Below are 144,179 nucleotides of genomic sequence, written 5' to 3'. Positions count from 1 at the left end.
CTTTATTGTGAAAAACTTTATTGTGAAAAAAATATTAGACGAAAAAAAAGTTTGAGGGAACCAAACAAAATATATACATGAAGCACAACCTGGTTTCATGTAGTTAACTAAGAACAAATACAAATGACACGCAATGTCTCATTTAAAATAAAACTGTTTTACGTGACGTCCAACAGCACTCCAGCCCCGACTAGCCTCTAGTACACGGTCCTGGTCCATACAAAACTGTACAAATCGCGACATAATGAAACGACGGACTGATAAAACTGCGACTGAAACCAGTTCGTTATGCGAGGGTTTGCACAACGCGGGTATGAGCCGTAACGCAACTTTAAGATTTATACATTTGGTATCTTCTAAAATTTCACACCACTTTAAATTGTTGGCACATTAGGAGAATTTTCTCGCGTTGGTATATATTGATATTAGTGGCTGCGCTCATCTGCTTACCAACCATGACCGTAGCCGATCATGGTTTTTACCACCAGTTTCGTACTTTAGGTCAGTCCAGTCGGATTGGTGATCTTGTCGACCACCTGTCCTTTAACTACTAATCTCATCATCGAGTTCTCTTTTCTGGAGATGTTACCAAAGAAGTTTAAAATTGGTAAATGTGCAGTTGGCGTAAGCCGGTTTTTAATACCAAGTTAATACCAAGCCGGTCCTTAGAAAGTGTATTCAGCACTGCAGCGCCAGTGCGTCGATTTTACGGTGCTCCTGCAGTCTCGGAGGCCAGTTTTTGGCTCCATAGATAAATATTGCTTCATCTCCATAGATAAGAGTTACACACTTACAATAAATAATTTTTGTGGGTTCATTTCTGCAGGAAAACAAACTCGTGCCCTATATATGCATGCATGTGTATATATAGTGTACATACCTATAGCGTAGCCGGGTTAACGAGTTCACGGTCCATCTGGTGCAGCCGGAGCCGAGCGGCATTACAACGCGGATGCCGCCGCCCTCCTTGAGGTCTGTGTCGCAATCGCAAGTAATTACAAGATGTTACTCCTTTATTGTGGAAGTCATTCCTGAACATAGGTACCTGCCTGCGCAAGCCTGCGTTAATGTGACTATTGCTTGATACGAGTACACCGGGTGATTTATTCTTTAGCCGCGACGACTACAAATGGTGAAGTGCGTGCAGCGGGTGACAGTCGCGGTCATAGGTGGGTGGTCCATCAGCGACGTCGATGTGTGACTCTTCACTTCTGTACTCTCGGTGCTTGTTGTCGAGAGCGCTTATCTGTTATTACTTGCTACTTTGTAGGTACTACAGACGTACACATGCGGTACGGTGGTGGATGGCACTATAGTAAATTGAAGTGAATACAGAATCGACTTGATTCTTTTTAATTCGTACAAAAGCAAACATGTGAGGGCAGGATGGCCGATCTTTTAATGTGAGCAGGCACTACAGGACCCTGTGGCGGCCCGAGGTGACCATTTCGGGCAGCAACTGACGCCACCTGCCGCCTTCCGCCACCGCCCAGCGTCTGTACATCTGATTTTGATGTCAGACATCGCGACCACAGTTAACAAGTGTGCTAAAGTCGTTTTCACGTCTAACAGTAGTGGCAGTCAAGTCACTGCCCACCCAGAACAAAATACTGAATCGTGAACATCAAGAACATTTTAATTCATACACATTGTCGTAAAACATTGGTATAAAGGGTGAAATTACATATCTCCCTACCTCCCCCGCCGTCACGAGTGTGAGAATTAATCTCGCAACAGAAATAATTGCGAGAATTAAACACATAGATGGGGTGGAACATCCACGAGTCGCTTTGAAACCTGATGAATTCACATTCAAATGTTTTATGTTAATTTCGCTGGCGTACAATACCGTTGTTTTCAATCTATGTAATATGATATGGTAGATGTTCTCGTAAATTGTGAAGTAAAGTGTACTTTGCTCTACATTAAAATGAGACTTTAAAGACAAACGAACCTGGAGTTGATACGTGACGGATTTTAACGCTTTCACCGCTTTCCGCATACGATTTTAATGTGGGAAGAAGTTCACAACAAGTGTTTGCGCATGACTCGAAAATCGATCACAATCAAGGACACTTCAAGATTTAATTGGTTTACTGTAGATCATTTCCTTTATACAATATTATTGAAATCTAAGAGCTGATCGGTACTTCCAAATATGTTTTATTAATAAGATCAGAGCTTGACAATAGCTACTAACTAGAAACAAACCACCAGCACGTCCATCCATCTAAGCAATAAAAAAAAAGAAAAAAACATATATATAATTTGAGCCTTTTTCAATTACTCTAACTATAGTCATTGTATCAACGAGTTGTAAAACGTAGTGAAATCTTTTCTAGCCAGTCCTCATCGTGTAGGAAGAATATGTAATTACACGGCTGTTAGCGCGAGTCAGGAATTCCTCTGACTGAGAGGACGGGGCAGAAGCGGTAGAGAATTTAATTCTCTCGATAAAACACATGTCAGCCCAGCTCGACTGACATCAGTCTAAAGGGATGTTGCAATAACTGCAAGCCGAGCCGATTCGCTGCATAGCCTAACGCTACATAGTCTAACTTTTACATAGCCTTCGAAAAAAGAAACCAAATCCAAAAACAAGAATAGTACATTTATTATATAAAACAAAACAATTGGTGATGTCAATACATCGTGCTACAGCGACGAGGAGCAACCGATAGTCAGATACATATATTATTAACAAGCAATATGTGAGTAATCAAACATCATTTTATATTTATGCTCTTGTATTGCGTTATTCTGTGGGCAGCAGTAAACAAGTTCTGGTCCCGGTTACAAGAGGGATCGGCGCGCGGCTAATTGGACGCCAGGAAAAATGTCGTGCTACAGAATTCTGCCCGGAATCCGATAGTCTATCGTTTGACCTCGATCTAGTGGAGGGAGAGTAGTCGTTCAACGGAGCAGATTTTTTAAAGATGTAATGGGTATTTTTGGTTTTTCCGTTTCATTCGTAAATAATAATACATAGCTACATCATAATATTCCACAGCTGGTAAAGAAAATGAGATACCGTTATGCAGAGTTCAATTAAACCACTCGAAATGTTTCTGCGTAAAGCACAACTCCAGCTGTGGTAACATCCAGCTAAATTATTAAATTTACCAATTACTTTCAGAAAGTTGAAAACATTGATAAATAACTAAAATAGAAAAAATGCAAAAGAAAATGTACTCCATAAAAGTAGATAACCCATAACCCTACCGCGAACCTAGCGAATGGTGAGCATCTCACCTCTCTATCCGCACCAATAAATGTGATGGTGACTTTATTAGCTTCAAAACGCTTGCAAAACATCTGCGGAACCTTAGACAATACGTGCCCAACTTCACATCACGAGTAGAGCAGCAGTAACAGCAGCAAGACTTGAGTTGCGCGACTGTCTGTCGGACACACTGGCGACTGTTAACAAATGTCATAGATTACGTGCCGTGCGGGTCCCTCGCCGGCTCCTTTGTGTCCCACGATATGTTGGAGGCTCGACCGACCGACCCTCGACCTCGACAGGGGTGCCACTTCACGAACATTCTTTACTTATTCATAAACCGTGTTCCGTTCTCAGATTTAGGTTCAATTAAAAAATCCAGAGATTTATATCAGATTAAGGTGTTTTTAGAGAAAAACTTATACAGCAGCATACGATATAATGTGATCAATATGTTGCTGGTAACGCAAGATGTAAGATGCGTGGCTCTTACAAAAGTGGCAGCAGGTTCGAGACTGGACAAGTCTTCAGTTTTAAGAATACTCGTGTCTTACAAGGAAGTGAGTAGAGCATCGCCCACTCCTTACAAATCAAAGGTCTTTTTATAGCTCGTAAGGTTATTTGTAATGTTTTAAATCTAATTACGAATACACCAAGATTGGTGACTGTTTGTTTTTTTTTTGTTTGCCTGGACTAGCTTCGAATATATTATTATTACGGAAATATTAATGTTAAAAGGATGCTAGTTACTTAGTTAAAATTGTTAATAACTATTGAAACACTGTAAGAATTAAATTTAAGTATTAATTAGAATGTAATTAAGTATTAATTTAATGGAATGACACATCCTTCGAATAGGTATGTACGTGAGCTCGCACGGGTCGGACCCACCATCCTATCTATTTCTGCCACAAAGCTATGGACGCTGGTATTCTCCACACCAAACCGCTCGGTACTTTGTTTCCCCGCGTGCATAACGGCTCTCAAACTTCTTTTGTATCGCAGACCAGGGCCGTTCTGTTCGTTTTGAAACCTTCATTAGACGTATGTTTATTAAAACTAGTGGTCCCGCCGTAGTCGAAATTCGATTATAATTAACTGAAATTGTAAGTGTGCGTCAAATACATGGTAGTGTGTGTAATGTTCTTTTTTATTAAAATAACGTTTATTAAAATATAATAATTCAATATCAATATTACCATCCTCGTCGGCTGGCAATATAGTTTTTGCCTTTTACCAATCTGGAAAACTCTTTCGTTAAAATTCTGAAGAAATGAAAGAACCCGATTCACATCTAGTATCTACTTAGTCTGGCCATAAATACTGTTACAATTAAAAATAAACAAAATATTACATTTTAATTTGGAATCTGTCATTTTTATATGATTGCTCATTGAGTTTTCTCATTTTGGCGCCAATACATTGTACAATATTTTGCGATATTAAAATGGAGTTGGGTGATAAAGAGAACCGAATCGCTGTGATTGCATTACACAAAGTAGGTATGGAGCCAAATGCAATTTTTAAAACTCTCCATACGCTTGGTATTAGTAAAATGTTTGTGTACCGGGCTATTCATAGGTGAAATGAGACCTCCTCTGTTTGTGACAGAAAAGGATCTGGCCGTCCACGTAGTGTTCGTACGAAAAAGGTGGTCAAAGCAGTAAGGGAAAGAATTCGAAGAAATCCTGTCCGGAAGCAAAAGATTTTATCTCGGGAGATGAAGATAGCACCTAGAACCATGTCGCGTATTTTAAAATATGACTTAGGACTTGCAGCCTATAAGAGACGTGCTGGTCATTTCTTACCTGATAATTTAAAAGAGAATAGGGTGGTAAAATCGAAACAACTACTGAAGCGGTACGCAAAGGGAGGTCATAGAAAAAATTTGTTTACGGATGAGAAATTTTTTACAATTGAAGAACACTTTAACAAACAAAATGACCGTATTTATGCTCAAAGCTCTAAGGAAGCTTTCCAATTAGTCGACAGAGTGCAACGTGGGCACTATCCGACTTCAGTGATGGTTTGGTGGGGTATTAGCTATGAAGGAGTGACTGAGCCATACTTTTGTGAAAAAGATATCAAAACATCGGCACAAGTGTATCAAGATACCATTCTTGAGAAGGTAGTGAAGCCTTTTAACAACACCATGTCCAATAATCAAGAATGGTCCTTCCAGCAAGACTCGGCGCCAGGTCATAAAGCTCGGTCTACGCAGTCTTGGTTGGAAACAAACGTTTCGGACTTCATCAGAGCTGAAGACTGACCGTCGTCTAGTCCCGATCTTAATCCGCTGGATTATGATTTATGGTCAGTTTTAGAGAGTACGGCTTGCTCTAAACGCCATGATAATTTGGAGTCCCTAAAACAATCCGTACGATTGGCAGTGAAAATTTTTCCATGGAAAGAGTTCGTGCTTCTGTTGATAACTGGCCTCAACGTTTAAAGGACTGTATTGCAGCCAATGGAGACCACTTCGAATAAGATTTTTATACTTTAAATTGTTTTATATTTATGTATTAAACTGACACACTGTAAAAGTAATAAATGTTATTTGCAATAGAATTTTCTTTATTTTTAATTTTAACAGTATTTATGGCCAGACTAAGTATATTCGCTGTTGAAGACTATTCTTCTGATCGTAGAACAATTAAAATGGAATGTTCAATAAAAAGCTTTGCGGTGCGTAACTCGAATCTCCAGACGTGGTGGCGAGGGCGCGGCTGGTCCGGCCCGACCCTTCCCACGCAACCTGGAGCCTCTACAGTTGGCATTCTTTTGATATCGAGCTTAGACCAAACATTCCTCAAATATCTAATCTAATAATCATTTTTATTCATTACTTGAATCAAATGGGCGAGCTCACGGCCCGCCCTGTCGTAAGTGGTTACCGTGACCATTAACATGAACGCTGTGACAATTCATGTATCAATTCAAAGTTGGTAGTGGTTTTCCCATTATAATGTCAGATGGGCCGTGAGTTCATTCGCGTTGCAGTCTAAAGGGTGATCTATCCTTTATTTCGATTTTAAGTTTTGGTATCGACGAGCACCGTTTGCCACTTAAAACTAGATGGACTGCTTGTATACTCTTTAAAAATAAATATTATACAGGTAGGTAGGCGCGCTCGGTCATATGATATTAACAACGAATCATTGAAGTGACCCCCTACGTGTTCCAATTGTTGAGTCAGCCGTGTGTGAGCGCCACGCCAATCAACATCAAACAACATCCAACGTCCGACGTCATCAACCGGACCGCGTGTGGGCGGAGAGCCCTCAGCGCATCGAGTCTCGTTCGGGACCACTCCTGAGCACTAATGAGGCTTTGGATGCTACACATCCTCAAGATTTTGCTTACATTTTGTAAAATGTGTGCAGGCGAGTTGGGATTTTAAGCAAAACCTTTTTCCGTTTTTTTTTTTTTTTTTTTTTTTTTTTTTTTTTTTTTTTTTTTTTTTTTTTTTTTTTTTTTTTTTTTTTTTTTTTTTTTTTTTTTTTTTTGTCAGGAGGAAATCACCGGACTTCCGCCCTCCACTGGGGATGGAGGGCAGGGCATGTCGGAGTTGAACCGACTAAAACCCCCTGTCGCTCAACAACCAGCATCCAAACCTCGCATGAGACAGAACTCATGAAAAGGCAAAGGGGGGAAAGTGAAGCGTTTAGTGCGGAGCACATCTCTCCCATCACCCTCCCCCTCGGGACGCCGGACTGGCGGTCGTCGGCGCCACGACCACCAGTCCTCTCGGTCGGCAGGCTATCCGAAGCCCGCCTAGATGGCGCCGGTTAGAATGGTCTACCCTCGGAATACCCCGCTGGGTCAGAACCAGCGTGGGTTGAGGATAGCCGGCCTTCCATCACCCGGACGCTCTTGCATAAAACGCGTGCAGAGCAGCTTGCACGTCATCTTCTTAGGTCCCCTTCGCCGGTCCCCAGGCCGACATGTGAGAGAGACCCGAAACACTTAGAGGGCCAGGGCTTGGGCGAAATCCGCCTCCCTGGCCCCCGCTCGACGGCGGCGGGCCTGCGCGTCTCGCACGCGCCCCGCCGCCTCCTTCTGCGAGATGGTGCACTCGCAGAAGTCGAGCATCGCCTTCCACGACTCGTCGTCACCGAGCATTGATGCCACAACACTCGGCAACGACAAGTCGTTTCCTATTTTTGCGACAAGGACACGGCGCCACCCCTCCCATGCGGGGCAGGCGACGAGCGTGTGCTCCGCCGTGTCCAAGTCGCAACCACAATGGTGGCACTCTGCCGTCAGCTCGGCTCCGATCCGGTGCAGGAACTCACCGAAGCAACCATGCCCAGTGAGCACCAGCGTGAGCCGGAAAGTGAGGCGTCCTCTATCACGATTCACCCAGTTCACAAGAACCGGGCGAATCGCCTCGACGGTCCTACGACCAGCCGAAGGATCGGCCAGCCGTCTGGACCATGACTCCAGCACGGACCGCCGAGATTGGGCCCTCCGCGCTCTGACCACACTGGGGCTGGGACGTGCCACGCCCCGTGCACGAAGGTCAGCCCGCCACTGATAGTCAGCGGCGAGCGCCTCCGCTTCCAGAACCCAAGGCGGCGTCCCAGCCAGTACACACGCCGCCTCGAAGGAGATGGTGCGATAGCCGCGGATGACCCTGACCGCGATGGTGCGTTGCGGCCGTTGCAGCAGCTTCGCTACCCCCACGGCCAGGGACTGGCCCCACACGGGCGCCCCGTATAGGGCCATTGATCGCACCACCCCTGTATAGAGACGGCGCGTCACCTGGTCAGGCCCCCCAACGTTGGGAAGAAGCCGGCTTAACGCGCCGGCCACCCCCAACAGACGAGGGACCAGATTTTGAAAGTGAGCACGGAAGGTCCAACGACTGTCCAGAATGAGGCCGAGGTACTTCAACTGCACCCCGACCCCGATACGGACGCCTCCAACCACGATATGGGCATCGACAGGTGGCACTCTCCGGGGCCTGTGGAACCACATGGCCTCGGATTTACTGAGTGCCACGTCGAGGCCCAATCTCCTGATTTTGCCGACGACATGCGCCACCCCAGCGGTAGCAAGACGGGCAGACTCAGCAAAACTCTCCCCCCGGGCCACGACCAACGTGTCGTCTGCGTAACAGATTACGCTTAGGCCCGGGAGGAGGGCACCCCTCAGCACCCAGTCATACCCGATATTCCACAAAAGAGGGCCGAGCACCGACCCCTGTGGAACACCGCGCACGACCGGGAACCGGTGCACGATCCCACCGTGTCCGGTACATGTGACCGATCTGTCTTCCAAGTAGGAACCCACCAGCCGGCGAAGGTAGGGGGGCACTCCGTATCTTTCTAGCGCCGCCCCTATCACGGACCAGGGCAGGGTGTTAAATGCATTGGCGATATCGAGTGACACCGCCAAAGCCACCCCGCCCCTGGAGATGGCCTCCTCCGAGAGGGCCCGCACGCGAAGGATCGCGTCCACCGTTGAGCGGCCCTCTCGGAAGCCATACTGTTCCGCCGACAGATCGGGTCCCACCCCGACCAGATGCTGGATGATGCGGGCCGCCAGAATACGTTCCAGCAGCTTGCCCACCTCATCCAGCAACACGATGGGACGGTACCCGGCGGCAGTATCCGCCGGGCGCCCCTCCTTTCTCAACAGCACGAGTCTGCCCGTCCTCCACGATAAAGGAAACCGTCCCGACTCGAGGCAAGAGTTGTAAAGCCTCAAGAGTCGGTCCCCTAGGGCACCAAGAGCCAAGGCCCAAACCCGACCATGGACGCCGTCCGGGCCGGGTGCAGTGTCCTTCGCGCACATTTTGCGCACGGCCACACGGAGCTCCGCCCCCGTTATATGGGGCACCTCGGCAGGGGCTTCGCCGTCGTATTCCGGCGGCGCGTCCATAGCGGGAGGAACAAATCCCTCCCGCTCCTGCGGGAACAGCGCCGAGACGATGTCCCGCAGCTGCCGAGGCTGGAGACGCTCCGTGATCGGGGGGGCCCATGGGCGCATTTTATTGCGCACCATATGATAGGGCCGCCCCCACGGATCCTCATCCAGCGTCTCCAGGAGACTCTCCATGTGTTGGTTCTTGGCTCTTCTGATGGCCAGCTGCAATGCCCTCTGCGCGACGCGAAATGCGCCGTGCAGCCGGGCCTCTGCCGCCGCGAACGAACCTTTTTCCGTGCATAAATTTTGCGTAAAAGTTGCCAATGAGACGCAAGCGCCCCTCATTTATGCTAAATATTTCTCAACCCATAAGTCGACCAGTCGAGAGTCTCTTCAAGCCTCGCTTAAAGAAGGCCCTTTCAACTTGCGTCTTGTTCTGTTCACTTAGCTGGCTGTAAACCGCCACTGTAAACAAAATCCTATTTCTGGCGACCTGCGAATCATTCAAACATGATATCATAGTGCAGCATTACGTTATCGCTAGTAACATTAGGCACTCCATGACGTGGCCTTTTGAGGAGACTCTTCGTTTGTTAATATCGCTCGATGCTCAAGTGCCGAATGATCTCCGACACACCGTCCGCGTCACCGCCATCGACATTGTGACCGCTACCTACGCAATTTGAAATTTTTTGAACCACTTTTTAACCAAATATAAATTTATAAGTATGTATTTAATGTAATTTATTGAAATAAATAATAATGTTTTTCATGTTTGTCCTCGTTGTCGGTCCTAAGCCGTGCATCTGATTGTGATGCAGCTCGATTCCGCTGTGCTGGCGCTGCAGTAGGTACTACGCTGCAGTACTACAGCTTTCTGTCAGGTACAAGTACTGTAGCATCACTTAGATCCTGTGACGATGCTACCGTTTATCCATGTCCATACTTCCATACTAATTTTATAAAGTGAGTGTATTTGTTTGTATGTTTATTTGTCCTTCGTTCGTGTCGTAAAAATGCAACAGATTGACATGAGTTTTAAACTGATCATTACAAACCAGGAGAGTGACATATGCTATCTTATCCTTACTAGAAACCATTTTATTTTCTTTACAAAAATTAATTGACATATTCCCTTGACCACGCTGGCGAAGCCACATTAAAAGCTAGTATCATTAATAAGTTTGCTATCGATAAAACCTCCCAGCAGTAGAAAGAAATGCTTTCTCCTAAATTGTAATTATTTTTATTTTTCCTCTCTTTATTCCAATAGATCATGTCGCATACATGAGGTTTTCTGATTACTACTACTCTGAATCTTAATCTTTATTAGTTAAAGTTTCCGTCCGTGTAAATGGTGACCGTGTCCGACAAGAAAAATCTATCGTGTAAAAAGCTGTGCATCAACAAATCGAAACCGGGATTGTTATATTTCTGAAACCTAATAACGACCTCATGTGTGCGTCCCCTTGATGCACTCATATGTAATTATTACTTGGTCTTATTTAAATTATTGTCTGCATTCAAGCTAAATAGAAAGAAACGTAGCAAAAACACAAATCGTCGCTTTAAACTTTGCTTTCAATTTAGCAGCTCAAATACGTGGGGAGGGTTGCGAGAACGAAAAGAAAGGAAAAACTGTGCCTAAATAACAAGTTTAATTTGGTCGAGTGTTTGCATTAGGGGGATTTAATTACGGAGCTTTATAGCTACGGTCTCGTTCTGTACACAATCGCCTTATTGCAATTAAGCTCCTGCCCCCGGAACAACGTGATCCGACTAAATTAAATGTGTCTTACTGTGCTACTTACACCAGACAAAGATTTCGAAAAGTACTTTTTTTTTGGTCGAATTATAAATAAATGAATGCTGCTTTATGAGTGGAGTTTAAATTTGATTAGTTTTTATTGTTGGTTATTTTGCTTAGATAAACTTATTTTGAGAGTTTGGTTTAATTTAGATTAGGGTATTTAAGAATATCTCGCAACATCGACTCGGATGTTGTTGTGAGATGAAGTACACAACGAATGTTTTTAAATCTTGCAAGCGACATTGGGCCAATAATTATGATGTTGTCTACAGACGTAACCAACTGGGTAGTTTGTGGCGATTAGTAACCCTGTCGTCCCTACCGCTTCAGTACCGCTTTATTCAATATATACAACATTTAGTGTTTGAGTATTAGGTACATATTGTCAAAAATATCACGTCCTTCATAGAAATTGATTCAAAAACCTCGGTTTTTCAGCATGCTCATTTGACCGTCAACGGACTGCGACTTCAAATCAGAAAATACTTTATGTTTGTTGACAGAATCCTTCAGAAAGCCGCCAGGACGACGAGTGCTCTCATCTCTTTACTGTTTCATAGTAACGGAGCACAACTTCAAGCGCAAATATTTGTATGCATTCCGCGGTCAAAGCAATCCGCTAACAACGTGACACTTGACGAACTCAGGTTATTACATGTTCAACTGGAGCGGTTATTTTAATTAATAAGTCGCACCAACAATGTTCTTATTTTTGCTTCGTACTGCAAAGGACATCCCCACCGAGCGCGTTTGTGATTCCATTGAGGAATCTGCCAAGCGCTAGAGGTGTGCTGGTAATACGAAAATTCTGCCTGTAAGTAGCATTGAATTACTGTGATGGCTATGCTATGCAGATGTTCATACAATCTGCACGAGACAGTGAGCCGGTTGGCATGAGGATATACTGTATGAGGCCGCCTGACCCGGTCGGGGCATCAGTTACTTATTTATAAAATGCCTCGTAATTTACATCGCAATCAACTTTATTTTAAAGTAATAGAAAATCATGTCATTTGTGAATAAGCGCATTCTCTAGCATATCTCTTCATAAAAACCATATTTGAAGCCTGCTGCCAACTCATAATCCCGGTTGAAGTCGTCGTGGCCTAACGGATAAGACGTCCGATGCATTCGCGTTGAGCGATGCACCGGTGTTCGAATCTCAGGCGGGTACCAATTTTTCTAATGAAATATGTACTCAACAAATGTTCACGATTGGCTTCCACGGTGAAGGAATAACATCGTGTAATAAAAATCAAACCCGCAAAATTATAATTTTGCGTAATTACTGGTGGTAGGACCTCTTGTGAGTCCGCGCGGGTGAATACCACCACCGTTTTTTTTTTTTTTTTTTCGGGTATAGGGCCGAACCTCCTACGAGGTCCCCGCGCAAAAGGGGCGCGCTGGGTATGTGAGACTCAACGATCTGCATGGTGTTGTGAGCAGACCGCGGGCCCAAGGATTTTAGGACCCACCCACTAAACGACTCCCCTGCACTCTTACACCCGACGTCCGATCCCCTCCGAGGTCAGAACCCGGATGAGGTAGGGGGTTACCGCGGTCAACACTACAACCAGACGGCGCGGCTCACCCCAAGGACGCCCAGCCGACGGAGCCTTCGAGGCGAATCGAAGGCTCTGAAACGTCGGCCGTCTCGGTACGGCAGCCCGTCTGGCCGCCCAGACCGTGCCGCTAGTGTCCCGGAATACCCCGCTGGACCAGAACCAGCCTGCCGGGTCGGGACGCGATACACCGTCGACCGGTCGCTCTATTCACTCCACGGCAGCGCGCTAGAGTGCTGGTAGCGCGCCGCGCGGCCTCACCCCCTCAGGTCGCCGCTTGACCTTCACCGGGGGGGGGGTACCACCACCCTGCCTATTTCTGCCGTGAAGCAGTAATGCGTTTCGGTTTGAAGGTTGGGGCAGTCGTTGTAACTATACTGAGACCTTAGAACTTACATCTCAAGGTGGGTGGCGCATTTACGTTGTGGATGTCTATGGGCTCCAGTAACCACTTAACACCACATAACACAGGTGGGTTGTGAGCTCGTCCACCCATCTAAGCAATAAAAAAAAAAACTGCGCTGGGAAAATAACAGCGGGATCGGGGGCAGGGTCATCCGTCATCCCATTGCTGTCTCATACGATGGGTGTAAACAAGCTTACACATGGTCTTTACATTCACAAATTCACGATTCACCAGACGGAGGGTCTGAAGAATTGACGTAATATGCCGAGTTACGGCGGAATAATCGACAGACATGCTTAAAAAAACATAATATCCGAAATGAGAACCTTCCCCATCTCTTTATTTGAAGTCAGTTAAAAAGAAAGTACATGCTACTATTTCACACTCCTACGAAATATATTTTCTTGCCTTCGCAAAACTATCGCCGACGCTAAGCACGTAATACTCCGGTAGCAATACACAAGGCTTCATACTTTAATGAAGGCGGTGTACATTGTACATATAAAATACTGGAGATGAATGGATGCCTTTGTCCTGCGAAGCAGCAGGATATTTTTACTAAAGTTATTACAGTCGACCAAACGCTCTCGACGTCCTGGTGGTATTTACGCTATTCAAAGTCAGTATTGCATACCTTGGATTGGAACCTATATAGCCTATGTGGACACTATGTAGACCGCCACGCAGGCGCAAATATTCGGATCTTCCTCCAGTCAGAGCATATACGTAAAATAAATCTGGCTGACGACGTCATCTGCAGATATTCAGTGAATGTGGTGGGTCCAGCAAGGACGATGACGGACATCTCGGGCGGGAGCCATCCAGACCAAGCTATCTATCGGTGCTGTTCTCTAAATACGAGTTGCAAAAGTCACACCAGAGCTAATTAAAGGAAAGAATAGAAGACTGAGGATCAGAAAATCTCTCTCGAAAAAGTGCCAAAGCGTCGCTCAATATTGTCTCCAACCCCTAAACAGAAAATGACAGTAATAGGAAATACAGTAAATAAAACATATTAGTTATATGCATTGATATATGCCCATCGATGGCACGAAACTGATATAGCTATAGTAGCTATAAACACGTAACTCCTCCAAGGCTATATGCGCTCAGTACGTGTGCTGTAGAAGCAATATGGAGGCACCGCCGCCGGCTTAGACGCTAAATTAATTCCTGCAGACAGAGAGTAGGGGTAGAAGGAGCTTTTGTTAGATTTTTAGAAACAATGTAGGTTTTTAAATGTTTGGTCCGATCTTACTTACTACTAATCTTTGGGTAGAATGACGCCGAAAGCTAATCAGTGTCTTTCGCCCTTTAACAGTGTCTTAATGAGGATTTTTTGTTATTGCTTAGGTGAGTGGACGAGCTCACGGCCGACCTGGTGTTAAGTGTTTTCCGGAGCCCATAGACATCTACAGAGTAAATGCCGCCACCCACCTTGTGACATGAGTTGTAAAGTCTCACTTTTAACAGTACAACGGCTGCGCCACCCTTCAGACCGAAACGCATTACTGCTTCACGGCAGAAATAGGCAGGGTGGTGGTACCTACCCTTGCGAACTCACAAGACGTCCTACCGCCAGTAAATTATACTTTACAGCGTTTTTACCATGCCTACGCCATTTCCGAAACTTGTACTTTTCATTTAGAATTAAGTTGTTTTTTTTTTCAGTGCGATAAAGGTTTTTGTCATATTTATTCTTTTTGATGAGTGAACCAGTTGAGACTGCTTCGGAGCCAGTAGTGCACTAGTTGAGTGCACACGGTGGCACCTGCCGAGCGTACCACCGCGTAGAGTGGATTAAGTGAAATGCTTCGACGTTCCCGCATCTTGTCCCGTGTCTAACAATAGAAATTTCAGGGCTGCCTAGAATTAAAATATCAACCAAAATAATTATTATCTTTCATAAATACGCAATTGCCATATTTAATTACTTTTCGGAGATTTACTGCCCACAGGCGTTGCAAGGTTTAGCGACGTGCTCACAATTCGAAGGTATTATTAAAATACCGTTAGAGTTAAGTCGTGGGTACTATAGCGTTACAATTTTAGACATTTCGTTCACGTTTTGTTTTCTTTACCGTACTTATATCTTTTGGCTTGTTTCTGAATACTCAAAAGATACCAAGTTAGTACTAAGTTTCATTGGAAAGGTTTCATGAGTGTTGTCAGACGTGAAAAATCTGCCAACGCGCTATTGTAGAAAATACTTAAAGATTTCGTGCAGAAATTTTTCTTTAAGAGTACATCCTTTAGTTTGGCTCAAGGATACCTGTCAGCCCTGCAGGATGTGCTTCGAACGAGCGAGGGTGGAATCGCATTAAACTGAGCGAGCTTTTACACAAATTAGTGTAGACACCTTCAGGCGGGCATTTTCTATACGAGACATCCGTCTAAACACAAAATACGGCTTAGCACAATCGTCCAAGGCTTATTTTTGAATGAACATAAATTTCAAAAACGCTTAACTTAAGTTTCTGCGTACATACCTACTTGTGCTATATAGATGGAGCACGTTGTAGTTTGTGTCGTCATTCAAATAAAGTGTCGTTAGGAATTAGCCAATGTCAACAGTACAGAGATTGGCGAGGCACAATTTTGTTATTATCTTTGTAGTAAATGATCATAAGGCCCACCTAACGGTGAGCATGTCGGGACCACAACTAAGAATATGCTTACCTTTTGTTACCATAAACCTACAATATATCATTATCATCACCTATTGTCTTGTCTTGTTACTGTAATGGGCCAACGACTGTGTGAGTGACTGACTCATCTGACTGAAAGCGGTATCTGTTATTAGATGGTCATTAATATTATAGTTATTTATATTATCATCAACGTCATATGAGATCTTCTCAGTGGGTCGCGTTTCCGATCTGGTGGTAGATTCTGCGAAGCACTGCTCTTGCTAAAGCTAGTATTAGAAACTCGTCAGGTTAGTTCCTCATGAGCTCACCTACTCGCTCGATGACGCTGGTATAGCTCCTCGAGGTTACCAGTATAGGTAAAAAAAAAAGTCAGAGCCTACCCGCAACACGTAACCCTTTTTTTACAATAACTTTATTTTCTATTTTTTTGTTGAATTTTCTATGAAAGCGTGTTTTTTAGTTTTAAATTATTATTTTAAATATAATAGACAATAGGCAACAATATACAATAAGATAACGCTGTATGAGGTAATAGAAGAACCCGCAAGTCTCGGTCATACCGACGTACCGCACGACGTAAGCTGTAAAGGATCTGTTTCCTTAACAACTCTTCTTTCTTATCTATTACCCTTTGCAGGGGTGTAGGCTCGAATCAAATTCTTCCATTTGCATCGGTCTTGGGTAGTCTGTTCTACCTCCTTCCACGTCACGCCAAAGACGCCCAGTTCCTGCTCTACTGAACGACGCCAAGTTGTTCTGGGACGGCCTTTCCAGGTCAGTGCTCTCTTGGATAGGTGGGTATCGGGCTTTCATAATCTGTGACCAATACAATGCCACTTCCGCGTAAGGATCTCACTCTCCATTGGTCTCTGCTTGGTGATCCTCCACAACCCATTGTTATTGTCGTCTCAGACCAAAAGATGTTCAACATTTGACGTAGGCATTTATTCTCAAAATTTCCTTAATAATTTTAATCATAAAAAAGATTTGGGCCGGTAAAGTAGTCAGGTAAAGAAATACAAATACAAGTGATCATATTGTTTAAATGAGAATGAATTAGCAAGACGGAGCAAAACCCCGTGCTCTTGAACTCCGCGCGGCGCCGCTCTCCGACACAAATTAGTGTACACGAACGAGCCCCGATCAATATGAACAATATAAAGTTACCGCTGTGACTGTAATATCCCACCCAGTACAGTACAGTACAGTCGGAGTGAGCCACCTCCGTACACAATAACCGCACAGCGCGGCACGGAGGGCGACCGTCCACTCCCACCGACTAGATATTCCACATCTGAAGCCTCGTGCTTCGGGGTGGGTGGCGGCAGGTGTGCTGTGATGTCTACACACCTGGTGGCCGTCGTCTCATTCAATCGCCAAGCATTATATTTGTTTATTAAGAAACATTTTCGTAAAAATTCAAAGATAATGATTAGAAAAAATCTCCAGACTTCAAGATGTAATTCCTGTTCCCATGACTTCATTGATCACAGAATTTTCGTCCTCTTCGTGAAAACGGCCGTTTTAATATTAAATTATTGAAACCAACTAGCGTCAGTTCAGTCGCTAACGGTGACCACTGTTCTTGACTATAAATGACCTACGTACGTGCAGATAGTCTCATCGCTACCGGCACAGCGCCGTGCGCACACTACTGCCTCAACCCGCTTAGAATGGTAGATCGTGAATTCGCAAAGCGTGTAGTCATCAGTTAGGACTCGTGCCACAAAACATGGGGCGCTTGAACCAACACCTAAACCTTTAATATTAATCCATTACAGCGCGTAGCATGTTGTGTGAGAAGTGCTTGTTCACACGAGCCTCGTTCAATCCGAAACATTGAGCTCTCATTGCACGGCTCGCAACGAAATGAGAAACGATACATCTCAATGAAACGGTTATGTTAACTCTGCGAAGTACAGATGTTCTCTCGTGTTTGAGGGAAATCAAAATTTATTATATGAGAGAGAAGTATGAAACAAAAAGTTTTTCGAAAGAAAACAAGTAGCAGTCAGATGTGAATCATCTCGGGCTAGTTAGTGGACTGGCGCTGGCGGGTCTTTTTAACCCACAGACACAGCCCACTGAGTTTCTCGCTGGATCTTCTCAGTGAGTCGCGTTTCCGATCCGGTGGTAGATTCTGCAAAGCACGGCTCTTGCTAGGGTTTGTGTTAACAACGTCGTCAGGTTTGGGCCCCGTAAACTCACCTACTAGTTAAGGTTCCACTGAAATAGCCTCTCAAGGCTAGCTTAGGTAGGAAAAAAAAAAAGAGCTGCATGACGCTTGCCGTCAGCCGATTGATCCGTTCGTCTAGCGTGTAGCTGTGTGTGTCTCAACTTCACTGTGAAAATAAATGAAAAACATCGAGTACGTTCTTCGGGTTTTACGAGGACGTAATATTTTAATTAGTAGTACCTTATAGTTTTCTACTTTTACGGCTTAAGATCGCGTTTTTTTATTGTCATTATATTATTTCCGGTGTCTCGAATTCTACAGAGTCGTCGTAGTCGCGAGCGCCTAAGGTTTAATTCGTTGACTTGAAATAATTTATTGACTTGTGCGTTTCATTTCACAACCAATTAATCTCGTTGAATATAATCTAAGCTGAGGACTTAAACTGTCAAGGAACGTTTGTGCAACAAGGCATATTATAAAGTTAAGGATTTTTTACTAGATGGCACTACGTGGGAATGAGGCGTTCGCTCCTGGCCTTTTCATTTTTCATTATTATTATTATTTATTTGAATTGTATTTTTTTGACTTGTCTTTTTGTATACTGTAAATATGTTTTCTTGCTTAAAAAAAAAAAAAAAAAAAGAAGAAAATAGTTGAGAAAATACAAAAAAAAAAAAAAAAAAAAGCCCGCTGAGTTTGTTTCGCCGGTTCTTCTCAGGACTGTGGCTTTTTTGGAACCGGTGGTAGAGTTAACATTTTCTTTTACATTTTGACATTCAACAAGTGTGTTTTTGATGACATCCAAGTTGAAATAAATGACTTTGAATTTGAATTTGAATTTGAATTTGAATCATTTACGTTGAATCCGCATTTATAAAAAACTTTTTTACTACTAAAAAAACTGTTTGCAAAACACATAATGAGACAGGAAGGAGGAGCCCAAAGTAAAAATTAACTAGCCCCCTAAATTAGTTACCTTCTTAATCAAAGAGCGCGGAATATTCTTAAAAGCGACCTTCAAAAGTGACCTTATGAATTGTAAAAAAACTGAACATCGATGTCATTGTCGGGCTGGGAACTCTGTGAATAAGGTTATAATATCCATATATTCGTTGTTCTCTTTGTGCTCTGCTTCGTAACTAATATTCGTAATAAGTCGTGAGTTCATAATGTTTCTGAAATTCTGAATAAATCTAAGTAATATATACGAGTAAAATGTAAAACAATTATCAAACTTTGTATCGCTATGATCATTACGTTATCATAAAGCCTACAAGTATCCTCTTCCCGAAAGTTTACATTTCGTCTCATTAACTTCTGGCCAAAAATTTTGAAAATTTCACTTCGTGTGAATTTCACTTCACCGTACGTGTGAATTGCGCACAATTTTTTTTACGATAGAGCAGTATTTGGATTCAAAGAAATGATGACCGAGCTTATGCTCGAAGCTGTAGAAGCTTTTCAATTAGTAGAGTACGACGTGAGCAGGCGGTTTGGTGGAACCTTGGCAAACGTTGGCTATCTAGGACTCAGTCAGCCATCATTTTGTAATAAGACCGGAGGCGAAGACTCGTCGATATTTCATTTCTATGCTTCATGATATCTAAACAGTACGGTATGGTTTAAATGCCAAATACTTTGAACTACCTAACACAGAGCATCACATAAGATTGGCAATGGCGAATTTTCCCGTGCAGAAAGTATGTCTGATACAGGATCTTATATTTCCAGTGAAAGCAATTTTGTTTGCTTTTGATATTTACTCGTGCATTAATTACATATTGAGTCTTGGTCAATATGATGCGTTGTAATTTTCTTTTTAAATAAATAATCTAGACACGAATGGTGTCGTACTTCGTGGAATTTCAATAAAAAGCCCACTCTGCAGTATTCCGATGTGACAGCGCTCCCCGCTGGTAGTCGCCCGTTATCTCGAATGCTCGCCGATGCTAATAAAGGGACTGAACAAAAATCGAATTTAAGCGGAGCAGCCGCCGTCTCAATATTTATCTCGAATATAATTTTCATTCGTTTCCATTTACTCCGTAGCGACGGCGACTCCCAAATATACTTATTTACAAATTTAGAGAAACGCAAAAAGGAGGTTTAATATCTTCTGTTATTATGAACGTACGTTATTATTATGGCCCAACTTCAGTAAATTCGATAAAAAACGTTTCGGAATATATTTTTTATCGTATTTCATTTATAGTTATTGAACGGACGGTTAGCATGGTACGGACATTTGATGCGTAGAGAGGAGATGCATGTGACTAGGAGATGTATGGAAATGGTAGTGCTAGGCAGGGGGGAAGAGATCGACCGAAGAAGAAGAGTGTGTGAATGATGATATGAGAGAGAGAGAGAAGTGAGTTTGAGATGACGACTGATAGAAGAGAATAGAATAAAAAAATTAGCTATGCCGACCCCACGAGACAAAGAAGAATATTTTATTTATTTACACTACACTAAGACACTACACTGTCGCACTCCGATGCGACAAACTTGCCAAATTACATCACAATTATATGAATGATACAAACATACTAATTACATTTATCGATCTAATCATTCTTCCCAATTTCTGAATTCAGGTATAAATTAGGTTTTGTTTAAATTATTCATTTCTTCAACTAATCTCTGACTGTGTGATACTCTTTTGTCATACTGAATTTGTTCACGAATGTATTAATAAAACTCCGCTTTTAAGAGATAAAATTAGAGACGAAATGACGCGCTTCCAGTGCCGAGACGATGCTCAATAACAACATGACGTAAGAGTTCACACAACGACCGAACTAATGATTTAAACCTTGTACTCCAGACTAAACCATGGCTCTGCGTACCTCGGACTAGTTCGATCACTACGAGGATGGTCGATGACTCACCTTGGGTATGGTATGCCCAACGTAGGGAATGGAAGTTGGTACTCAGTGTGTCGCGATGTATTTCCCCCATAGTGATTCTACAATTTTTATCACCGGGAGAACGAAACTTCATTAAATACTCTAAAAAAGTGTAACGAGTTTTGTTTTTCTGCAGGAAACATTCTTTTTTTATAGCTCAGACGAGTTTACTAGCTTGTTTCCTACCCGGTGTAAGTGGTTATTGGATAACATAGCTAATATTATAACGTGAATGCCACCACCATCCTGCCACGTTGAGATGAGGTTGAATACTCGATTGTATCCCGGTGGCCTCTTTAATCTGAAACATAATACTGTTTCATCGCAGAAATAGGCATGATGGCGGTCCGTACCCGTGCGGGCTTGCGCCGCGGCACACCACCAGTCACTACACAAGTTTTGCGGGACTGATGTTTGTACGCAATATAATGTTATACGTTCAGCGTGCAAGTCAACCACGACAACAGCTGCTGGCACGACTGCCAACACGACAAACGAGTAGTCGGTGCCGACGATGTCTTTTCATAAATAAACATCATGTTTCATGCTGCGATAATTAATGTGACAACAAAGAACGCCTGAACTGTATCTAGTAAGTCGAGACGGTCGCGTCTCAAGAGGAAAAGGAATTTTAACAAAATTTAATCTCACTAACGAAGCGCCTCTCCTCGACTTGATTAAAATCAACTCCCTTGTTACATTTTATAGAAAAACCGCCATTTTTGCTTCACTTTTTATTAACGTTATGGGGTTTGGCGGGGATTTGGTGTTTAAGTAAACATCTAGCGAAAACGAAGCTGCCTCATACAAAAATATTAAATAATTAATGTCACAAAAATTGGAACCGGACCCGATGGTACCTACACGTGAGCGCACGCCGCCATTATTAGCAATAATTAATGATGGTTTATAGTTTAGTTTATTCTATGTTGATATTTAATTGTTATTAGTAACATGACACTGTTATTCTACCATATTTAATTTTTAGTTCACACTGTTTTGATTTGAATTTTTTTATACCTAAGACTTAAGATATTTAATGTATAATTTATTATTTAAAAACAGAAATGATTGTCGTTAACAGTATTCATATATTATTAAGCATAGCTATTAAAAATAAATTCTGTTACAATTAACATTATTACTTTGAATAAATATTGTAAGTGTAAGTAATTAAGTACCTAAGTGGTTATGCAAATCATGTTGCTAGCGCCATCTATTATATAAGAATTGCGTTGAATTTTCATTGTAATGGATCTCACCTGTGAAAACCGTTTCTACAAGGCACTGCCCTTGTTAGGGCTAGTGTTAGCATTAGCAACCTCCACAGGTTAGATCCCTGTGAGCTCACCTACTGGTTCGATTATACTGGCATAACCCTCTTTGCTTATGTAGGAAAGTAATATAAAAAATTAATATCATTCCGATTTACTAACAAATATGCGGTATAAATTTTAAGATAAATTACACTATGTTACAGTTTCGAATATTTATTGTTTTAATTAGGAAAATTGTCGTACGTAAAGTATAATATTTAGAATTGTCCTAGTGTATTGTTTTCATCATTATTCTTGCAGCTGATTCCCGTACAGCGACATCTAGTGGCAGCACGCAAAGTTCTTCATTTTTATTATTCGGTTCAGAAAACTATGGCAGTAGTTATATTTCGCTAGATGACACTATAATTTAATTTAAAGCTCTGTCTTTTTTTCTTACTAATATTTTTAATTTGATACTTCTGAAGTTGGATTTTAAATATTTTTTCGCTTTATTTATTAATTTATAAGTATTTAACATATTTCTCTTTAGAAACTACATGTTAATCTGAATAATGAGTCTAAACCGACTAAACATAACATAGACACAAAACTGTATTTACTGGGTTTTTTTATTGAACTAAAACAATCGTATAATTATCCTGAATCCTTTCGACACTTTTCTTTTGCTTGGTTGTTACGAGTATATTCGTATGTACCTACTGGTGCGACGCTACTCTTGTCGATAGCTACTTTGTCTGCCGCAGCACGGCGTAGAATGTGTATGATGATTTTATAATCTGCAATTGAAATAGGTTTGGTAAAACTTTAGCTAGAATAAGCATAATATTCAGCTCTTAAAACAAAAGTGTATGGTGCAGAAATAAATGATGTACTACCTATTGCGTAGGTAGGTACTTCCTTATCGGTGATTAACAATAATATACTTGGAAGCTAGGTCAAACTAGCGAGCAATGTCTGAAGTGGAAGTAAATTATCTATTATCTATATATAAAAATGAATTGCTGTTCGTTAGTCTCGCGAAAACTCGAGAACGACTGGACCGATTTGGCTAATTTTGGTCTTGAATTATTTGTGGAAGTTCAGAGAAGGTTTAAAAGGTAGATAAATATAAAAATTCCTGGAATTAAATAAAGATAACAATTTTGTTTTCGATTGAGGCACTACGAAGTCTGCCGGGTCAGCTAGCTTAGAATGGATATTTGATAAACCTTGAGGAAGGTTTGAAGCGACAACGGTATGACGAGTCCGGCGGCGGGCCGCACCGGTCTGCGGGCTCGCTCCAGCAGCACCAGCAGGCCGCGCTGGAACCCCAGCCGCGCCCCCACCCACTCCATGCTGTAGATCGACGTCACTAGCCGCTCGCTCTGTTCGCATCAAACAAGACAACGTACTTTATTGTTCGGAATACTAAATGCACACTCGCACTGGCAGGTGCCTGGCGCATAGCACCGATTATAGTGCCATAGAAGCTTTGACTCGGTGTCTCCAGCCGGTGACCGTTGGCAACACCCGCCCCTGCCCCCCACACGCTATAAACATAGTACAGTGTAGTTCCCGCGAACCCCAAGGGACGTCACCAAGCTACGAACATACGTACGCTGGAGTTTACAGGTCTGTTAACTTTATATTTTTATTTCCTTGACAGCCAGGCTAGCATACGGTCCAGCCGATATTGAGCCGATTACCGACACTCCTGGACATCAGTAGTGCTGCAAACACAGTCAAGCTGTTACAAACATACACAACGTGCGGTAGTTGTGTTCGAACTGTGACCGGCGCTTATTCACGAATGGTATTCGATTGTATTCAATTTCTCAAATGTTGGTTTATGCAGCTTCTGAATACAAGCGCCTCTCTCTACCGCATCTCTCTCTACTGCCATCAACAATTACAATAAAAGATGAAGATTTCACTGGACATTTGACTTTGTTATTGTCACTATTAAGATTAAAATCAGCCAAAGGAATAGCTCATTGTTAACTGAAATAGATCGCTACGATACAATAAGGATGAATGCGAGAGTGTAGCTGCTGGACTGTAGCGCGTGAGTACCTCGGTTGACACCTCGTTCCCGTAGTAGCAGTACAGGAACAGCTCCGTGAGTATGCAGCTGATGAACAGGATCATGGACGCAAACTCGATGCTCAGAACGCTCAACTGACAAATATAATAGGTATTATGAGGAACTAAACTTATTTACTTTATTTATACTGATCAGCTATTGAATATACAGACAAGCACACGCGCAAGAGGCCTTACATTTATAGTTGGATTTTACCTCAGAGTAGTTGTGCTTAGTGAATCTATTCGTTGCAGTAATCACTTTGATTCAGGAGTACAGTAGGCCAGTAACATAATAATAGTCAAGGTTCATGATACAAAATCTTATTGGAAGTATAATGAAGATATTGGAAGCATAATTTTACTGGTGGTAGGACGTCTTGTGAATCAGTACTGGCAGGTACAACCACTCTACCCATTTATGTCGTGCAACAGTAATGCGTTTCAGTTTGAACGGTGGGGCAGCCGTTGTGCTTTGTAAGACTGAAACCTTGGAATTCACGTCTGAAGGTGGATGAGACGGCGCCTGATCCGAGCGTAGTTAGAATACTCACTTAGGCTACCAACGATTAGGTAGGAAAATAAGGTGGCGGTTTTACGTTTATATACGTAGATGGCTGTGGGCTCCGGTGCCTCGCAGACAATACGTTGATGTGGAACTTACATTAACAATCTTGTAAGCCGCCATGCATAGGATCCAAGCCCCGATACCGAATTGTATCAGAATAGCAGAACTGAAGATGCTCTGAAGTGATGATGTCGTACTGTGGGGAAAACTGAGCTTTACCAGTTGCTATTATTTATTTATGGCATAGATAGGTGAGCGAGTTCATGACTAATCGCGCGCGGCGGTTACTGCAGCCTTAGATATGACAACCTAACTCCCGCCACCCACCATTAGACAGGAGGTCAAAGCCTCATTGTTTTGTAAAGCGGGTTGCTCAAAATTTTTGCAAATTTGTTTTTTACTCCACGTGGATTTCCCTTCATCACGTGAACCATTCATGACAGCGGTACAGTTGCATACCTCGATACGAGTACACCAGCCGTCTTATGCAAATCTGCATTGAGCTCAAAATAGCACTCGTCAGCATATACATATCAAGGGTTGAAGCGTGAACAGCTATTGATCGATGGGAGGAAAGTTCCTTAGACGTTTATTAATTCTGCTAACACTCAATAACTGGGCTGTGTAATAGTGCTGTCCATGGTGATATCATGCACATATATATCAGCACAGCGGCCTACTAACTCTGTGCGGCTGGTACTCCTTCTGTCATACACTATATATTATTATTATTATTATGATCAGCCCGCAGACGTCCACTGCTGGACATAGGCCTCCCCCATGCCTCGCTACAAAGACCGGTCCTGCGCTGCTTGCATCCAGCGGATCCCCGCGAACCTCAATAGATCGTTGGATGAGGGAATTCGCAGGAAAACCATGGTAACCGACATAGCCCAAAGGATTGCGACATTGAAGTGGCATTGGGCAGGACACATTTCTCGTAGAACGGATGGCCGTTGGAGCCAGAAAGCTCTTTTCAGTATATACTATATTATAATGTACGTACTCTACGATTTTCTGATAATGTTTCAAGCAATCATGGAACAGCCTCATCAGCACTTCATCGTAGTTCTGTTCGGAGTCACACCTTAGGGCCTGCTTGGCTCGCGTTGGCAGCGTCTCGAACTTAATTCTGTAACAGAGTCACTGATTAGTCACATCTAATTATGCAATATTACAACGCGGGCATGTATATAGTTATAAGTATGTACCTGAAGGGAGTTTCTAGTTTGAATGAAAACAACTGTCTTGTCCAAGTGTTGGTTTAATACTCTTTTATTATCACAAATTACATGACTTTTTTTTTTTTTTTTATTGCTTAGATGTGTGGACGAGCTCACAGCCCACCTGGTGTTAAGTGGTTACTGGAGCCCATAGACATCTACAACGTAAATGCGCCACACATCTTGAGATATAGTTCTAAGGTCTCAGTATAGCCGCTTACATATATGTACTACACTACATACCCACTAACTATTCCAAATTATTGTTGTATTCAAATTGATCGATAAATTTAAAAAGGAATTTTTGATTTAGATTGAAATCGATAGAATAGTCCCTTTATACCAGTCGGTAGTAAGAGTAAACATTAGTAGAGTCATTTAAGGTTCTGTGTTTGTGTCGCCTGTGATTTTCAATTTGAACATCTATTAAAATCAGTTGACAAACCGCAAGATCGTGAATTGAGTTTTGCACTGTCCGAGGATGGTGGCCATGAAGGCGTCCATGGTGGTGTTGGCTATTCCCACCAGGGTGGTCACGTAGTACGAGTAGAGGAGCACCACCACAAACCTGCCACAGAGATTGGTTTTCGAGGTTAAGAAAAAACGTTGCGGTACCTACCGTTTTCACTGGAAAGGGAAAGTGTTCTCCTGGAGATACATGTTTACAATATTTCATGAATTAATTTAATCTTTGTACAATTTACACTTATGCTAGGTATGTACTCATTTTTAAGGCACCTTGAAAACGTTGTTCGTGAAAGTTTGTGAAAAGAAAAAACGAATTGGCTTTGTAAAACATGAAATATAAAAAAAAAACAAAGAATAGCCTCTGAATTTTAATGTATTGCAAATTTAAAATTGATCTGAAAAAATCACTAACATTGAAGACTTCGTGTAGTCTATTTGAATCCAGAACGGGAATTCCACAGTTTGTCCCTGGACGTGGTAGATGATAGGAAAGACAATCCAGAGGGTGCACGTGACAACGGCACACCCCGAGTATGCCCAGACGAACCTCGATGCCCAGCGCGAGGCGTCCACGAGAAGTCTTTGGTGGGACATTTCGTTGTATGAGGGATCTGCTTGTTGCAAAGTATGGATCAATTTTAAATAAATAAGTTAAATAGAATTTGTGAACGAATGGAATGTTGAGAGAGATTTTCTGAATCCAACATCTTCCACGTCGTAAACTGCTCACTTACGTTATCAGTTTTCCCGAGTTCAAGCCAGTTAATTTTTTTAATAGTTGAGATGATTAGGCACAAGTCTGTATCGTATTACTAGTGCTTGTTTAATGATTGCAATTCGACCCTAATCACGGATACCACAAGATTTAAATTCCTTTTATTTAGTACATTTCCTTTTTTGTTTTGTTGTTGCCAAGTTATCTCCTAAATGCGTAAAAAAATTATTTTTACCAATAATTAAAAGATAATTTGTTATCAACCTGTTAGAAATTCTACTTAAGTGTAATGTGATTACAGATTTATATAATTAAAGATAGATGATCAATTATTTATTACTGGTGGTAGGACCTCTTGTGAGTCCGCGCGGGTGGGTAGCACCGCCCTGCCTATTTCTGCCGTGAAGCAGTTATGCGTTTCGGTTTGAAGGGTGGGGCAGCCGTTGTAACTATACTGAGACCTTAGAACTTATATCTCAAGGTGGGTGGCGCATCTACGTTGTGAATGTCTATGGGCTCCAGTAACCACTTAACACCAGGTGGGCTGTGAGCTCGTCCACCCATCTAAGCAATAAAAATAATAAAAAATTAACCGCATAACATTGGCTACTTCAAAAACGAAAGAAGGAATTTAAGGAGGAGTAGGTACCGTCAAGTGTGGCGATCAGATAGTCGATTCTGTCAGCATCCAAGTAGAAGACCAGTTGTTTCGCCACGGAGGTGATGTGGCAGAGCAGCAGGAACATGACCCGAGACAGCTTGTCCATATCGGTCCTCTCCTGTTCAGATTAACGTTCTAGTGGCATGTGCTGTGAGGAGGCGGCCTCTAACGAGACAGGAGAGACAGGCCACAACGCCCGGTGCTGCGATGCCCGATGCTCATTTGATGCGCCTTACACAAGCCAGTCTACATCGTGATAGTACCTAACATGACTTTGTTACCGTAGACAATATTTGGTCGATGCGAATATTTTAAAGCTCTCCGATTTGTTTCTGTGTTTGAGGTCGTCGATTTAGCTATAGTATTCTAAAAATATTTCTATTAAATAAAACTACATTATGCATGTAAAATTTAGGCCGCATGTTAGAAAAGTCGCCAAGGCCTAAAGTGAATGTAAACCTGGTAAGCGTAGACGCACTCCTGCAGTAAGTAGACCACGGTGAGGGTGAGAGTCAGCGCCCGGTAGACCTCGTGAGCTACGCTGAGCCCTCGGCGCGCGGTCGAGCTCCGGCTCAGACGACAGAAGCCGCAGCATCGCAGCAGAAACAAGTGCGTGAAGACGCTACTTCCAGATAACGACCTAAGTACATGTATTGCATGAAGCTAAGTGTTTATGTGCTTAGGGTCTATTTACTATACAAAACTACAGCAGAAGTGTACACATACTGTATAGTGAAGTTATGTGCAAAATCATAAAATAAATTAATATTGAATAATGAAACCAAAATATTGTGATAACCACACAGTTGATCGCCGTAGTTCAGAGCGATATTGTGGTATTCAAGCTTATGATTAATATGTCATACTTATATAATTGTTCATATAATATTGCTTTGCTATCAGCACTAAAGCGATTTCTTTTTAACTCAATTAGCAGCAAAATGAGCCGGGCTACTATTTATGAATAAAAATTCGTAGGTACAGGGATTATATAATAATAAACAAATTCTAGGATGGTTGATGTTAGGATGAGTGATGAGACGTGGCTTACATGATTACGAGAGCACGCTACGTTTGTCGCAGCTCCGAGACTAGTCCTCGATATATTTCAATAAATCAAACCAGCGCGGAGGCCCGCTCTTTTCATGTCAGCTAATTACAGTTCTAATTACACGGGTGATATAAGATTGAAAGATTAATTACGGGGTCCGATGGCGGGAACTATGACATGCTACCATTATTAATTATTCACTATACTCAATTGTATACCAGTATTACACTTAGTCGATTAGTTTCTCTGATTAAGTTACTTTATTGAATTTACTCATACGTGTGAACGAGCTCACGGCCCTCCTGATGAAGTATGGTCGGACCTCTAGAATGAACTCGCTCCCCTCCACGGTGTACCGAGCGCTAGGACCTGTCCTTCTTCAAACGAGGCTTGCGGAGAGCGACCTACCTGTACTCCTAGCATCGCTGTCATCCATTAGCGACGGTAACGCACTCACCACCAAGTGGACCGTAATCTGCTCTGTCTACACAGACCATAAGGAAATAAACAGCTCACATCACAACGAAAACGTGCCTACAGCTTCCCACCTTGAGAGATGCGGTCGAAGTCGCAGTAATAGCTTTTTTTTGCCTTTATCAGCCTTTCCCAAAGTGGGCGATAACGCCCGCTTGTGGGCGCTGTAGGCCTAAAGGGGGGCGGTAAGAGACCCAGAAAAAAAAGCGGGGCGTTGGGTGGGGGCTTGGGAGGAGATTTGTAATTTCATCTAGGAGGACTCTTAGATACCGACTTAGCTCTCGCTAAAGTGGTTTTTAATTAGGTGAAGAAAAGGGGGGCGTTCAAAAATAATTTATTCTCAAAGTGGGCAATAGACAAAATAAGTTTGGGAACCCCTGGCTTAGATGGATGGACGAGCTCACAACCTATTTGGTGTTAAGTGGATACTGGAGCCCATAGACATCTACAACGTAAATGCGCCACCCACCTTGAAATATAATTTCTAAGATCTCAGTATAGTTACAACGGCTACCCTAGCATTCAAACCGAAACGCATTACTGCTTCATGGCAGAAATAGGCAGGGCCTATACTATTATATTATGTGTATATTTTCAGCCCCAATAAGGTCAATTTTGATCTTATTTTTACTGCTCTATAAGTAATTGAAGTCTCGATACTTCCTATACTATAAGTATACGAATGTGCGACGGCGACGTGCCCGTGACCAGGTAGCCGTCCGACGCCCGCTGCAGGTCAGCTCCACGAGGAAACGAACCTGCCGCGGCTGCTGGACCTTTTGTTTTCTTAATTTTACAGTACTCAGGTACCTCAGGTACTTAACTTGACAGGAATATTAAAAAACAGTTGACGTCGAATAACATTTATTTAACAAACTATTTACTAATCTAATGGTGCGTATTGAGCGCATTACAATAGTTCTACGACGATCACTAGATGAATAAATCCTGCAATGCGCCGTAACGATGTGTGCCCTAAATACTTAAAATAGAGAGGAGTGCTAAATGATAGCAGCAGCAGTGAAGACCGATCACTGATCCAGGCTAACGGACTAGAGAAGGGAGCTTGTGGCAATATCCTATCCGTGGGTGTCCCATCACTTGGTTTGTCTGAGGACTGCGTAGAAACTATAAGATGATTTCAAGATCTGTAAAAGAACGAATGAAGATTAGTATTTTATCTTGTTTTGCTTTGCTAGTTCATGGACTTGGCGTGAACACCGGGTTAAATCGTCCGTTACAGTCGAGGTCATACACCTTCTTTACAGCCAGCTGTAATTTTTTAATGAACAAATGCATACATATGTAATAATAATAATCACTCTATACGTGTTAACAGCATTGAATGCCTACTTTTATAGTTGTAATTGTAAAGCTAGGAGAGCCGTTACTGGAACAGTGCTCGAGAGTGAGTGAGAGAGTGTCTGTAAGTCGAGTGCGCACGCGGCTGAACCTTAAGGTAGGTGTTGAGTGTGAGCGGCACGACGCGGCCGGCGGCGGGCCGCAGCGGGCGCCGCGCGCGCTCCAGCACCACCACCAGCGCGCGCCGCTCCCTCGGGCACAGCGACAGCCAGCTCATGGCGTAGACCGACTCCGACACCAGCCCGCTCTGCAACACAGGCGGCTATATTACATACAGGCTGTAAGGGAACCGCACTCAATGTCATCGAGCCCTCGGTCTGACCGGCATCCTCCTCTGCAACGGGCACTGGAGCCCGTAGACCTAATAAAAGTAAACACAGACATTTACTAATGGAATATCTATACTCTGTACTGTAACAACATAGCGCACAGCCACTACATCTAGGGTACCTAACAGATATCTGACTGCCTCTATGAGATGAAGACATGGGCACGCATCGCCAACTGGGACCTGACTGTTGGACATAATTTAAATTCCATAATCATAATCAATAAAAGTGTATACTGTTAAATGATTTTAATAGAGTAATAAGAAAATCGTGTAACAGAAAATACAAGTATGAAAAACTATTTAATATATGTACACAACAATTTTCATTGAAAGTTTAATTTTCATTTTGCGGTAGGCAGCGGCTTGGCTCTGCCCCTGACATAGCTGAAGTCCATGGAGGACGGTAACTGCTCACCATCAGGTGATCAGGCTTCGTCTGCCTATAAGGGCAATAAAAAAAAACTCAATTTCATATTTTTATGAATTTAAAAACGCTATGTTACCCTCGACTTAGGTACCTACACAAATACACATTTAGAAATCGCCGAGATGACTATTTGATTCCGCCCTGTTCAATGCTTGTTTACGGATGTCCTGTACCCAAATAAAGTGGCATCCCGGGCTTATTCATAATTTAGATTTAGCGACTTATAAAGGTCAAGTTACTGTATGCTAACCTGTACCGTGACCTCGTTCCCGTAGTAGCAGTACAAGAAGAGCTCGGTCAGGATACAGCCCATGAACAATGCTGTGGACGCGAACTCTATGCTCAGGATCTCCATCTGTTAGTGAATCAGTGCTCAGTTACCTTCAAATAGATATCTGCTTCAAAGAGGGAAGCTATTCTAGTAAAACAAGCCCTTAAGGCACTTGTGTCCTATTAAATAGGTTCTGTATTTCCAGAATACATACAGACACTTAATAAGCTAAGTCGAGACAATAATTTGTATCTAGTCTAGGTACCTCGCCATATTGCTGTAGAAGGAATTGAGAAGACTGATGAGTCAGCGGAAATGATCTCACGCGGCAACGATAGGAGCTGAGCCATGTATTAAACTACATATTAGTTTCCAGTTTTTCTGATGTGATTTTGTACATAACCAAAAGCTTCTATGATTAAGGAGAGGCAACTTATTAACTAAGTTAACGGCGTGAACATTTGTCTGCAAAATTTGCATCAACACCAGAACCCATCAACATGACTCTACTTACGTCGACTATCTGATAGGCCGCCATGCAGAGGATCCAGCCTCCGACACCGAACTGCACGAGTATTGCCTTACCAAATATTTGTTCCAACAGATTACAAGTTCTGAAAAGATTTAATTTTATAATTTTTTTGTCAGTTTTCTCAGTTTCTTTGGGCTTGCGGTTTCAAATTCACGATAAGAAAATCTCATGTTTGGGTTTTTTTTAAATGAAAACAAGCATGTGGAGACATGCTGAAGGTCGTGGGAATCCACTGGATGCGGGCTACGCAGGACCGGTAGTTGTGGTGAACTTTGAGGGAGGCCTACGTCCAGTTAGGGACGTCTGTGTGCGGTGTGCTGATGATAATGATGTGTGCTTGCGGATCATTTAGGGAATTAAATTATTATGTTTCCAATGTAATCAGAGGTGTGAGCTTAGTTAATTATGATAATATGATACTATCCGGAGTGCGCTGGAAAACTGCAGATTTTTTTATTATTATTTTATTGCTTAGATGGGCGGATGAGCTCACAGCCCACCTGATGTTAGGTGTTAAGTGGTTACTGAAGCCCATAGACATCTACAACGTAAATGCGCCACCCACCTTGAGATAAGTTCTAAGGTATAGTCTCAGTATAGTTACAACGGCTGCCCCACCCTTCAATCCGAAGTGCATTACTGCTTCACGGCAGAAATAGGCGGGGTGGTGGTTTGTGAATTCGGCAACTTTTGACATTAAGAATGCGATTCCAAGCTCCTGCGTCTCTAAGTTTATTCTATAAACGAAAGCCGCACTGGCCGGTAGTTTTGAAAGCTTCATTCAAATACTCACTCCGTAATCTTCTTGTAATGTAGAAGACAATCAACCAGCAATTCGTGAGTCACCGTATGGTAATCCTGTCTCGTCTTCCTGCTCAATGCGTAGGCGCGTTCCGGTAGAGATTCAAAATTCATTCTATAACATGTCAGAAATTTAATAATGTTGATGATAAGTCACCCACGGTAATAGTCTATGCGGCTACATTTTAGAAGAAACTAGTATTGCACCTAGCTACTCATCCATCATTCATTCTTAGTACGATTTACCTTAGTTTCTAAATAACCACAGTCTCCATCCCAATATTTCTGCCATCCACGTGCCAATGCATTCATGGCTAATATAAAAGCAACGTCTATGTATTTTTTTGGTCTTAACATTAATTAACATCATCGTTATCAGCCAAGTGGAGACCGCGCAGTGGAAAACGTAACGTGGGACGCCCCCTGGCTAGGTGGTGCGATGACCTCCGAACGGTGGCAGCAAGAAGTGGACGAGGAGAACCGAAGACCGGGCTCAGTGATGTGAATTGGGAGAGGCATATGTCCAGCAGTGGACGACTGTGGGCTGATGATGATGATGTTGATATCAGCCAACAAACGTCCACTGCTGTACCTTGACCTTCTCTAAGACTCACACCAACTTGGCCATGACTTTAGGTCACGACAAGCCAACAAACGGTTATGTATATCGATCCCATCTATAGAGTTCCAAGAAGTATCAAGATGAAAATGTTATAGCATGAAATCAAGAAAATGTACTGTACCTTAAAATCCTAAGCTGGGTGGTGCACTGGTAGAGGACGGTCGCAATAAAAGCGTCCATGGTCGTGTTAGCCACTGCCACAAGCGACGTAGAATAGAACGCATACGCTAGAACCACTGCGAACCTGTCCAGGAAATGTTTACAGTTGTAATCAAACTGCTTTTTGATGTAACGATCGATATAATGGCAGCTGCTACCACGAGCTTGCCTTTATCTTTCCTGGGTCTGTCTTAAGGCACGTGGTTTCAATGATAGACGTAGAAAGCTATGATTACAGAAATACACTTTATATGACGCAGTAGAAAAATATCTATTAACAAGTATGAGAAGAGAAGTCTGCCGTAAATTTTTTTGACAATACCGTAAAATACCCATCTTAACACATTAAATCAAATTTTCAACTCATATAAAGTTTAAGCTTGAAGGGTGGGGAAGGCGTTATATAATGAAATCCAGCTTGCGACCTCAAATCAAATATATTTCCAACGAACTGTGGTGTAGTGGTGCACACCTGGGTTACAAATACCGAACCGGCCGAAAAATACTATAGTTATTTAAAATATTATATCATGATACAACACGATACACTCTGATCTTATTGACATCTTCGGCATTTCTGATGAACACTTTAACGATATAAGTAATTCCTCTTTAAAACTAACTGAAACGCATTGTGACGGTAATCGATTGGTATCCAGAAGGCGAATTCAACTGTTCGCCCTCGGAGCTGATCGAGGAGTGGAAACACCGCCCACAGGATGCAGGTAGACACCGCACAGCCTGAGTAAAGCATCAGCAGACGTGCTGCACGGCGCGAAGTCTCTAGCAGCAGCAGCCTGTGAGTTTCCACTGGCTGGTTGCACAGAGCATCTGTTGTAAGACAGAACAAACGTATACTATGGTACGGGCACACGAACTAACGTATTGCACAGAGCGCAGTCGAAGGAGAGCCCGGGACTCGCGACCGAGCATTATTGTGAAGTGTCTGCTTCTAGACGGCGGCACCAAATTGGGCCTCTCTAATCTGTTACGTAACATGTATGTGCAAATAAAGCTAGTAAAAGTTAGGGATCTCAGACCATCGAGTCCCACCACAAGCTGGTTAATCTTGTCAGCGTCCGAATGGAAGACGAACTGCTTGGCGATGCAGGTCAGGTGGCACAGCATCAGGAAAAGCACTCGAGACAGCCTCTCCATGTCATTTCGAGCCTGAACAAGTCACGTTAGCCAGTTAGTAACGTTAGTTAGTAGCATTACTTAAACCTCGTTGTGTTATGCTCCTAAACTTAACTCCTAACTAAAATCCTCTTACATCCAATCTCTTTAAAATCGCACCCTTGAATTTGCGAACAGTAAATCTGTTTGACATCTTTGGATTTTTTCGGGATGTACACGGCAGTAAAGTATTTTAAAAAAGCTGTCATTTAAATAGGTTTGGCAGCTCTGGTTTCGATTGCTTAACAATATCTATAATTACGTTAGACTCGATAAAATAAATACTCCAACGTTATAATGACAAACTGCAGCTGATATCGTATCGTGTTTACAATTACGAGAGATAAATCCCCCGTCGAACGCATGTCAAGGGCCAGTCCCAGTTATAGCCTAATAGATAAGAGCCCGGTGTACTGGTCGCTCGTATCAATCCGACTATTCCAGTGTTCAAATCCCATAGACCAAAGGTACCAATTTTACTAATTAAATGTGTATTTGAGACATGATCATGAAGGAACTAGAAGTTTCAGAAAGAACTTCTACGATAACGCACACTGTAATAAAAATCAAACGCTAACTTTTAATTTGCGTCTCAAGGGATCATTGTTAATATTTATGAGTTCCGGGAAACACTTAACACGGCAAAGACTCGCACGGGTAAGCACCAACACCCTGCCTGCTTCAGGTGTGAATCAGCATAAGTTCCGATTTGAGACAACCGTTACATTAGGAGTGCCGCCGTGTGGTCTTATTATTGAGGCTTTAAAATAAATAGTACATTTCATTGATGTTTTTAATATCTTTCCTACCTAAGCTGGTAGCCTTGAGAAGCTATGTCAACGTAACCTAACAAGTAGGGTAGCTCACGGGGCTCAAACCTGATGACGTTGCTAACACTAACCCTAGCGTCTTATTAGCGTATTAATATCGTATTAATATATGGGCTTAATATCACAAAATTACCTGGTACGCGTAAGTGAGTTGTTCGAAAATGTACAGGACAGTCGCGGCCAGCACGAGCCGGTGGTAGACGCGATGCATTAGCGCGAGGATCGGTCTGCGACTTTGAGACGTGGGATCCAGCTGACAGAACCCTACCTGCCTCAAACGGCGAAGATGAGGCGCCACGCTATCACCAGCTGCACTCCTGTTTGAAAATATTTTTTACTGTAGAGGATGGACTGAGCGAACTGGTTACTGTACCCCGTCGACATCACATCTCAACGGATCTTAATATAGGTACGAGATTGAAGTCCTAATGTATTGGAATAGCAGCTACACAGTTGAACACTTACATGACAAGAAGCAAACAGTCTTACTGCAGGAAATCATCGTCCTAGACGCCACGCACACGGCCCCTTGAACCTTATCTAATATTGATCGCGTCCTACGGGTTTGTGTCCATAATTACACAAGTCAGGGCGCGGCACTCCGCGGCTCTAATAGCTGCTTTCTGCACCACAATCAGCCCATCAAATACACAAACACATAATTGTTGGTTTGTGGACGTCGAGATAGGACTCACCCGCAGCTGGCACACCACTTTTTAAAGAATGTAAGGACCTACCAGCCAAGGCTCCGCAGTCCCGGTAATAAGTGTTATTTCAGAATTATGTCTTATTATATAACCCGGTGAACTTCGTATCACGTACATATATTATGTATAAAATGTTTCATCTACATTATTAAATGCAACACAGTTACACACTTAATTTTATAGCTTTCTGATATATGTACTATATTTTGTGTCATTTTTTGTGTAAACATGTACGTAAAGATGATTGAGTGAGAACAATCGATTTGACATTTTTTTGTTGTTTGTTTATTTAAGTTATAGCTTGATATATTTTTCAGTATTTTACACAAAATAAATTTCTAAATGCACAAATCAATATTTGACAACCAATATATATGTCAATCCTTTTTCATTACTGACATTAAGTATTCTACATTTTTAAAATCTAAAATACATCATTCATAATCCGATTCAATCCGATTATTGTGGATATTGTCAATTTGAAACTTTTATTACGCTACATTCTATAATTTGATGGAAGACTTAACCATAACCTTAACTTATCGACGGAATGAACATTAAATGTTCGTATTACGAAACCCATGAACATTTTGTATGGGAAAATGTTTTTTGGAGTTTACTCCTTAAGAATCGATTTACATATATAGGCCCGGGGTATGAAAATTATGGGGACCAAAATCGTACTAGAGAGTATAGCATGTCACACGAAATGCGTTATGCGCCTGATTGGCTCCTGATTGGCCAATCAGGAGCCAACGCGCGGCCGCGTTATCGCAGGCATCGCCGTACAGTCCGGACGCGTTCTTACGAAAAATTGTCGCTGCCGTCGCGATCTTGTGTCCTGAGTTTCACTGCATTGTTGTTGTCGCACCGATCGCGGCATTGTTGTGAATTCTTGACGCATTGTCGCTGGCGTCGCGACCTTGGATCGTAAAAACAATTCGAACCTGTTGATTGTGCATTCGAAACGACATCCTCACTATCATTTCACGCATATCATATTATTAAATTTATTTATATTATTCGGCGAGCAAAATAGTCTTTTTAAAGACTGAACCCCCACTGCGATCACCGCTTGTTGTGGCACTCACAACCCAGTGGGGCCCCACCTTCCAACTCCACCCCAATCCCCAGCCAACTGCCGTTTTCACGGCAAAGGCACTCCCCCCCTTTTGTTGCTGGTAAAGCACAAGGGGTGAACTCCTACTCAGGGGACTCGCCTTTCGGCGAGTTGCTTTAAGTCCCGGGGACGCCCCCCCTGGGCACAACCACCATGGCGGACGACGACCCCGCCATGTTCGTCCTTTTCGTCCGGGAGTTTTGCCCGGACATCATGACTCAATTTAAGGCCCATAAAGCCAAATTAGCAGCTCAGTCCCGCGCACCGCTCGCCGCCGCCGCGAATATCCCAGACTCGCCGATGTCGCCCCCCACCCCCGCGCCCGCGTCGATCGCGTCTTGTGCGGCATCAAGCTCCGGCTCCGACTCCGAGTCGGAAATGGAGTACGAGTCCGCCGCGAGTCCCCAACCGGGAACCTCGGAAGGGTTCACCACCGTCGCGCGCGGGAAAAAACGCGCCCGCGCCGTGGAACCGTCCGCGGCGCCGAAACAGCCAAAGGCCGCGAACGCGTCGCGTCCTAAAGTCGTGGTCTCACCCGACTCCCCTCGCCGCGCAACCCCGTCGCCGCGACCCCAACCCGCGTCCGTCCGCAAAATTCCCGCGCCGCCGCCGGTAATTTTGCAAGATAAGACCGCGTGGGATCGCGTATCCCGTGCCTGTAAGGCACAAAACGTCACCGTCATCCATGCGCGTAACATCGCGCACGGTATACAAATAAAAACGGCCTCACCGGACGACCACAGGGCGCTGACAGCCCACCTCCGAAAGGAACGCATAAGCTTCCACACTTATGCGCTCCAGGAGGATCGCGAGCTCCGCGTAGTAATACGCGGAGTACCGAAGGAGCTCGACGTCGAGCTGGTCAAGGAGGACCTCATCGGGCAGGCGTACCCGATTGTAAGCGTGCACCGAATGCACAGCGGGCGCGATAAATTCGCATATAATATGGTTCTCGTCGCGTTAGAACCAACCGCCGAAGGCAAACGGATTGCCTCAAGCCTCCGCACCGTTTGCGGCTTATCCGGGGTCACCGTCGAGGCCCCATATAGAAAAGGCACTCCCGGGCAGTGCCACCGCTGCCAGCTTTACGGCCACTCCGCGCGCAACTGCCACGCGCGTCCACGGTGCGTAAAGTGCCTCGGAGACCACGCGACAGCCGACTGTTCGCGGGTCAAAGAGACCGCGACCGAACCTCCGAGCTGTGTGCTCTGCCAAAAGCAGGGCCACACAGCCAACTACCGCGGATGCCCCAAGGCCCCGCGGAAGCGTCTGGCCAACGCGCCTCCAAAAACCGTCGGCCCAAAGACTTCGGCGCCCCGTGCGCCGAAGCCTGCCTTCGTGCCGGCACCGGTGCCCACCGTCTCCGCGTGGGCAAAACCGCTGCCGCTCACGCTGGCAGGGAAACCACCGGCACCCCAGCCCCTGCTCGCGCCGCGCCCCGCCCCCGCGCCCGGTCCCGCGCCTCGCCCCGGCCCCGCCCGGCCAGCCGTTAACGACTTTTCAATCGTGCGTGATTATATCGCCGCGATAAATATAGACCGCATGCGCTCGTTCGCCGACGCCATGCGCAGGGCAGTCACGGCCGATGACCGCCTATACGCGACGTTCGACCATATGGACGTCATCGAGTCCGTCCAGCGTACGCTGGCTTGATTACCGGTAATCAATGGCCAACAACGGTAGGGAGAAACCGCGTTCCTTAAAGTTAGCATTTTACAATGCTAACGGACTCGCGCGTCAGCGCGATCAAGTATATGAGTTTCTCCGTGACAATCTCATCGACATCCTTCTGGTGCAGGAGACCTTCCTAAAGCCCTCGCGTCGCGACCCCAAAGTCGCGAATTACGTCATGGTTAGGAATGACAGACTCTCCGCCCGCAAGGGCGGGACTGTCATTTACTATAGGAGGGCCCTGCACTGCGTCCCTCTCGATACTCCCTCGCTCTTACATATCGAGGCGTCAGTGTGCCGCATCGCGCTGACGGGACACCAGCCGATCGTCATCGCATCCGTTTATCTCCCCCCTGACAAACCCCTCCTGAGCAGTGACCTCGAGACACTGTTCGGTATGGGGGACGCGGTCATCCTGGCAGGCGATCTAAATTGCCACCACACTAGGTGGAACTGCCATCACACGAATGTGAACGGTAGGCGTCTCGACGCGTTCATAGACGACCTCACATTCGAAATATTCAACCCCCCGACCCCCACGTACTATCCGTACAACGCCGCGCGTCGTCCGAGCACAATAGATCTGGCACTGCTGAGGAACGTAACTCTGCGCTTACGCTCCATCGAGGCAATGTCAGAACTCGACTCAGACCACCGACCTGTCGTCATGCAGCTCGGTCGCCCACTCAACCGCGAACCAGATACGAGGACCATGGTGGATTGGAAGAAGCTGGGCACGTGCTTAGCTGACACCGCTCCACCAATCCTCCCTTGCGGCCCGGATTCAACTCCATCCCCCGAGGATACCGTCGAATCCATAAACATCTTCACTGATCACGTCTCGACGGCGATCATAAGATCTTCGAAACAAGTCAATGTGGAGGACTGCTTCCACCGCATCAGACTTTCCCCCGATCTTAGGGACCTCGTTAGAATCAGAAACGCGGCAATCCGGGCCTACGATCGATATCCCACGGATTCAAACCGGACTCGGATGCGTCGCTTACAGCGGGAGGTCAAATCCCGCTTAAGCGACGCCCGAAACGAAAACTGGGATAGTTATTTAGAAGAACTCGCGCCCACTCACCAAGCATACTGGCAACTAGCTAGGACCCTCAAGTCCGAAACTATAGCCACTATGCCGCCTCTCGTACGCCCCTCAGGCCAATCACCGGCTTACGATGACGATGACAAGGCAGAGTTGCTGGCCGATGCACTGCAAGAGCAGTGCACCACCAGCACTCAACACGCGGACCCCGAACACACCGAGTTCGTCGACAGGGAGGTCGAGCGCAGAGCTTCCCTGCCGCCCTCGGACGCGTTACCCCCCATTACCACTTCCGAGGTCAAGGAGGCGATCGATAGCCTACAACCACGGAAAGCTCCCGGCTCCGACGGCATCCGCAACCGCGCGCTTAAACTGTTACCAGCCCAACTGATAACGATGTTGGCCACCATATTAAATGCTGCTATGACGAACTGCATCTTTCCCGCGGCGTGGAAAGAAGCGGACGTTATCGGCATACACAAGCCGGGCAAACCGAAGAACGAAACCGCGAGTTACCGCCCCATCAGTCTCCTCCCGGCGATAGGCAAACTATACGAACGGCTCCTTCGTAAACGCCTCTGGGACTTCGTATCCGCGAACAAAATTCTGATAGACGAGCAGTTTGGATTCCGCGCCAGACACTCGTGCGTCCATCAAGTGCACCGCCTCACGGAGCACATCTTACTAGGGCTGAACAGGCGGAAACCCATTCCGACAGGAGCCCTCTTCTTCGATATAGCGAAGGCGTTCGACAAAGTCTGGCACAACGGTTTGATATACAAACTGTATAACATGGGAGTGCCAGACAGGCTCGTGCTCATCATACGAGACTACTTGTCGAACCGTTCGTTCCGATATCGAGTCGAGGGAACGCGTTCCCGGCCCCGTCACGTCACAGCCGGAGTCCCGCAAGGCTCCGCCCTCTCCCCGTTACTATTCAGTTTGTATATCAACGATATACCCCGGTCTCCGGAGACCCATCTGGCGCTCTTCGCCGATGACACCGCCATCTACTACTCGTGTAGGAAGAAGGCGTTGCTTCATCGACGACTTCAGACCGCAGCTACCACCATGGGACAGTGGTTCCGGAAGTGGCGCATCGACATTAACCCCACGAAAAGCACAGCGGTGCTCTTCAAAAGGGGTCGCCCTCCGAACACCACGCTGAGCATCCCTCTCCCGACTAGGCGCGTCAACACCCCCGCCCCCGCCGTTCGCCCAATCACGATGTACGACCAGCCCATACCGTGGGCCCCGAAGGTCAAATACTTAGGCGTCACCCTCGACAGTAGGATGACATTCCGCCCCCACATCAAGACGGTACGCGATCGTGCCGCCTTCATCCTAGGACGTCTCTACCCGATGATATGTAGGCGAAGTAAAATGTCCCTTAGAAATAAGGTGACACTCTACAAAACTTGCATACGCCCCGTCATGACCTATGCAAGTGTAGTGTTCGCTCACGCGGCCCGCATACACTTAAAATCCTTTCAAATTATTCAATCCCGTTTTTGCAGGATAGCCGTCGGAGCCCCGTGGTTCGTCAGGAACGTCGACCTCCATGACGACCTGGACTTAGAGTCCATCAGTAAGTATCTTCAGTCGGCGTCCATGCGCCACTTCGATAAAGCGGCACGACACGAGAACCCTCTCATCGTGGCCGCCGGTAACTACATTCCCGATCCTGCGGACAGAATGGAAAGCAGTCGACGTCGCCCAAAACACTTCATCTCGGATCCTCCCGATCCACTAACGGTGCTTTTAGGTACTTCAAGCACCGGTCACCGTTCTCGTCGAACCCGTCGGTTGCGACGAAGGGCTCGACGAGTAAATTAACTCTCAGACACAGCCCACTGAGTTTCTCGCCGGATCTTCTCAGTGGGTCGCGTTTCCGATCCGGTGGTAGATTCTGCGAAGCACGACTCTTGCTAGGGTTCGTGTTAGCAACATCGTCAGGTTTGAGCCCCGTGAGCTCACCTACTAAAGTTAGGGTTACGCTGAAATAGCCGCTAGGGCTATCAGCTTAGGTAGGAAAAAAAAAAAAAAAAAAAAAAAAAAAAAAAAAAAAAAAAAAAAAAAAAAAAAAAAAAAAAAAAAGCAGGTGACGCCGGGCTGCTGCGCCGGCAGTCCGCCACAAAGCCTCGTACTGATCGCGCGTTTCTCTCATTATTGTATTTTCATATATTTGTTAGTCGTTTGTTTTGTGTCTCGTTAATTTGTTAATAATCTGTAGTGTATCGTGTTGTCGTAATATAGAACTATTTCTCGTATTGTTTCGTTTAATTTACCGACATCGTTTTGCTTGTGGCCGGACGCCGTTCGGGTTCGATTCCTGAACGTATCAACTGTTAGTGGGTTGATACCCGAATATAACCCGCTACAAATCATTTATTAATAAAGCTTATTAAATATAAACAATTCCTTCTATCAGTGAATGGACAACTTATATATTAATTGTAAAAGTGAATTATATAGACTTACTTAATTACCGCATCCACGTGTTCCGCAACTCCCGGATCATTCTCACTAGAATACGTAACTTCCATATTTTACTGTATTCAACTGACACAAATTTATATTTATATCCAGTAAACTCCAGTCGTGCGTCGGAGCGGACACACACACTTTTTTTTCTTTTATCTATTTTTTTCATCAATATTCCAATGTTTTTAATAGTGACTGCTATTCGAGACGGAGACAAATACAACAAGTAAAAAACAATCAAAATCGGTCCAGCCGTTCTCGTTAAGTGTTCGAGCAAACCTTTGTTTTATATATAATATATTATTATTACTATTAATTATTTATAACTTCATATACTAAAAAGTATCAAGGCGGACTTAATGCCATAGGCATTGTCTAACAGTCTACCTTAGGGGAGTGCAGAGATGAAGCTTGGTAGGTGTAGTGTAATATATATGTTACAGTAATTGTACACTCTTGGGAAATGTACACTTTTACCGGTAAATGTGCACATTTTCCAAAAAGTTAGGTATATGTGAACTGAATATAACGTATATGTACATTTCCCGGCAAATGTATCCTCTTACCTTCATGTTTTAAGAAAAGTTGGAATACAAATAAATTAATAATGTTTTGCAGTAAAAAAACATTTATTTATATAAACATAATACAAAAGGCTTTAATAACGAAAATTATTTTTTATTAAATGACAAACAAAACGTACTTTTCTTTGCATATTATATAATATGTTGTAGGTTAGGTTAGGTTAGGTTGTAGTGGTGCGCAGCACTTGCGATTTCGCATTTTGTATGCCATGCTCACCAAATTTTCCAAATATTTCCAAATTTACCAAAACGGCATGATCATTGTGAATTCAATGTACATTTCCCTTCTTTGAAATTGTTAGTTGAATGCACATTAGGGAACGTACCCATACTACGTGACCCGTTTAGGGGGGGGGGGGGGGGAGCGGAGTCTTTAAAATACTACGATCAGTCACAGGAGCGGGGGGGTGGCTCAGGTTTTTGTCACGTAGTCGATTTTAGTGAGAGAAATCTCTTATTTTTTTTTTGCCTTTGAAATGATTAAAAATCATAATTATGAATTACTACGTGAAAACTAAAGGGAGGAGGGGGGTCTTGGCATATACTACGAGTCATCACCGAGGGGAAGGAGAGGTCGAAAAAATTAAAAAAATTGGTCACGTAGTATGGGTACGTTCCCTTTCCCAAACGAGCAGGCAAATGTGCACATTTACCGGAAAATGTGTACATTTGCCGCAATATCTACTTTTACCGTAACATATAGATTACATAATTCTATACATCATCCGTCATCCAAAATACGACTACACCGGAAGCCTGGCAGTGCCGGATTAACCATATAGCAAGAGTAGCAATTGCTACGGGCCCCGCGCGAACGGGGGCCCCGCATATTTAAACCCACTCATCTCTGCCCGAGCCATAGAGTTACTAGGTACTTATTAACTCCATGACCCGAGCTTAATTTTTTGAGTGACTTATTAAGAAAAAGTTGTTTGTATAAACGTGTAGAATTTCAATCAGCCTGATAATCAGCTCTACCCGACACAGTGTGGATGTGTAGCAGAATTGAGATGGCTCGATATAACCGCTTAATTGCCCCGTAGACTACCAGTCTACAAAATTCTGCACCTTATTATGCCCCGTAGACCACAAGTCTACTAGATTTAGGACCATTAAATTGCCCGTGTGGACTAGTGGTCTACAAGCCCTCTTGACTTGACATTCCTCTAGTTTTATGAATATTATCCGTCTTGCTCGTTCATTAGTGTGTTTATATATATCTTTCCTGCTTCTTTGTTAAATTTCCAACCAAATAAAGCCAATAGACCGTATTCCAGTCCTGGAAAAAATTATAAAAAAACAAAGTTGAAGTTGTCATTTGCAAATGTGTGGTTCGCGTGTGCTGTGATATAAGTGTTGTGCCGAATTGTGAAGAATTTTAATACTTACGGTGAGTATTTTTACTTGATTTTTTATTATTATCAAGGTAAGTAAACTACTAAACTGTAGAAATAAAGTTTTCAGCGTGAAACACAAAATTTGTCCTTTTCTGAACCCGATAAAGTTGACGGAATATTTTGGGCGCGCGCTTCCCGGCTAACGTAATAGTTTTATCTTCAATTTCGATATATTTGGGCTGTTTTATAATTCTAAATACTATCAAAATGATTATTTACGTTATGATCATGTAAATTCTAGCCGGGACGATAAAATTAGAAGCAATTTGAGTCAGAAACTTTAAAATCCGACTGACAAGTGTTCATGGTGCAGTTAAGGCTAGGAGCACACCGAGAGATCGTGTGATCCGGAATCCGGTAGATATATTTTTCTAAGCGATTGTGTTACTTGTGTTACTTTGGCTTATGAAAATGCTTCTGAATGTTTTTTTATTTATCTTGGTTCATGATGCAGTTAAGGTTAGGTGCAGACGGAGTAATCGCGCGTTCCGGACTGGATTTTTTTCTGTACGCTTGTCCGAAATTAATTATTTTATTAAATTTTACTGCTTGTGAATGTGAAATGCTTGCTGCTGGTTTTTATTTTTTCTCTTCTATTTGTTTTTGACTGCTTATTGCATGTGACGCAGAAATTGTAAGCCAAAGTGGTCAGGGTGCCATGAGACCACGTCGGGGCTTGGGAGCGGCGAGAGGACGTGGAGCTGCTCGAGGTGGTGGTCAGAGGGGCGTCAGGGGCGGTAGGGGTGGCCGTAGGCCACGCTGTGCCCGATCTTTGCCTTTTTCACAGTAAGCAATATTAAATTAAACCTAAATCATATTTTAATTGTAAGTAAAACTTCCGACATTCATTAAAATATTTTTTTATGTTTAGTCTTGGAGATGAAAACGTGGAAGTGGAAACTTCTCCAGGCCCATCTGGAATTCCACAACGGTAAAATCTACATAAATTAACTTTATTGTATCTAATTGTTCCAGTAACATTCATTCATTCAATTTTGGATTTTAGGCCTTCATTGACAGAGCAATTGAAAGTCGCCAAGGTGGCGAGGCTTTTGGATAAAAAGCATGAGAATTTGCTGTCTGCGGACCAAAAAAAGGAGCTGGCCAGGCTGCGCGATGGCAAGCAAGTGGGCAATTTTAAAATGCCAGATGCTCCAGAACCACAGTAAGTAAATTTAGAAATAAATTCAATGTTTTAACTGCTCATACGTGAGTTTGTTAGTGTCGAACATGTGCATGGTATCAGGTCAGCATTTTTTTTATTTATTTACAGAAGAGGAAGAGGAAAGGGAAAGGGGAAGGGCAAAGGAAGGGGCAGTGAAGACTCGCGGATGTGGAGGCCATGCCCACTTTTACCTGGGGTACCAACTGTCCCTCCTCCACGTGTACGTCAGTCGTGGGAATTGCAACAGCAACGCCCGATTGGTACATGTATAATACTTTATTAATAATATTTCCGTAGGTACTTCATTCATCTGTCAAAATCACACTTGAGTCAAAACCTAGAATTCGCAACAGAGTTAAACTCAATCATGTTTAAAGTTAGACATATTATGTTGTGTTAATTCTCTCTAGTAAATATCCTCGTTGTTAAATTCCAGATATCACCGCGGAGCAGGAGGGTGAGGATGATGACATCGAAAGCTATTTTCTTCCAGATATCACCGAGGATGAGGAGATGCGTCCTCCCCTCCTCGAGGATGAGGAGGCCGTTCCTTCTGCAGGGACCCCACCTCAAGCGAAGTAGGTTATTCTGTTTCTGTAATAAATGAATGTGGCCGATTCTAAAAAAATATAAACAAAATTTACAGTTTCTACAATTTTTTATTGACAGGAAACGCAAGATCCAATTTTCGCCCTCGATGGGGATCATCCAGGCTACTGCATTGCCTCAAAATATCGTGCCAGCAGAGATAGAACTCCTGGGGTTTACACCTTGTTAGTTGATATCATATTTTAAAAAATAATTTCTTTTACTTTCAACTTATTTTACTAAAAATTTATAACTGTTTCAGCTTCTACCGGTACTCGAACAGCGCTTGACTCTGGAAGAAGTAATTACAGTATGGGTAAGTTAAAGTATTATTTGAATTTCATGTGTCGCCTCCATAAGATGATAGGGTGGACCAAATCCTAAAATTTATTTTCTTACTTACAACAGATATCGATATAGATATGGAGCGTGACTTCATAGAGCCTGGCGAAGGCAGCGAAGTAGATGAAGGTGATTCGGCGAATATGGTCGGTATGATCGATAATTCTTTGAAACCAAGACGAATCGATGATTTTCCGATGGACTTAGACAGTATTGCTGAACATGAGGTAGTTGAGGTGATACAGGAGCTGGACAATGCTGCCGACGAAGTCCTTCGGAACGTGGTAGGACCGGAAACCGATCTGCTTCATTTTGACTGGCGAGGCGAGCCGGAAAATTTTGAGTCTGTCAGGGAAGCATTTACTGTGCCATCTACTGGACCAACGTTTGATAACGCCGATTTAATTCCCTTAGATGTTTTTTTCAAGATTTGGGATGCAGATATTATTGCTTACATCGTGCGCGAAACCAACCGCTACGGTGCTCAGCTAATAAGGTCGACCATTCCATCCAAGCCAAATTCTAGATTAAGCCGTTGGAAAGACGTCACCAGTGACGAAATCCTACGGTTTTTAGCAGTTTTAATGTTACAGTCACTAGTTATAGATTATGTGGAGCGCGAATATTGGTATGCCGTGATTGAAGAACTCCAAATAGGCAATTTTAAAGAAATAATGACTTATAACCGTTTCATCGTCATCAAACGTTGTCTCCATTTTATAGACAATGCCACTTTGCCCGTGCCGCCTACCAAACTCGATAAAATCATCCCCATCATAGAGCACCTAAACAAAAAATTTAAGTCTTTATACGTACTAGAACAAAATATAGCAATTGACGAGTCACTCCTTCTTTGGAAGGGGCGCCTCTCATTTGCGCAAAAAATTGCTACAAAAAGAGCTCGAGTAGGTATAAAGTCTTACGAGTTATGTGAATCCAGGACTGGATATTTATGGCAGATGGAGGTCTACACGGGCAAAGGGCACGCACATGTGGTACAAGACGGGGAGCCGGAAGAGCGCGGGCAAGAGTCTGACGAGCCGGAGAGTGCCACGGCCCAGATTGTGCTGAACTTAACGAGACCACTTTTTGATAAAGGCCATACATTAATAATGGACAATTTTTATAATGCGCCACTTTTGTCTCGGATCCTAAAAGTTCAGCACAAGACTGATTCGATGGGTACTCTACGACTTAACAGAGAGTTTGTCCCCGAAGCTCTTAAAAAAAAAACAAAAAAAAACATGAAGGAGGGCGAGGTGGCATTCAGCACAACCAAAGACCTCAGTGTGGTTGTGTGGATGGACAAAAATATTGTGGCAATGATTTCTTCTTTCCATCCCATAGAAGTCGGCGGCATTGAAAAATACGGTTATTACCGGTACAAACCGCAAGTTGTTCTTGATTATAATTTCTCAATGGGCGGCATCGACCACAAAGATCAAATGCTGTCTGCCTATCCCATTGAGAGATCACGTAACATAATCTGGTACAAAAAATTATTTCGCCGACTTTTAAATGTATCGATGCATAATGCTCTCGTGATGTTCAACCACAACCGCACTCACGCCCTTCGTCACCGTGAATTCCGCCTGCAGTTGGCAAAGCAACTGCTGCAAAGCAGCAGATCAGCAGCACCTTCCCGGTCTTTAGCACCGGCAGCACGACCAGAACCAGCGGCATGCATACGGGACATGCACTTGCCAGGAAAAAATACAAAAAAACAGCGCTGCAAGCTCTGCTACTCTGCCAAAGTGCAGCGCTCGACGGTGTGGCGGTGTACCACCTGCAATGTCAATCTGTGTATCGTAGGATGCTACACCGTATACCATATCAATCTAGCGCAAACGCCCGCCGTTTAGTGCAAGTTGTTTTTTGTTTTTTTGTTTACTCCGGATCCGACTACCTAGTCTACGTCAGAGTACGTATCAAAATATATAAAATCAATATACATAAGGTCGAAATAAATAAAGTCAAAGTGCCGAAATTCGAAATACATAAAGTATCAAAATATATAAGTTCCAGTATCTGTTGTTCTGGTCATCATCAGACCCTGGAAACTTTTTACAGAGAAGTTGCTACATCTCTGGAAGTATTTAGATGAAAAACGACTTCAATAACTTGTTCCGTTCCTCAGTTCCAGTATCTGTTGTTCTGGTCATCATCATACCCTGCAAACTTTCCACAGAGAAGTTGCTAAACCTACGGAAGTAATAATTAACTTTAGGCATTTTGGGATGGGTGTCACAGATAGTCAACAACAAACAAAACCGACCGACAAAACTCCGGATCAAGAAAAAATAATGTTCCGGATCACACTCGGTGTGTACCGAACCTTAAATATTGGTGTAGCCCGCTGATTTTGTTGTTTACTCTTGAATATGTTTTTGTAATACAGTACAATACACAAGTGTGATATATTTTTAGAAAGGGCTTGAAATGTTCTATTTGGTATGATTATTCTTGTTTTTACATTGTCTATTTTTTAGAACAAAAAATATGTAAAACTACAAAGATTTCACTGTGCGAATGAGACCTGTAGCACTAATTTTAACATATTTCAGTAATGGCTAATGCTATCGATTGGATTTTTGTATATTTTGTAAGAATGTAAGATAGCCCATATTATACTACTTAAATTGTAGGCCTAAATGTGATATTTGCGCATCTGTGATGATAAAAGTTTGTCTAGAATTACGGCTTGCGCCGCCAAATTTTTATGCAAAATAAAAGAGCTGTAAATAAATATTTTTGTAGGAACAGGTGTATGTTTTTATTTAATATCCTCATGTTTATAGTATATATATTGTAATGAAAAATAAAAAACCCTATGTTATCGCTTTAATTTTTGAGGTATGATCGTTTAAACACAAATCGTGCTCAAAAACGCACTAGCTCTGTGTTCAATCTATGATAACTTTACACTGTAGTCAAATATTGATAAACAAAGCACTTAAATAAATAGCTTTGTTCATTCTAAACATAAAAAACATAACACTTGACAGGGTTCTAGTAACAAGTTGAGTCACAATTAATGGTTTCGTCGAACTCGAGCCACGCCACACGGCACCGCGCTAAGTAGCAAAAACGAATGGGCAAAATAGATTCACGGCGGTCGGTAAACGGGGCAAAGTAGCGTACAGGTCGAGCGGCGGGCGGGCAAGCGAGCGGTTAAGTTGTTAAGTTAAAATTATATATTTATTTGTAAGATTAACAGTCACAAGGAACACTATGAGTCAAGAACGTCTGAATAATCTCGCTTTGATGAATATAGAACATGATTTGCTCAGAGAAATTGATACGAATAGTATCATTTCTTAATTTGCCCACATTAAATCTAGAAAAGTTGTTCTAAAAAATCTAAAAAAAACTTTGTAGAAGTTTAAAAAATAATAAAAGAAACAAATAAATAAATATAAAACATAAACATTATTTAAAGTACACCATTGATAAAATATAACATTAGCTATTCCTCAAAAAATAATAATATACTTTGCATTAAATATCAACTTTGAAATATGTATTGAAAAAAATAATTTGTGTGGTATCATCAGTTTTCAATTGTTAGTTTCTTGTCAAAATTATTCTATATAGCCAGAAAATCTCATCTCTGGCTTTTTGTACTTGTCAGAGCCTAACAGCGTCTATAGTAATTTACTAAATACCCACAAAATTGTAACCTATAGATGGCAAATAAACGTATAGACTATTGATTTGTTTTTTTACTACTTTATACTTGAGAACCCATAGTAGATCAAGGGCTCTTTGAAATAATTTTCTACGGGCCCTGCGCTTGCTTAATCCAGCACTGAAGCCCGGAGTAAGGGTACTGTAATTTTTTTTAATTTGGAATATTTTTTAAATTTGGAAATTCTTTCGATTTTACGCCATTTCACATATTTTTTCGTGTTCATCATCAAATTACAATACGGAATGGGGTGTTAAAGAAAATAGGATTACAGTGATTGCCTTGCACAAAGTGGGTATGGAGCCATCGGTCATATTTCAGAGACTTCAAAAGCTTGGTATCAGCCGTATGTTCGTATATCGTACTATCAACAGATACAACAACACTTCGTAACCACGTAGCCGTGTGTCAGCATGTAAGTATCACCCCATCTACCCCAAACGGGATGATTATCTTTGGGATGTAAACAATTGTTACAATAAGTTGATAAAGGATTTGAAACACCTGCCGATCAGCAATCACCGCGGAACATTAAATGGATGAAAAGATTATGTCCAAGTTCAAATCTTTCAACAGGCACCCCGCTTACCAGGCATTTACGGAGGGCTCGATTTCCAGATGGAGGTGTAACGGCGTGCAGTAAGATTCAAACCCGAAGGCCTTCATTGATCACTCTTGCTCCAGAATTAAAGGAAGTATATTTAGGATTACAATAGCTAGGTAGGCTTTGCAACGTAAGAGATCGAATGACGCGGACCATACCAGCACTAGGAGGAGCGGAAATACTGCTGCGTTTAGTGCGGTAGGGCTCTAAAAATATCCTTAAGCCCGCGGTCTGCTCCCAACATATGCAGACCGTCAAGTCCCACATACCCCGCGTGCCCCCCAGGCATGGATACCTTGTAGGAGGATCGGCCCCCGGCCCGAAAAAAAAAGGCTGTACAAAAGACAGGAATATTACAAGCCGCTTTGTTTAGATTTTGTGAACTACAAGAAAGCTTTTGATTCGATTGAGACCTGGGCCGTGTTCAGTCTCTCCAACGGTGCCAAAATTCTTCTTCTCAGTCGTATGCACTCTTGGCAGAGTGATCGTGGTCATCACTTCGGGTGGTGATGCGCTTCACCAGACGTCGCCGTTCCTCGCGTACCGCGGCCCTTCTTGTGCACTCGTTAACGGGACCGCTTAGAGCTGCCTTTATTTGGTCGGTCCATCGTAACGGTGATCTGCCGCGCGGTCTTGTACCCTCTATCATGCCCTGCACCACAAGGCGCTCAACTGAGTCGTCACCCCGCCGCGACACATGCCCGAAGAAAGTGAGAATGCGACCCTGAACGATGGAGGATAGTCGCTGCTTGATGCCGAGTTCTTGTAGAATTGACTGATTCGTTCTGAACTCTGTCCACGATATTTGCAGCATTCTTCTCCAGCACCACATTTCGAGAGCATCTATCCTCTTTTTCTCACTTTCTCTCAATGTCCAGGTCTCAGCAGCATAAAGAAAAGCTGCGGATGTACTGATCAGTAAATACAATGATGTTAATTAACTAAATTTATTTATATGTGCACTTATTTATTACATTAATTCTCACATTTATATTTGATCAAATTAATATGGATTCGGCAAGAACTGCACATCGTCTCTGAAGTTGACAGCGTGAGTAGTCGTTTCTACAGCGTTCGCGATCTCATTGAACTTCTGAGCTGTCTCCAAGCTGACGTCAGCGTCCCGCACGTTGTTCTTGGTGGTGAACTCCATCTCTTCACGACTCTCATTCGTAGGGGTCGTCTTAGTGGGCTCTACAATTGGCGTCTGGCTATCCTCTGGCTGCTTTTGCTTCAGCGGGAAGGTGATCTTCAACACGTCTTTCTCATAAATCCAGTTGCCTTCGGGATTCACATCGCGGGAAAGGTTCTGTATTTTCAAGTAATGATTAAAATTACTGGTAGCCTGCACCATCAGCACTCCATCCTTCGCTTTCACGTTGATGTCTTTCTGATCGTAACCAGGCAGGGGTATAGTTACCCGGTACTTGTCGCCTTCCCCGCGACCTTCGTCTTTAGAGCTGGGGAGCTTCAACGGAAGCGTCTTCATCGTGTTGTCCAAGTTTTGCATTCCGTTGCCAAGGTTGGACCAAACCATATGTGTGCCAAACATGCTTCCCTGAACGTAGGAACTGTAGGGGTCGTAATGATAGAACGACCAATGTGACGGGCCATGGTAGTAGTGCTGTGGCGCGGCCGAGACCGCCGCCAGCAGTCCGCACAACACTAAGGCGATCATTCTCGTGGAATGTTCAACAACTCTCAAAGTATACTAACAGGGCTGCATAGCTTGCAGTTCCTTATATTCAGAGATGATTAAAGGCCTTTGTCGAGGGGTTATCGCTTTTATCTGTGCATTCTGGAGAAACAACGAATAACAAATATGTCCGCTCACTTCTTCAAATACAAAGTGTACAATAAAATCACTCAGCTCCGTGCGTCTCTACATTCGGATGATATTTTAATAATTATGAATCACCAAGCCCTTTTGTACCATTACAACAATATTATCAACCTAAATCATTTATATAAGTCTTAAATTTTCTGTTAACAGATAAGGGAAAATTAACATAATTGAGAAACTCAATTAATTGCAGTATTCCTAATTCTCGTTTTGGAGTGTTTATTAACGTATCGTGCGGTCGGCAGACGAAGTGACGTCCCATCCTACTTATTTAGAAATAACTTTATTCTTTATATATATAATTATTTATTAACTTTATATATACCTAGTCAGGTCATAAGTATTGTCACACAGTAAAAACTTTTCTTTTAAAATGCTGGCCACAAAAAAGTTTATTGAATTCGAATTTCGAATTGTTCATGAAAATAAAAATGTATACTTTTAGAATTTTACTCATTTTTAAATATGGAGTGGACGCTTAAAGAAGACCATGTTGCAGTTATTGCGTTGCATCGTTGCGGTTACGCGCCAATTCAAATTTTTTACATACTGAAAAATTTTAATATAACCAAAAGATTCGTTTATCGTACCATCAAACGATACAATGAAGACTCTAGTGTAGATGACAGGTCAAGAAGTGGTCGCCCTCGGTCTGTTAGGACTCCAGCAGTGATAAAAGCCGTGAAGGCGCGAATTCAAAGAAATCCCAAACGTAAGCAGAAACTGTTGGCCCTTCAGATGGGGTTAAGCAGAACCACGGTGAAAAGGGTGTTAAATGAAGACTTAGGGCTTCGGGCATATCGAAGAAAAACAGGACATCGTTTGAATGCTCGTCTAATGGACCTGAGACTGAAGAGATGCCGCGCTTTGTTGAAGCGGTACGCGGGAAAAAAATATCGGGAAATTCTTTTTTCGGATGTAAAAATTTTTACCGTAGAAGAGAGCTACAACAAACAAAATGATAAGGTGTACGCACACAGTAGTGAAGAAGCGAGCAACCGTATTCCGCGTGTCCAACGAGGTCATTTTCCATCCTCGCTCATGGTATGTTTGGGAGTTTCTTATTGGGGCTTAACAGAGGTACATTTTTGTGAGAAAGGTGTAAAAACGAATGCAGTTGTGTATCAAAATACAGTCCTGACGAACCTTGTGGAACCTGTTTCTCATACCATGTTCAATAACAGGCACTGGGTATTCCAACAAGATTCGGCGCCAGCTCATAGAGCGAAGAGCACACAAGACTGGCTGGCGGCGCGTGAAATCGACTTCATCCGGCACGAAGACTGGCCCTCCTCCAGTCCAGATTTGAATCCGTTAGATTACAAGATATGGCAACACTTGGAGGAAAGGCCTGCTCAAAGCCTCATCCCAATTTGGACTCACTCAAGACATCCTTGATTAAGGCAGCCGCCGATATTGACATGGACCTCGTTCGTGCTGCGGTAGACGACTGGCCGCGCAGATTGTAGGCCTGTATTCAAAATCACGGAGGTCATTTTCAATAAACTTTAGTGTCATAAGAATCTATGTTTTGTTAAGTTCATTTTGGTATATGAATGGTTACATAATGAATAAACTTGTTTCAATTATTTTACATTAGACATGTGACAGAATTTATGACCTGACTATGTATATATTTATAAAGCTTTATTAAGATTCTTGAGAATGGGATTATCCGAACGGCCCTCTTCTGTATGGAGTTAAATGGAAGTAGCTGGTATTTGAGAGCCCCGGCCCAGAGATGGATGCAGTGCTCCACGCGAGGCCGGACTTGTGCTTTATAAAGCAAAAGTCTTTGTCCAGGCGTGAAGTACCGCTTCGCTCTGTTGAGGACTCTCAGCATTTTGGACGTCAACTTGGCTTTGCCTTCCAAACGACTCCGAAATTGGACATCGCTCGAAATGTCGACCCCAAGTATCCCGATACTCTGGGAAGGTTGCAGGGATACTCCTTGGAATTGCGGCGCCATGACCAAGGGGTCCTTCTTCGCAGTGAACGCGTAAACTTGTGTCTTCAACGGGTTGAATTGAACCAAGTTCAATTCACCGCATTCGGAGACTCGCCCCAGAGAGTTCTCCACTTCACAAGTTTTGATCGTCTAACCTTGCACAACGCTCCGAGATAGATTTTGATGGCCGATACATCGCGCATCTCCCGTGCTGTCATCCACATAGTAATGCATGTCATCAATAGACAGCACGTCGTTGATATACAAGATGAAAAGCATGGGGGAGAGCACCGAACCTTGAGGAACACCAGCTTTAATGGTCATGGTATCAGAGCAGTCACCGCCTAGAACAACCGTGATGCTCCGCCCAACGAAAAATCTAGCGATCCACTTGCAGAGTCCCTTGGGGATTCCGTAAGATGTTTTTTTGAAAGAAGTGCCCTATGCCAGACCCTGTCGAAGGCCTTCGCGATATCAGGGCTCACAGAAAAGCCTCGCCCTTGCTATCCAAGGCTTCAGCCCACCTGTGAGTAAGGTATACAAGAAGATCGCCAGCTGAGCGACTGTGACGGAAACCGTACTGTCAGTCACTGATCAGCTGGCAATCCTCAGGATACTTCAGGAGTTGTGTCTTAATTATTCGCTCCATCACCTTGGAAAGCAAGGAAGTTATCGCGATAGGCCTAAAGCTCGATGGGTCCAACCGGTCACCCTTTTTGGGGATAGGGTGAACGTGGGCGGTCTTCCATGAAGACGGAACCCTGTTAGTGCAATAAGAGAGGCCATACAAACGCGTTAGCGCAGGTGTCAGCTCAGGGGCGCACGTTTTCAGAACTACTGCGGGGATGCCGTCTGGCCCGCTCGACTTGGACTATGGACGTCCAGGAGTCGAAGCTCCCACCTGACTGCACACTGTGTGAAGCAGATCTCCGCCAAGGAGCTATCACACCGGGGGATGTTCGGTGGTGTAGCACCCCCGTCGTGCACAGTCGAGTTCGAGGCGAAAAGTTTGACCAGAAGGTCAGCCTTCTCTTTCGCACTGTGAGCTAGACTGTCATCGGACTTGCGCAGACTAGACCTACAAAAGTTTCCTTTTGCAGCTTTGGCGAACGACCAAAAAGCACGGCTCCTAGAGGGATAGCTCTTTAGTCACTCGCCAAGTCTAGCAACGTGGTCCGACTTCGTCTTGGCAATAACCTCCTTGTAGGACCTGGAAGTGCCGATATTTCCGCCTTTGCCCTCCTCGTTTGACCTCGTTTGACGACCAGGACGAGAGAGTGGTACGGCAGCACGGATAAGGCAGTGATCAGACGATCCAAGCGGAGCGTCGACCACCACTGTATCCAGAAGAAGAAGGTGGTCAGCAGAAGATCCAACAGAGAAGGCTCGTGCCCCTCAATATCTTGGACACGGGTGGGCTGTGTGACCAACTGAGAGAAGCCGTAGGCCAAGGCGAAATCGTAGGCAGCCCGACCCGAGAGGTCGGTGGTTCTAGACCCCAACCACTCTTGGTGGTGAGCGCTAAAGTCTCCGAGAACCACCACCTCAGCAGATGGGTACTGCTCAAGCACGCGGTTAGTCCCCTCTTGCACAAGCTCAAACAGAGCTGAACCTGCATCACTGCTGTGGGACCTTTACAGGCACGCGTAGACTGGGGTACAGCCCCCGTGATCCATACGCAGCCACAAGAGGGACAGGTCCCGTTGTTCAAGGCCCTGAAGGCGGTGACAACATACATCAGCCCGGACGAATACGCACACCCCGACTTTATGCAGGAAGTTGTGCTACAATACGCAGCCGGGGCATTTTAAGTACGATGTATCATCCGGAGCAGATATCTGTGTCTCCATCAGAAACAGTAGGGCAGGCTGCGCCGTCTCAAGGTGATGGTGTACGGCGTCGAGGTTGCTATGTAGGCCCCTAGCATTGCTGGAATCCACATTAAATGTAGAATGGGGAATCGCCGATGCAACCCTATTTCTTATCTTGACCTTCATGATAAATGTTTTTGGAGAATGGGATAGGGTGAGGTAGGATGTTCGAAGTGAAATCATGACAACACCTGAATAAAGTACGGATCATAGTGTGTGGTCGATCACGGGTTGCCTGAGAGACATGAAATCTTTTCTTTTTTATTAATTTCGGAGGTATTGCTGTTGATGTTACCTACATCCTATACCTATGCATTACAGATCACATCGCGACGATGACCGCCTGAGCGTGCGAGGACTGCTCGCGACGGTTTCGATCCCACGTAGCCGTATGTCGTACGTAAGTATCACCCCATCTACCCCAAACGGGATGATTACTTTTGGGATGTAACAAACTTTTATAATAATTTAATGAAGGAGCTGAAACACCTGCCCACCAGCAATTACCGAGGAACATTAAACGGATGACAACATTATGTCAAAATTCAAATCATTCAACAGGTACCAATTCGTCTAAGCACCCCACTTAACCACTTAACAGACACACACGAACGACTCTCAGATGGAAGCGTGACGTCGCGCACTCTTGCTCCAGGTCGGTCGGCAGGTCGCGACCAGCCCAGATAATGAATAGTAAACAGACCAGTGTCTACATAAATCGAAATATTGGGCGGAAAAAATCATTTTATTATTTTGTTTTTCTTTAATGATAATTCAATTTTTTCTGAACTGAATTTTTGATCCAAAATACTAAACTTGGTTATAAGAATAAACCCAACATAGAGTATGGATCTAATAATTGATGGGTATCGACATAACGGCCCGAATACGCTAAAGGCAATCAATGAAGGTTTCCATAACGTTCCATAACGTTTGTGTCTTCACGTTTGATGCTGGTTAATTTGTCGAGAACTTATTAGACTCATGTCTCAAGATGGGTGGCGACATTCACGTTGTGATATCCATGTCCACGGGTCCGGTCGCTAGGTGCCGGATGGGCAGCGAGACCGTTCGTTGTTAACAACTTGTTTTATAAGGATTCTAAGAGAATTTCGTACTACTTTTGTTTTGCTCAGATGGGTGTTCGAGTCCACGACGGCCCACCTGATGTTAAGCAGTTACCAGAGTCCATAGACATAAACAAAGTAAACCCACTTTGAGACAAGAATTCAATCCGAAACGCATTACTGCTTCACGGCAGAAATAGGCGGGCTGGTGCTACCCGAGCCGGCTCACAAAACCACCAGTACAATTCTATATATTATTATATTAAAAGATAAGTTCACTTTCTAGTTTCCGGCTCGGATCTAATACTTAATGTTCTTAATATTCAAATTTCGTTAAATTCTCTACAAAAATACTTCCACATTAGATAATGGGCACAATTAATATTATGTGACACAAACGACCGCTACATGTTGGTGTGACGTGTCATTCTATCGGTATTCTGTCTCCCATATTCTAGAAGTTGACGATCGACGTCTTTCCTACACCGTATCACGCGCTGCCAGGGATGTTTACGAATCGAAATAACTCATAATAATTGGTAGATAAACTAATTTGAAACGCAGTTGCTTGACCTCGGACCTGCGCCCCGAGATAAGTGAAATGACTCAAAATGATTCATAACGAATTTATTATTAAGTTTACAAGTAAGTATCGTATGAGTTCACGTCGCAAATTCATAAAATGAGACTTTCGGTTGGGCTAAGTTTTGTAGGACATCGGCTTCTTAACACGTGTATCGCTTTAATTGTGTGCCTAAAGACATGTCTCATAGTTAGGGGAGCCCGCGATATTTAATAGACTACGGCAAATTTGTAAAATATTCACGATTACGATTGTTTTTTTTCCCCTACTTATTTCTTATTTCTAGTAACCTTGAGGGACTATGCTAGCTTCACGAGCTCACCGAGCTCAGTCTAGGAGACTTTGCTAACATCTGCCATAGCAGGCAGTGCTGCGCTAAATCTACCACCGTGCTGTGGCTGTGTCTATGGGTATAGTTGCACGAAGGACCCTTCGTCGCATTTGACGGATTCGCCGAGAACGGGCTACGGTGCTCGGAATGGCTAAAAGCACCGATTGATCGGGAGGATCCGAAATGACGTGTTTAGGGATACGGTCACTTGGGTATATAGTTTGAAGTGGACACGATGAGAGGGTGGTCGTGTCGCACCACTTGTACAATGAAACAGCTTTTTCCTAAGATTCTTGGCTGGTCGCATTCGAGAAACTATCCGTGTGTACGTCAGCGCCTATCGGCACTCTACCTAATTAGGACAAAATGTCACAAAGTGTAAAGATGCGATATGTGAAATAAACAAACCGATAAGAAGCTTCTAAGAAGCAGATGCTTTTCAATAAGCTAATTGTGAAACATACTGTCCGTACGTGGTATCTCCAAAATCCGTAAGCGACGGTGATTAGTGATATTTTTAGTGATATTTAGATTAGTGATATTTAGTACTAATATGACCAGAAAATGATAAAAAAAATAGATTCTGAAGACTATGTCATCTAAATCCGGTCTGAACGCACGCTGCGGGCAACGCAGCGCCGCGACGTTCCTGTGAGTCAGGGCGCGGCACCATACGGAGGCCTCAGACAGTGCCATGGACCGCACTATCCCTACGTAGCCTAATGGGCTACCACGCCGAGACGGCCGACATTAAGTCGTCGACTATCGCGTCAACAACCCGTCAGTCGGGCGTCCTAGGGGTAGCTCTCCGAGTCTGGTTGTAGTGACGGCTGGGGGAACCCTCCTACTCTGCCTGGGTTCTGGGTTCTGGGTTTTAAGTCGTCGTGGCCTAACGGATAAGACGTCCGGTGCATTCGTGTTGAGCGATGCACCGGTGTTCGAATCCCGCAGGCGGGTACCAATTTTTCAAATGAAATACGTACTCAACAAATGTTCACGATTGACTTCCACGGTGAAGGAATAACATCGTGTAATAAAAATGAAACCCGCAAAATTATAATTTGCGTAATTACTGGTGGTAGGACCTCTTGTGAGTCCGCGCGGGTGGGTACCACCACCCTGCCTATTTCTGCCGTGAAGCAGTAATGCGTTTCGGTTTGAAGGGTAGGGCAGCCGTCGTTACTATACTTGAGACCTTAGAACTTGTATCTCAAGGTGGGTGGCGCATTTACGTTGTGGATGTCTATGGGCTCCAGTAACCACTTAACATCAGGTGGGCTGTGAGCTCGTCCACCCATCTAAGCAATAAAAAAAAAAAAAAAAACCCGGGGTGGGGATCTGATGTCGGGTAAGAGAGTACAAGGGCAGTCGTTTGTTGGGTAGGGCCCTAAAACAACCTTGAGCCCGCGGTCTGTTCCCAACATCTGCAGACCGGAAAATCCCACATACCTCGCGTGACCAAGTAGGCGCGAAAACCTCGTATGAGGTTGGGCACCATGCCCAAAAACAAATTGAAGACTTCAGGTCAGATATCTAAAAGGCTATAGTACCATAGACCATATTCCTGCGGCAAGCAATACAAAAAACCGAGGAATGTAACCTGCCGTTTTATTTAGACTTTGTGGACTTTTTTGATTCGATGGAGACCCGGGCCGTGTTCAGTCTCCAAATTGATGACCGGTACATCGAAGTGTTAAAGTGTTTGTATGAAAGAGCCACTTCGTCAGTCAGATTACAGAATCGGACTTCGTAGTCATTCTCCTGCAGCGGAGCGTGAGACAGGAAGATATCATTTCTCCGAAACTGTTTACCACTGTTTACCGCAAAAGACCACAGTACTTTGAGAAACAACAGTACTTGAGAAATCATACTCGTTATTTGAAAAAACAAAACAATTTAGGTAGGTAGGTATAGTTATTAACAATAACGGATTTTGTGGTTTGAGTTCAATTGCAGCTTTGATATAAATCAACTACATACAACTTCATATTAATTTAGCAACAGGTCTGCTGAGAGACCATACATTTCATTACGTTACCATAAAGTTAATTACTAATGTTTTTTTTCCAATTTTCTATCAACAACACAGCTGCTACCTTCAAGTACTGTACGTTACGTACATACGTTCGTGGATAGGTTTTAAAACTAACATTAGCCACAACAAGAGCTCCGTAACGAGCTGCGGATGTACTTTACAGTAAATACAATGAAGTCAATTATTATATTTATTTATACTTGCACTTAATACATTAATTCTCACATTTATATTTGATCAAATTAATATGGAATCGGCAAGAACTCCGCATCGTCTCTGATGTTGACAGCGTACGTGGTCGCTTCTACAGCTTTCGCGATCTCATTGGTCTTCTGGGCTGTCTCCAAGCCGACGTCAACGTCCCGCACGTTGCTCTCGGTGGTGAACTCCATCTCTTCACGACTTACATTCGTAGAGGTCGTCTCAGTGGGCTCTGCAACTGGCCTCTTGCTATCCTCTGGCTGCTTTTGCTTCAGCGGGAAGGTGATTTTCAACACGTCTTTCTCGTAAACCCAGCTGCCTTCGGAATTCACATCCCAGGGAAGGTTCTGTATTTTCAAGTAATGATTAAAAGCACTGTTAGCCTGCACCATCAGCACTCCATTTTTCGCTTTCACGTTGATGTCTTTCTGTTCGTAACCAGGCAGGTGAATAGATATCTGATACTTGTCGCCTTCCACGCGTCCTTCGTTTATAATGCTGGGGAACTTCAACGACAGCTCCTTCATCATGTTGTCCAAGTGTTGCATTTCGTTGGCAAGGTTGGACCAAAGCGAATGTGTGTCCAACATGCTTTCCCGAACGTAAGGACTGAAGGGGTCGTAATGGTGATACGGCCAATGTGACGAGCCATGGTAGTACTGTGGCGCGGCCGAGACCGCCGCCAGCAGTCCGCACAACACTAAGGCGATCATTCTCGTGGAGCGTTCAACAACTCTCAAAGTATACTAACTGTGCTGTGTAGCTTACAGCTCCTTATATTCAGAGATGACTAGACCTTTGTCGAGGGGTTATCGCTGTTATCTGTACATTCTGGAGAAACAACGAATAACAAATATGTCGGCTCAGTTCTCCGAATTCAAAGTTTACAATGAAATCACTCAGCTCCATGCGTCTCTACCTACATTCGGAACATATTTTAATAATTATAATATATATTTATATTCATTTAGAAATTAGCAAGAAGATAGAAAAAATCAGTATGAGCTCATTAACATGTTCCACACCCTACAGAACATAGGCACGTAGTAAGAAAACTTATTGAAGGGTGCCTTTTTCCGTTCGACTAGTACGAATAGTTTGGAAATTTTTCTGCTTTGCAAAATGCGTCTTAATTTTCTCATTGCATCTTTTGTAATATCTCTTGCACAATGAGAGTAGAGTTACCATCGTTCCATTCTGTTATTACTGGGCAAATCCGTAAATGTCATCGTTGAGGAGTGGGCGACCTAGAGGATGAAGCAGGTGCCGGCATCAAGCGATACGATTGTACCGGGATTCGCACACCGAGGGAATCTCATTTTATTTGAGGAAATACCTACCTTAAACATATAGGTAATGGAAAGATAAAAATTTTATTTGCGTAGTTAGTGTTAGGATATAGTGCATGCCCGCACGAGTAGTTATCACCTACCAGTAAAACTTTGCCCAGCCCATACCGTGGGCTTGGAAGGCTAAGTGCTGAGACGTTATCCTCGACAAGGGGATGACATTTGGGCCCCACATTAAGTACGCGATCGAGCCGCGTTCCTACTCGGTCGACTCTACCACATGATCTGCGAGTAAAGTAAAGTGCCCCTTCATAACAAAGTGACACTCTACAAAACTTGTTTAGGTTCTGTCTACACTACACTTGCATAGATGACCTACCTATTCGCTCGCGAGGCCCGTACACACATTCACTCTCTTCAGGTCATCCAATCCAGGTTCTGCAGGATAGCCGTCGGAGCACCGTGGTATGTGAGATATGTATGTAGATCTTCACGACGACCTGAATCTAGTACCGATACTAAAGTGACAAAAACTAAAGTCTTCACATGTTTTGAATTTAAAATGAACATAAAGAAATGATTATCACTTTGTTCATCAGGTACTCAAGAAAAGTAACTTTATGTAACATGTAAAGTATATAAATCCCTTGTACATTCGAGTACTGAATTTTGTATTTAAGTGACCAAAGCCACAACCTCTTGGCTTGTGGCATTAGTTTGTTCTTCCATAAAAACTAAGCACTTAATTTACAGTGTTTTTTGGAAAGAAAAGAATATTATGAACAATCTAATGAGTTCATAATTCACCGCTTATATTTCGTAACCATAATATAATAAGACAGGGAGATCATCGCCAGGGCTGGGGGTTACCACAGTATCCTTCCAGTACAGTAAACACTGGATGTATGACAAACATAAATATGCTTTATTTATAAAATGCGTGTCTAGCAGTGTATGATACTAATATCTGAATCATAATACAAAGGCACTAATAAACAGTTATAATTTCAAATAAATATATTTGTTTAGTGTAGGCAAGAAAATAATTCTTTATGAAGTTACCGAAGTATACCGCATGACGTCAGTTAAACTTATCTTTATTATTTACACATGGCACAGTTAGCTATGTTACGAATCGAAGAAAATAGATATAATATTTCGTACATATTATAATATGAATCGTATTTTTGTTGTGAAGTCGGTCCGTTCTAATATTTTTATTACAGCGCCACCTAGTAATTGCTCGAGATTTCTCGAAATTCTAGAAAGAACTAAAGCTAAACAATCCTCAGAGAGAACAAACATTTTTAGGAAAAAAAGACGAATAAAATATTTTAATCTTTTCATGAAGTAACATAATATTTACTGGTGGTAGGACCTCTTGTGAGTCCGCACGGGTAGGTACCACCGCCCCGCCTATTTCTGCCGTGAAACAGTAATGCGTTTCGGTTTGAAGGGTGGGGCAGCCGTTGTGACTATACTGAGACCTTAGAACTATATCTCAAGGTGTGTGGCGCAATTACGTTGTAGATGTCTATGGGCTCCAGTAACCACTTAACACCAGGTGGGCTGTGAGCTCGTCCACACATCTAAGCAATAAAAAAATAAAAAAAAAACACAATAGGGCGGCGATGTCAACGACAAATCTTTTTTGGCAACAAATCGCGTAATTGATATTTAATATTTTTCATTATTAAAGCTAGTTGGTGTTTCACTGTAAGCCAATATGGGCAAAATATTCTCAATCACGTCTGGCAATCCCTAGTAATAAAATTTTTTTGTAGATTGCTGTTTTTGTTATTGCTTTTGGAGGCGATGATTTTAGAATTACAGTTATTAATATACATTTTAATTTTGGCTCAAACTTATAACCTTCGTATAATTAAAGAATAAGACCTATAATCCCAACGCATTATGTCTCAAAGCGGGTCGCAGAATTCATATTGCTATTTAAATGTACTTCGGTAACCACTGTATTCCAGATAAACTGTGAGTTTATTTGCTTGTATAAAACAAAAATGTTTGTATTCTCTGAAGTGCCCTCTGTTGACGAATAGCCGTAATATATTTAAAATTCTCGAAAATTCTCCACGTGTTTATATTTATTCGTCGATAGATGGCGCTTGATCCATATTAAAGTAAATTAACACTATAACAGTTATATACATACATACTAATTTTATACATTCCGTCAACAAAATATCGGGAATGGATTGTTGTTGTTCCATATTTTACATTTTGGCGCGGAGTTTGAGTTGCATATATAATTTAAATTAAATACAGGGCTGTTTTTAATTAAATCATATCCCGTGTGTATTGCGAGTTTCATAATGGACAAAAACATCGAACAAAGAGTGTTAAATTTTGCATCACTAATGAAATTTAGTGTATTGGGTCACTGAAAACGTTATAGAAGACTTAATCTTTATCAAAAACATCCGCTTATCAGTGGTAAAAAGCGTTCAAAAGTGGTCGAGATGAAAATATGGAAGATTCTTGCTCGCTCGCTCTGATAGATGTCTGCCACTAAAATTTATATCGCAACAGTGAACGAAGTAGTGACTCAAAATTCTCATTCAAGTTTGATTGAGAGAGCTGCCGAACTTTTTGTTTCTCACGAGTCGATCCATACCATTTTAATTAACCGCTAGGGTATGAAACAAGATACCGCCCGACTGATCCCAATAAACTTGAAATTTTTCCAAATACTCAATCACACGAGTTGCTGAGGACATATTAGAACGAGTCAATTACGTCCCCACATTCATGAAATGCGCATTGCTACGAGTGACGAGACGTGGGTTTGGGACGAATTTGACATGCAAACTAGTCAATAAGCTTCAGACCGGCGCGGCGCCTTCTAGCGGAACCTGAACCGTAACCGAAAGAACATCCCAAAGTCGATCAAAAATCAAAGTCATGTTAACTGTTTTCTTTAACAATTGCAGTGTTGTACTCTGGGAATTCACACTGGATGCTCAAACAGTAAGTAAATGAAGAATATTATTTGAACGATATGTGCCGTTTAAGAGAACAAATTCGACAAAAAGGGCAGATTTGTGGAAAGAAAGTTCTCGAAATTTTACACCACTATAATACGCCTTCACACAAGATCATCATTGTGAACAAATTTATTACCAAACACTCAACAAGTGCTATCTTGCAACCACCTTATTCGCCAGATATGGCCAGACATATCCGGCCGATTTCCTTCTTTTTCCCAAAACTCAAATTACCTCTTTGTGGTGCCCGCTCAATCAATCAACGAAACATAACAGAGAGCTGAACTCAATTCCCAAAAAAAAACATTTAAAAATATTTTGATGATTGGATTATTCGTGTGTTCGTTGAATTATGTGTATCGTTTCCGAAGGAGCATACTTTGAAGGTGTTCAAATAAAGGATGAATATCTAACATTTTGTGCATTAATGACCTTTTCCTGGTACTTTCTAGATAGAGTAGTATGCAATTTAATATTATAAATGCAAAAGTTGATTTGTTTGCTTCGCTGTTTTTATTGTTATTTATTGCTTAGATAGGTAGACAAGCTCACAGCCCACCTGGTGTTAAGTGGTTACTCGAGCCCATAGACATCTACAACGTAAATGCCGCCACCAGCCTTGAGATATAAGTTCTAAGGTCTCAAGTATAGTTTCAACGGCTGCCCCACCCTTCAAACCGAAACGCATTACTGCTTCATGGCAGAAATAAGCAGGGTGGTGGTACCTACCCGCGTGAACTCTCAAGACGTCCTACCACCAGTAAAAAGTCTTGTGAGTCACCAGTCTCGTGAGTCACCAGTCTCGTGAGTCACCAGTCTTGTGAGTCCGCACGGGCAGGTACCATCACAAAGTTCTTATAAATATCGCTCCGAACGACCTTCCAACATCCGGTCACCGTCCTCGTCAAACACGTCGCTTGCGACGAAGGGCTCGACGAGTGAATTAATAGACACAGCCCAATGAGTTTTTCGCCGGATCTTCTCAATGGGTCGCGTTTCCGATCCGGTGGTAGATTCTGCGAAGCACTGCTCTTTCTAGGGCCAGTGTTAGCAACACTTCCGGTTTGAGCCCCGTTAGCTCACCTACATGCTGGGGTCAAGCTGATATAGCCTCTCACGTCTATCAGCATAGGTAAGAAAAAAAAATCCAACATCATGTACGACCTTATCATTCCGCAACGACCCTGACGCGACGTACACAGCTCTCAGCCATATAGGAATCCTAAAATCGATACGTCGCCGAAGGGGAGGAGTCTAGTACTCCCCAGAACGATCCCTTCTCAAACTGTACTCTCTCTCAATAATATAGAAATTATTTTTATTGTTGTAGCTGGTGGACAAATAGGCTCACTTTCCCCCTCCTTATAAGTGGTTACCGAAGCACACAATCACAATTCTAAGGTAATTAGATATATTGTTTTTTTGGTTATTCACATGGCCTCCGTATGTAATACTTTGATGTCTGTGGTCTCATGAGATTGGTTAAAAAATATCAAAACAATTTATTTCGCAATTAATTAATTTTTTTATTCTATACACATTTTTCTGTAGTTTAAAAGGGATCGTCACGGTTGGGCCGCACTTAGAGCTCCCATGACATTGCCGATGTCCGTGACCCACAGTGACCACTTACTACCAGGCGAGTGACTGATCAGAATTGTCGTAAGTGTTGTTTTCCTTCTTCATGCTTCCTTCAACTCTTGTAAATGTAAACTGAAAACCTCGTAAGGTATTGTATGGATAGTTTTCATCGGCTGGTTCGTACCGCAGACACAAACATTTAGCTGATGAACTTTAAAAGTAACTAGTGGTCCCGCAGTAGTCGAAACTGGAGTTGTAACTTTGTACACTATTATGATTTTATTTTATACTTTTATAATCACAAAATTCGCCAAGGCCTATAAAAAAATATTAATGAAGACAAACAATATTTAATCTATTCTCAATTTGACAACAGACGTCAAGAACAAAAGTTTGACAATAAATAGTATGCATGCGTGTGTTTTTTTCGCCGAGTAACTAAGATGCGTCTGGTTCGTACGTTGGTCTTCTCTATCTTCCTGTACGGGGTGGAGACTTGGTGTCTCAGGAAAAAGGAACGCAAAAAGATTGAGGCGTTTGAAATGTATTGCTGGAGAAAGCTGCTACGCATTCCTTGGACAGCTATGAGAACCAATGTCTCCATCCTCGAAGAGCTGAAGGTCACCAAGCGCCTGCTAACTATGTACCAGGAAAGGATCCGGAGTTTCTTTGGGCACATAATGCGATCCTCATTGCACAGCCTGGAGAAACTCACAATTCTCGGACAGATGGGGGGAAGCGCGCTAGAGGAAGAGCGCCAGCTAGATGGGTTGACCAACTCAAGGAGGTGACTGGAGGCCAGATATGGGGAGCGGTACATATGGCGCAGAACCGGACCGAGTGGAGAAGATTGACATACAGTCACGATCCTCAGCATTGAAGGAACGACCAGAAAGAAAAGAAATGCGTGTGTGCGTCAAATACATGGTATGTAGTGTGTGTAGTGTTTTCTTTATTGATTTAATGTATCTTTTATGCATTATTTAAAAAAATATTAGCATTGTGCACTTCTTCTCTATATTCTCTATAAGTGTGGAAAATTTCATAATCCTCCGTCCGCGCAATTTTCGTAAAAAAGGATACAAAGTTTTTGCTTCACGTATTAATATATAGATTAACATGAAAATTATAAATGACATTAAAACTTTTTAGGACAACTGGCTGGAATCGTAGGTGGGAGCGTGCCTGCGCCGACGTCATGCGCAGTAAGCACTCGCGGCGGACCGGCATTTCTTTTCTGAAAAAGTTGGACGAAATATTTTAGCAATATGTCTTCTTTACTACCATATTTGATCGATGTAGAACGATCACGTATCTTCGAAGAGCCTCAACTGACTGTGGCATTGTTGCCTCAAGAATTGTTGTCGCTGTTGCGGCCAGAAATATCCAGGAGCCAATTTTCATGGAGGCAGCCAGGATTGCGTGAGGGAAGTTCGATTAAGAAGGATAAATCTAAATTCCAGATCAATTTGGACATTCAACACTTTTCTCCGGACGACATTACTGTGAAAATTGTCGATGGCTTCGTCGTCGTGGAAGCTCTTCACGAAGAAAAGCAGGATCAGCACGGCTGGGTGTCCCGTCGGTTCACACGACGCTGCCCGATACCCGAAGGCTGCGACACAGACGCCGTGGAATCCAGACTCTCTTCTGATGGAGTCCTAACTGTGTCCATGCCTTTACAGCGCCGAATCTCTAACGAGCGCAGAGTGCCCATCATACAAACTGGTCCTGTGAAGATATCCGATGAGCCGAAGCCAGAATGCGTTGATTCTATTGAAACGCCGCCAGCAAACGGAGAATAAGCTGTCACAGGCGCATCGCCAATTGCCAAGTGCAGTTTATGAATCTATTTATGTCGGCTTCTAAGTGCATTTAAAGTGTTTATTTCAATAATTCCTTTTAAAGCAGAATACTCATTTTAGTTTTTTTGTGCAATTCAATAAAGAGTTCCGTATGTGTGTGTGTTTGTTTTAATTAGTTTTATTGCGCATCGACATTAACTAATTCGAAATGAATTCATACTGGTACTTAAGTGGGCACGGAATCGTAACATGACTTGGGAAATGCAAAGGTTTCAAGTTGTTCCTTGTTCTTCCTCTAGGGATGCTATTGCACCATGTAGCCGAATTTGAGTCCTGGTCGAAATCAGTATCTATGTTAAATATATTACGCAGACGAGGTCTCACCGTATTGATTTATTGTCAAATGGTTAAAATAAATATTGTCAATTATAGTAGGTTTTATTGGCAGTAACAGGCCAACGAGCCCACTGAGTTTTTCGCCTGATCTTCTTAGTGGGTCGCGTTTCCTATCCGGTGGTAGATTCTTAGAAGCACTACTCTTGCTAGGGCCAGTGTTAGCAAAATCCTCAGATTAGAGCCCCGTGAACTCACCTACTTGCTCGGTTACGCTGGCATAGCCTCAAAGCTACCAGGCTAGGAAAAAAAATGTTGATAATTTGTATATTACGTAGGACATTGTATAAACTTATGTAAGATGATCTCCGACTCGACGCCCGTGTTGCCTGTGGTTATCATAGATTATTCATACATCAGTGCTGTTCCTACTTACAGATAACTAATTTACGTGTATTATCTGCTATCAGAATGCTCTGCTCAGAATCTGCTCAAAATCCAGGATCGAGACTTTCTCCCTCCACGTGTTATAAAGCAGCTGGCATTCACTTTCTGGCTCAAGAGCTAACAAGAGATCCGTGTGAAACAAGTCATGAATATAAATCGCTGAAACTATGAGAACAGTTATACAAAAAATAATAATTAAAAAAAACTAACAAAATACGCTTTTATAGAAAAACCAACTAATAAATAGAAAATAAATTTTAATAAATTTGAATTAAAAATAGTGTAAGAAAAAATTATTTTATTGTAAAAAAACCGTGGGGTGCTTTTCAGGATATTATCAAAACAACCCTTCTACTCATATCTGTTCATAAAATATTTATATAACTAATGATACCATGCACCCCACGCTTTTTTTTACAATAAAATATTTTTTCTTACACTATTTTAATTCAAATTTATTTTAAATTTTTAGTTCGTTTTTCTCTAAAAGCGTATTTTGTTAGTTTTTTTAAACTATTATTTATTTTTCATTTTTTAGTTTTTTTTTTTTTTTTTTTAATATTGAGCTGTCATCGTTCCTCAATAAGTATACCAAATTTCGAGTTAATCCGACGTTTTCAAGGGGGTCAACATCATGTTGAAAGATTCCGTTACAGACATACATACGTCTGAAGCTAATAAAAGCGTATTAAAAATTTATGGATAGTTTGTTATCTTGTACACCTCTCAGAACGATGTACCGATTACACAAGCAGGGGGCGTGTACATGGTTACTATTTGTTCTACAAATTTTACATTTCAATCATCTCAACTAGGATAGTGATTTAATTGAGACAACTTTTCCAATAATTATGTTTTAATTAAAATTTAATCATACCCAAAAACTGGTTTTCATTAAAAACAATACCCTCTCACCAGTTAAATAAAAGCTAAGTTAAATAAGGTTCATATATGTAAAATGTGTACATACTGTGCGTATGATAATCGACGGCCGTGTAGGTACTTGAAGATCAAAATAAAATAACAACAATTAACTATAGCACATTGTCGAATCTGTTAGTTCACTTTTCGTGAACTCACGTGACTTGTATGGTCTATTAGTAAAATATAGATTCTATAGATTAGGCATCGAAAATAAAGAGGTATGGGGTAAGTATTTGAGGGCGTCGCGACCTTGGGCGCACCACGCTACTTCAACCACGGTCAAAATCTCCAGGCGGCTACCAATCTTAATAAGGAAGCTCTTACCTGACACGTGTCGGAACCAACAGTTAAAGGACTAAGACTAAGTTAAAGGACAAGTAGACTAAGAAACGAAAAAATATTGACTGCATAAGTAATGCCCGGACGGTTCCGCCTGTCTGTCTGTCTGTCGGCCTCGCAACAGAAGGATCCGGTTCGAAGGGGCATGGCCGCTATTCATTAAAAAAAGCTCAACTTCTCGTGGTTTAGTTTTTTTTTATTGCTTAGATGGGTGGACGAGCTCACAGCCCACCTGGTGTTAAGTGGCAGCAGTTAGCCGGCAGCGTGCGCGTAGCGATCCCTATGGCTTCCGTTCACCACAAAACATCTGTGCCGTCGTGAGCTGGTTTACCAGTTCCATGCAATAAATAAATTAAACACGTATCGTACATCGTAGGTAACTTCTGTTATTAAAGAAACACGTTGACATAAAAATAAAACAATTTATTGAAAAAAGTTTACAAGTACCTCCTGCAGCACAGATCAGAATCAGTCTTAAAATAATCAAAATTACATTGGATAAATCCTACTACACAGCGACAGCTGAAGGCTCCTGAGATCCGACCTTCTTCATCACAGGACCAGTATGTGTTATTGGAACAATCTTTTCACCAGTCGAAGGTAAGGCTAGCACCTTAGGTGCAGTGACCGTCAGGACACCGTCAGAAGACAGCTTCGATTCCACCGTGTCTGGTAAACAGCCTTGTGGTAGCGCGTATCGTCTGATGAACTGTCTCGACACATACCCGTGCTGATCCTGCTTCTCCTCGTGTTTCCCTTCCACCACGACGTGTCCGTCGACTACCTTCACATTTATTTCATCCGGTGAAAAATGTTGTACGTCGATATTGACCTGAAACTTCTCGTCGTTGGATGTGATTTTAGAGCCCATCTCCTGAAGCGCCATTTGATTCATCGCCGAAGTCAGCTGCTCGATCGGTTTCATTACGTTTTCTATTTGTCGCAAAGTATTTTCCCAGGGTCTGTAAAACTGCGGTTCAAAGACGTCGCGAAATTGATTGTACGGAGACATTCTGTAGCGGTCACGATGCATCGATTGGTTGAAAGGCGACATCCTGTAGAAATCCTGCGGGCCGAAGAGTTCTCGATCCATCAGACGAAATGGTCTCTCCAAATCGTACACGTATGGCAAAATTGACATCGTTTTTTGTTAGTTCGCTACTAGTTCGTTTTATAAAATTCAAGCGCTTATCTCAGAGTATCTCTCAATAAACAACTGAATCAGGGTCGCGCAAGTCAGGTATTTATACGTATCCGATGCCACCGCCACCTATTGATGTTTAAAAGAATAAATTTCGAGATGTTTCCAAGTCCAGAATGAAACGACGCCATCTACATTATTCTTGCATTTTCTGGACGAACTTAGAAACTATACGGAAACACTCTTCATATTTTATTAAAGAGACATCTGTTGGCGAGTAGCAAAACTAAATCGTAAAATTGTTTTATTTGAACGAAATTCTATCAACGTGATTCCAATATTAGATATTATTAACCATAAAATTAAATGCACTGTTTCTCGATTCCACATCGAGCACATTAAATTATTAATATTCCTGACGTTTTACTGTACATCAAAATAGCGAGTTGTAGAAAAAAAAAATGACACATTTCGAAGAAGATCAGAAGATAATTGTTGATTGAATGTCCAATATTTAGTTTGAATTTTAATTCTAATTCCTGGGTTATCATGTTAGTGTCCTGTTAGAAGTAAATTGAAAGCCAGTGACCAACCTTTGACATGTCCTATTATGATAATAACAACAAATAATTACAGGGCGATACGGAATTTTCTTAGTCACAAAATCACATCTGTTAAATGTGAAGGTCGTGTAGTCGCCTGATGTCGCTCCGGACACCATCGTGTACACAAAATGAAAGCACTATAAAATAATCATATTTCCTGGTGCCACTGCTGTTTACTATTCGAGAAATACAACTCCATAATCCAGAGCACTAACTTCAATAAGGTCATGCGTCATGAGAATCGCCCCATCGTTGTTGCCGCTGACTACTCCCTGACTCAAGCTCACGCAGGAGTCAAGCAATTTCTACGCCTTATACACATCCTTACGGATCTATCCCATCCACTATCTCTACTATTAGACACGTACAGCTCTAGTATTAGGAGCAAGTTTTTTTTTTCCTACCTATGCTGATAGCCCTGAGAGGCTTCACCCCAGCAAGAGCAGTGCTTCGCAGAATCTACCACCAGATCGGAAACGCGACCCAGTGAGAGATCCGGCGAGAAGCTCAGTGGGCTGTGCCTATGAGTTAATTCGCCCGTCGAGCCCTTCGTCGCAAGCGACGGGCTTGACGAGGACGGTGACCGGTAGCAAGCTTAGGAACCTTGGTAACCCTACTCGGATTGGTTGCACGTTGAACTCCTTGCCGAGCTATCGACGGGCAACATATTTAAAAAAAATTATTAATTGATTTCGAAAAGTATTTTAACGGTCAGAGATGAAATATTATTGTACTCGTGTACGAATTATTGCACCGCGCTTAGAGCCCCGTGGGTACACCACCGTCGCGTCTTTCTACCACGCTTTTTTTAATTTCACCTGTATCTATACCTCTGTTTAAGTAACGGCATGTTTCAAGGTAAACTTACATCAACTTCAAAACACCCCGATATATGTAATTGAAAATTGGTACATATTTCAAATGCCCACCCCAATATAATAATTTATAGTCACGGACCAGTATGTACAACTCGCACTTTTAAAAAAATGTTCGGTTTGCTATGCAAAGTGTGTATTTTTTTGAGTTTTAAACAGAACATAATATCGTTTTAGTTTATAAATGTTCCTAGCAGTTTAATCATGCTGTATATAACGCACATCACAGTTAGGTCTAATGTCCTATAAAGGTTATCGGCAAAGAACTGTCTTCTTATTACGCTTCGGGTTTCTAAGAAACAAACATGAACTGTTTATTGTTATTTCATTTGTTATTTTTGTTTATAATAATTAGGTGTGTATTATTATTTCGTTTGCTCACTTTTACTAATATCGAGATGGCTAGAGGAATTCAGACTCCATCCGGTAGTATAATAACATTTTATTAAATACATACAATGTTACAGACTTGCACGCTTCAAACGTATTCTTCTAATTGAAATTGTGTAACTTCTATTTAGTGCGGGACGACGGCGGGAACAACTTTGTTTCCCTAAAGGTTTCAAATTCGGAGTAGCCACAGCGTCTTTCCAGGTCGAAGGAGCCTGGAACGTGTCTGGTAAGAAGCGGCGTTCATTATTTAATGTTAGTGTTGGACTAGACCACATTACGTCGACCCCGATCAAGTGACACCTGAGTGTATGTGTGCGTGACTACTGTAAAGTAACGGTGCTTTAGAATCTGAAGAGTACGATAGCTGTGAGTTATCACCGAAACACTGAGCTGAAGTTTCAGGGTGGCTCGGGCTTCGTATTGGGATATCTACCGGTACTGGCAACACACACACGTACCGGAAAGGTGATTACGTCGAAAAATAAAATAACATTTATCTTTACATTACATTGCTCATTAACACTTTTTTATTGAACAACTCTATTAGTTTATTGTATTATGCCTACAATATAACTTACCTAATCTTCGATCAATACTACTTATTGATCGAAGTACCTAATATATAACTTACTAAGATGCTACTCTGAGCATCTTAGTAAGTTATATATTAGGTTGTCTGAATCTGTGTCTGTTGAGAGAAACGCATTGTAGTACTAGGTGTGGAGTAATTAGAGTAAGGATCCTCATACATGAAAAGTTTTATTAAGGGCGTACAGGAACGAAAAAAGATTGGGAAGCACTGATCTATGCTAGTAAAAGTACATTACTACTACATTACATACTTTTTCCATCATAAAAGCATGACCGTCACAATTCGAAATCGACCGTAGCCTAATAGGTAATTTAGATGTCTGTGATATGGTTGTACCGTATAATGATAAGGTTCGCCGTTAATATGGTTGTCAAGATGAGTACATCTCGTCGCCCAAGGACCTCACCATTACCGATGTCGCCACCAAGTCGCTGCCTAAGCGCTTGCTGTGGAAATCTGTTTCTTGCTAATTAGAATACAGGTACAATCTTGGACCTCGATTTAAGCACCGAAGTTCTTTTACACACGTTTATTCCTTTTGTCTCAATCGACCAGGCAAAGGAGAGAGTATCTGGGACCGATACACCCACGAATACCCGGAACGTGTCTTCGACCACAGCAATGCGGATGTGGCAGCAGACTCTTATCATAATTTCCGACGTGACGTGGACCTCGTCACTGAACTGTCGTTGTCCTTCTACCGGTTCTCCGTGTCGTGGCCCAGGATACTGCCCACCGGATACAGCAAGTACTGGACTATTAGTATTCGTGATATAAAATAGATTGAGACGTCACGTACACTGAGAGGCGGTGTACTTACCTGACTAAACGCGCTATGCCCGGTACGTGGAAGCCGGCTGCGCGATCGAATCCTGCTAGTGCTACGGGTAGATGTGGATGAGTTACGACAGCATTAGAGAATACCAATCCATAAGTCGTATCTCGTGAATGCATTTCGAACTACAAGCAATGTTTTTGCCGCTGTAGGCTGTCGGACATACGGCCCTCAGGATGTTATGTACTCGCCGTCACTCTTGGACATCAGAAATACCAGGGGCACCCTCAAGTCGCTGCCTGCTGTATGTAGGTAATGGATACTGGTTACATTTAGGATAGTGGTTATTCCAGTTTTCTATTGGAAAAGGGATTTTTGTACGCATTGGGTATTAGTATCGTCGAGATGAAAAAATGTTTCTTTGCGAATTCTGTCATAGATGAAACTTGATTGAACGATAAACTAGCTTCACAATACCATAAATAATTTAAGAGCTACGAAGAAACCGATTAATCTAATATCACATACACACACATACACAGCTTCTTTGGATTTGGCATTATGTAACATTCCTTGTCTCCAGTTTAGTGAACGAAGACGGACTCCGGTACTACTCGGAACTAATTGATACTTTACACAAAAACAACATCAAACCGGTAGTCACTATTTACCACTGGGATTTGCCACAGAGCCTGCAGGACCTTGGCGGGTGGACCAATCCAATCATAGTAGATTACTTTGTGGACTACGCCAGGGTATGTTGAATATCGCTTTTTAATTAGCGTCGGTATGAGCTCACGACGTGTTATGTTCGCTTGTGAATTCAACCTCCATTGTTACGGCATACCGATATACTATTACTATGTGTTTAACCTTTGACTTTTAAGAGATATGTTAAATCCTAGATGGTCTAAATACTGATTCAGACTAGTTGAACGGTGGTCCTATGTGCTTAGTGCGAGTTTTTTAACGTTGTCGATAGCTTAAAAGTTAACCCAATTTTGTACGCAGAACAGCGCCCCTAACGGCAAACGTAGGCAAGCGATCCCATTCCATACAAATATGAGATAACTTTTACGCTATTGAGAACGTTAAAAAGCTCGCACAAAACACACTGATGTATTGATATGAGCCAGTTACTGTTCACAACGTTCGGCGATCGCGTCGGCGTCTGGATAACGTTCAACGAGCCGCTGTCGTTCTGCGGCGCGGGGTACGGCGGGGGGGACGCGCCCGGCGCGGGGCCCGCCGGCTCCGGCCTGCAGGACTACCTCTGCACTCACCACACGCTATTGGCACACGCAGCCGTCTACCGCCTTTATAAAGAACACTTTCAGGATAAACAGAAAGGTGCGCTAGTCTCATTTAAAATACAATTTTTAATAGACAGTTGAAATGACGTCCCGGTGTGGCAATTGCAACAGTTCCATAGACACAGCCCACTGAGTTTCTCGCCGAATTTTCTCAGTGGGTCGCGGTTCCGATCCGTTGGTAGATTCTGCCAAGCATTGCTCTTGCTAGGTCTAGTATCAGCAAATTCTCTCAGCTTGAACCCGTGAGCTCACCTACCCGACCGGGCGTAGCTGGAATAGCCTCTTTGACTAACAGCGAATAGATAGGGAAAAAAGCAATTACCCGAACCCAGTATTTCATGATTTGTGTTGTCCATTGAGGGGTGGGTTGGCGCGCCGCGCTCTTACCGTCTGTTGCCGAGGATGTTATGCAACACACACAGTTGACGCGATCCAATCGAGTGTCGTCGACGCACGTACCTAAAGGTCAAGATACCAACGAACAAGCCGTCTACCGCTGTGGGTGCTTGCGAGCGTCATCGGGCTACGGACTCACACTACGGTCACTATTTACTGCCAAGGACTATTCTCAAGTTTCGCTTGAAAAAGACAGCATAACGTTAGGGAGGTAACACTAAATCCACACAAATTTTAACATTCTAAAATTAAAAAAGTACATTTTTTGCTTGTTAGGTTTCATTTATTACGTTAGGTATATATTTGGCAGGAAAGATCGGTATTACGTTAGACTTTTCCTGGTTGGAAGCTGCTACTACTTCGCAGGAAGACCAGAAGGCTGCAGAGACTGCCAGACAATTTATGGTTAGTACTCCTACTTTAACTTTGAAAACTCCTTATACTTTGTGTTAAATTGGTATCCTTCGAGGAATGTCTAGTTGAAAAATGAGAATAGATTAATAATATCCGTCATTCATTCACAGTTTATAAGCCCTAAGTGATGATAGCAGCGAATATGTATTGTTTTCAGTTCGGCTGGTTCGCGCACCCTATTTTCTCCTCATCCGGCGACTACCCCGCAGAGATGAAAAGCCGGGTGGCGTATGTATCGAGGAAGCAAGGGTTTCCGCGCTCCCGTCTCCCAACCTTCACTCCGCAGCAGATTCAGCGACTAAAGGGGGCCAGTGACTTTCTCGGTCTGAACCACTACACGACATACTTGGTGCGTACAGGCCTATTTTTCGTACCGTTTTTTTCTTAAGAATTCGAATAGAAAAGGAGAATTAACTATTCTAATTAACAGAAGATGCCTACTGAGTTTCTTGCCAGATCTCCTTCGATAAATAAAATCTTTCAATAACTACCCGATCAGTCGATACCTACCTCTGTCATTTAGGATAAGATGTCCGGTATATTAATGTCGAACGATGCCTCTCCGCCGCGGCGCAGGGTTCGCGTCCCACAGACGAATGGCAATTTTTCTAATGCATTACTTACTTGACATATGTCCACGAATGCCTTCCAAACATAGACAAAATGAAGGAACGTCAGTTATTTCTTCCTACTACTTCATAAAAATACAGTCTTCATGTTCTGAGATGTTCATCATCTGACCTAATTAGACCGCTTTAAGACTTTTTTGAATGTGTCTAATGTTTCTATAATGAAGAGGAGCTCACGGTCCACTCGGTGATAAGTGTTTACCGCAGCCTAAAGACGTCCCAGAGTATCTGTAGTACTGCTTCGCAAATTAGTAGGCCGGATCGTCACTCGCCAGAACAACTCATACAAGCTGTTTGAGAGAGTCTTATTAGAGTATAGATCGGTTTTGTACATCCTCAGGTAAATCAAGGTAGCGGCGAGATCCACACTCAACCGTCTTTCGGTGACGACATGGGAGTGGTCATTTCACAGAAAGACGAGTGGCCCAGAACTAACTCTACTTGGCTTAGAGTGAGTATCCGCACGCGCAGTGCGAAATAAGGAAATGCAGGGAAGAAGGAAACCCGCCTGGGCATTGTAGAATCGCATATAAATATAAACACCTGCCGGTCGATTCTGGTGAGCACTAGGCAAGACTTGGGAGCGAAGTGTTCCATTGCAGAAGACTCACATTACATCGTTTTGACCGCAGGTAGTGCCGTGGGGTTTCAGAAAATCATTAAACTGGGTGAAAGACAACTACAACAACCCTACAGTGTTGATAACGGAGAACGGCGTGTCCCAGGCGGCAGGGCTGCGCGATACGAAGCGAGTGAGCTACATCGACGTGTACCTACGAGCGCTCAGCGACGCTATATACAAAGACGGATGCTCGGTCACCGGATATACATATTGGAGTTTACTCGATAACTATGAATGGATGAGGGGATTCTCGTGAGTATCGCTGGTGCGAGTCAAATTAACGATAAAAGAATAACAACGAGTAATAAACTTCACCCGCAAACACTTTTAATTTCAATATAACTCCAAGAGGGGCGAGCTGTGAACCCTCACTGATAAGTGGACACCCCGCCACGCCTCATTCTGCCACAAAGAAGTAATTTGTGTTGGGAGCGAGGCAGTCATTGTATCATAGAACTGAGACTTAGACCTCATGTATTGAGGTGGGTGCGATATTTATGTTGTTGATGTCTATGGGCTCTGCCATTTAACACTATGTGGGCCGTGAGCTTGGTCAGCACTTATCTCCTGATGGTTGTCTCTTCCAGGGAGCGCTTCGGCCTGTTCGAAGTCAACTATGGCAGCCCCGCCAGGACGCGCACCGCGCGACTGTCGAGCGACTACTACGGCAGCGTCGCCCGCACCGGCTGCCTGCCCAAGCACTATGATAGCTTTTTCAATTAAAAATCCCTTACGCCTTCTTGCCCGGGACGAGGCGCCCGTAGCACCCCAGCCCTGTTCACGCCGCGTACGTGTAATGCTACCTAAAATCCTACTGTCGCTGTATTCCGCACCGACTCGATCAACACTCTTATGAAAATATTTCAATAAAAAAGACAATTTAAAAAAAAACAACATTTATTTCGAGAGAAAACTCATTATTTAATATACTTATTACTAGACATTTGGAAGACTTCCTTAATTATAAAATTCGCTGCAAGTTTAGTCCGCACGTTCGTTGTATCGTCCTGTGTAGGGTCGCGTGCGGCGGCGGCGGCGGCGCGCGGCAGACTGGCGCCGGGCGACGCGTCCCGACACGCGGCCGGCCCGGCGCGGGTCAGTGACCCCGCGAGCGTGTCGCTTATATTCATTAACAGTTGCACTTTGGGAATGTGTTCAATAAATACTTAAGCTAATGGTCTTGATTGTTCCCGCAGCAGTCCTTGGGCCGCAGCGATAATAAGGCACGTCGTGACCTTTCATAAACTCTATAAATTGTCCGAACCGATAATTGTAATGTTTTCATTTAATAAATGATTAAGGTTTACTACCGCGTTTTGGATATTAGCTACAATTTAATAAATACCTACTAAATTCGTTAGTATTATCATCATTACCAAAACAGGAATTTTATGACTAAAATAAATATAAACTTTATATTATTTGTAAATAGATAATACTCGCAATCATATGAGCAGCGTGGAGCGGCGCCTGCCGCGGGGGAGGGGGGCGCACCACGCGATTAACTGCATTGTCTTATTATGATCTAGTGCTCGCAGTGTTACACAACCTTCAGATATGTGTTTGCGGATTCAGAGACGTCCTGTTCCTTAAATACTTCGAGTTGATTGGAAGTGACGACGTAATGGAGATTGAAAACATTAGAAACTAGAATAATTCGGAACACGAGGGTGGGACGTGTCGGATCCCGGGGGGCGTCAGGCCTGGGGCACCTTGCATTGGCTGCACTGCTCCATGCCGTCGCTGAACTCTTCGATCTGGAGGGTCATCTCGAAGAAGTTGTACTTCTCGTGGACGAGACGGGTCGCCTCTTCCAAGACTTTCTGCGGGCTGACTCCGCTACCTGCGCGTCAGAGGAGGCGGTGAGGGCGGTGAGGGCGGCGGGGTGTGGTTGGTTGGGGGGGGCGGGTGCGGTACGTACGGATGGCGAGGTGCGCGGAGAGCGCGGGCTTGTCGAGCGTGAGCGCCCACATGCGCACGTTGTGGATGCGCAGCACGCCCGGCAGCGCCAGGAACGTGTCCGCCACCTCCTGCAGACACAAGGGACAACCGTAACTATTTCATTTCATACAAAAAATTATAGATAGGTATATTTTTTAAAGATTTATAGCCCGATAACGAGACCTTTAAGCCATATCTTATTTCTTTTTAAACTCTGTTATTTGAATAATGATAGAAAGCGAAATGAGATTAGTTGATTAATTTTACGCTTTAATTAATTGGGGTGAAATAATATCTTGGCCAATTGGTGATTATTTACTGAGACATCCTGGTGTTCCGGCGAAGAACTCCTGTAGACATTTAACCAATGAAAACAAACCAGAGAAATTTGTATTAAATGTGGAGGCTTTTTTAAATCACGAATAAGGTTATTCGACAGAGAACTAAAGTCATCGACATAGCTCAAAGAGTCAGCAAGCTGAAGCGGCAGTGGGCTGGCCATAGATGCTGTAGAACTGACTGAGACTGGGCTGAAGATCATGATGATGATGATGCTTTTGTAAATCATGGTGAAATCACTAAATTTTCACTTAGGCCATGGGACTGTAGACGGGGCGAGTGGGAACCTAAGCAACCAAAGGCCAAGTCACTCGACAAGTCGCCTCCCAGTCTCAGGAGTCTAATCTCTGTTGAACTCCCCGACAAGTCCCGGGCAGTCCGCGGATGGAGAGAGAGCACTTCTTGCCTTTCCTAATCTTCCCATTTCCCGGATCAGATCAGAAAGAGGAAAATCGTTTCCGTACATTGCTTAGATATTGAGCGAAATGTTAATTTTTTTTTTTTTAAACAATCACGCCACGTTAACTGGTCCCGTGATAAGTTCGTAAAGAACTTGTGTTACAGGTACCAGATAACGGATATAAATGTAAGGTTTTTATTATACACATACATATATTTAATATACATCCATAACCCTGGAAAAGACATTTATATTTATCATACAAATATCTTCCCTTGGCGGGATTCGAACCCGCGACCCCCTTGTGTAGTGACCATGTCACTTACCACTACACCAGACGGCCGTTAAAGCAGATGTCATCTCTAACAGTAACTAAAAACTAACCTGGAAGTCCAGCCCTCGGGGGGAGCCCTCCATCAGCACAAGAAGCGCGTCTTTGATGATATTGAAGGTCGTGATGAGAACCAGGATGGAAAACAGGAACGTGCAGATCGGGTCCATGAGGATCCAACTCGGCTGCAAATTTCAAAATTCAATTCGCTTCAAGTGCAGACATATTAATAGACTTCAGTCGCGTCAGGGACGACGGTAAAAGCATTCATTCTGAACTTATCCTATCGCCATTTCAAATAAACGAAAAACTTACATTTTATTAGCGCTTTTGTCCGAAGTGCAATGGAACGCAAATTAAAACGAGACGATGAGCGAGTCAATGACCCCACATTCTGTTTGACTTTCATTGCGGACTCACGAAATATTACTTTACCAACACGTAAATATATGTTCATTTAGTTCTTTGCGTCAAGAAAAGGTACTTTATTGACTTTTCGCTTTTAATAAAGGTAAAATACTAAGAATATAAATATAAAACCAGCAAACGGCTCACCTGGTGTTATGTGATTAAAACAACAATCTTGTTTTAATCCTATAATACAAGGCTACTCCGCTATACAAACCGCATTACTGCTTCACGACAGAAATAGGCAGGGAGGTCGTATCTACCCGCGCGGGCTCACAGCCAGTAGTTACGTGAAGTATAACTTTTGCAGGTTTGATTTTTATTGCACAATATTGTGCCTGCACCGCGGGGGTCACTCGTGTACATAAACGCGGGCGTTGGTACCTCGAAGTAGATGACGATGGCGGCGACGAGCACGCCGAAGCTCTGCAGGAAGTCTCCGAGCACGTGGATGAAGGCGGCGCGCACGTTGATGTTCTCCGCGCGCGCCGCCCCCCCGGCCCCCGCCTCCGCGCCCGCCACCTCCTGCGCGCCCACACAATTGCACGTTTATACACAAGTGGGCGGGGTATGGCAAGTCATAACAATTATACGCCCATAGACGTCTTGGACTTCATGTGAAAGCTAAAACTTTTTTTTCCCATCTATGCTGTTAGCCTTGAGAGGCTATATCAGCTTTACCCTAGCGTGTAGGTGAACTCTCGGGGCTCAAACCAGGAGATGTTGCTAACACTGGCCCTAGTAAGAGCAGTGCTTCGCAGAATCTATCACCGGATCGGAAACGCGACCCACTGAGAAGATCCGGCGAGAAACTCGGTTGGCTGTATCTATGGGTTAATTTACTCGTCGAGCCCTTCGTCGCAAGCGACAGGTTTGAGTAGGGCGGTGACCAGTGCTTAAGGTACTACATGACCAATTTCCTTTTAACGACAATGAAATCCCACACCGGCTTCCGATATTGTTACACTGACCGATAGCATCGCTAATAGGACGACATTAGACATCTTCAAATATCAGAATCATAACACACACACACACACATATCACACTGTTCATGATCAGCAACACTTCGAATAAATAAATAAATATTAGCGGCAGTCTACTTACACATTCTAATTTCAATAGCTACAGTGAAATAATTGTTAGTATTGGCCCCGCGGGTGCGGGTGGAACACTCCCAATGTCCATCACTTTGTTTTAATTAAACAATTTCTTTTAGTTTTCCGTTATAACACAGAGCACAGGGCACTATCGGATGGTGTGGTGTACAGTGCACTTAATTCTATCTCTATCGAGTGTTTATCGATATTTCTCAGTTTGCTATGTGCTGAAACACCAAGGTTGCTTTGTAATCTCTCATATTTAATATAGGCTTTAGCACTGGCTGCAAAGCTATCCCGGGCCTAGTGACACTCGGGGGTTCATCGTTTAAGCAGACACAATTCAGACTCCAACTCTCCAAAATCCAGAATCAATAAAAAAACCTATAACAAAAACATATTCACCCTGTTGTTGAGGACGGGGTTGCTGGGTCCGTGCGAGTGTCCATGGGCTCCTCCCCCGTGCGAGTGCCCGTGCTGGTGCAGAGTCAGGCCCATGCTGGAACACATCACATGGCGACGATAGCAGCACTCGTAAATATGGATATTAATGAATGTCTATTGTAAGTAAGTATTAGAAAGGAGAAGTGAAACTTCTATAATTTGTTGTTATAGTGTTAAAAACAATCCAATGTTGAACTTAAATGGCTCACACTAGGCGATTTACTTCTTTTGGTACAAAAACAATTACACACGAAACACGAAAGATACACCCCGGTTCAATTTGTCTGTCATGACATTTGACATTGAAGCATGACATTTTCACCGAACTGTAATTTCGACCACGAGCAGAGTATTCCCGGGTCCTGAGGTCACAAGTTCACACCCTAAGTAAATACAGTCTTGATATTTACATTTCAATTATAATAGTAATATATAATTAATCAGCTCGTACAGTACAGCTGTACAAACGGACGGGCGCCGCCGCTTGAACGTTTACGAATTGCATAGTCTTTCTGCCAATACATAATATATCCACTCCCTCACTATATGGCGCCGTGCACAGTAGACGAGTGAGTACTCACACGAGGTTGACGGCGACGCCGACGGCGGAGGTGATGAGCATGACGGTGGCGTCGATGTTGAAGTCCTGGTAGAGCACCCGCTGCACGGCGAGGTACACCAGCACGCCCGTCACCACCCAGATGAGCAGCACCGACGTCAGCGCGCCGATCACCTCCGCGCGGTACCACCCGAACGACATCCTGCCGCCGACACGCACCGGGGGCCGTTACACACGCGCCGACACCCGGGGGCCAGCCGACACCCGGGGGCCAGCCGCGACACCCGGGGGCCAGCCGACATCCGGGGCCAGCCGACACCCGGAGCCGGGAGCCAGTTACTTTTCAGTAATCACTCATTGGCTAGGTACTCTTAATATATATTTAAATGTTTAGTTGTAGCTTCTGGTGTAAGTGGAAGAGTTCACGCCTCGCCTGGTTTTAAGTGATTTAAAATTGACTAGAAAAACAGGCTCAACCACTTAAAGTAACTAATAATTATACAAATATAAAAAAGTATAGTACGTATTCATTTCATTAGACAATGATTTTTAAATTACTGTAGCTGTCCGTGGACATGTTAAGTACATATTGATTTACAAGGAATGTTAGCGGGAATCTGTCTGCTGTTATCGCCAACATATTATACACACGAAACTCAAATTTATATCAAATACCTTTATTTTCTTTACCAACTACACAAAAATAATTAGTTCTACTATTTGTACGGAAATCTTTATGTGTATAATAATATGTATTAGTAGTAAGCCGCGTCGAGCTACGCCTCTAAGGCAGGGACCACTGCAATCAGCCGACGGACCCGGGTGCAAACCTATTCGTTTCTACTAACAGTTTTTTTTAGTACAATAATTTGAAGATTGACCGTTATATTTGATACAAATTTAATTTGAAATGTTCACCATGTCACAGCTTACCGTGTGGAGTAACGAAAATGGATAGAATACAAAATGAATAGGAATGAAGGTTAGAGGAAGTCTGAAAGTGGCAACTGTGATAAAGAAACTGAGAAGTGCGCGTTTGGGATGGTATGGACGTGTGACGAAACGAAATTACAATGAGGTTGTTAAGAGAATTTTAACTATGAATGGGTAGCACTTTAGACGAAAGAACCTGGCTAGACCAAAGAAAAAATTGATGGATGGCGTGAAGGACTATATGTGTAAGAGGAGAACGAGCGAAGAAATAGTATATGATAGAGAAGTATGGAAGGACCCCAGATGACTGGGAGAAGGGCAGGAGAATAATGATGCACAGCTTACCGTCTGGTGGCGGGTCTGTTAGCGACCCATAGCGAGAACAAGGATATCATGAAGCTGGCGAAGTCGGTGAGCAGGTGCGCGGCGTCGGTCGCTATCGCTAAGCTGTTGGACAAGTACCCGCCTGGCGCATGGAAACAAAATGCATGCACACGTTTAGTTGTCTCCTGCAAGCTGATTCTGAATTGCTACAAAAACTGCAATGGACGATCTATGTGCTTAGTGCCAGTTTTTTAACGTTCTCGATAGCGTAAAAGTTAACTCAAATTAGTATGCAGTTGGAACAGCGGCAAGCGTAGGCTAACGTTCCAACTGCATACAAATTTGAATTTACTTTTACGCTATTGAGAACGTTAAAAACTTGGACTAAGCACACGGGTCAGGAAACCTTTAGCAGAGTGAGGTGTGTGAGCAAGAGTCATTCTATGCCTTGTGGATCTACGAAACGGAAGTAGTGATGAAGTGATGTGGCTGCGTTCAGCTTGTTTACACACATTTTTGAATGCTAACTTAAAACGTCATTAACACGTTTTTGCATCTTAATTTCCTATTAATGTAAGTATTCAACAATGAAAGATATCGTCAGATAAATCGTGAGGAACGTATATCGAATTCGTGGCACATGTAATGCGCCCCTCTCGCACGTGTTTAGATGCCATTGTTGGGAAACAATGTTTTTCCAAAGTGTTTCCCGAGCGCTATGACATATTCATCTTCAAACGAGGCTTGTGGAGAGTACTTAACGGTAGGCAGCGGCTTGGCTCTGCTCCTGGCATTGCTGGAGTCCATGGGCGACGGTAACAAGTTACCATCAGGTGGGCCGTATGCTCGTCTGCCTACAAGGGCAGTAATAAAAAGAAACAGCTAATACTAGTAACTTCAATAAATTCGGGTTCCAAGCTATGGGTTATGACTGAAATGTATTGTTCCACTCACCTACTATTTCCCCTATCATGAATATGACGCACAGCACGCTGGCCACGATGAGTTTCCTTCTCGCTCTCTTGTCTATCTCTTCGTTTCGCGATCTGTGACAATGCCCTGGAAGGAATATACCATTTACGTCAAATTTAAAACGTCACGATAGGTGAGAAGCGCGGTGTTGTCAATTGACTACACTGTGAGTAATGCTGGGAGGAAGTATAATACAGCAGATGAACACTGTTTATGCGTTAACTATCTATCTATATATTAATACGTGAAGGAAAAACTTTTATTACCTTTTTACGAGAATTGCGCGGACGGAGGAGTATGAAATTTCCACACTTATAGAGAATATAGAGAAGTGCACAATGCTAATATTTTTTTTTAAATAATGCATAAAAGATACATTAAATCAATAAATAAAACATTACACACACTACATACCATGTATTTGACGCACACACGCATGCATACTATTTATTGTCAAACTTTTGTTCTTAACGTCTGTTGTCCAATTGAGAATAGATTAAATATTGTTTGTCCTTGTTAATATTTTTTATAGTGTAGTCTTGGTGAAATTTGTGATTATAGAAGTATAATAGTCTTTGAAAATAGAATCATAATGGTGTACAAACTTTTAATTTCAATTAATTATAATCGAATTGTACACGAAACCGTAGCCTGGCGAGAAAAGGCAAAGTGCACCACTAAAGTCCCTAAAATTATTACTATTGAATACTACTTACATCCCATATCCAATAACTTCCGATAAACATTAATATAACTGATTAATTTAAAAGATAAAAGAAAACAATCTGATTTTCCACACGAAATTATCTGGAATTAACTCTAAAGGACGATAATAAACTGTGTCCAATCGGAGTGCTTCTTAGCTGTCTGTTATTACTACACATGTAACATGTATAGTGGAAACACACGCTTACGCTCGTGAGAGAATTTCAGTCAGTTCAAGAGCAAGTTCAGCGCCAGGAGAAACGCCAATTTGAAGGTGATGATAGTCAGTGATGTGAGGAATAGTTCAACTTCGTCTCTCAAGGGACAGTCTCCCTGAGCGATATTAACGTTGTGGTATCTATCTATGTTCCAATAGTCGCTTCATGTTGGCTAGGTTGTCAGCAAGCAAAACCATATTACAGACATTCGTGTCAGAATTTATAGAGAATAATTAACCTACTAGGGCTACTAGGTACAAGCTAAAATCCAAAAATATTTGTGTTTCATAATAGCGCAGTATAAAAAAACAATAAACCTGATTTAAAAAAAAATAGCTTAAATAAAAGGAAAAATACAAAAATTTACATGAGCTATATGCATTTTTTCTGCGTAATCTGTAAATTAGCAAGTTGAAAGTAAGCTATTCCAGATATAGTATCAGTTACATATTTAGGTAAACATTGTAAAGATTCCCCTTTTAAAACAAGTGGTAATATATACCCCATACAGTTTTATTCTAAATCACGTTTTAATCGCGTTCAATATTAATAAATCAAAGAAAATTATCCGAGTCGAGTGTGGAGACGTGTCACCCAAGCATCATCAACCATCTGCATATACAATTAAACTTCAAGGTACCTATGAATTGTTCATGAAATGAGGCAGAAACTTATTTCCATAATTTTGTCACCCGTTGAATGCGAGATTGAAGGTTAAGGTTCTCTATTTACATTCTTTATTTGCAAAGCTCTTTTGGCTAACCAGTGACGTCATTTATAAACGAGATTTCAATGACACGTTTTAACGTAACCGATTTCTGTGGACGATGATTCTCTCCCCTGGATTCATTATCGGTGCTTTTAGGACCCTCAAGCACCGGTCACCGTCCTCGTCGATTATTACAAAGAGTTCGACGAGCGAATTGACCCATAGACACAGCCCGCTGAGTTTCTGATCGGGTCTTGGATGGGTCGCGATTCCGATCCGGTGGTAGATTCTGCGAAGCTCTGCTTTTATTTGAGTTAGTGTTAGCAAATTCTCTCAGGTTGAACCGGTGAGCTCACCTACCCGTCCGGACGTAGCTGAAATAGCCCTTAGGCTACCAGCGACTAGGTAGGGGGAACAAAGATGATTCTCGATAAGGATTACATGGAGCTGCGGAGTTCAGTATAGGTCCGAATTCAGTGAAATAACATTTCCATTAAGCTATCCGGGCTCAGCATACCCCACTCGTAAATAGATGTGACTGTTTAGTCACATAATACGAGTAGTTTGTCCAGCTCGTGACGCTTAATATTACGTCTATTATTTGAGACCTTACAAATACTTCACAGTTGTCATGGTCACGGACGAATAAACTGTTTTTGTCGATATCCGAATAACAGTACTAGTAGACGTAACTTCAACTTATTCTCTGACACTAGAGGTCCCGCAGTAGTCGATATTCGACTATAATTAATTGGAATTGTAAATTTATTATATACACTATTATGATTGTATTTTATACTTCTATAATCACAAATTTCGCCAATACTACACTATAAAAAATATTAACAAAGACAAACAATATTTAATCTATTCTCAATTTGACAACAGACGTCAAGAACAAAAGTTTGACAATAAATAGTATGCATGCGTGTGTGCGTCAAATACATGGTATGTAGTATGTGTAATGTTTTCTTTATTGATTTAATGTATCTTTTATGCACTATTTTTAAAAAATATTAACATTGTGTACTTCTTCTCTATATTCTCTATAAGTGTGGAAAATTTCATACTCCTCCGTCCGCGCAATTTTCGTAAAAAGGGATACAAAGTTTTTGCTTCACGTATTAATTCTCTAACATAATCTAGACATTAACTCAAGCCCAAGGACAGGAGTAGAGCTCTTAGACGAATTATATTGCTATACGAGTGCAAGATATATCGAGAGAAAAACCAAATATTAAGTATCGAGAAATAACGCCATTGTACCATATCCGCCATGCCTCCAAAGGTTCCTAAAGTTTACAAAAGTAATAAAAAACCGTGACTTGAATTGGACGTAGACTACACTAATCGGTAGTGAAGGTCATGACGTCATTACACCGATTTTGGATTTGACACTAACACATTACTTTATCAATGGTTTCTTTTGAATTTAGCAAAGGTATAAGTGGTTCCAAATACATAACGAAAAACGGACATTGACCTCTGAATGTAGCACATAGGTAACCAACAATTTATGTCACAATTCGTTCTTAAAAAACAGGTGAACGTACTAACTAGCTTTCTTTCAGGGATTGAGAGTTGATTTCTGCTTAAGGCGATCTCTATAATCAATTTTTTTATAAGTTGGCGCCAGATGATCGACCATGCGTGATTTTTTTCCTATTTATTAATTTACAAACATTGCGCGAACATATTGATCAGATTCGAAATTTCAAAACAGTTTTAAAGTGAACAACGTGACGGCGTCTAAAAAATAAATCTATAACTACAACTTCAAATATCCAACTTAAAACTTTCACAAGTTAATTAGCTCACCACCCCTGGCTGGCAAAGTCATCGACTCCGCCGTACAGTTACCACAACACTACCGATTTCATCAATAAATATATACAGGGTGGGTCAGAAAGGCGTGCGAATTTCAAAATCACATTACTCGCGACAGGAAAGCGGGAGCGGGGTGCGGGTAGTGGGGATAGGTTCAGGGAAATTCAGTTGCCATGGAGCGTTTTACCGGTGAGCAGCGTGCTTTTTGTGTGAAAGCGTATTACAAAAATGGCGATTCGGGCACTATTGCGCGGCGTTTATTTCGTTCTAAGTTTAATTTACATGATTTAAACCAATGTCCGAGTGAAAGTGTGATCAGATCGTGGGTCAGAAAGTTTGAGTCTTCGGGTTCGACATTAAATGAAAAACCTGCGGGGCGTCCAAGGTCTATAAGAACGGAGGAGAATGTAAGCGTAGTCACGGTGTCTGTACGGCGCGATCCCCAGCAGTAAATTCTAATCGTTACACAGCAATGTTACGTAACTTTTTCTTTCCACATCTGCATAATTTTGAAGCCTGTAACAGCAGGACCTGGTTTCAACAAGATGGCGCGACATCCCATACATCCAATGAGTCTTTGGCAGTTGTTAACGAAATGTTTAATGGAAAACTGATATCGCGTCGAGGGGACATTCCATGGCCTCCCCGGAGCCCAGATCTCACGCCACTGGATTTTTTTTTTGTGGGGGTACCTCAAGAGTCGCCTTTACGCCAATAAACCGACGACAATTGCCCAGCTCAAAGACAATATTCGCAAGGAAATGTCCGATATCCCACGAGCGATGTGCCAGCGAGTTTTTACGAATTTGAGGGCTAGATTGGAAGAGTGTGTACGTGTAGATGGCACACATCTCAGCGATGTTATTTTTAAAAAATAAAATTCCCATTTGTAATCTTTATTATAATTATATTTTTTCTTTCCTGAGCTTTGTAGTTTTTTTTATATGATTTTTTATAATCCGCTCAACTTTATGGCCCACCCTGTATAAAGATGTACATATAAATAATAAAACTCGGTCTCAAGAACTAATTGACTGCATTTTATACCTATACCCCCATTATATCATGATTTTATAATCCATGTTAAGTAGTCATTGAGAACTAAGAACACAAACCGTCGCATCGACAACGTTAGCCTACAACAGCAACCGGACTCTAGAAACTTCGACTTAGTTGAAGTGTGCTTGGCTTGAACGGTCGAGTGCGGCCGCGAGCTATACTTAACGGTGAACCTTAAAGAGAATCAAAAGAGAGCGCACTCACTTTCAGCCTCTGAGATGCTTCCGTTCCTTTTCTCCGAGTCATCGCCGTCGGCGCTGGTCTCGATGACCGCACAGCATCCCGTCGACGGGTTCCCGTGGACACAAAATATGACTCTCCGCCCACGGATCTGATTGTCCGTCCCGTACGATACGTGCCCATCATTGTACCTTTAAATAATACATTAATAAGTTATTTAACAAAAACTATTTAAGCAAAAAATAGGGTACAGCGGTTGTGAGACCTTTCTCGAGAACGTAGACGCGGGGTCAATGGTCTCGAGATACGCGGAGCTGTCTTTCGCTTTATTGGTTCAGGCTTAAGGTCTGGCTGCCAAAATTGCAATCCTGACGTCTGTCAGTTATTTCTGGTGATGGGATATAATTAATAATATGACTTACTTTGAAGTCTTCGTGGCCTAAAGGATTAAGACGCCCGGTGCATTCGTACACGAGTATCTAGCGATGTGATTGTGCCGGTGTTCGAATCCCGCAGGCGGATACCAATTTTTGTAATGGAATACGTACATCACAAATGGTTACAATTGACTTCCACGGTTAAGACATAACACCGTGTAATAAAAATCAAACCCGTAAAATTAATTTGCGTAATTACTGGTGGTAGGGTGTCTTGTGAGTCCGCATGGATTGGTACCCACTACTCTGCCTACTTTTGTCGTGAAGCAGCAATGCATTTAATGGAAATGTTATCTTCAGCACGATTTTAGCATCGTGTATACACGTGTATAATACACAACAAAACGGCAAAGCAATACACAAATTGAATTAGAACGAACATATTGTAAATCAACCGAGCTATCTGCTATGTAGGTGAAGTTCTGATATGGTTCGTAAATAGATTACTAAAACATTGTAAAATGGCACTAAAGTTCAAGTACGTTGTACTACATACGAATTACCAAATTGAAACGAAACATTTCCAATAAAATTGACTCATTGGGTAGTGGTATTTTTAATAGCCTTATTAATATATCTTCTTGTAAAAACGGAAGATTTATAACAAATAATGCTTATGATGATTTTTTTTTTCTTTAAACGCAAGCCTAAAACCACTCCTGCTCCAGAAAACTATTTTGTGGAACCGACCAAGCGACGCACGCAGACCGACAGAACCGACAAACTGACAACCACTCATCGATGCGGGGATCGGACTCTCGCTGGAAAAACGACCAAAGCGCGATTATACCTACTCGCGAACTGCGAGACTTTGCGTATTGCGCCGTCTCTCCTCCTTGGGCTGTTCTAATCCTGCCTCGACGGACTTTTGAACAACGGCCACGAGGGTTTTAGTGCTAATGTACTTTAACACCCTCACTTCCACCACCCCACCAAAAGAACAAGAGGCGTATGACGAATCTCATCTGACCAAAAAATGCTTTCAAACTTACACGATTTGTTGTTTAAAAACGGGACACACGTTTTTTCTAGACATGCTAATATTCACCTCAACCGTATCAAGGTCGGAAGTAGGTCAATAAACCTGTATCACGCATTCTGATAAAGAGACGGTTAATCGACTCAATCGATAGTAGAGATACGGAGGTGATTACACCGGATTATGTTATTACTGTCCTAAATTATTGATTCAAAATGATTAGGCTAGCGTTCAAAGGCACCGATCATGCAACTTAACTGTACAATTTTTTTTATTGCTAGTATGGGTGGACGAGCTCACGGCCCACCTGGTGTTAAGTGGTTACCGGGACCCATAGACATCTACAACGTAAATGCCGCCACCCACCTTGAGATATGACTTCTAAGGTCTCAGTACAGTTAAAACGGCTGCCCCACCCTTCAAACCGAAACGCATTTACTGCTTCACGGCAGACATAGGCGGGGTCGTGGTACCTACCCGTGCGGGCTCACAAGAGGTCCTACCACCAGTAATTAGGCAAATTATAATTTTGCGAGTTTGGTTTTTATTACACGATGTTATTTCTTTCATCGTGGAAGTCAATCGTGAACATTTCTTAAGTACGTTCTCATTAGAAAAATTGGTACCCGCCTGCGGATTCCGAACATCGGTGCATCGCTAAGTACGAAAGCACCGGACGTCTCATCCTTTAGCCCACGACGGCTTCGACTGAACGGAAAGGATACAGACGACGTAAGTAAACGCCGGTACCATATCATAGACAGCCTTTCAATTGTAGTTACGATTCGCCCTTTCAAGAGAAATTTAACTTAATTTAAATACAGAACATGCTCATCATTAGAATATAGACCAGTCCGATTGTATTGTATTGTCGTCCGTAATACAAGGGCGTACAACTGGAGCGTCTTATCCTATTATCGTAATGTAATTAAATATTTCTATATATTAAATTCACCATGTTGCTTTACTGCCTGAGAGTCATCTATTACCAAAGAACATGAAGAGGCAGAACTATTAACATGTTTATGGCATGTTCAAAATCATGGCATTAAATGAACGGTTCGTTAACTAATTGTCTTTTAATGACAGGGAAGCCGATTGTGAGCAATTATCGCGCTGGCATTCATCGTGTAAATATTAGTCAGTGTACTGACAGACGTGCAACTAACCGAGCTTCACTTTATGCTCACGTCTTCAAATAACTACACAGTTCATGCTCAGGGTCAAACTAAAAACCCCTTAATTTCATAAACATCTTTATGACACTGTACACCGGAAAATGGTAATCCAAGCAAACAAAAGCACTGATTTTAAAAGACCCTTACCGCAAGAAAAACAACAAGATTTAACTGAAAAATGTTTGTTGTTGAGAATGTTTCATTAGAAACCCGCTTCTTTTGCCATTAAAGTCGACGAGAACACGGCCTATCGTAAGTAGTTACCGTAGCTGATGAACATCAACAATGCTAAGGGCACAGCCAAGACAACAACACTCCGGAGTAGTCTCCGCAAGCCCCGTTGGAGGAAGGACATGTCATAGCGGAAAACACCTTGATAGTGAAGTACGCGGCAGGAAAGATCTCTGGAAACGTACTATAGATGAACACAGCGGTTCCAAATAATATGGATGATTCTGCTCCAGTGGCGGGCGCGAAAATAAAAAGTGGATAAAAAGAACATCTGGACTCTGGAACAACTCTTCAAAACATTAATTTAGATTCAATTGTCCCAGGCGTATTAACTTGGACAGGAAAAATCACCGAAACAAAAAATCACATAAAATCTAAATAGAACTGAAATTCCGGTAAAACTTAAAAAAAACTCAGAAATATATCACTATTTAATCACGTCATTGCTTTTAATTATAAATTTATGTATATTTTACAACTTTACGTGGTCACGGACATGCGGAGACAGTTAATGTATTATTATTAGTCGTGTTGAAGAAGGCTCGCGGAAATAATTGTCTCATAGGTACTAATAAAAAATTACTCACTGCACAAGAGGTTTACTATCGTTCATTGAATCCATTCACAAAGTGTTTTATCCTAAGAAGTTAAGTATATTCATAGCAACCACGTTGAGAATTATCCGACGACAGTAGTACGATTGAAGCAGTGCCAGTGCCTTATCAACGGACAAGAAGCGCCTATCGGGGCACTCCTTACTATGTAGGTAGTTTAAGATAAGGCTACCCGACTAATTTATTAACATAGATTTTTGAGTGTAGTCCGTCCGTGTATAAAACGACCAGCTTTGAGGAACAACACTAATAATTTCGTTAGAGACAAGAAAAACCCATCGGATTGTTGATATATTTTTTTTTTTATAAACCTCTAAGATCAATGAATCGGTACATGGAATAATCATTTTTACTATTGCGTTAAGCAATACGGTCTTAGTTCAGTATAATTATTATTTAAAAAAAATAATTGCTCGCGGGACCGCGGTCCGCGGCACTAGCATAGTCTTCATGAATTTATCAAATTTTGTGAGGCAGGGGAGCTTATACACACAAACATTGTTTACATACCAAACATGTTCCTGCGGCTCGGTACGCTTCAGTGGTTTACAAACACGGAGCGCTCGTATTATTCAATGAAACTCAATGACGCACAGGTTCTAAGTGTAATGAGGGATCAGCGGGTCGTGAGCTCGCACAGATCCTGTCTGTTCCAGCCGTAAAGCAATTGAGAACGCCGAGTTATGAGACAGGTTAGCAGTTATTCTTTTGGTTCGGTAACCGCTTGAAGCAGAATTGGTTTTAATAAAGTAAATTAAAGTTAATTTTTTCACCAAACATGAATTTAATTATTAACTAAAACATAGGCAGGCAGACCATCTTCAGTCTCAGGATCGAAATCACGAGCCATGTTTACGTAACGTATTTCCAACACTAGTATTGAATGTTGTTACAACACACTTTAAGTCGTTCATATATAATTCTGAACACGCATGTATCACATAACATATTATTGTTATTGTTTTAATACGGTCAGTGGTGTGAGAATATGGTATCATGCTGGCCTTATTTTGAAGTCTCCACGGCGAAATAGATAAAACGGTAGTGCCATCTACCCGAGAATCGAAAAAAATATATTTGAAGCTTGGTAGCAACTTATTTTGAACGCATATACATGTACAAACCAGGACCCTGAAACTGCGATACTTTAAGACGAATAGTTTTTTTAATGAAAACTATCGACATCTTGTAGCGGATGCCCCTAAACTTATATGTTGTTAACGTTAAGGCATTTAATTATTGTGTAACTAAACACAGAAAATAAAAAATTAAAATTTATGGTACAAACCGTCAGCGAATGTCCAGGATAGGAGATCATAGTCGGATTATAAGCTAATATAGTAAAAAATACGTCAAGAAACGAGCTTTAGGTGAACTCGGAGCCCACTGCGTTTCTCGCCGGATTTTCTCAGAGAGTCGCGATTCCGATCCGGTGGTAGATTCTGCGAAGTCGAGCATCGCCTGAGTTAAAATAAGGCTGAGAGCCAACCCGTGAACAAATCCTAGCTTAAATATAATATATTGTAGTTACAAGTACGGGGAGTTATGATAACTGGATTACTTAATTAATTATATGTTATTACATACGATTATATCGATAGTACACTGATAAGCATATTTATTGCTTTGTTATTTACGTTTGTTACACGTTTAGTGGTTTCTGTCAAGGATAACGAAATGGTTCAGTTTGAGTGCGCGCTATTTAAGGGCCCAAGGACAAAACCGAGAAAACGGGAATAACCGTGAAAAAATACGTGTGGTAGTGGAGGTTATAGAGTCATAGAGGACACTATTTCCTAGATAGTGGAAGAGATGGGCCTTGTTATAAACTGAAGTAAATTTCACGCAGTTGAAGACTTCAAAGACATGCTGGACGGTACTCGATATTACCAAAGGTCGTATTTACTTTTAAAAAATTCGATTTTATGCAAACTTGTCGGTCACAACAAAGCCGCGTTGGGTTCACTACAGGGAGGACTGATCATTGGAGGTCGAGCGGCTGATACGTAGCGTGCGTAGCTTAGCGTTTTAACAGGAACCATCACCGCCCAGTCGTAATACGATCTATGCACACCGTCTCCCAGTATGTAAATAAGCAACGGCTTTCGGAGCTGTGTTCATTGTATAAGGAAGTTCGGGAATAGAAATTTATAAACAAAATATTATATTTACGCATGACCGTTGTGCGTACGCGTTGGATTTAAGATTATTAAAGATTTGATCATTGATGATAAAAAAAATCCTAAAAGGTAATCATCAAATTGGGACTCATTAAGTCAAATTATAAGAAAGAAGACAGATGTTTTCGTTTTATTTGTATAATTTGTAATATATAAAAACTAGTCTTATGAAAATTATATCTGTTAATCCATTTTAGACATTTTACATATATGTACTATATTATTATATGAGGTATTTACCTCTGAACTTACCGTTTACTAATAATGGCTATTTGAAACTACAATTTTTTTCTAACTCATCAGTAGGTCACATCACGAGAAAAATACGTTTTTTTTATTGCTCTTCTAGGCAGACGAGCATACGGCCCACCTGATGGTGAGTGGTTACCGTTGCCCATAGACTTCAGCAATGCCAGGGGCAGAGCTAAGCCGCTGCCTACCGCTTAATACTCTCCACAAGCCTCTTTTAAAGAAGGACATGTCATAGCGCTCGGGAAACACCGTGGAAGGGAGCTCATTCCATAGCCGGATGGTACGTGGCAAAAAAGACCTCTGGAACACGAGTTCAGTTGCGGTAGCAATGGCGCTTGTGCGGCCCACAATATTAACCTATAGACAGAGCCCACCTAGTTTCTCGCTAGATTTTCTCAGTGGGTCGCGATTCCGATTCGGTAGTAGATTCTGCAAAGCACTGGGGCTAGTGTTAGGAAATTCTCTCAGGCTGACCTATCCATCCGAGCGTACCTAGAAGAGCCCGTTAGGCTACCAGCGAATAGGTGAGGGAAAAAACAAAATCAATGACGTCTGCGGAGTGAACACTACAAACGACCGCACGACTCGTTGTTCGATTGAACGCTCCGACCAAGAAATTTAGAAAATAGCACCCTGTGGTCCCTCGATAACTAAAGTCTAATTAAACAAAATAAAGTCGATACTGGAAGCTGACAATACACAATCTACCGCTGATTTAGCAACGGCTTTCAACTTTTTAGCATCAAAATAATATTAGTCCATTTGCGTCAAATTGTCAAGGTAATAAAAAATTGATAATAATATGTCGGTGGACGTTATAAAATATGTTAGTGAACACTATACGCAAACGGTGCCCTTTTCAACCGATACCAAAAAAAGAAGAGGTTATAAATTTTTCTTGTGTGTTACCTCAGAGCTTTTTTGTAAATGTATGTTACGCTGGCCGATGAACAGGTGCCTTAAAACAAATGTCTTCCTTGTCATCAACTACATAAAACATTGACAACTGTGAGCATTCGTAACTGTTGATGACATACCTTCACATTTGCGGTTTTGTCATTCAGAGCTGAAAATACACTGACTACTACTCGTACTAAACTGAAAACACAGTGGCACACACGCAGTCTCGAACTTGAACCCCTCGTACGAGAACCAAGCAGGATGTTACTAGGTCAACAACACGACTGTGCAGAATTAGTTGATTCTTTTATGTCCCTTATTTTTTTTATTCAAACCTTGTACTACTTTTGATGATTAAAGTAATAGCTTATTTAAAGAAAAACAAAAAGGTATTATAATTAAAATATTTAAAACTAACGCAAATTGTTATCCAAGGACGTTGACACAAAAATATGACTTGTGCAGACGCAAGGCTGTATGTAACACTTGATCAAACAATGAATTAATTATCACGCCTATACTTATTATTATTCCAAACTTTCTGAGAGAATCATAAATCAGTGATTAGAGGCATGCTTCAGTGTACCAGTAACACGTTAGATCTAACAGAAACCGAACCCTTCTTCTGAGGAACGTGCAATTGTTTATGAATGTTCAATGTGCACTGAGTTTCTCGCCGGATCTTCTCAGTGGGTCGTGCGAAGCACTACTCTTGCTAGAGCTAGTGTTAGCAACGTCCTCAGGTTAGAGCCCCATGAGCTCACCTACTCGCTCGGTTACGCTGAAATAACAGGCTAGGTTACCGGTTTAGGTAGAAAAAAAGAAAGAGATAGTATAATTTGATATTATTGCAATATAGCAATTTGACCTGTTCGTTGTTTAAATTAGTTTCGTAGTTACTGAACCTGATTACTATATAAAGCGGTCTACCTTGCGATATTTAGTGTTCGGAATCTGTTTGCACCTTTTGTCTGTTTCTGGTAAACATAATACAGAAGGAAGTCTTGACTTGGGGCGGTTTCACTGGGCCCTAAAATTCCTTGGGCTCGCGCTGCGGTCTGCTCCCATCATCTTGCAGATCGTCAAGTCCCACATACCCCGGGCGCGCCCTAGGCGTGGGGACTTCGTAGGAGGTTCGGCCCCCAGCCAGTAAAAAAGGGGCGGTTTCACAGGCAACTTTTTTTTACGAAATTCAAAAGTTGAAGGACTTAACTCGCTGATGCACAAAGCACACACATTGACGGCGGGCAAAACGTTTTGGTTCCACCCGCCAATCTCTAATCGCAATCGTGTGGATTAAATCAGGCGTGACCGCTACACAAAATCTTTATTAAAAAAAAACAAAAATTTGTACATAGAAACTTGTGTTAAATTACGTGTTTAGTTTAGTAAGTTAAGTCTCAAATTAAACATTAATGAAAAAAGAGGCCGAGGCAGCGAATATGTAGAATTAGCATTAACAAGTTACATGTATATACTACATTACACTAAATGTATAATCTAGAATTTATTCAGGGCATCACAATCTATTAAAGGCTAAACAAAAAATTGCTAAACACTTCGAACCTTGGAATATTCGATTCTATCGCCTGTGTTCTACAATACGTTATACGTACCTAGTCAGGTCATAAATTCTGTCACATGTTTAATGTAAAATAATTGAAACAAGTTTATTCATTATGTAACCATTCATATACCAAAATGAACTTAACAAAACATAGATTCTTATGACACTAAAGTTTATTTAAAATGACCTCCGTGATTTTGAATACAGGCCTTCAATCTGCGCGGCCAGTCGTCTATCGCAGCACGAACGAAGTCCATGTCAATATCGGCGGCTGCCTTAATCAAGGATGTCTTGAGTGACTCCAAATTGGGATGAGGCTTTGAGCACGCCTTTTCCTCCAAGTGTTGCCATATCTTGTAATCTAACGGATTCAAATCTGGACTGGAGGAGGGCCAGTCTTCGTGCCGGATGAAGTCGATTTCACGCGCCGCCAGCCAGTCTTGTGTGCTCTTCGCTCTATGAGCTGGCGCCGAATCTTGTTGGAATACCCAGTGCCTGTTATTGAACATGGTATGAGAAACAGGTTCCACAAGGTTCCACAAGGTTCGTCAGGACTGTATTTTGATACACAACTGCTTCGTTTTTACACCTTTCTCACAAAAATGTACCTCTGTTAAGCCCCAATAAGAAACTCCCAACCATACCATGAGCGAGGATGCAAAATGACCTCGTTGGACACGCGGAATACGGTTGCTCGCTTCTTCACTACTGTGTGCGTACACCTTATCATTTTGTTTGTTGTAGCTCTCTTCTACGGTAAAAATTTTTACATCCGAAAAAAGAATTTCCCGATATTTTTTTCCCGCGTACCGCTTCAACAAAGCGCGGCATCTCTTCAGTCTCAGGTCCATTAGACGAGCATTCAAACGATGTCCTGTTTTTCTTCGATATGCCCGAAGCCCTAAGTCTTCATTTAACACCCTTTTCACCGTGGTTCTGCTTAACCCCATCTGAAGGGCCAACAGTTTCTGCTTACGTTTGGGATTTCTTTGAATTCGCGCCTTCACAGCTTTTATCACTGCTGGAGTCCTAACAGACCGAGGGCGACCACTTCTTGACCTGTCATCTACACTAGAGTCTTCATTGTATCGTTTGATGGTACGATAAACGAATCTTTTGGTTATATTCAAATTTTTCAGTATGTTAAAAATTTGAATTGGCGCGTAACCGCAACGATGCAACGCAATAACTGCAACACGGTCTTCTTTAAGCGTCCACTCCATATTTAAAAATGAGTAAAATTCTAAAAGTATACATTTTTATTTTCATGAACAATTCGAAATTCTAATTCAATAAACTTTTAGTGGCCAGCATTCTAAAAGAAAAGTTTTTACTGTGTGACAATACTTATGACCTGACTAGGTAGTTTATATATGTATATATAACTAGTCAGGTCATAAGTATTGTCACATAGTATAGTTTTAGAATTTTACTCATTTTTAAATATGGAGTGGACGCTTAAAGAGAACCGTGTTGCAGTTATTGCGTTGCATCGTTGCGGTTACGCGCCAATTCAAATTTTTAACATACTGAAAAATTTGATTATAACCAAAAGATTCGTTTATCGTACCACCAAACGATACAATGAAGACTCTAGTGTAGATGACCGGTCAAGAAGTGGTCGCCCTCGGTCTGTTAGGACTCCAGCAGTGATAAAAGCTGTGAAGGCGCGAATTCAAAGAAATCCCAAACGTAAGCAGAAACTGTTGGCCCTTCAGATGGGGTTAAGCAGAACCACGGTGGAAAGAGTGTTAAATGAAGACTTAGGGCTTCGGGCATATCGAAGAAAAACAGGACATCGTTTGAATGCTCGTCTAATGGACCTGAGACTGAAGAGATGCCGCGCTTTGTTGAAGCGGTACGCGGGAAAAAAATATCGGGAAATTCTTTTTTCGGATGAAAAAATTTTTACCGTAGAAGAGAGCTACAACAAAAAAAATGATAAGGTGTACGCACACAGTTGTGAAGAAGCGAGCAACCGTATTCCGCGTGTCCAACGAGGTCATTTTCCATCCTCGCTCATGGTATGGTTGGGAGTTTCTTATTGGGGCTTAACAGAGGTACATTTTTGTGAGAAAGGTGTAAAAACGAATGCAGTTGTATATCAAAATACAGTCCTGACGAACCTTGTGGAACCTGTTTCTCATAACAGGCACTGGGTATTCCAACAAGATTCGGCGCCAGCTCATAGAGCGAAGAGCACACGAGACTGGCTGGCGGCGCGTGAAATCGACTTCATCCGGCACGAAGACTGGCCCTCCTCCAGTCCAGGTTTGAATCCGTTAGATTACAAGATATGGCAATACTTGGACGAAAAGGCGTGCTCAAAGCCTCATCCCAATTTGGAGTCACTCAAGACATCCTTGATTAAGGCAGCCGTCGATATTGACATGGACCTCGTTCGTGCTGCGATAGATGACTGGCCGCGCAGAATGAAGGCCTGTATTCAAAATCACGGAGGTCATTTTGAATAAACTTTAGTGTCATAAGAATCTATGTTTTGTTAAGTTCATTTTGGTATATGAATGGTTACATAATGAATAAACTTGTTTCAATTATTTTATATTAAACATGTGACAGAATTTATGACCTGACTAGGTATATATGATCCACGTGTATGCACGTCAACATTGCTCGCATGTGCGTGCCAGCTAAAAGTATACCCAAATAGGCCCGCTCCAAAGGCGACACCCGTGTATGCCTGTTGATAACAGGATCCTATATTTACATCTTTTGGGTTGCAATATCCTCAAATGTACCAAGGCACTATTATAAACCTAATAATTAATTATACATAACATAGAAATAAGATGTTTGCTTCAAACTCTTACCAATTATAGTTTATTTGCATTTCATGTTTTGTGATGTGATATTGTTAAATAAGAATACAAAATGAATAATTTAAGGACACTAAATAGGGGCCTATCGAGTTTGTTTTGTGGATTACTCATGAGCGTTTTTTTTGAACAATAGTATAAATGACAAAGTTTTTATACAAAGATATATTTTATATCACAGTCAAGACTACCACTAGTATGGATTACAGTCTTGCTACTGAAAAAATCAGGTAGAAACTCAGGGTTTATGTACCTATACATTGTGTAATGCCTAAATTATGGCTTTCTGCTAACATTATTGAAAATAAAAGTTAAATTACGATGACATGTCTGACTTGTGAGATTCATGAGTGCTTGGAGCAACATTTCTAAGAGGGATCTCGTTGATATAGTGATGACAGCTATTGATAAAGATTACTTGTTGATTAGCCTAGAAAAATAATGTGATAATGTCAAAGACCCCTGTTTTTCGGCCTTCAATGTAATATAATAATTTAGATCTTCAGTTTATTTATCTTGCATTGTACATTATTTCTTATCATAACATAACATTGATATAAATGCACTCAAGAGCTCTGTTTAAGGCATCGATAAACATTTCAAGTGAAAGATTAATAATGCATTGTGCAGTCAAGTTTCTACAGTAACCATTGCAATTTGAAATCTTTGTAATTAATTTTAATATACACTGCGACAATTATTCATCCCCAGCATAGTCTAAGCAGATAGTAGGGTAAAATTTCCCATTACGAGTTATTAATTGTACACTTTACAAATTTAATAATTTCCTTGACTAAGCAAAAAGGCTTATCTTTTTAGGTGTTTCATATTGAAATTGAAATAATTGAATTGAATTGATTATACCTTGAAAGTAGTGCAATATTATGGTCCATTTTTAATCCAGAAGTGGGTCTGTTCCCATCTTTGTTTTCATAAACAAATCACTCAAAAAGGTTTTACTGTTCAAGTAGATCTAAGCTGACATAGCTACTGCAGATTCAGATTCCTATTTCACTGGTGACAGGAATCAGCAATAAACTCTACGATTCCTTTTCCAAATATAAGCAAATTGTAACACAGAAATTATCCTTATCCATTTTAAAAGTCTCAATTTGAACTTTTAAGAGTTAAAACAGTGTAATTAGCAGCTTAAAAGTTTAAGGACTTTTTGTTGTTAGAATGTACCAAATAAGGTATGTACCAAGGCATAGTGTTTTTTTGTTTTTATTGCTTAGGTGGGTGGACGAGCTCACGACCAACCTGGTGTTAAGCAGTTACCGGAGCCCATAGACATCTACAATGTCACTATAATCACTTAATCACACATAATTTTTTTTTTTTTATCTATAATTAAATTATATAAAATATAATATTAATTTTAATTTTTATCTATAAATAAACCCAGTATAAAAAAAATTAATATATTAAAATGTCAATATTTGAAATTGACATAAAATTAACTTAAAACTATAGCATTCTGTATGTGAGCACTTTCTAAGTATATTTCAAGTACACTAATCCATCCATCCATCCATCCAAGTACTCCTTTAATTTAGAAACTTAAACTTAAATTTAGTTAACTTTAACTACTTTTATAACTTCATTTTAAATTCAAATTTAAAATTGGCTTTTGACTATTTACTAATTAACTGGTACTTTTAAAGCTATTTCTTATAAATGTGATTTGAGTTCATAGTTTCAACATTATGGAATGAACTTTAATTTTTAAACGCCAAAGTTTTTACTAAACTTTAATCAACGATATACTATTTTTGTTATTATTTGAAGTATGTATTATTTTAAGTTTTGTCATAATTTTATTAACTTGAACCCTTCCGAATCTGTCAAAAGGTCATTAGTTATGTGTGGGCGTTGTAAACAAAATTCACTCACCCGTTTATATTCAGTTGTCCGCTGACCATATCTCTATTTCCGACGAGACAGCCAGGTGTCTCAGACTTGTCTGTTATGTACTGGACCTCGACATCTTCCAATATAGCCGCACGATCAGCGTTTGTTTTATTCAACTTATCACTAGACAAACTTTTCGATCTATATCTACCACTCAATGGTACTAAATTCTTATCAGTGAACGCGTTCAATGTATTTATTTTTGTATCATTATGATATTTTTCGTTAATTAAATGTGATGACATTGCGCGCGTTGTTCTGTCAATCTCAGGTGCGCGAATCGACTGACGTTTAAAACGACTAACCAAACCACATATTAAGCTGTCAACAAAACAATGGTAATCGACAAAGTGAGCGAGGTCGCGTTCTCCGCATTAACTTTAACAATTTCAGATGTCTTGAAATTAGTCGGGTATTTTTATAAGGTATGAATCTTGCCGAATGCTAATGTCCGATGCCCGAAAAAAGGTGGTTTTTTCAACTTCGGAATCGGAACACAAATGAAGGCTAAAACTCTATTGTTGTTCTAAAATTCATTGATTATCAAACAATTTATAAAGTGATAAAAAGTTCCCGTAAATTGTAAAGAATCAAGGGAAGACGTCTGTGGTTAGTCATTAAGTCAAAACCGTATTATTGTGATGATACGGAAACACTTTGAGGATTTTCTTTCCTATAAATTATATTGAGAAAAAAAATTATCACAACATCCATGATCACTCATTGTTTATCGTAAGAAACTCTTTGCATTTTTAATAGGTAAATGAAGAATATCAACCGTTTTTACCCTACATTTCTAAAATGTTAACTAAATAGAAGGAAATAGCATTAAAGATCCAAATAAAGTAATAAGCTTTGAATAACTTTTATTCTATAAAGAACCCTGGACTCAATCTTGCATTCGTAGATGCCATTTCTTCCATACGAAGACATACGTATAATTTACACTTTTGTGGCTAAAAATATGAGGGGAACATAGATAGAACTACCTAAATTATCTGCGATAGCCAAGGCGATCTCAAGGTACTAAATCCGGTTTGAGGCTAGAGTACCTAAACTTAGTTCGTTAAATGAGCTAGGCAGGCGCAACATCATCAATCTATAGTTTGGGTCAATTGATATGTTGACTTGCTTGGTACCAAGGGTCATGAACAATTTGGTGGAATGGCCAAAAAGTGATTTAAAAGATGAATGATTGAATCAGAACCATCTATGGAAATTACTATGAGAACGGTCTATATTGCACGGGTGGACTGCGCTAAAACTCGAATCTTTGGAAATGGAAGAGCACTTCCGTTCCGAGAAACTTTAAGGAGTTCCTAAGTGAAATTAAAACTTAGCAGAAGACTTTAGCTGTAGATTAGTTTACCTGTAGAATATAAATGGAAACTCAGTGGGCTGTGCCTGTGGGTTAATGTACTCGTCGACCCCTTCGTCGCAAGCGACGGGTTTGACAAGAACCATGACCGGTGCTTGAGGTACCTAAAAGCACCGTTAGTGGATCGGAAAGATCCGAAATTACGTGTTTTGGGCGACGTCGACTGCTTTCCATTCTGTCCGCAGGATCGGGAATGTAGTTACCGGCGGCCACAATGAGAGGGTTCTCGTGTCGTGCCGCTTTATTGAAGTGGCCCATTGATGCCAACTGTAGATACTTACTGATGGACTCTTAAGTTCAGGTCATCATGGAGGTCGATGTTCCTGACGAACCACGGGGCTCCGACGGCTATCCTGCAAACACGGGATTGTATAACTTGGAGTGGTTTTAAGTTAGTGCGGGTCGCGTGAACGAACACTACCCTTGCATAGGTCATGTAGGGGCGTATGCAAGTTTTGTAGAGTGTCACCTTATTTCTAAGGAACTTACTTCGCCTACAAATCATCTGGTAGAGGCGTCCTAGTAAGAAGGCGGCACGGTCGCGTACTGTCTTTAAGTGGGGGCGGAATATCGTCCCTCTGTCGAGAGTGACGCCTAGGTATCTGACCTTGGGGGCCCACGGTATGGGTTGGTCGTACATCATGATGGGGCGAATGGCGGAGGCGGAGGTGTTAACGCGCCTAGTCGGCGGGCGCGCGGTTGTAGGAAGCGGGTTAAAAATCAGTGGACTGACACAAAAAAAAAATACAGTCGGGCTGTTTGTCCGCTCTGTCGATCACATAATTAGTTATACATTAGCGATGGAGCCGTTCTGAAACAATAATCGGGTATCAAATTTAGTTGTCTAGTCTTTTAGACAAATCAAAACTAAGTCAATTAAGATAAGGATGCACGTTTAGATATCACCGCTGAAGTGCACGCGTACGAGAGAGATATATGTATATTCCCACGGAATAGATAATATCTATTATCTAGATAATATCTATTCCGTGTATATTCCTACTACGCAATACAGTTACTAGCTGTTCTTAGGAGTATTTTGAAAGCTGTGATTTAAAACTCTTACTACAACTAAATTCGACGTTACAATATCAACATCACCTACACCGACTTATTTTAGCAGCCCTATACTCGTAGTAAGACTCTCGCTTGTGTTATGTGTACCGGAAACACAGAGAGGAGTTTCTTGTCTCCTGCACCCAAACCTCGATTGCATATAAATAAATAACAAAACGAATGACTTTTTTGTTACCTTGTTGTGCAGAGTGCTTAGTGCGAGTTTTTTAACGTTCTCGACAGCGTAAAACTTAGCTCAAATTTGTATGCAGCTGGAACAGCGCTCCTAGCGGCAAACGTAGGCAAACGTTCCAACGAGTTCACTTTTACACTATCGGGAACATTAAAAAACTCGCACTAAGCACACCACAGTTGTGGCAGGAGGCCTGACCACGAACGGGAGAGGGAGAACTCTTCCTCCCTCTTGGCGCCGTGCCACCGCCGTCGAGCCGGGGGTCGGAGGAGGGTGTTTGTCCAGCTCCGGCCCCTATGTGGAGGCAGTCTCCTCCCGGTGATGGTCACGGGGCAACCTAAGGGGGTTGAGACTGCACCGCACGCTACCGTCACTCTAGCGCGCTGGCACCAGGAGGACGGGACGACGCGTCGGCGGCTGCGGACTGCGATGCGGTCCGCATTTTCGTCGTCGCTGTCGTCGCCGAACATACTGTGGAAGAGCAACCCGGTCGGCGGTGTATCGCGTTCCGACCCGGCAGGCTGGTTCTGGCCCAGCGGGATACGGAACCCGGAACACCAGCGGCATCGCCCGGGTGGCCTGGTAGGGCCGCCGTACTGCGGAGACCGACGTCATTGGTCGTCGACTATCGCCTCGACGACCCGTCGGTCGGGCGTCTTCGGGGTGGCGTGTGGTTGTAGTGTTGATCGCGGGAACCCCCTACTTTGACCGGGTTTTGACCCCGGACGGAGATCGGACGCCGGGTGTAAGAGTGCAGGGGAGTCATTTAGTGGGTGGGCCCTAAATTCCTTGGGCCCGCGGTCTGCTCTCAACACCTGCAGATCGTTGAGTCTCACATACCCCGCGTGCCCCCTAGGCGCGGGGACCTCGTAGGAGGTTCGGCCCTCGGCCCGAAAAAAAAAAAAGGGGGGCCTGACCACACCACAGTGTGTGGCCCCATATATTATACACTTCATATATTTGTGGCCCCGTCGGTCATGGACGACAGCAACTAATGTAAGCTGCACGATGCCGTGGTCAGTCACTAGTTGCTAAACCACGAAACTGATTTATTTACAATTTTCATTTTTAGTTCATTCTTTTCATGCTATGAAATGAATTTTCGGACTTTTCATTACTCACATTTTGTGGAAAAATGTTCTACGGCGGCCTTAACTTTAAAATACTTTTAATTAAGTCAACGAATCATAAAAACGAATGCAAATACGTCATCACAGTATATACAGAAAATCTAAGTAGCTACTTAACTTTAATTATTTTTCAGTATGCCATTTTCAGGTGAACAATCAGCAATAGCTCTTATGATGTTGTTCTTATGAGAGATAACTACTTATGTACATACCTAATATGTATTTGTTTACTCATCTTAATTTATTCGTAAACAAATTATAATACAGACTGTTAATAATAAAAACGTAAAACACTTAAGTGTACGTATGTATGTACCTATACACTATCTGACAAGTTTAAATAAGTTCAGGTAAGGTTCCTAAACCTAAAGTGGGAATGAAACTCCTAGGCCGACATTATTGGGCATGACAGTCATTGAATGATCCAATCGGAAACTCTATTTTTTTATATTTTAAATTCGATTCGATTTTTTTTTATCAAACACAAAAAATCAATATATATTTCAAAGAAAATACCTTTTGAGTAAGCTGAAATTATACATTTTATTTCAGTTGTAACGACCGACGCGACGCGGTGAAGTGATGTTTTTTTTTAAGTTTATTGTCCCATTCGCAGATATTTTGTTATAATGTGATTGATTGTCCATTAACAAGATATAATGACGCCAGAATGTTTTTCTTAGCCCACACTAATCTGCATGTAGGCAAGTACGCTAATTAAAAGTAAAGTTTTTTGTCTGTTTTTAACAATGTTTGACCATTGACGACGTATCTCTAGAGTTGAGTTAAAACTTGACGTAAGTGAAGAATTACTTAATGGATCTTTACCAATTATCGGTCATTTGTTCATATTCGATAATAACATAATCACTGATGCTGTTATTTTAAGATTTAAGTACATTTTCAGTATTAAATTCTTTGTAAAGGAGGAAAAAACTTTACTGTTTTCATTTATTTTATTGATAACTACCACACAAATCAATAACTACCATACACACAAAAAAGTCGACTGATAATCAGAGGAGGAAATGGTATCCAACTTTTTTATCATTGACTTTTTTCCTTACTTTTTTTATTGCTTAATTAGCTTGACGAGCTTACACTCCACCTGGTGTTAAGTGGGTAATGGAGCCCATAGACATCTACAACGTAAATTCACCACCCACCTTGAAATATGACTTCTAAGATCTCAGTATAGTTACAACGGCTGTCCTACTCTTCAAACCGAAACGCATTACGGCTTCACGGCAGAAATAGGCAGGGCAGTGGTACCTACCTGCCCGCGCGGACTCACAAGAGGTCCTACCACCAGTACGTGCCACAATTCTACATTCCTTTGCAAACGCTGTGCACTTTGAGCCCTCACAATACATTAAATAATAACGAACTCACATAATATTGAGTTTTCTTGTGTTCGCTTCGCCCTTGCAACCGTAGTGTGCGGTGTGAACTAAAATATATTTTACATCAACCATAAAATGATATACAAACTCGAGATAACGACAGGCACCACCGATTGTGAAACAATAATAGTGTGCAGTTGTGGTGGAATACAACAATAATTAAACAGACAAAATCATTACGGATCTTTATTGTTAATTATATGTATACTGTACGAGGATCGATGATGAACAAACAATAACTAGACCGACATCCTTATTGTCATATTAATGTACACGTTAGTACACGTCGCATAAAAAATCTAAACATGAATTCTAGTCCTTTTACTCATTAGTGGTGGTAGTGGTAGCTACGTGGTAGACCGTCTTGTAGCTCACACGCCCGGGTAGCCTCCACCACGTTACCAAAGAAGCAATCATACGTTCCGGTTTGAAGGGTGGGGCAATCGTTATACTAGTACTATGTAATAGCCGGTAGGCAGCGGCTTGGCTCTGCCCCAGGCATTGCTGAAGTCCACGGGCGACGGTAACCACTCACCATCAGGTGAGCCGTATGCTCGTCTGCCTACACGGGCAATAAAAAATAAAAATAAAAACATAGAATAGACTTATACCTCATGTCTGAAGGTAGGTCGCGGCATTTATGTTGTTGATGTCTATGGGCTTATCACCACTTAATAACGGGTGGGTAGTCAACTCGTTCGCCCATGTAATATAATAAAATATTATATTATATTAATTGATACTCCTTCACTTACGGTAAGCTACAAATAATTCTCAGTCTTTTTCTCCTAAGCCATTATTATCAAGCTTATAATTGCGGCTAGCCTGAGGTCATCCCTAATGAGGGATCGATAGATTTTTGGCTTGGTGGGATAGGAATTAATACCACTTCTACGAACAGATAATGCGTTACCACCAGTAGTTTGAGCAGCTCAAGATCATCATAGTACCGTATCTCTCGGTAAATAGTTAGACTATAATAAAACAACCACCTGAGACCAGACTATGGAAAAGAATGAATTTACCCATCTACTTTTAATAACTCAAAGCATGCTCAAAGCCATGAAAGTGCAACTCAATACTATCGACCATAATGGATACTTCGGTTCTGAGATGGATGACTCATTGACACCACGCCTGTGGACGGCGCGGGCGACGCGACTGCGTCGACAAAATATCAATTTATTAGACATTCATGTAAATACATCAGATCTATACCCAAAATTAATTGTACCGCAATAAAGTTTAACTTTCTGTAACAATAAATTGCACAAAATACTTGATTGGTTCAACGATAAAAGGAAAATGAAGTTACAAGTTTGTTTAGCCGCGGCGGAAACAAATATTATCATACTCTGGGAAACCGGAGACAATGGTAACGGCACGATAACAAAGGGCAGTAAATTCTCCAACTATCTATGTCCACAAGCGCTTGTTTTCACGCGCGGTTTTTCGTCTCCTCAGTTTAGCTAAAATTTATGGACAAATAGTTGTTTGCTTTCTGCCAATATATTCTTGATCCACCTCTTTAGCACTAGGTATAACTCATAATGATGAATCGCTCATATTCCTGCACTTTGACACAACAGCGACCTTGAAGTGGGTCATCTGCCCAGGGTTGAAAAGGTGCCGCTTTTTCTTCAATCTTCAGTTCAGTTTCAATTCAGGACAATTGTGGAAATCTAGCTTCAGGATCATGTTTCGATTGATTACAATGAGCGATACACATTTATATGTCACTAGTGACGAACGCCCGAACCTATATATATATTTGACATATATTACGATACAAATGCTGCTACTATAATAATTGCACAATAAAGTGGTATTTCCGACATCTTGGCCTGGTATTGTTTATGTAAACTTAAACATACGATTACATTAGGATCGTAGGGTCGATATTTTTTTATTAAAAATAAATTATGGGTATACTGATATGTGTATATGAGCAGACAAGCTGACAGCCCATCTGTTATTGTGCGAGCACTCCAGGCTAAAGGCAGCATAACGGCGTGAGTTTGGTGCTTGACTCGAAATCTGCACTTGGGCAAAAATAAGAAACGGATACTTCAGGTAATAATAAATAGGAAGATGGTAGCAACCTGAACTGGAAACAGGAAGACCAAGCTCCAATTATAAGTTAGAGTTAAAACTGATTTTTTTACAACGAACCGTTTGGTTTCAAATTAATTACTTTATACTTCTTGTACTAGGCGACTGCGCATGCGGGTCTGTCTTCGAGATTCGCTATCGCTATGCCTAATTGTCTTCGTTGTTTCAAAAAATTTTGGTGAGGCACTCGGATTTTACAATGCATATGTGTGAGCAACGAATGAGTGACCTCTTGGTGACCATTTACCCGCTTCGAATAATTGTTGATCGCGATAGAGACATACGATAGCACTCTTAAAACTATCAGAGAATACACTCTCTACATATTGCGTTATGTTTTATAAAATAATCAATAACAATAAATGATCAATAGTTACAGCACAGTAAATATATTTGGCGAGTCGAGTGGAAAGCTGTTACATGAGCGGTCGCGTGCCGTGGTAGTGACCCACTAACTCGATACAGTTCGCTTCGTGATGAAATTACGATGTCACGTCATTTTTATTGCGTCACGCGTGCTTAGAATAATATAGTATAGTCTCCGGAAAACCGTACAGCACTTCGGACACACTATTGAGGGAGCGTTCCGATGACAATGTCAATACTGTTACATTACGTGCATACAGATGTGTGTACACTAATGCCCAGCAAGGTCTTCTATTCATTCTGTCTTACACGATTCCCATATTAGAAGCAAGGGTTAAATTTACCGACTTATTTAATGGTACCTACCCTCGCTCGCATATGTATATGTAGCACATATTTATTTATTTATTTTGGATAGTTCCCTTTCCTCAAATATGAAATATGTTCGTAGTGCAACAGCACTGTTAATTTATTGTCATTGTCTCCCTTCAGCACTCCGCACCATTGACTGCCTGGTACTTGTTAGTACGGAAACACAGATGCTCATCTGTTAACGTGAACAAATCAACTGAGCAACATTTCACTAACGCGTGTAATTCACGTTAGCGCTTATCGTAACATCACTATCAGTCTTTTTTATCGTTCAATCACAGTACCGGAAATAGCAAAAAACTTTACTTTTAGCAGGAACAGGAAGCATATTGTTTACCGCGCTTTCCGCTTGATCGAACTCTAAAACTGTTGTCAATGGATAAATTATATTTCCTAGTCTTTTGTTTCAGTCTTGGCACTGAGTTCTTGATGTAAGCTTACTTATTTTTAGTTTCCGTAAATAAAATTTATTTGCAACATTTTCTTGTCCAGACTTAACGAACATGCGTCGCAGACAAACCCGCGCGCCGCAAGTTTTGTAGTTAGCGGACTGCGTTCCAGTTTGAAGCGTAGGCCTTATTGGTTCGTATGTCTACGCATCTTGTCCTCAGAGGACAGCAGCCGCGTTAGACGTACTGTCTCTGGTCACTGATTGTTATCTCACAATACCATCCTCTATAAATTAGAGGTCTCTCTCATCCTCTATTCCTCTTTAGATTATAAGTCTACGGTTAGACTATTTCCACTTTGGACACTGCAGCTCATAAAGAGAGCGGGTGCTCTTACAACTCGCGTATTTTAGTTAGGATATAGTGCCGTCCGAGCCTCCCGAAGTTGCAGAAGCTCAGTTGGTAGCCGATCAAAACTCCTCGAAATTAAAATCAAGTGAATTTTATTAGCAAGGTGCATGGAGTTAATATACTAACTCTATGGCAAGGTGTGATTAATTTAAATAAAGCAAAAGGATCAGCGGGCGTTTTGTGTATAATTGATTTAACCTTCATAACTTGCTTCGATAGCGAGAACTTCTCCAATAACTTTTTACAGATGCGTTTTTCATAGAAAAATACACTTGACCTATTTGAGCGACCGTGAGTGTTGAACGATTATCAACTTAAGGTCAATTCGTTCGTGGCATACGGAGACCCTAAATTAGGGCATACCATTCGATATTGGATGTGACCAGAATGTAATCTAAATAGCATCGCCTGTTCAAGGTATACGGATAAGATTCATAGTTAATCGATATCGACTTACATTGGCGGTGTCAAAATAGCCAGAGCTAGAACTTTATTGTACCGTATGCTATTTTACAAATATTGTTGCGATTAGAGCTAAACGGTCGTCAATAAAGTATTGTAAAGATTTTAACAAAATGTTTGGTATCATGAAGGCCGATTTAATCTATTACAAATAATTGGAATCGTAAAAACTTTAAAGGCTACTTAAAAAACACAAGACTCAGCTTATTTCCGGAAATAAGACCTCACAACACGTAAGCCGTAATACGCAGCAGCAGAGTACACCAGTAAATGTATACCATTAGCAAAATTTACGTGGGAATACCACCTTTGAACAGGGCTATCTTCCAGAAACCGTGGCCAATCTGCCGTACTCCGATCCTCGTATGTCTGAGCTTGCGGACGGAGGCTGGTCAGCAGATTAAGGTAGGCAGTGTGCCCAGCTTCCAGAGCAGCAGCAACGTCTCCATCGGCGAATATGTCCAACGTCCCCCACTCTAAGTGTTTCGGACTCCCTTCGCCTGTTAGCTCTTTAAGTGCTACATAATCTCCACACCTAGGTATGAACAAATCCGCTATGTTTGTCTCTTTGTAGTTCACTGGGGAACTTGCGTTATTTCCGAATAGTTTTATAAGTTGTTCTATGACGGCTTCTTTACTGTCCCCGTCACTCTCATCACGGACCATCAAATACCCGATCAGTGAGGGATATTTCTCTAAGCTACCAGTCGTAGACATTTCTGGTTTCTCCATTGCCCAGATGATTGGACCACGTATGCTGAGAATGTCACCGCTGTAGCCCAATTTCGTCCAAAAGTTATCTTCATATTGTATAACAAACCTCCTGGCACGACCCGGAATCATGGCGCGAATCTTATTAGCCAAATTTACCGCCAGCAGCTCATCCTCAACTCGAATGCTGTCGAGCTGGTCAGGTTTTAATGCCATCGCCAACAAATTACACACATAATCTGTTTCGCCTTTTATTGTTTCCAGAATAACTTGTTCATCAGAGTATGTCCTTATTTCCTTAATAGATTTAGCGGACAGAGTTATGTCAGCGATGCTCTGCTGCAGTTTTTTCTGGAGACGTTTCCGACAGTGACCCAAAGTCTTCTCCCTAAACTTTGTATTATTTCCATCTAAATGGTTTTTAGTACTGCCGGTCCTGTAACATTGATGAAGATAGAATAACACAGACACAGAATTAGCCGGTGCGCCACAGACCAGCTTAACGGTAGATCTCATTATTTCTTTAGAAGTTGGAAACAACAATGCCCCCCGTATATGACTTTCCATACACGTCTGATCGTAGTATCTTAACCTATTTCTTTCTGCTTGCAAATCTACTTTGTGTCTCTGAAATAAGTCCTTCATGCTCTGATCTAACATGTTCTGGTATTGGTTAATCTCGAACCTCTCCATCACGCTGAGATAGTCGAACTCGTGGAAGTCATTGGTACATTCTACAGTGTTACCGTTTTGGTGCTGGAACAGCTTGGTCAACCTAGTCCTGACTCTTTCCGGGGCTATTATGACGTCTGGAAGGGGCACGTGGAATTCTTTGGCATATTTAGCTAGATAAAACCGCGCAACATTCTCAATCATTTGCTTAGCGGTTCCTTGAAAATCCGGCTCGGTTATGATATCCTGGCTGTCCTTTTCTACATCTTCGAAGACAACATTATACTTGGAATAGCTTTGTGTCTGTCCCGCCAGGTCTAACACGACAATATCCATAGAATCTCCGAACCTCCTCTTTAGCTTGTGAGCGGCCACGATCCCTGATAAACTGCATCCTAAAATAATTACGTCAGCTTTAACACTCTTCTTATGAGTTTCATCGAGTTTCTGTACCATTTGTGTATTTAGAATTAAAATAAAGTATGAATAAAATATTTCTAAAATGTTATTATGTAAACAATATTTAGTTCCATGATCGGCTCAAAAATGGCGGCTAGTTGTCACATTCACAAGTCAATGTTTACTAAAAAGGTTTTGTTTCACTGAGCAGATTTTTACTTAACATTTTATTTTATTTTATTTCTGAGACAACTCAAGAATGGAAAAACGCTGGAGATGATGGTATAACAACTGAGCTATTGAAGGCAGGAGGAACACCTCTCTTAGTAGAGCTACAGAAGCTCTTCAGTCACGTCATTCACCGCGGAAGAACTCCGAAGGCGTGGAACAACAGTATTGTGGGCCTCTTTTTCAAAAAAGGAGACAATTTAAAGAACTACAGACAAATCTCTCTCCTGAACCGCATATACCTAGTCTTGCCATAAATACTGAGACAAAGGAAAAAAAAATGTCTATTGCAAATAACATTTATTACTTTTACAGTGTGTTAGTTTAATACATAAATATAAAACAATTTAAAGTATAAAAAGCTTATTCGAAGTGGTCTCCATTGACTGTAATACAGTCCTTTAAACGTTGAGGCCATTGTTGAAAAATGTTCACTGGCAATCGTACGGATTGTTTTAGGGACTCCAAATTATCATGGCGTTTAGAGCAAGCCGTACTCTCTAAAACTGACCATAAATCATAATCCAGCGGATTAAGATCGGGACTAGACGACGGCCAGTCTTCAGCTCTGATGAAGTCCGAAACGTTCGTTTCCAACCAAGACTGCGTAGACCGAGCTTTATGACCTGGCCCCAAGTCTTGCTGGAAGGACCATTCTTGATTATTGAACATGGTGTTGTTAAGGGGCTTCACTACCTTCTCAAGAATGGTATCTTGATACACTTGTGCCGATGTTATGATACCTTTATCACAAAAGTATGGCTCAGTCACTCCTTCATAGCTAATACCCCACCAAACCATCACTGAAGTCGGATAGTGCCCACGTTGCACTCTGTCGACTAATTGGGAAGCTTCCTTAGAGCTTTGAGCATAAATACGGTCATTTTGTTTATTAAAAGGTTGCTCAATTGTAAAAAAATTCTCATCCGTAAACAAAAAATTTCTATGACCTCCCTTAGCGTACCGCTTCAGTAGTTGTTTCGATTTTACCACCCTATTCTCTTTTAAATTATCAGTTAAGAAATGACCAGTACGTCTCTTATAGGCTGCAAGTCCTAAGTCATCTTTTAAAATACGCGACATGGTTCTAGGTGCTATCTTCATCTCCCGAGATAAAACCTTTTGCTTTCGGACAGGATTTCTTCGAATTCTTTCCCTTATTGCTTTGACTACATTTTTGGTACGAACACTACGGGGACGGCCAGATCTTTTTCTGTTACAAGCAGAGGAGGTCTCATTGCACCTAGTAATAGCCCGGTACACAAACATTTTACTAATACCAAGCGTATGGAGAGTTTTAAAAATTGCATTTGGCTCCATACCTACTTTGTGTATTAGCGCCAAAATGAGAAAACTCAATGAGCAATCATATAAAAATGACAGATTCCAAATTCAAATGTAATATTTTGTTTATTTTTAATTGTAACAGTATTTATGGCCAGACTAAGTATAAGTTGTTCTCACGAGTCATCACAAATCGTCTGGTTTGAGAGGCCTATGTCCAGCAGTGGGCGACTTTTTTTTATTATTTTTTATTGGTGAGATGTGTGGACGAGCTCACAGCCCACTTGGTGTTAAGTGGTTACTGGAGCCCATAGACATCTATAACGTAAATGCGCCACACACCTTGAGATATAGTTCTAAGGTCTCAGTATAGTCACAACGGCTGCCCCACCCTTCAAACCAAAACGCATTACTGCTTCACGGCAGAAATAGGCGGGGCAGTGGTACCTACCCGTGCGGACTCACAAGAGGTCCTACCACCAGTAATTACGCAAATTATAATTTTGCGGGTTTGATTTTTATTGCACGATGTTATTCCTTCACCGTGGAAGTCAATCGTGAACATTTGTTGAGTACGTATTTCATTAGAAAAATTGGTACCCGCCTGCGGGATTCGAACACCAGTGCATCGCTCGATACGAGTGCACCGGAAGTCTTATCCTTTAGGCCACGACGACTTAACATTAACTGTGGGCTGTTGATGATGATGATGATTTATTTATTTCAAAATGATTTTTTGCTTACTATTCTTCTGTCAGTCCCTCCGTTATCGGTAGTTAACCGTTGGTTTTTCACCGTCAACTCCAAATTCACTGCTGGATGCTTCTCAACGACAACTTTCTTGTTCGTGCGACAATCATCGTCGTGCAGGTCGCTTTTTGTACAAGTACAAATTTTTCAAATATAGGAAAAGTATTTTCTCTGAACCTTATTTTATTATTACAATTTAGCGTATGTTTTACTTTAGGTGGCATTTCATCACAGATTTTTTTTAAATAGTGTATATTCACGCAAATACAACAGTTTGCTAAGTGAAAAAATTAAGGCGCTCAAATAGATTTGTTGTTTTGACGGACTTTAATCTCCACAATAAAGCTAATTTCGAACCTATAGATAATAATATTATTAAATTGTCATTAAAGATAATTATAATTATATAAAGATAATTGTATTATATATGAAAACATCATAGATTATCTTTTCAATTGTTTCGACATAGCGGCTTTTCTTCGAAATTTGAATGTTTTTCACGTTCACAGATCAAAATCTGGGTTGGAGCTGTGGAGTAATACCCTCTCTCCATTGTCGTCATTATAGACGTATTTCGGGATAAAATTCGCACAGTAAAAATACACGTTGTGGATACAGAACCAAACAATCAGAACATAGAATCTAAATTCTTTGGAAACATGATTCAGATCTGATAGTAGGGGAGCCCACGATTATAAATGGGGATTTACTCGAGCGTCATAGAGACCTATTGGATTGCAAATAATTAATAAGAAAAAAATGTCAACATACTCGAGCGCGTTATTGATAGCATAAATGTCCTACGTATTTTTAATAATGTATGATGTATGTTAATGGTTGTAAGGGGTTGTAAGGGGCATGGAACTAAGATCTTTACCATCTCAAATGTCAACCTCACCTGCTCGTGGTACACCCTGCTGACCAACGGACGAGGCTCTGGCGACCGAAACTCTGGCGGGATAACCAGACAACCACTATGTACAGGAGGAAATAACTGTACCCGGACACATCACCTATCTGGGGGTTTTCCCTACTTCAAGCGGGGTAGGTTTTGGTATGTCAGATGGCAATCGTTACCTTTTAATAAACCCAAAAAACTCGCCAAATTTTAGTAAGCAAATGGACAGGTTACATAATACGTTTGGGATAACGGATAGGGCGTCGCCGCGAAACGACGCGCAGAAATATCGCCCTACATCTGCGAACAATATACTAGGGCTACCGAGTCATGGACGGGCTCGGCTAATGAAGTTAGTCCCAAATTGTAGCCTGAAATTCCGCTTCGCTACATTGAATGTTGGAACACTAACGGGAAAGACAAAGGAACTTGCTTCACTCTTCAAGCGTAGAAAGGTAGATTTCGCTTGCCTTCAAGAAACCAGATGGACTGGTGCAAAAGCCCGTAACATCGGAGAATGCTACAAACTCATGTATGTAGGCGCTAGGCGTGGAAGAAATGGTGTAGCAATCGCTGTCAAAGCCGAACACCTCGAAAACATCTTAGAAGTAAATCGAATTATCGAATTAACGACAGGCTGATGTCTCTAAAAGTAATTGTTGAAGGGGAAGTCATAAATGTGATATCAGCTTATGCTCCCCAGGCGGGTTGTAGCAGGGCTGAAAAAGATAGTTTTTGGACAACTTTGGAAGATCATCTACGCCAAATACCTTCGAAGGAGACAATGCTGTTGGGTGGGGACTTAAACGGTCACATAGGGACAGAAAATAAGGTCTTTAAAAGAGTGCACGGAGGTCATGGATTTGGCACTATAAACGAGGAGGGGGAAGTTATTATTTCAACAGCTGCTGCATTTGATCTTGCTATAACAAATACTTTCTTTGCTAAAAAGCCAGAACATACAATTACATACAAAAGTGGACAAACAACATCGCAGATAGACTATATATTAGTAAATCGAGCTTACATAGGCCGGGTAACAAATTGCAAGGTCATCCCGGGAGAATGCGCCGTTACTTAACATCGTATCGTTGTAATGGATATGCTTTTTAAGAAAACATCTAAAACTAAAACATCTCACACTCCGGAAATAACCAAATGGTGGAACTTAAAAGGAGATAAGATCCCCGAATTCTGTAACCATCTAAGCAACTTGAAAGTTGATACTGAGTTGGATATTGACAATATATGGGATCACCTTAGCAAATCCATTGTAAAAGCTGGTAATATTACTCTTGGTCGTACAAAAGGTGGTAGAATAAACAATAAAGAGACTTGGTGGTGGACAGAAGCAGTACAAAATGCCATTCAAAGGAAAAAAGATGCCTTTAAGACCTGGCAGTCCACCCAAACTTCTGAACACCAAGAAAGATATAAAAGAATAAAGAAGGAGACTAAGAAAATAGTGGCAGTGGAGCGCGCAGTTGCCCTAAAGACCATGTACGAGCAACTGGAAACAAAAGAAGGTCAAAAATGTATATTTAAGCTCGCTAAACAGCGTTGTTGGAGCACGAGGGATCCCACTAGATGTCGGGCTGTTAAAGATCCAAATGGTGAGCTTCTGTATAGGGATAGTGATGTACTATCAGCTTGGCATCAATATTATGAACAGCTACTGAACCCTACTCAAGCTGCTATACAGTTAACAAAAGTGGGCAGGAACATTGGACTTATACCTCCAATACGTCCAAATGAGGTCAAAATGGCGTTAGAAAAGATGGCCAACAAGAAAGCCACGGGACCGGACGGTATTCCAGTGGAAGCTTGGAAGTGCCTTCGTGAGCACGGAATCGAAACGCTCACCAAACTTTTCAACTGTGTGTTGCGCTCTTCCAAAATGCCAGCGGCGTGGAGATTGAGCACCATAGTTCCTATTTATAAGGGGAAGGGCAGTAAGTACGAATGTAACAACTATCGCGGGATCAAGCTGTTAAGCCATACTATGAAACTGTATGAAGGAGTGATTGACAGCCGCCTAAGATCAGAGTGTTCACTATCCAAAAATCACTATGGTTTTGTACAGGGCTTATCTACCACCGACCCTATGTTTGCTCTAAATACGATCGCTGAGGAATATCGTGAGAAATTTCGGCCATTGTATGTCGCATTCCTAGACATGGAAAAGGCATTTGACCGTGTGCCAAGAGATACGATCTGGTGGAGCCTTCGCAAGAAGAATGTACCCGAACATTATGTTAACGTCATAATTGACATGTACAGGGATGCGAGGTCGATGGTACGGACAGTAGTGGGTCAGACAAAACCAATAGCAGTTGAAGAAGGTCTGCACCAAGGTTCAGTACTGAGTCCCTTTCTGTTCGGCATGGTTATAGACTCACTCACTGAGGTGGCGCAGTCCTCAGCCTCGTGGACTTTCATCTATGCAGACGACGTTGCTATCTGCACCGAGAGCCGCACAGAACTACGAGAGGCACTCCTGTTGTGGAAACAGCAGTTACAAGCCGGTGGCCTAATATTGAGTGTTGCGAAGACACATTACATGTCTTTTAATGACCCAGATCCAGGTGACAACAGTCCGATTTCCATTGACGGTCAACTTGTAAACATGTGCGATCAATACAAGTATCTGGGTACTATGATGCACAGATCTGGAAATTTAAAATGCAACATTCAACACTGAAAGCCGCAGCGTGGCTAAAATGGCGAGAAGTAAGTGGTGTCACCTGCGATAGGAGGATGCCCGTTAAGCTCAAGGGTATGATCTATAATACTATACATAAGGCCTGTTCTTATGTATGGCAGCGAAACATGGGCGGCAACCAAAAGGAACGTACATACCATTCAAGTTGCTGAAATGAAAATGCTGAGGTGGATGTGCGGCGTGACTAGGCTCGATAAAATCCGCAACGAGTACGTGCGTGGAAGTCTAGGTGTACGGGACATCGCCGACAAGATGCAGGAGAGTAGGCTGAGATGGTATGGTCACGTGAAAAGGAAGCCACCTGACTACGTCGGAAATTTGGCGCTACTGCTCGACCTCCCCGGTCGGAGACCTAGAGGCAGACCCAAGACAAGGTGGAGGGACGTAGTGCTGAAGGACAAGAGAGAATGCAATGTTGCTGACGAGGATGTCGAAGACAGAGCGAAGTGGAGGAGTAAAGTCAGGAAAGCTGACCCCACCACCATGTGGGATAAATAGCTGGGAAGAGAGAGAGAGAGAGTATGTTAATCTGATCGCTTGCATGATGGGTCGTAGGTAAGGGTTGAAAATGAAAAAAGAAAATTAATGGAGCGCGTCAGATTTTCTTAGGGAGTCTTAACTGAACCTTAAATAAAGCTCTCATACAATAATCTGACGATTTCGATGTGACGCAAACTCGTGGCCATTATTATAATATGAAGAAAAAAAAACCCATTTTGTAATACTCAAGCGCGTCAGATTAAGATATATATGGCTCATCTTTATGTCCTAGACGTGCTGTCTCATAATCTGATTTAGAGGGATTCGCCTAATATGACAAAAAAAAGCATACAAAGCATAGGGTAGAGACGTCCTAATATAAAGGCGGAAGTTCGCGTACCGTTTTGATATGGGGACGCAATGTCATTCCCCTGTAGAGGGTAACGCCTAGATATTTGACCTTCGAGGCCCACGGTATAGGCTGACCAAAGAGAGTGATGGGGCTAACGGCAGAGATGTTAACGCGCCTATTAGGAAGTGGGATGCTCAAATTGGTATTTGGAGGGCAACCCTTTTGAAGAGCACCGCTGTGCTTTTCGTGGGGTTGATGTCGTTGCGCCACTTCCGGAACAATTGTCCCATGGTGGTTACTGCGATCTGGAGTCGCCGATGCAATAGCGACTTCTTCCTACACGAGTAGTAGATAGCCGTGTCATCGGCGAAGAGCACTAGATTGATATACAAACTTAATAACAACGGGGAGAGCGCTAAGCCTCGCGGGACTCCGGCCGTCAGATGACGGGGGCGAGAGCGAGTTCCCTCTACTCGACAACGAAACGAACGGCTCGGCAAGAAGTCTCGTATGATGAGCACGAGTCTGTCTGGCACTCCCATGTTGTACAGTTTGTAAATCAAACCGTTCGGCCAGACTTTGTTTACGCCTATTTAGCCCTATTAAGATGTGCTTCGTAAGGTGGTGCACTTGTTGTATGCACGAGTATTTGGCGCCGAACCCCAACTGCTCGTCTATTAATATTTTGATGAATCGTTAGTGCCTCTGTGTATTTGTTTCAGAGATTCAGTTGTTTTTCAAGTTACAACAGCAAGTCAACAAATATTTAAGGAAAATGATTACGGAATTCAATGAAATTATTATTAGTAATCTTTTTTTACCTATACGCTGGTAGCCTAAGGGGCTATTCCAGCTAATAGTACTCTTGTTTTGTTATTTACGGTCGTAAGTTAGTGTTTCTTTTTGTTTTTTCTAATAGCCGGTAGACTCGGTGATCATTCCGGCTTCACCGGACGGGTAGGCGAGCCACGGCTCAGCTTGAGAGAGTTCACACTGAGTACTGAGATCAGCCCCAGCAAGAGCAGTGTGTCACTGAATCCACCACTCAATCAGAATAGTGACCTACTGAGAAGAAACAGCGAGATACTCAGTGGACTAGCAAGGGGACTCAGTAACGTCAGTTATAGAATTGATAAATAGAATAAGAATCGGCTGAAATGGCGACAGGTCTCTGCAACAGCATGCGATCGTAGAATGCCTCTTCAGATCAAGGAAAGAATTTACAAAACGATCATTAGACCTGTCGTGCTGTATGGATCTCTGAATGTTGGGCGACGAAAGTAAAGCATGAAAGAGGAGTGCATGCGGCAGAGATGCGAATGTTGAGATGGATGTATGCAGTGACAAGAAGGGACAAGATTAAGAATGAGTATATCAGAGGAAGTGTGAAAGTAGCCCCGGTAGTCAACAAATTAAAGAGCGGACGGATAGCGTGGTATGTACATGTGATGCGTAGAGAGAAGATGCATGTGATTAGGAGATGTATGAAAATGGTAGTGCAATTTTAGAGGGGGAAGAGGTCGACCAAAGAAGACATGGATGGAGTATGTGAATGACGATATGAGAGAGAGAGAGGAGCAAGTGTTGAGATGACGGCTGATAGAAGAGAATGGAAGAGAAAAATTTGCTGTGCCGACCCCACCTAGTGGGATAAGGTGGTGAAAAAGAAAGAAAAAGAATCGGCTTTTGTAATTGAATCTGGTTATTATGATATTTCGGGATACTGTTATACAATTGTTAGAATATTAAATGCACTGTCTTAAGTGATTCGAGTATAAATAGTAGTATTGTTTTTAAATGAATCCTATGACTCATTACAAGTGGGTGTGTCTTTTTATCGAAACCAATCATGGAAAATGCATACATACACTGAATCATGTCAGATAGACAATCATAAAATGAAATCCCAGAAATTGCTTTTATCTGTAATATTATTGGCAATTCAGTTATAAACATTCTGATAAGTTATTTTAATAATTTATTATAAAATTGTGTGTCGCTAAACCGGTGACTTTTAAACTGATACAGTGAAGTTACCTGTCACTGATTGTGTACTGAAATCGTGTTGCACTAACAGAACGTATTAATCATAGAACACCACAAAATACGGATAAGGGCTCCTTGAAAGAGATCACGTCTAGCGATAGGACTGATGGTATTCTACTCAATACTCCCTCCGACAAGCTTCTGATGCGCATGAAGGGCACAGGGCACTGTACACACACGCACACACAGGCACACACACGCTTACGTACGTCATAGTTGACCGATAGGCCCAAAAAGTAAAATAATATTTTACATATGAAGCATGTGATATAAATGTATGAATACTGATGATATAAATAAAATGCTAATAAAGATTTTACAATTAAAATTATCTACATATTTTGAGTGTACCAGGCTCGTCACAAGCCGCGAGGAGTGTCGATTGCTCGTGAGGCGCATAACATCTGCCCACAGCAATGATGAATGCTGAATGATGACCACGACTGCTCTGACAAGAGTAATACGACAAAGGGAAAAAGTATATATTTCCAATAGGTCAGAAAGGAGACAGAGTAGGTAGCCGTATACTAGACAACAGCTATTTCTATAGACATCCCCACCGAGCTTCTCAGTGGTTCGTAGTTCCGATCCCGTGGTAGATTCTGCGAAGCACTGCTCTCGCTAGGGCTGATGTTAGCAAGTTCTCTGAGGCTGAGCCTGTGAGCTCACCAAGTGGTCCGGGCGTACCTAGAATAAACCCTTAGGGTACCAGCGAATTATCTAGGGGATAAAATAATATACAACTAGACCCTACAGATATGAAACAGAAACAAAGTTGGACACAAAATTATTCAAAATAGCCGCTGGCTTTTACTTTAGTATTTCTTGAAGAGAACTAGTAAGGCAAACTATTTTTATATTAACTTCTCACCAATGCGTATACACCGGATTCTACTGTTTAATTATAAAATATATATTGAGAACGGTTTTTGAGACAATCTTATTTGAACGGGCTCTTCGATATAGTTAAGACGTTATTCTCTTTCACATTTTCGAAAAAATATCTCATGAATAGTTTTAAGTCTATTTTCGATAACGTATTTTCTCTGAAACTGGGTCCACAGAACTCGTTTATATAACAGTTTTGATAACTTAATCATATCAAGTACTCGATCCATCAATACATCAATACTATACTTCGTTGTAGCTGATCGGAATAATTTATGTAAATATATATATGTAGTTGACAATCTGTGCAGTGCCGCATCAGGCGTGTTCAAAAGGTCAGAGGTTCGAGCCCAGGCAAGTAAACGGCTACCGCATTTTTATTTTTTCAGAAATTTTGTAGGAGAGATGTAGGTACTGTTCTTTGTACCTACTGTATACACAATATTTTTGCAATCGGTAATTTGGTGTGCCAAGTCATATGAATAAGAGAGAAATGAAATATGGTTGTATATAAGCCCCATCTACCCTGGACGTCGTATAAATTAGAGTTTAGTAATGAAGTAATGGCGCCTCTGAGTCCCGGTCGGAGTAGAGACAACGCTCCGTGCGTCGAAGCACGTACGCCACTTGCGGAGCGCGTCTCCATAATACAACGAGTTACATCGACGAGAATTTCAGGAAGAATACCGGTGAGCAAAAAATGTCTGATTCTGTCGAAAAGCAATGATTCAGTTTCAAGATATTGCTGTAATTGCTTCGGTCCCAAAAGCCAAAATGACCCACAGCATCCATTATAGATTACAATAAGCTATTTCTAAACTGTGTTTTTCTGTTAAGTATTAAATCGAAACTGCAGCATAAATAATGTCCAAGGACGGAAGTAAGCAACTGTAGTAAAAGTAAAACCTGAAGTAAAACCTGTATTGAAGACGATATTTCTATAGCGCCTGGGAAACACCCATTAATAAGAAAATAATAATGGAATGCTCTCCCTCCTCGTCCTCAGAGTCACGTGGTGAGGTACCACGAAATTTACGGCACAAACCGGTACAAACCCTGAAAGGGCATGCACGGTACCGCGTTGCTATGAGCGTGACTTGTGTCGACATATGCATATTATATTATACTCTCGGATATCTGTTTATCAAGCAATGGAGACTTTGACCCGGCTCAAGGTGGTTGACTTCTGGTCTTTGACTGACAATAATTTAAACACTATCTTACGAATTTATTTATATTTGGCTTTACTAATGTTTCTTAATTGTTTCCGGATTGTTGAAAAAATAAATGAAATATGTAATTCCAAATAGTCTAATAATTTCGCAGCCTCTACTCATAACACACTTTTTGATTCTTTTTATGTATTCCGATGCTTAGTAGAAAATACAGTAATCTGCCAGTTTGGAGCTTTAGGTGAAACGCGAGGATCTCGGTCAAGCATTCAGGACTCTTATTGGACGTGGTTTGAAGTCGTAGTGCTTGGGATATACCCAACGATGTTTATTTCCAACTGTAAATGCGTACTTACAGTAAATATGAATTAGAATGATGTAGAATTTATAAATGACCATGCATCATACACATTACAGATACGACGATAGCGAAGACGTCATATTGATAATGAAGTTATCTGATGATATGTGATAAGTACATAGATCTATGGCTGTACTGGTGAGATATACCTACTCTAGAACTTTTACTGAAACATAACATTCAAGTTTAAGAATCAAAAGAGAATAAAGCTTGCAGATTTAAATGAACTGATATTAGATAAGTCTCTATGTACCGGTCTTGTCAAAGAGGACATTTTTTATGTTTCATTTAAAACTGAAATATGATTTAAAAAAATTGCTTAGATGGGTGGACGAGCTCACAGCCCACCTGGTGTTAAATGGTTACTGGAGCCCATAGACATCTACGACGTAAATGCGCCACCCACCTTGAGATATAAGTTCTAAGGTCTCATGTATAGTTACGGTCTCCCCGGCCGCCTAGTCGCCAGTGGTCAAGAACCTGAGAACGTGAATGCCGTAACTCACCTGGAGACATATCGAAGCCGCAGTTATGTTTTCTAGCAGCAGTCTCTTCAAACCCGTCGCTTGCAAACAAAGACAAAAACTCGGCGACCAAATTAACCCACAGATACAGCCCACTGAGTTTCTCGCCGAATCTTCTCAGTGGGTCACGCTTCCGTTCCAGTGGTAGATTCTGCGAAGCACTGCTCTTGCTAGGGCTAATGTTAGCAACGCCCCCAGGTTAAGCCCCGGGAGTACACCTACACGTTATGTTACGCTGGCATTGCCTCTAAGGCTACGGAGCTTAGGTAGGAAGAAAAATAAAACTGGCAGCTCTTCTGGAATGAACGCATGTCTCTTCTGTATTCACGGCAGAAATAGGTAGGTGGTACCCACTCTTGTAGACTCAAAATACTCAGCCTATTGTAAAGCTTTTTTTTATTGCTTAGATGGGTGGACGAGCTCACAGCCCACCTGATATTAAGTGGTTACTGGAGCCCATAGATATTTACAACGTAAAGGCGCCACCCACCTTGAGATATAAGCTCTAAGGTCTCAAGTATAGTTACAACGGCTTCCCCACCCTTCAAACCGAAACGCATTACTGCTTCACGGCAGAAATAAGCAGGGTGGTGGTACCTACCCGCGCGGTCTCTCAAGAGGTCCTACCACCAGTAAATAACTTTGGAATTCCTAGTATTGCAGTAGTTTTCTTGAACGACAACATCGTTTTAAAATCTGTTAAAGGCACAATAGCCACACGTATTAACAGTTAAATATTTTCTAGTTCAACCTTGTGATAAGCGATAACGTACTCATTACGGAACTAAAAGTTATCTCAAGGCACATACCTACTGTTACAGTTATCTACAATAATATGTTTTCCAAGCGAATCCTTTGTTTCCTGAGATACAAGTCTCGGCCTTACGTCATCGTCGTTTTTCAGCGAGATGTGGCGATGCAACGTGCCTTCCTTCGAACGTGTGATGATCTTTGTTGTACACGGGGCTCACACGCTGACAGGTGAGCTGATAGATCACCTTAGCACTTCGACAACTTTTTTATCACTGTAGTGAGACAAACGAACTCGGACCAGTTGGTACACAGATGTCACCAGATCTCAGAGACACAATCTTTAGTAACGAGCTCGTAATCGTATGAAGTCGTCGTGGCCTAAAAGATAAGACGTCCAGTGCATTCGTGCTAAGCGATGCACTGGTGTTCCAATCCTAGGCGGGTACAAATTTTTGTAAAGAATTGCGTACTGAATAAATGTTTGACGATTGACTTCCACGGTGAAGGATTAACATCTGTAATAAAAATCGAACCCACAAAATTATAATTTGCGTAATTACTGGTGGTAGGACCTCTTGTGAGTTCGCGCGGGTAGGTACCACCACCCTACCTGTTTCTGCCGTAAGGCAGTAACGCGTTTCAGTTTGAAGGGTGGGGCAGCCGTTGTAACTATACTTGAGACTTTGATGGGTGGCGCGTTTACGTCGTAGATGTCTATTGTCTCCAATTACCACTTAACACTAGGTGGGCTGTGAGCTCGTCCACCCATCTAATCAATAAAAATAAAATAAAATAAAACCCAATGGTAACAATGACACGACTGTCCTCCTCCTCAAACTAGAACGCATCTAAGTTAGTGGCATCAATCTGTGGCTTACTGCCCGCCTGTAGCAATAGTAAAGTGAGTGTGCATAGCCGTACTTTCTGAATAACAACCAAACACAAACTGAGCAACGAATAAAGTAAAATAAATGTCGTGTCGTGAGTACAGTGGAGCCGGTGTCTAGTGTCGAACGGTTAGCGAAACGATCGCGTTCCCATTCGAAGCGGCGCGGGCTTGATTCGCAACATCATTATACTGTTTCTAACTGAACCCAAGGCCTGCACGGCTCTCGTCAGCTTATTACCCACATCGGATTACAAAAATACCACATTAAGCATTATGAATCGACAGTAAACTGTCGTATACGCCACAGCCCATTGTGTCTGTCTCTCTATGTAAGTTGACGAGCAACGGCCTGAATAATTTATTGTCATTAACATTTTATTCAAACTCTTGAAGCCACGCGACTGTACAAATGACATTACAAAGAAAACAACTGATTTTTGCAATCACCCCAGAACATGTTGTTCATAAAAATAATATGTCCTTTTTAACAATTTCAAACAAGGCTAACAAAGTAAATTTTAACGATGAATTGTATTTGTATTATTATTATTGTTTTTATTATTGATTATGTACAGATTTACGACACGATCCACTGATTTATGACTCAGATATCTGCAACAATAAACATGATTTAAAAATAATAATAATATAATCAGAACTTCTTCCACGTAGGACCTGTTAATAGAATGGTACATTCATATTGAATCATAAAATATACGGAGTGCCTTTAAATCTCGAAAGGCGTAAGTTAACGTCATGGACTGTACAGGTTTCCTGCCGCATACTACCTTCTGGTACCTGCCCGTTTCGGATTACGGATTCCTATAAAAGACTTCAACGCGTAATCCAATGTTTATTAAGGAATTCTGGTTTGAAAATGTCAAATTAGCATTTTAATATTAAACATGTTTTGAGTGGTTTTCATATTAAATTGATTTACGCGTGTTTTATGTAAAAACAATTATTGATTTTAATTTTATCCAGCTGCGAGAGAAACAGTGAATTTGTGGTCATTCCTGTATTGCTGTGGACCTAAGTGGGGTTCAAATATTAGCTTGTAACTCATGAGGTTCAGGTGCAGTATTGTGACAAGTAAAACTCATTCCGATTCAGGCACCCGCCGCGCGCTGACGTGCCCATCGACCGTTCGATCGCCCGACCTCGGTTTGGAGCACATCTGGCGTCCAAGTGTTTTCTCGGAAGTGACTACCTGTGTTAATTGCGTCGCATCGCCGTCTGTGAGCGGGCGGACCCCTAAATTCCTAGAATTCGTTCGGTAGCTTAGTGGCTCGTTTGCAAGCAGACGACTGTGTGCTGTAATTAATTGCGATTATTATAATTTTGGGGCCTCGCCGTAAGGCGAGTGTGCTTAAAGTCCCGGGGTAGCCCCCCCTGGGCACGTGATAATGGAGTCCACGATCGACCTGTTTGCGGAATTCCTCCGCCTGAGGTACCCGTCGTTATCGTCGGAATTTTTAGAATTTAAGACCAATCACGCCACGAACTCGCCCGCGGCCTCCGTCGCACCCGCCGCTCCCGTGTCCCCGATACTCGCGAGCAAAACTCCTGTACCGACCGTTGCGGCCTCGGTTCCAGTCCTGTGTTCATCCGTAACAAACGTCGCGGCCGCGTCGTCCAGTGCGTCCACCCGATCTTCCGGGGCCTACGTCGCGCCTGCCGCCCCCGCCTGCAAGTCGCCCGCGCCCTCCTCATCCGACTCAGAGTCGGACATGGAGGTCGACCCTTGCTCCGCCGCCCCGACTGATGGATTCACAGTAGTCCAAAAAGGTAAAAAGCGCGCTGCGGAAGCCCGAGCTCCCGCGGCCGCTAAAGTAAGCAAAGCCGCGAACGCGTCGCGTCCCCGCCCTCCAACCCCCGTCGCTCCCGCTATCCGTGCCACACCGTCGCCGCGTCCGGTGGCGCAATCTAAAACTCAGACCCCTCCCCCGGTTATCCTTCAAGAGAAGGCAGCTTGGGACCGAGTTTCCCTGGCCCTTAAGGCCAAAAATATTAATTTTGCCAGCGCCCGTAATCTCGCCAACGGGATTCAAATAAAATTAACGACGCCCGACGACCATAGGGCCCTCTCAAGTTACCTCCGAAAGGAGCGTATAAGTTTCCACACTTACACGCTCCAGGAGGAGCGCGAACTCCGCGTTGTCATACGTGGAATCCCGAAGGAGCTAGATGCCGATCTCGTCAAGGTCGATCTGATAGAACAAGGCCTACCAGTAAATTCCGTGCACCGCATGCACACCGGCCGCGGTAGGGAGCCATATAATATGGTTCTAGTCGCCCTCCAGCCTACCCCCGAGGGTAAGCAAATTTTTAACATTCGGACCGTCTGTAGGCTCTCCGGTATTGCCGTCGAAGTCCCCCATAAAAAAGGCACTCCTAGTCAGTGCCATAACTGCCAACTGTACGGGCACTCTTCCCGTAACTGTCACGCGCGCCCCCGATGTGTTAAGTGTTTGGGCGATCACGCCACGGCCCTTTGTACTCGCGACCAGAAAACCGCCACTGAACCGCCTAGCTGTGTCCTGTGCCGAACACAAGGTCACCCCGCGAACTACCGTGGATGCCCCCGAGCTCCAAAAATAAATCGCCGCGTCGCCCGTCAAAACCGCCTCCGAGCTTCCGGCCCAGATATCAAAGCCACGGTACCCTCTGTGCCGAAGGCTAAGCCTGCTTTCGTGCCGGCGTCGGTGCCCAGCGTTTCGGCTTGGGCTAAACCGTTGCCGTACACGAACACGGCTACAACTCTCTCCCCCGCGACTCGTCCCACCCCCGCGATACGTCCCTCCCCCGCGACCTGCCCTCCGACCGCGTCCGAAAATCTCGCTCTAGCGATCGACTTTTTTCAGTCGATCAACTTTGAGCGTGTTAACGCTTTGGGTGACGCCATTCGCGCCGCCTCCACTGCACAACATTTCATCGCCGTTGTGCAAGAATACGCTGACGTATACGCGTCGTTAAATACGTACGTCCTCCCCTCACTCCGCCGGTAATCAATGGCGTACATTAGTAGAATAAAACCCTTATCCGTAACAATAGGATTCTTTAACGCTTACGGTCTCGCAAATCAACGTGATCAGGTTTGTGATTTTTTGCGTGACCATCAAATTGACATTTTCTTAGTACAGGAGACCCTACTCAAGCCCGCGCGTCGCGACCCTAAAATCGCGAACTATAACATGGTTAGGAACGACAGGCTCTCTGCTCGTGGTGGTGGTACCGTCATTTACTATAGAAGAGCCCTGCATTGCGTCCCGCTCGATCCTCCCGCGCTCGCTAACATCGAAGCATCAGTGTGCCGAATCTCACTGACGGGACACGCGCCGATCGTTATCGCGTCCGTTTATCTTCCACCGGATAAGATCGTTCTAAGCAGTGATATCGAGGCGCTGCTCGGCATGGGGAGCTCTGTCATTCTGGCGGGCGACCTAAATTGTAAGCACATCAGGTGGAACTCACACACCACAACTCCGAATGGCAGGCGGCTTGACGCGTTAGTCGACGATCTCGCCTTCGATATCGTCGCTCCGCTAACACCGACTCACTACCCGCTAAATATCGCGCATCGCCCGGATATACTCGACATAGCGTTATTAAAAAACGTAACTCTGCGCTTACACTCGATCGAAGTAGTTTCAGAGTTAGATTCAGACCACCGTCCTGTCGTTATGAAGCTGGGTCGCGCTCCCGATTCCGTTACCGTCACGAGGACTGTGGTGGATTGGCACACGCTGGGCATCAACCTGGCTGAATCTGATCCACCATCGCTCCCGTTTAGCCCGGACTCTACCCCGTCTCCTCAGGATACCGCTGAAGCCATAGACATCGTAACGTCACACATCACCTCGACATTAGATAGGTCATCGAAGCAAGTTGTGGCGGAGGACTTCCTTCACCGCTTCGAATTGCCCGACGATATTAGGGAGCTCCTTAGAGCTAAGAACGCCTCGATCCGTGCCTACGATAGGTATCCTACCGCGGAAAATCGTATTCGAATGCGTGCCCTACAACGCGACGTAAAGTCTCGCATCACCGAAGTCCGAGATGCCAGGTGGTCTGATTTCTTAGAAGGACTCGCGCCCTCCCAAAGGTCTTACTACCGCTTAACTCGTGCTCTCAAATCGGATACAGTAGTAACTATGCCCCCCCTCGTAGGCCCCTCAGGCCGACTCGCGGCGTTCGATGATGACGAAAAAGCAGAGCTGCTGGCCGATTCATTGCAAACCCAGTGCACGCCCAGCACTCAATCTGTGGACCCTGTTCATGTAGAATTAGTAGACAGTGAGGTAGAACGCAGAGCCTCCTTACCACCCTCGGATGCGTTACCACCCGTCACCCCGATGGAAGTTAAAGACTTGATCAAAGACCTACGTCCTCGCAAGGCTCCCGGTTCCGACGGTATATCTAACCGCGTTATTAAGCTTCTACCCGTCCAACTCATCGTGATGTTGGCATCTATTTTCAATGCCGCTATGGCGAACTGTATCTTTCCCGCGGTGTGGAAAGAAGCGGACGTTATCGGCATACATAAACCCGGTAAACCAAAAAATCATCCGACGAGCTACCGCCCGATTAGCCTCCTCATGTCTCTAGGCAAACTGTATGAGCGTCTGCTCTACAAACGCCTTAGAGACTTCGTCTCATCCAAGGGCATTCTCATCGATGAACAATTCGGATTCCGTGCAAATCACTCATGCGTACAACAGGTGCACCGCCTCACGGAGCACATTCTCGTAGGACTTAACCGACCAAAACCGATCTACACGGGAGCTCTCTTCTTCGACGTCGCAAAAGCGTTCGACAAAGTCTGGCACAACGGTTTGATTTTCAAACTTTTCAACATGGGCGTACCGGACAGTCTCGTGCTCATCATACGGGACTTCTTGTCGAACCGCTCTTTTCGATATCGAGTAGAGGGAACCCGCTCCTCCCCGCGACCACTCACGGCTGGAGTCCCGCAAGGCTCTGTTCTTTCTCCGCTCCTATTTAGTTTATTTGTCAATGATATTCCCCGGTCGCCGCCGACCCAGCTAGCCTTATTCGCTGATGACACAACCGTTTACTACTCAAGTAGAAACAAGTCCCTAATCGCGAGTAAACTCCAGAGTGCAGCGTTAACCCTCGGACAGTGGTTCCGAAAATGGCGCATAGACATCAACCCAGCGAAAAGCACAGCAGTGTTATTTCAAAGGGGAAACTCACCGCTTATTTCCTCCCGCATTAGGAGGAGAAATATCACACCCCCGATCACCCTCTTCGGCCAACCTATACCCTGGGCCAGGAAGGTCAAGTACCTGGGAGTTACCCTGGATGCATCCATGACATTCCGCCCGCATATAAAAACAGTCCGCGACCGTGCCGCATTTATTCTCGGCAGACTCTATCCCATGATCTGTAAGCGGAGTAAAATGTCCCTTCGTAACAAGGTGACACTTTACAAAACTTGCATAAGGCCCGTCATGACTTACGCGAGTGTGGTGTTCGCTCACGCGGCCCGCACACACATAGACACCCTCCAATCCCTACAATCCCGCTTTTGCAGGTTAGCCGTTGGGGCTCCGTGGTTCGTGAGGAACATCGACTTACACGATGACCTGGGCCTCGAATCGATCCGCAAACACATGAAGTCAATGTCGGAACGTTACTTCGATAAGGCTATGCGTCATAATAATCGCCTTATCGTTGCCACCGCTGATTACTCCCCGAATCCTGATCACGCAGGAACAAGTCACCGTCGTCGCCCTAGACACGTCCTTACGGATCCATCAGATCCAATAACTCTTGCATTAGATACCTTCAGCTCTAACACTAGGAGCAGGCTGAGGAACCCCGGTAACCGTACTCGTCGAACTCGACAAAGAGGTCGACGTGCAACCTAACCCATGCATCAGCCCGCTGAGTTTCTCGCCGGATCTTCTCAGTGGGTCGCGATTCCGATCCGGTAGTAGATTCATTCGCGAAGCAATTGCTCTTGAGTTGTTAGGTCTCCTTCGGAGGTGCTCGGGCAGTTGTTAGCAAATCCCACCTCTCCTGGCTGAGCCTTTGCTCGCCCACCTGTCCTGGTGAAGCTGGAAAGGCCTCCGGGCCACCAGTAATCTTTCAATCATAAAAAAAAAAAAAAAAAAAAAAAAAAAAAAAAAAAAAAAAAAAAAAAAAAAAAAAAAAAAAAAAAAACAAGTAAAACGTTACTCGTTGGTACTTAAGTTATAACATAACGCACAATCACAGATCCTTCACAATGAGGTGTATTACGATAAATGATTGCAATATTATTCAGGTCGTTTTGAAGGCAGACTACAAAGGCAATAAAAAAAGAAAAAAAAAGAAAAAAAAAAGGAAGATCCTTAAGGGACTGGATGCGGACGTAGAGATGGACACAGACGCACGCGTGCTCATAATTCTGTTTCAAACAGCACAGCGCAATCCAACCGTTGACATATTACAGTTGTGTCTGCGACCGCATCTCTCAACATTAGTAGGGGCATTCACTTAACACCAGGAGACAGAGGTGATCCAGGCAATTGTATTATTTAAAAACAAGTTTCCTGATTCAAATTTCAACTGCCCAATTAGAACCAATTATCCATTATTATAACAAAATAAACAAGCAATATGCATTCGTAGAGCAAGTACACTCAACTAAGATTCAACCGTCGCCGCGTCGGTAGGCTACGTACCCATATTTATAGTTTATTGAATGACGCCGTAATTACACTATTAAATGTGAATACTGCAATAAATGTAATCTTAGATTACTCTCCGCCATCGACTTAATGTTCATTAGTGTTAGCGGTAGTCTATTGGGCTATTTATCAGGGGATACGAGTACTGTGTGCTTAGTGCGAGCTTTTAACGTTCTCGGTAGCGTAAAAGTTAACTCTAATTTGTATGGAGTTGCAACGTTTACCTACGTTTGCCGCTAGGGGCGCTGTTCCAATTGCATAGAAATTTGAGTTAACTTTTACGCTATCGAGAACGTTAAAAAGCTCGCACTAAGCACACTGAGCCCCAGCCAATACGGCGCAGCAACAAGCTCATCCCATCGTCCGTCTGCAGCAAGTATAATGCTACGTTATTTTGTATTAACTAGGCAAACAAAAAACGTTTACTTTTTCAAAAGTTTGGACAACTTCTTGGCTACATTTCCGGTATTGAAATTTGTTGGCGCCGTTGCTATATAATAATAAGCTTTGCACCCAACATCTCATCGCAACGACGCCAACAAAATTCTTGATAAAAAAGGCAGTACAACAAGTTGTTGAAAAGTTTCTTAGCTCCTGTACACCTTAAGAAGATTGGCAAGTTGTGTACTAAATAAAATACTGACACTGTTGAGACTCGTCTTCGTCGAAAATAATAAGAATTTGGAAACAAATATATAAGTATCCTTATTGCTATTTTATTCGATAAATTATACAAAATGTTCTCAGTGGACTATCTATTGCAGCTGAACGTCCTCAATAAATAATTGTCTGACGTAGCAATAAATTATGTTGTTTAGATAGCGAACAGAGAGATAAATTATACAATAATGTAAGTGACATGTTATCGGTTGGAATTTAACACAATATTTAAGTAGACGTGCAGCCTCACCGGCAGCTCCTGGACAGTACAGCCTGCACGTAGCTACCCACCTGGAAGCCCGCTTTGTGCGCGGAGGAACACAAGGGCATAGGCGCCCCGCACATAGGCGTGGGGCGGCGTGGTAGGTCGCGTTCCCCCGACCGCTCCGGGGGAAGGTGTAGCGCGGCACTATCAATCGGGCTCTTGGCCCGCCGACCGAGGGAACCGGCGGTCATGTTGCTGGTGGCCGCCGGTCCGGCGTCTGGGGGACGGCGGGATGGATGTAATGTGCCCTGCGTAAACCCTGTCCCGCCGTCTCAATAGCTCCGACTGGGTTCCCGCCCGGTCCGGGTTAGGGCGCCGGCTGTGAGCGGCAGGAGTTTTTAGTGAGGTTCGACTCCCACATACCGTGCGGGTGGGGATCCGGCGATTTACTCCTGTGGTAAAAAAAAATACCCACCTGGAAACACTAGGTTGGTATATATCCATGCCTTCCCCTTGCGGCAAAAGAGATTTCTATATATCATCATGGTAAGACCAATACAAGTAGAGCACCAATAAAGAATGTTTCAAAATAGGGGTTTAAATAGCTCCTTAACATTATATAATTCAAAAATATTTTCTGTTTCTACGTAAATGAAGTGGGGGGTAAAATTTAGCGTTGCTAAAATGCCAAGGCAACTATTTCACGAGGACGGAGTCGCGGGCAAAAGTTGGTTATAAATATAATGCCACGCTTCGGATCTTAATATTAAACTAAGCTTGCTCGATTCTAAGCATTGCTCGATTCTATTTCTTGCCTTGAAACAAATCAATGCCTGAAACATAAAAACATTTAACAAAATAAAGTATACTTTTGTAACAAATTTCATTTCGGTACACGTGTATCAATCAACACAGGGCTGTTACTTCAATAGCTTTGGTTGTTGTATGGTATTGCATGGCATAACACTCTCATTATGTAAACTATTCATGTGGTTTTCTTGGGAAAATAGCGCAGAGGATGCTCCAAATACCATGAACTGCCATGAGAACTAACGTATCCATTTTAATAGAGATAAACATCCAAAAGCGGCTCTCTGCCATCTGCCAAGATCGTGTTATGAGCTTCTTCGGACACATCATGCGGTTTCCCACACATGAATTAGAGTAGCTCATAATTTTGGTTCGCATAGGAGGCAAACGCATCGTGAACAGAACACTAGCCAGATGGTCTGCTCTGGTTAAGAAAGCGGTTGATGGTAGTCTATACCATGCGGTCTATGCCACCCATTACTGAACATTGTAGAGAAAGGTCACACGTGGTCGCGATCCTCAACAGTGAAGGAACGATGAAGAAGAAGAATGGTATTGCATCATGATCACGTCGGGGCGTTTTACCTTTTAGGCCTCGAGTTTACGATGAGAAATATGTACATCCGTACACACATTCATTTCGATGAGATGAAATGACAAACGACACGAGGGTATGAAGACGGAAGGTGGTCATTACAGGAATGCGAAAACAACACTCAACATTAAACACCAACTGTCAATTCGAATTCATACCAAACTCGACTGTGCGACTCAGAGAACAGATAACTAATTTCAATGAATTGGTCTGGTTGTTTCGTCATCTGAAAATAGCTGCGGTTTTGATTATTTGCGATGGGTGCACCGACCTATACTCGTTGGCATCTCAACTAATGGGCCGCATACTACGAATAATAAAACTATTATAACATAATTTTATTATTCGTAGGCCGCATATCTATAACTTTAATTTTTAGATTATATCATGATTTTACAAACAATTAGTGATGTCTCAATTCCACACTTCCTGACCTTCGAACTGACCAGCTAGTATTCCAGTGCAGACTATACTTGAGATTCATGTTTCAATGTGAGAGATAGCATTAAAATCGAAATATTTATGGATTCTAATAAATTAATAAATATTAGCGAGTAAAATTATAAATTACGTAAATACTGGTGGTAGGACGTCTTGTGAGTCGACACGGGTATGTACCACTACCCTGCCTATTTCTGCCGTGAAGCAGTAATGCGTTTCGGTTTGAAGGGCGGGGAAGCCGTTGTAACTATACTGAGATCTTAAAACTTATATCTCAAGGTAGGGGGCGGCATTTAAGTTGTAAATGTCTATGGACTACGGTAACCACTTTAGACCAGATGGGCCGTGAGCTCGTCCACCTACCTAAGCAATAAAAATAAATAAAAAGTAAATAAGCTGATGGCATTCGATGCGCCGTAACAATACCCACGTCGCCGCGTCGGCCTGTGTCGGCGCGCAACACGCTAGCTACGGGTAACCCGGTTCACGTTATTAGCCTATCAAGGGCTCCAGCGAACATCCGATACAGACGATTTGATGATCTTTGGATTTCAGTAGTTGGATTAGTGAGCTTAACATAAATAACACTTGGAGGACCTGGGCACACGAGTTCGTCACGTATTAGTTCAGCTTCACCAGCGCGTTCGGGCACCGAATTCGTGGATAGCATCGCTCATGGACACGACCTCACTTTATTTGGAGGCAAATGACGACAGCGTATAAGATACAAATCATGCTTTCTATCTAATCGACTTCTAAAAATGAATTACGCAACGTAGTAATAAATACATTTCAATCAATAGATGTAGTCATTAAACGGTCTAGGCAAGACAATAATACAACACAAGTCTGTAAGTGATCCAGAATATATTTATAGTTGTTGTATAGAAATACATAGTTCGAAATGGCTAATCACACGTCCGTTGAGAGGCGTGACGGTCATGTGATCTACGTCACGAGATTACGAGCCGTTCAGAGGCCGGGCGCGGCGGCCGCAGTCGTCACAAATAGCGGTGATTGCGACTTTACTCACAGATTACAGAGGAATAGGATATAGACTTAAAAAAAAAGTGTGTGTGTCCGCTCCGACGCACGACTGGAGTTTACTGGATATAAAAAATTAAACGAAACAATACGAGAAATAGTTCTATATTACGACAACACGATACACTACAGATTATTAACAAATTAACGAGACACAAAACAAACGACTAACAAATATATGAAAATACAATAATGAGAGAAACGCGCGATCAGTACGAGGCTTTGTGGCGGACTGCCGGCGCAGCAGCCCGGCGTCACCTGCGATAACGCGGCCGCGCGTTGGCTCCTGAGTGGCGCGCGCACGCATCACGCAATCAGGAGCCAATCAGGCGCATAACGCATTTCGTGTGACATGCTAGTACGATTTTGATTGGCGCGCGCACGCATCACGCAATCAGGAGCCAATCAGGCGCATAACGCATTTCGTGTGACATGCTAGTACGATTTTGGTCCCCATAATTTTCATACCCCGGGCCTATATATGTAAATCGATTCTAAAGGAGTAAACTCCAAAAAAAAACAAGTCTCCACCAAACGTGGCCTGACTGTGCCCCGACAATGCCGATATCTATGAGCTTATATTGGCCCAACAAATTTCATAATGCCATCGATAATTCTACCATGCTTGTAGGGGAGACCAATTACCATAACATTTCTATGCCCTTGGCACTTGTGGGTTTTGTTACGATATTTACCAGGACTTAACCATTCTGTACCTCCTTCGCGTCTGTAAATTTCATTGTTTGATTTACATACTGTCACACGCTTTCTTTTATATTATGTACCTACATTAAAAATATTGTTAATTAAAACTAGTGATAATTTCAAAACGTATCCATTTAAAGTTCACTATCGCGAAACTGTCAGTGCGTCCGCGATAATTTCTTAGAAGACAAGCCACCGTGACCGCGTCCCCAGATCAATAACAATGCCACTGACAATGGCAGTTGAGACTTCTACTAAATCACAAAACAGCTTCCACGTTCTTGTGATATACAAATGAGGGCCCTAGTTAACTAGACATGGAGTTTGTCTGGTCATATTGAACAAAAAATCCTCTCCACATTTTATTTTTCCACCTGTCCATGTCAATAATGCTATATTGCCTCATCAAGACAATGTAAGATACCTGGGAATGCACTTGGACCGCCGCCTAACATGGAAACACCACATTCAAACTAAAAGACAGGAACTAAACATCCGATACAAAAATCTCCATTGGTTGTTGGGACGTAACAGCAAGCTCAGTGTAAACAACAAACTTTTAATTTACAAAGTTATCCTTAAGCCAGTTTGGCTGTACGGAATCGAATTATGGGGTAGCGCCTGCAATTCGAATATCAGTATAATACAAAGAATGCAAAACTGTATCTTGCGCTCCATAAGTGGTGTTCCGTGGTTGGTCACAAACACTGAAATACACATAGAACTAGGGATGCCTACAATAATGCAGGAAATCGTAAAATTTAAACAAAAACACCACGGAAGATTGGAAAAGCACCCAAACAATCTGGCTGCCGCCTTGAAAGAACGTAGTTACGGTAAACGGCTCAAGAGAAAAGACGTCATATAGTTCAATGACAAATCTTAAATTTTGAGTAGATGGCTCGCTGGAGTCACGCTCTTACTGACTTAGAAAATTTCAACTCATCTAATAAAAGTACTGGATACTGATTGTAGATAAAAAGAGAGAGAAAAAAAAAAAAAAAAACGTTTTATTTTTATCGTAGAAGATGAGACGAGCCCAAAGCCAACCTGATGGGAGACAGACACTGCGTTGCGGCCACTGATTAACTCCCAACAGTAAGTGGACCGTAAGCCATACTTACCTAGCGCAATAATAAAAAACAAGATTTTCCTGTTTATAACACTATTCGGTAAGTTATCAATAATCAATTACACAGAAGGTCTTGACCGCGACAATGTCCTGTCAATAAGTATGGCGTGTGTAGCAGTGATCACGTACGCGGAGTGGAACATTGTATTGCATCCAAATTTAGAATTTATATCACAATTAGTCACCTCTGGGCAATAACAGTGCTTTGATTCGGGTGCTTTGTAAGTAGGCACCTTAGGGAATTCCGCGGTACAAGGAAATGTTAAAATGTTTGGTCGAAAGTGGTCCCATTAACGTGGGGATTTTAGTCATTTTATGAAAGCGTGAAACTTTGACGTCATGGTTTGACAGTGTGACCGACACCCACCTCACGCGGCACTGTCACGATATAGTAAACTCAGCATTTGGCACATCCAAATGCCTATTTTTATTATTGATCAGACCAGATACTTGCCACACGAATTAAGAATTTCAATTTTATTTTATTAACTAAATAACGCACTGAATGTGTTGCTTGTAAACACGAGGTATATCATAATGTCCGAGCCCGTTGCGTTCACAAACATAAACAAACACATATCTGTCTGTTTCAGTCATAAATGTAAACAAAAACTGACATAAAATCGCGTGAAAGCAATAAAAGGTATAAATAACAGTGATAAAACAAAATCATAAAAACCCAAAAGAATGTGTTTTACAAGTTTCATTTCACTACATTAAGTAAAAAAAGATCTTGATTTAAAGATTTGTATCCGAGCCAGGATCGTCATAGCAGCAGGACTTGCATAGCATGGCAGATGGCGTTTCAGTAACCTACCTAGTGATTCGTAAGCTTTTTATTAATTAAACTTCTACCCGCCCAACTCATCGTGATGCTGGCATCTATTTTCAATGCCGCTATGACAGATTGCATCTTTCCCGCGCGGTGTGGAAAGAAACGGGCGTTATCAGCATACATAAACCCGGTAAACCCAAAAAATCATCCGACGAGCTATCGCTCGATTAGTCTCCTCATGTCTCTAGGCAAACTATACGAGCGTCTGCTCTACAAACGCTTCAGAGACTTCGTCTCATTGTCAGTGTAATTCTCATCGATGAACAATTCGGATTCCGTACAAACCATTTATGCGTACAACAGGTGCACCGCCTCACGGAACATATTCTCGTAGGGCCTAACCGACCAAAACCGTTATATACGGGAGCTGTCTTCCTCGACGTCGCAAAAGCGTTCGACAAAGTCTGGCACAACGGTTTGATTTTCAAACTATTCAACATGGGCGTGCCGGACAGTCTCGCAGAACCGTACTCGTAGAGCTTGACAAAGAGTTCGACGTGCAACCTAAACCATGCATCAGCGGGTCGCAATTCCAATCCGGTAGTAGATTCATTCGCGAAGCAGCTACTCTTGAGCTTTTAGATCTCCTGCGGAGGCGCTCAGGCAGCTGTTAGCAAATCCCACCCTTCCTGACTGAGCCTTTGCTCGGTCAGGAGGGGTGGGGGTGGCTGTCCTGGTAAAACTGGAAAGGCCTCCGGGCCACCAGTAAATCTTCAATCATAAATAAAACATTCGGACCGTCGGTCTACCCAGAAATATCACCCGGTTGGTGGAAGATCTTCCCTTTGTCGTATATCTCCAAAACGGGCACTCTTATTTAAAGATAAATTAACTCTACCGTTCGTGTTCACACCAGCACGCACATATTGGTATTGTGTACAGAAAACCCTAACATTCAAGGTAGTTGGTGCCTGTCCCAGAATCAAACCGCAGTACATGCCTTCACGTACACGGGGCAAGTATAATACTGTCTTTTCTAAAGCTATTAGACCACGTGCTCACAATTTTAAAAATATGTATCACCAAATCTCTGAGAAATTATAAGCTGCTTACCTATACTAGTCTACAAAGAAAATAAATCTATTGTTAAGAGCTGACAACCGCCGCAGATAATCGGATTAGATTCTATATGTACAATCAAGGAACATCATCTCGTTCCAGAATCAAGATAATTCAAATTAACAGTAACATGTGATTACGTAACTACTGAAAGTCACACGAGCCTGCCAGTGACACTGCCAACAGTACAGACCCGCCAATTATCATATTTCAGAGATCGGTGATATCAGAAAGAGAGTACGCTGTGAGAATATCTCACATTCTCGAGGAAATATAAAAGCTGTTGAAGACCACAGACATTTAGAAACTGAATGAGAAGAAAGAGTTATTATATGCCTCATTTATCGTTCGATAGCTCCCTCTCTCTAACACCAGACAGAAACACTCTTAGATCCTACTAACATAAGACATTATTCCCATTTTGTTATAGTAAAGAGTGAACATCAGTGTTAATCCATTGGTCACCATCTGTTAATTAAGTGTATTATCCACAGAGTCATCTGTCACCGTAAGCCTATGAGAAAAAATCTTATCGGATTAATAATTAGGATCATCGCTTAGTGTCACGTAGAATTAATACAATTAATAACCGCATTAATAAACGAAGTGTGGAGAGGAGTCAGCCGGCGCTGTCAGGGCAAATTAATTACACCTAACGTATAATCTTAGAAGAAATTCCTTTACAATATAATAAAACTTTGTTCTAATTCGATAATTCGTGAATCGTCGTTGTTAGATTGGTATTCATGTCAGCTTTTTTTTTCTTTTTCCTCTATCTAATCGTTGGTAGCCTAAGGGGCTATTCGAACTCCGTGCGGAGGAGGACCGGTAATGTCAGTGACTTCCGTGACTAAGGAAAACCATCGACTTACAGACTCAGGCCAGAAAACTAAAAATAGGAAAGCGTATTGCCAGCCCTCACGAGTATCTACCATAGCGCCGCCTGTTTTAAACAGTGAAATATTCGTAACATACATGCCGACGCAGAGCTAAAGTCTCATATTCCCATTTACACACATTATAAAAAAACATATAACGTACGTGACTTTCACTGAAAACGTAATAATTTGACCCTGGTCTCGAACCCTTAACTTCTCGCTCGAAAGGTGTGCATGATACCGCTAAACCACGATATTGTATTGAATAAAAAATGTGTGTTCCTCAGTCGCTAGATAAAACTTCCGAGCTTAAAAGCAATGAATAATAACCAGTAAGAGCTTTAGAAGCTCGTATCTTGTTAACGGGATCCTCCAGGTCTCATTTACATAAAAAATATCCTTTGTGTGCACCATGAGTCAATGTTACATCACCACGTTATGGGAATAGGGCAACCACGTTTCAGGACAATGTTGAACATTTTAATAAATTACATTTTATTGGTTAAAAATTATTGATAGTCTTTAGTGTAAATAAATTGAACGCCGCTGTTTTCCAGCTTTATGGTAAAAACTAGAAGAAAAAAGAAAGGGAATGGTAAACATAAAGTGAATCTATAGTTTGAATTATAATTTGCGTAATTACTGGTAGTAGGACCTCTTATAAGTCCACACGGGTGGGTACCACCACCCCGCCTATTTCTGTCGTGAAGCAGTAATGCGTTTCGGTCTGAAGGGTGGGGCAGCCACTATAACCATGAGACCTTAGAACTTATATCTCAAGGTGGGTGGCGCATTTACGTTGCAGATATCTA

The 144,179-nt window shown here is 42.4% G+C and overlaps 10 protein-coding genes and 1 long non-coding RNA gene across 17 annotated transcripts; 4 read left to right on the top strand and 7 right to left on the bottom strand.

Annotated features, from left to right (window-relative positions):
* Nucleotides 1–22,585: 22,585 nt before the first annotated feature.
* On the bottom strand, nt 22,586–28,691 carry LOC778495 (candidate olfactory receptor). Its single transcript, NM_001098320.1, is given in 10 exon segments — nt 22,586–22,661; nt 23,094–23,249; nt 23,938–24,042; nt 24,611–24,710; nt 25,521–25,646; nt 26,183–26,305; nt 26,618–26,816; nt 27,570–27,699; nt 28,041–28,221; nt 28,633–28,691. Coding segments are annotated over 10 exon segments (1,173 nt in total). The 5' UTR covers nt 28,635–28,691; the 3' UTR covers nt 22,586–22,610.
* Nucleotides 28,692–30,203: 1,512 nt separating this feature from the next.
* Or-59 (olfactory receptor 59) lies at nt 30,204–36,192 on the bottom strand. Its single transcript, NM_001173140.1, has 10 exons — nt 36,179–36,192; nt 35,751–35,934; nt 34,652–34,781; nt 34,235–34,442; nt 33,574–33,696; nt 32,823–32,945; nt 32,012–32,111; nt 31,477–31,581; nt 30,560–30,715; nt 30,204–30,254 (listed from the first exon to the last, which is right to left on the bottom strand). The coding sequence occupies exons 1-10, from the start codon at nt 36,190–36,192 to the stop codon at nt 30,204–30,206; spliced, it is 1,194 nt and encodes a 397-aa protein (NP_001166611.1).
* Nucleotides 36,193–43,693: 7,501 nt separating this feature from the next.
* Nucleotides 43,694–49,483, top strand: LOC119628535 (piggyBac transposable element-derived protein 4). 5 transcript variants are annotated; one of them, XM_038011096.2, is made up of 10 exons: nt 43,694–44,621; nt 44,870–44,985; nt 45,258–45,414; nt 45,500–45,559; nt 45,635–45,793; nt 45,902–46,053; nt 46,230–46,371; nt 46,463–46,566; nt 46,644–46,697; nt 46,790–49,483. In XM_038011096.2, exons 3-10 carry the CDS (start codon nt 45,287–45,289, stop codon nt 48,583–48,585), a joined length of 2,595 nt encoding a protein of 864 aa, XP_037867024.1. In that variant the 5' UTR covers nt 43,694–44,621; nt 44,870–44,985; nt 45,258–45,286; the 3' UTR covers nt 48,586–49,483. The 5 variants fall into 5 exon arrangements, with proteins under 5 accessions (XP_037867024.1, XP_037867025.1, XP_062524844.1 ...); XM_038011097.2 differs by lacking the exon at nt 44,870–44,985; XM_062668860.1 differs by having other exon boundaries at nt 44,870–45,414.
* Nucleotides 49,484–51,948: 2,465 nt separating this feature from the next.
* On the bottom strand, nt 51,949–52,800 carry LOC101736516 (uncharacterized). Its single transcript, XM_004923804.5, has one exon. The coding sequence runs from the start codon at nt 52,691–52,693 to the stop codon at nt 52,019–52,021; it is 675 nt and encodes a 224-aa protein (XP_004923861.1). The 5' UTR covers nt 52,694–52,800; the 3' UTR covers nt 51,949–52,018.
* Nucleotides 52,801–60,869: 8,069 nt separating this feature from the next.
* Nucleotides 60,870–61,636, bottom strand: LOC100141506 (heat shock protein 25.4). The gene is given in 1 exon segment (NM_001118903.1): nt 60,870–61,636. A coding segment is annotated over 1 exon segment (672 nt). The 5' UTR covers nt 61,608–61,636; the 3' UTR covers nt 60,870–60,935.
* Nucleotides 61,637–64,713: 3,077 nt separating this feature from the next.
* Nucleotides 64,714–68,729, top strand: LOC101736792 (alpha-crystallin A chain). The gene is made up of 2 exons (XM_004923806.5): nt 64,714–67,693; nt 67,919–68,729. Exon 2 carries the CDS (start codon nt 68,035–68,037, stop codon nt 68,569–68,571), a length of 537 nt encoding a protein of 178 aa, XP_004923863.1. The 5' UTR covers nt 64,714–67,693; nt 67,919–68,034; the 3' UTR covers nt 68,572–68,729.
* Nucleotides 68,730–71,022: 2,293 nt separating this feature from the next.
* Nucleotides 71,023–72,212, bottom strand: LOC101736652 (protein lethal(2)essential for life). The gene has a single exon (XM_004923805.4). It carries the CDS (start codon nt 71,753–71,755, stop codon nt 71,123–71,125), a length of 633 nt encoding a protein of 210 aa, XP_004923862.1. The 5' UTR covers nt 71,756–72,212; the 3' UTR covers nt 71,023–71,122.
* Nucleotides 72,213–72,354: 142 nt separating this feature from the next.
* Nucleotides 72,355–79,260, top strand: LOC101737145 (myrosinase 1). Its single transcript, XM_004923809.5, has 10 exons — nt 72,355–73,590; nt 73,757–73,854; nt 74,776–74,968; nt 75,579–75,750; nt 76,132–76,345; nt 77,015–77,109; nt 77,276–77,467; nt 78,088–78,198; nt 78,380–78,621; nt 78,957–79,260. Exons 1-10 carry the CDS (start codon nt 73,541–73,543, stop codon nt 79,090–79,092), a joined length of 1,503 nt encoding a protein of 500 aa, XP_004923866.1. The 5' UTR covers nt 72,355–73,540; the 3' UTR covers nt 79,093–79,260.
* Nucleotides 79,249–109,197, bottom strand: LOC101736920 (proton-coupled zinc antiporter SLC30A2). Of its 3 annotated transcripts, none has more exons than XM_038010943.2 (10): nt 109,054–109,197; nt 90,843–91,009; nt 86,103–86,207; nt 85,170–85,290; nt 83,914–84,093; nt 83,294–83,387; nt 82,173–82,313; nt 81,434–81,565; nt 80,291–80,399; nt 79,249–80,212 (listed from the first exon to the last, which is right to left on the bottom strand). In XM_038010943.2, exons 1-10 carry the CDS (start codon nt 109,134–109,136, stop codon nt 80,067–80,069), a joined length of 1,278 nt encoding a protein of 425 aa, XP_037866871.1. In that variant the 5' UTR covers nt 109,137–109,197; the 3' UTR covers nt 79,249–80,066. The 3 variants fall into 3 exon arrangements, with proteins under 3 accessions (XP_037866871.1, XP_037866870.1, XP_037866872.1); XM_038010942.2 differs by lacking the exon at nt 109,054–109,197 and adding an exon at nt 103,887–104,290; XM_038010944.2 differs by lacking the exon at nt 109,054–109,197 and adding an exon at nt 94,231–94,419.
* LOC134198971 (uncharacterized) lies at nt 94,769–125,917 on the top strand. Its single transcript, XR_009973278.1, has 2 exons — nt 94,769–94,949; nt 124,996–125,917. It is a non-coding gene; the product is annotated as an uncharacterized LOC134198971 (long non-coding RNA).
* LOC101737288 (uncharacterized) lies at nt 112,881–115,119 on the bottom strand. Its single transcript, XM_004923810.4, has one exon. It carries the CDS (start codon nt 115,013–115,015, stop codon nt 113,381–113,383), a length of 1,635 nt encoding a protein of 544 aa, XP_004923867.1. The 5' UTR covers nt 115,016–115,119; the 3' UTR covers nt 112,881–113,380.
* Nucleotides 125,918–144,179: the final 18,262 nt, after the last annotated feature.

Source organism: Bombyx mori, chromosome 5 (assembly GCF_030269925.1).
Source record: "Bombyx mori chromosome 5, ASM3026992v2".
Lineage (NCBI taxonomy): Eukaryota > Metazoa > Arthropoda > Insecta > Lepidoptera > Bombycidae > Bombyx > Bombyx mori.
Note: the sequence above shows the minus strand (reverse complement) of the source record. Positions and strands in the feature narration are given on the sequence as shown.

Coding starts and splice junctions, on each gene's coding strand:
- Or-59 (NM_001173140.1), bottom strand. Junction 34,782..35,750: donor AACTCACTTACGCGTACCAG/GTAATTTTGTGA, acceptor TGACTTGTTCAG/GCTCGAAATGACATGGAGAG. Junction 30,716..31,476: donor GGAACGAGGTCACGGTACAG/GTTAGCATACAG, acceptor CCTGTGTTGCAG/AGCGGGCTGGTGTCGGAGTC.
- LOC119628535 (XM_038011097.2), top strand. CDS start 45,287: ATGAGACCACGTCGGGGCTTGGGAGCGGCGAGAGGACGTGGAGCTGCT. Junction 45,794..45,901: donor CCAGATGCTCCAGAACCACA/GTAAGTAAATTT, acceptor ATTTATTTACAG/AAGAGGAAGAGGAAAGGGAA. Junction 46,372..46,462: donor GGGACCCCACCTCAAGCGAA/GTAGGTTATTCT, acceptor TTTTATTGACAG/GAAACGCAAGATCCAATTTT.
- LOC101736516 (XM_004923804.5), bottom strand. CDS start 52,693: ATGATCGCCTTAGTGTTGTGCGGACTGCTGGCGGCGGTCTCGGCCGCG.
- LOC101736792 (XM_004923806.5), top strand. CDS start 68,035: ATGTCTTCTTTACTACCATATTTGATCGATGTAGAACGATCACGTATC.
- LOC101736652 (XM_004923805.4), bottom strand. CDS start 71,755: ATGTCAATTTTGCCATACGTGTACGATTTGGAGAGACCATTTCGTCTG.
- LOC101737145 (XM_004923809.5), top strand. CDS start 73,541: ATGAACTGTTTATTGTTATTTCATTTGTTATTTTTGTTTATAATAATT. Junction 74,969..75,578: donor CTGCCCACCGGATACAGCAA/GTACTGGACTAT, acceptor CCTTGTCTCCAG/TTTAGTGAACGAAGACGGAC. Junction 75,751..76,131: donor ACTTTGTGGACTACGCCAGG/GTATGTTGAATA, acceptor GATATGAGCCAG/TTACTGTTCACAACGTTCGG.
- LOC101736920 (XM_038010942.2), bottom strand. CDS start 104,149: ATGTCATCACATTTAATTAACGAAAAATATCATAATGATACAAAAATA. Junction 91,010..103,886: donor GGACAACTGAATATAAACGG/GTGAGTGAATTT, acceptor TATTATTTAAAG/GTACAATGATGGGCACGTAT. Junction 82,314..83,293: donor ACCCCGTCCTCAACAACAGG/GTGAATATGTTT, acceptor GTGGGCGCGCAG/GAGGTGGCGGGCGCGGAGGC.
- LOC101737288 (XM_004923810.4), bottom strand. CDS start 115,015: ATGGTACAGAAACTCGATGAAACTCATAAGAAGAGTGTTAAAGCTGAC.